Consider the following 144179-nt stretch of genomic DNA (forward strand, 5'->3'; position numbering starts at 1 on the left):
CTCCGAGCGGGACGACTGACACTGAGTGAAATGTCACCCGGGCCCTCCCACCACGCAGATGATGGGCTGGGGCGCGTGCGCGTGCAGCATAGCCACCCGTTACGGTCTGCTGATCCTCAAAGACTCTCCCCTCTGCTGTGTTTATTCCCCAAAGTCTCTCCTTCCTACACGCGCACACACTCACTCTGTCCGGTCTCTCTGACTCTGCTGGCTGCTCGACGGTCTCTCTGTGTCTCTCTCTCCATGACGAGTGAGTTTGTGTGAAGCATTTCCTTCAGGCTCGCAGCTCAGTTTCAAGACTGCTGCAAAACGATCCTTGGAGACGCGCTCGCACACTAATGGGGCTGGTGGACTTGAGAGCAGAGGATAGGGGGTGTGTGCGCGTGTGGCCACTCTCCCTCTAAGCAAACCCCTCATTATTAGACCACGTTATAGTAAACCCTCCGCTGGCAAGTGGAAGTGTCTTTATTATATCACATGTCACGTGGTGTCTATGTCTCAGCTCTATGCGGTCATATTTGTGTGTATGTGTGTGTGCGTGTGTGTTTGTTTGTTATTGCTTAACATTGCACTGGTAGGTTAGAATGAATTTAGGTGTTTCCACTGTATAAATGACTGATTAGTTATTATATACATTATGGACTTTCGGAAACTGTACAGACCCCTTATTTTTCTCCCAGATGTTTTGTTATAGAGTTATAGATTTAATTTACCATACATTTCTTTTAAAAAATCCATCAATATCTGAACAATACCCACTAATGACAAAGCAAAAACTTGTTTTTAGAAAACTAAATTATGGATAACAAGCATTCAGAGCCTTTGCCATGTCACCCCAAATTGAGCTCAGATGCATTTTGGGTCCATTGAATATCCTAAAAATGTCCTGAGAAATTACTTGGAGTCCACCTGAGGAAAATGTAATTGATTAGACATGATTTAAAAAGGCACGCAGCTGATTGTCCCTGACAATACATGTCAGAGCAACAACCAAGCCATAATGTACTAGGACCACTCTGTAGACCTCAGAGAAGCTTAGATCTGGGAAAGGTTCCATCATTGTGAAATGAAAGCATTATTTAACCACCAGGACTGTTGTTAGAGCCAGCCGTTCAGCCAAATTAAGTAACCAGTCAAGAAAGAACCTGCCAGAGGAAAAAAAACATCTTTGCAGCACTCCATCAATTAGGCCTTTATGGTAGAGTGGCTGGACGGAAGACTCTTCTGTATAAAAGGCATATGACATGCCACTTGGTGTTTGCCAGATGGCACTTAAAGGGCTCTGAGAGCACTAGGAATTCTTTTTTATTTCGTCCAAAATGTTTAGGCTTGAATGCGAAATGGCCATGTCTGGCAAATACAAGGGGCTGCTCATCACCTGGGTTATACTGTCCCTGTGGTGAAGCATGGTGGCGGGAGCGTCATGCTGTGGGGATGAACGATGTGCCGCCACCGAGACCTGACATTTCCAGTTACACTGATTGGCCAGATGGTGGTGCTAAAACAGGTGATTAAAAATGCTTATTTATTTTGCACGATCACAACACTCGACCTGTTTGTCGTTGAATCAAAAAAAAGGTACACTTTCAAAATCTGACAACCCTGGCTAGGGAACAAAATTGTGACGTGAAAGCTGCAATTTGGGTGTTCTTTTGAATAGTAAAGGCAGCGTGAAATTCAAATGAACAAATCCTGCCGTTTTTAGAAGGAAACGTCAATGACAGCTATTCCTTCAATGCAGGTGTTATTTAGTCTTCAAATACGCAACAAGCAATGTGCGTGTTCTCAGGAACATACAGTTGCGCAGGCTACTGTACATTGCACAATTGTCGGAACAGGGGCGCAGCACGCCGTGGAGGCTTTTAACTCAGTTGGTAGAGCGTGGTGGGGCCGGTATGAAATAAATACCAATGTGTGTGTGCACTCACCACCTTAAGGGTTACAGTAGGTAGATCTAGAGGAGGCGTTTCAGAGCTCAGTTCTTCCATTCAGCTTGGAAAGAATCTGTGGTGGTTGACTGGTTGAAGTGCGTCGCACGGACAGGACACTGTATGTTTTTCTTTGTGTTAAAGGACATGAGGACAGCTGTCATCCGTACGCACTGACTCACCCTCTCACTCATAGAAACCAACCTTTTGGTGTGCTGTTTTCTCTACCGCCCGCCAGCCTATGGGCCCGAAGACAGTAAACCACAGAGAAGAGAGAGGGCTGTGGTGCCCAGTAATTAGACTTCAGGAGCCAACTGGGGGATCTCGATTGACCCCTGGTAATGGATTTGAGTGAATAATTATTCACTCAGAGAGAGAGGGAGAAAGCGAGCAACTGTGCTGTCAGAACTCAATTAATGCAATCCAGCTGCTACAAAACCCACCTGGAAGCCTGGTCAGGAAAAAGGTTATGTCACTCTGCTTCGTTCCAGAACCACCGACCCATCTCTTTCCTCTGCCAGGGTGTTTTAATTGCAAAAAAAAATGTCTTCCATTTATGCTTACACACCCGGATGACACAAACATTTCACATACACATTCTCCAGGGGACACACACACATACATACACGTGTGTATATATACGCACACGCGCGCACACACACACACACAAACACCTCACCTATAACTGGGTTGCACAATGCCCACCCAGCCCAACACGTTAATGCCTAAACCCAAAACCCAATTCAAGACGTAACCAAATTCTGTATGACCAAACAATCCATTCTGAACTTGTTTCCGGGAGTCTGCCACCACTGGACAGTACCAGAACAGATGGTCCACTGATATTATTTAATTATGATAGTCCGTCCAGTCCCGGCTGTTCAGTTCCCCGCATATCAAGCATTGTTTGTTTTTTTGCAAGAATTTTAGATCGTAGTTTCAACTGGAAGAAATGGATTGAAGCACAGAAGTATTTTGTATATAATTGTATACTCCCCTTGCCATGCAAGTGGGACATCAAGAATTTGTTCCCTGGTATCCTGAATTCCACATGGTGTAGCAGTCAAACCTTTTGTCCTGAAATGGAAAAGGTACATATTTATGGTTTGCACTGGTCATTTTTAGCCATGCAAGGTTTTTAATATGTGGCTGACCGGGTAATTCAATCCTGTTTTGTTGTTGTCTTTCTTGTGGCACAGCTGCAATGATCTGATTATACTTCAGAATATAACATGATTCTCCATATGCCTCAATGAGGTGTTTGTAAGAAAACATTTTGCCCTGTCCACTAGTTTTGTCTTCAAAAACATGATACCTTTATTGTATATTTTTTTCTATGAAAATTGGTTTTCATTCTTAATTTATTTTGCGTTCTGTAATGTACTAAGAATCTGATGAACAGTTGTTGGGGAGAAGGTAAGAATTTGCCTAAATTAAAGCATAAAAAACAAGCGTCGCTTGAAACATGTTTTATTTTGTTGTTGTCCAAACACCTGAGAAGGTTGAAGACTCCTGCATTACACATTCCCACACTCCAACACACATACTCATGTTCTCATATAACGTGTACATTTTTCTATCCTTGTGGAGAACAGAAGACCACAAGTCCATGTATGTTCCCTATCCCCTAAAAAGATAAATATAACGTCCAAATTAAGCAGTTATATTTGGTATCAAGTCACGTATCTTTTGCATACTATAACATCCTGAAGTTCATGATCCATTGGCTCCACCAGACGTTGGTATCTTCCCTGGTGATCCTCTGCCAGGCCTGAAACAATTTTCAGTCAGCTGTTTGTTTTGAGGTCCTTACTTGCTTTTTGCATGCTCCGATTTAAACCTGAGGATTGACTGGACCTGTCGAGAATTGTTCCACAGATGATGTGGTGGTACGTTGGGAATATCTGCCAGTTTTTCCTCCCTTTCCTCAAGATAGCATGGTTCCTTATGGGATTCCACCTCATGGAGGCTACACCTGGAAGGTCTAATTAGCCCTGTACGCCCATGATAATTTTTGCTAAGGAGGACGTTCTTTGGGGTTTTTGCGCACACCTACGTCCTGGAGTTCCTAATTTGTTGTCAAGTAGTTTTAAAATGAATTATGGTGATCATTCTTTGCTGATCCACTGTAGTTCTTCCTTGGCCTGCCTGGCAGTTGGGAATAGCTGAACTCACCTGTGCTTTCCTTTATTTTAATATAACAAACCTTTCTTGTTGACAACATAAGGTTTGTGGCTGTGTTTCAGAGAACAAGAGTTTGGTTTACTTAACAGGATTAACCATCCTGTGAAATGCGGTGTTCATGCCTGTGAAATGCGGTGTTCATGCCTGTGAAATGCGGTGTTCATGCCTGTGAAATGCGGTGTTCATGCCTGTGAAATGCGGTGTTCATGCCTGTGAAATGCGGTGTTCATGCCTGTGAAATGCGGTGTTCATGCCTGTGAAAAGCTGAAAAACCGTATTACATTTCATATAGGGTAGAAAAGGAAATAGAATTTCCATCAATTCAAATGTAATGTCAAAATCTTGACTAATTCAAATTCAAGATTTTTATTGGAACTGATGAAGATTTTTTCTGTTATATTCTCAACCAGGGGTGAAAATGTGATATTTACTTTAGAGGGGACATTTACATAACATTTTCTCACGAGCAATTCTTGAGGGGGACACCAAAAGTAGTGCCATAATGCATTTTAGTTTGCGCCATCGATTTGCTCACAAATTAGTTGCTCTGCAAATTCAGTTATTGTGTGTAAACCCTGTGAAAACCATAAAACAAATGTACTGGATGAACCTCATGTTAGCTACGTGCATTGAGGGCCTTTCAGACAGCACATGAACACTATCACCTTGTCAGTTAAGGAACACATACATTGCATTGCAAGCTTTTCATATTGCCTCGAGTTCAAACAGCTGCAAACGTAATTGTTAATGTACGAGGGGGGGGGGGGGGCAGTGGATCAAACCATTGTTGTTTGAGGCAAAGAGCGAGTGATCGCAATTTCTTAAACAACAATTGTTTTATAATCAGCACAAGTGCTTTCATTGCGTCTTATTAATATGACTGAAATTACATATTTATGTTTACAGTGATAGACACGGGGGGGGGGGGGGAGGGGGCACAAATCATAGTCTTCCCCAACATGGGGGGTCTAGTACCCCCGTTTCCCCCCGGGATTTCCGTCTGTGTTCTCAACTGAGCGCTACCCTGTCTCCAAAGCAACGTTAAAATCTTAAAATCTGCCCACCTCTCCAGAGTCAAGCTAAACACATTACACTGGTTTGAGGTCTCCATTACTTTTAACAGCCTGCAGGGGTGCTTTGTTTAGGTGTGTGGGGGTGTTGGTGACAATGATTCTCAAGATGCCAGCCAGCGCCAATTCAGGAAACACAATGCAATCTCTCATAATTTCCAGTCTAACTGGCCTGGCTGTGTTCTGGGCCTAAATGCCCACACTTTCACTTCTGCTCTGAGAATGGCTGGAGTAACATGGGACGAACTGAGATGTCTTGTTTAAACAACAGCGGATCCAAGAGGCGAGAACCTGGGGACGCAGTCCATCTGTCGGGGTGTGTGCATGTGTGCGTGTGTGTGTGTGTGTGTGTGTGTGTGTGTGTGTGTGTGTGTACGTAGCGTTCTCAGGTAGTGACAAAGGCATCAAAAGCAGACAGAATTCCTGGTTTGGCAAGTCTCCCAACCTCTCTCTTCTGCTCGTTTGCACTCTGCCTCGTTTGCACTCTCTGCCTCATTCACGCGCTCTCTCTCTCTGCCTCTTTCGCACTCTCTCTCCCTCATTCTCTCTCTCCCTCATTCTCTCTCTCCCTCATTCTCTATCTCCCTCATTCTCTATCTCCCTCATTCTCTATCTCCCTCATTCTCTATCTCCCTCATTCTCTATCTCCCTCATTCTCTATCTCCCTCATTCTCTCTCTCTGCCTCGTTCGCTCTCTCTCACGTGCTCTCTCTCTGCCCCGTTCGCTCACTCCCGCGTGCGCTCTCCCACCCACATCTCCCTGCCTTGGGAGGCTATGGCCTAGATACATGCTATGCAGAGTGAGAATCAGCCTCCCCTCCCTCCTCTCCACTCCCCCTTCTCTTACACATTGTACCTCTTTCTCCTATCCCTAAATCTTTCCTCTCTCCCTCGATCTCGCTATCGCTCCATCCTAAACTCGCTCTCTTTCTCCTTCCCTCACTGACCCCCAGCCCGGCTGCCCCCTTGCCAGTCTTTCTGATCAGTGGTTGCCCAGTGGCCTCCCTGGGCCGGGCTCCAGGCAGATTGTTTTGACAGGCAGAGCTGGGCCACACAATCCCCCAGTCCTCCCCGACTGCATACGGAGGTCAGCTGTCATACCTGTCCACGACTCCTCCGCTACACACGGACGCACATTTTCGGACACCCCCATGTACACGCTCACCATTGTTCACACGGACACACTCCCTCACACAAGTGTACATTCACACACACAAACATTACACAGATACTCTCTCCATCTCTCTCTTTCTCTCTCTCTCTCTGCGGTGAAGGGATAACTGCCAAGACAGCCCCCTGCCTGCCAAACCCCCCAGACTCAGCAAAATGGAGACATGTATAGTGGCTGGAGAAAAACACTACCATCTTTTTTTATATATATATTCCATTGTGCTTGGGAGCCCAGTGTCTTTTTAAAGGTCTTTTATGATGGAGGGATTAAAGCCACAGCACTTAAAACCCCCGTCAGCCAGTAGAAAGTGTCCTAAAGTGCGTCCCAAATGACAGCCTATTCCCTACACAGCAGGAGTGCTGGCCAAAGAAAGTAGTGTGGGACGAGGAATTGAGCGGCATTTAGGACACCGTTTTTTTCTTTCTTTCTGAATTGGAGGACTGGGTTTATACTGGACAGTTGCTATAACTACTGAAACACTCCCGTCGATGCCTTGCCCTGGCTTCGGCCCCAGGGGTTAATGGGTACTGAGTGGTGTGGCCCCTGGCTCACCAAGCACCAGGCCCTCCATGCTACTAGACCACCACTCCAACACGGTTGAAATAACGACACCCGTGTGTTTACACAGGTTTCATTAAAAGCTGTGAGAAAATTGGTCTACATGGAATTATCTAAATATATATATTAAGTATATATTTATTTTTTTAATCAAAATGATGATATTCAGTCTCTTGTAATTCACCTTTTAGTATGCCATGTGAAGTGGTGAATTTGGTGTAGCGTTCGTGGCCGGTAGTGGATACAGCCGGTTTAACTAAGCATAGGCCTTTCTCTTGCATTTTTATCAGTGCACACTGTCCAGAAAAACACAGTTAAAACTAACATGACCTATGTTGTAGTCAAGAATCCAAAACGTGCCAACGAGTACTCTGAAAATGTCCTCCTCTGTTTAATTCCATTTGCCTTTGTTTGGTTAGTAGTGAATAGTGAGGTTGTTTGTGTCCGTTTTCCTTTCGTTTGATAGCATGAGCGACTCCGTCCTGCCCACTGAGGTTACAAGATTGCAGCTAATCTCTGCTACCAGGTAGTTGATCACCGGCCATTTACGTTCCTGGCTACTTTCCCTGTTCTGAGGGCAAGCCGTCCACGGCCCGCGGTGACACGCCGGTGAGTCGGGCAGGGAACTGTGGCCGCGCTGGCTTTGTCACGCCGCACTAACATGTCAAGAAGCAGTGCCAGGGCACTGGGTACTGCCGCCTCGCCGCGGCTAGTCGTTCGTGCCACTGCCCCTGCCTCACCGGACAAGTGGCACGGGAGCCGGCGGTGCGTCGAGGTAGTGCCCGGCGGCAGATGGACAGGGGTAACACCGGACCACTGGCCTGGCAACTAGACACAGATTGACTGCACAGCCTGACGCAGCGATTTCCTGGCAAAAGGATATGAGCCAGGTGTCTGCCTGCTGCAAGCTGTGTATGTAGTGTAGGCGTGTGTGTGTGTGTGTGTGTGTGTGTGTGTGTGTCAGAGAGATGGAGGGAATGTGGAATGTGCTAGTATGCATCATTTAACATTACCACCTTAATGAATCTACACTGGCAGTTTGTTTACGACAGAGAGAGAGAGTGTGCCCACATTTTTATACAGCATTCTGTAGCCAACTTTGTACAGGAAGGACGTTAATCTTGGCAAAATGAAATGTATCAAGTTTGGTTTAGAAAAGACCTGTCAGTCTAATTGTTGGGATAACCATTCCTGTGGTGCTCGCAGGGCGCCGTCCATTAAAAGCAGTGCCATGGAATGCACATCTCATCAGCGTTTAAACATGTTACGCCCCTGAGAGTTGACTGTGGGGGAGAGAGCTCTTGTGTGGTCGAGGGAGGTCTCTATACTGGATGATGGCCTTTGCAGATGACTGGATTTCTTCTCCCTCCCTCATATAGTGGTCTGTGGTGGGGGGGGGGAGAATCAGATTTTGGAAGTTCAGCCATTTCTTCTATTGATCTTAGCGGTGTAATTTCATTGAAAATGCCTAGTATACTTCGATCACCACTATAAAAGCAGGCTGTAGGCTTCCTACTGAAATGAAAGGAAAAATGACAGACATTCCTCTAAGAAATCCATATTTATCTGGGCCAGGGAGATGAGGTGACAAATAATTTTTTTTTTAAAGGCTACTTCTCCCTTTAGCTTGAGTCTGTCTCCACCAATGAGAGTTAAATGACAGCCTGGGCACCTTGGCAACCATCGCTGTGCTGCTCCTAATGTCACAACTACGTCTGAACTGGCTGTACTGAGAGGACTTAAGCTTTTGTTAAGTTATTGGTTTTATTGAGACTCTTCTGCCTGTATGTCTGTTTTAGTTAGAAACCAATGAATAGATGTTTACAATGCTTGTCCAATCATGTTCTCCTGTTGTAGTCATTGCGATGTGTGAGAAATATAATTTAATTAGGTCTAACTATTAGCCTAGATTATACACTAGCTTAATGGCGACCACAGGAAGTCATGCAGTCAACAGGTAGTGGTTGCTTCCTGTTTAGTGTATGCAGGGAAATGACAGTAATGTGTAACTTAAAGCATTTTCTTATGTAGACGCCGATGTGTCAGGTTAATTTAACTTTCTACCTAGATATTTATTTAATAGTGTTTTACATTGTGTTGTTGTAGAAGGGTAAAAGCAACTAGGATGTAGTTAGTATGGTGTCCATTAGTATTTCAGTCTGGGATGGTTGGTTAAACATGTGTTAAGATGGTGTTTGTCAAGTGGGTGTTTTCCTGTCGTGTGCTTTCCTGTGTGAGTGCACGGTTCCTTCACAATATCTGGACCAGCCTGAGGTCTACCAACCATCCCGAGATGTCAGGGCTGAGGTGAAGTGCTGGGGGGGTGGGAGGTAAGGGGCCGTTGGCAGACCATCTAACTGGGCCTCTTGCTTTGGAGTCCAATATAGAGGCCGATAGGCCGGGATCCGTGATGGTCGGAGCCTCTGCGTGCCGCGCTCCGCAGCCAGCAAGTTCAGTGATGTAGAGTGCGTGGTTGAGGGTAGCATACTGTGAGGAGTCGGGACCCCGAAAAGAGACCGTTGGCACTGGGGATGGAAACACAGTGGAGGTGCTTATCTCCAGAAGACGTGTTGTGGCAGATCCCACGGGACTGAGACGGGAGGTAGAGAATGGCAGATAGGGGAAGGAACCTTTCATAGATCTGTGCTTCATCTCATCGGTCAGAAGGAAATGGAGAACCTCTGGGCCAGTGATGTGAATGAGTTACGCCACAAAGAAGTTACATTGTTTCCAGGTTTTGGCGAACCCCAGGTAAGAGGCACTGGGAGGCCAAATCGGCGGTGGTGTTTGGTGTTACTGATGGGCACAGAGTTCGCAGGCGAGGGAGACTGTGCTGGCGAAGGAGTGATGGGATATCGGCAGCTGCTTCTGGACGGAAGCTGTGTTTTCACTACCCACGCAAACCACATGCAGGAGGACCAGACCAACCTGGTTAAAGGGTTCTCTGTAGCCAGAACACCCTGCAGAGTTCGGAGCTTCTGCGTAGGGGAAGTAGTGCTGTAGGAATGCGCTGTCCAAGCTGTCCCCTCAGGCGAGCTGGTGAACTCAGAAAGGAAGGGCAATGTTGAAAACAGCCTGGTGGCCGTCCATTGTGTTCTGAAATGGCCTGTGACAACACAGACTGCAGACAGGCATTTCCCTCTAACCCCCTTGATGTTGTGACATTGCCTAAACCCAACAACTCCACAGCAGATTTGGGAGTCGAGCATCGACTTCTTGAGGCCCCACTCTTGGGAGCCATCCGTTCTGCTGCTTCTTATCGCGCCGTACCAGTCTCTGATGAACCCCGGCCAACGGCTGAACAAAACTCCCGGCCGCAATGCCATAGCTTTTCTGAGAGTCGGTTACTCAGACTGCTGCTCCAATGGGAGGAGGTCCATGTTTTATTTAGGATATTATCTAGTGGGAATGCTCAAATAGGATTGGTTTTAATATTTGTTTTTTTTTTTACACCAAACCTTGTGAGAATCTACTCTAAGGATTTATTAGAGGGTGTCTGGATTGGATTTGGTCATACAATCTCATCTTTAATCGTTTCAAATTTGTTTTAAGATAAAAGTTAATGTTAGAGCCAGACTATGTGTGAGTTATATTTTGTTTTCCGTGCGGTCTTGTTAGCCACTGGTTCTTTAAGTAGCCACGATATTCTGGGGCCTTGATGGGTGTGGCTGGCATAGCTGACATGTTAAAATGAAAATGTGATAACCTGAAAGCAACGGAAACATGGGTTGTTTAGTTTTTATATTTCGTTTAACCAAAATGTATTTTAATGTGTGAGTAAAAGGATTACAATAAAGGACCCTTAAATATAACTTCAACTCTGAACAATAATGGATTTTAGGAACATGGGTCAAACAACAAACAGACCGCTACCGCCAATGTGTCTAATTGAAGTCGAAGAGGAAGCCATTACAGGTAGTGAGCGTAGCTTTTAAAAAATGTATGGACATAGGGTTTATTTTCTAGGTGTAAGGCACTTTGACATTCAGTTAAGTGTAAGGGAAGTAAAAAAAAACAAAAAAACAAGCTCAGTATTTTAACTTGACTGCAGTACAGGTGTATGGTAACTATTTGTATTGAGTGGAGAGTCAAATTCATCCATTGAACCTGTATGTTAAATGCATGCTCTATCAATCAATGTCCATTTGTCAATGATGTGCTGTCTTTGCTGATTCCTTTGGCATCGTCGCAGTAGAAACCCAATCTGTCCAATACATGGTACTATAAAGACTATTGGGATTCTGTGAGCTTGATATTGTGGAATTTGGACCAGGATTATGCAATACAATTCTTATTTAAATGCATTATTATGTTTGCTCCTAAGAATCCACGCCAAGCATTTCAGCTTTTTTTCTACCCAGCTCACCGAGTCAGAGTCGACCAGAAGGTCTATGGGTCAATGCGTATGAGTGTATGTAACCTCAGCTTTGCTGAGAGTTGCTTGAGCGCGATAACTTAATTGGCTAATGGCTTGCACCGTATTCAGCCATCTTGTTGCTTCAGACATTGTCCACAAGAGGGTGCTGAAGATACACAACTGTTAATGATCCGGGTTGTATTGTAAATATAAAAGAATCTCTCATCATTTATTCCAAGATGTCGGACTTACCGGGGAAATTAGTTCCATTGTTTAGGATTTTGATGGTGCCACATTTGGAGGGAAACTCCAGACATCAAGATGGATACAATCCATGTTAATTTGTTTGACCCACTCTACTCTCAAACGAGAATTGATGGTGGTATTCCTATGTTTTTATTGGAAGACAAATGAGCATGTGGTGGTCTCCTAATTGATTGAAGACAGGAATTCAGTTAGGGCTAATTAAAATACATTGTAGAAATCATTACACGCTCAAGTACATAGGCTCATTTAAAACATTACTAATTACAGACATTTCTAATGCATACAGGGAGGATTTCATTAATGACTGCAGATTCTGTTTCTATACATGTCTGTTTAATGTCACATGGAATATTGTGATGGTGTTCATCTCTGTGGGATTTCCTCAGTAAACAGCACTTAACTGATTTCAGCGTATTTCCAAGACTGAAGTACTAACGGTACTGTCTCCTGGTCAGTTTTTTTTTTTTTGCAGGCCTGCCAGAGCAGATCTTTGGAGGTTGAAACTGGGGTCACTGTTCCACTTCATTACTTCCCCGGGGAATGAGGAGCTTGATTAGCTTGGCCCTGACCTCGGATCTGCTCTTAAAGAAGCCAGGCGCGCTAAAACCTGCCAGGCTTAGATCTCTACGGACCTGAATCATTGAAATCAGTGCTAGGCTGGTTATAGACAGGACTGCTGAAGAATAATAAAATAGGATCTACGACAACAATACAGTTAAAGATCGAATCTGACAGTCGACTAGAGCAGATTAGAATAAAATGTATGTTACATGGAATTTCATGGCATTCGACTGATGGAAATGACCAGTTTTTAAAGACACAGTGCACCTACTATTATGTTGTGAACGTCTAACAGTAGTGCTGACACCGGTGTCAAGTTAAAAGACCTCTTCATGCTGTTGTGTAACGATGAGCGGAGCTTATATCCATAGAAACCAAGAACCCTATGGCTGGCTGGTGCGTGTCCTCTAGTGCCATGGTAACAGTCAGGGATTGACAGGGTGTTCTTCATCTCCATTTCAGAGGATTCATCCCAGCTAAGTGGTACGCCCCCCGCTCCCCTACAGTCAGCTCAGGATCCCCTATGTACAGTAAACGTGCATCTGTTATCCAATCAGAATCACCCAGCGCATGTGTGTGTGTGTATAATTCATCCACCCACCCCTACTGCTCTAGGGCTGCCCTAAGTCTGGACATGCCAGAGGCTGGTGGCTTCTGGCTAATCCCTCTTCCTTGTTGGTGGCTTCCTGAACCCCCACCCCCCACAGAGCGTTGTCTCACCCCGGCGATTTGGAGCTCACACCCCGGGGGGGGGCGGGGGGGGGCTCGGCTGGCCAGCGGGTTTGGCTGCCGGAGGACGAGCGTGTAAATGCACATCCTCTTTTCTCGGTCCAGGAACCCGGCGAATGAGTGATATGCCAGCAGGAGATGCCGAACGGCCCCTTTAACTCTCCGGAGTGGACCACTTCTGACCAGGGTCCGTACCAGCTCCGGTTAAAAGTAGGGTACAATATGGACTGTCAGTAGGGGGCCAGTTAGGACACGTCCTCTATCCCTGTTTTACCTGGCTACATCCCAGCTCCTGATTGGATATGTCCCCCCCACCACCCCTCACACCTGAGGTGGGAGCCGTCCCTTTGGGATAGAAACACTTCATTATCAGCTAACGGATGAGGTTGAAGTACAACCTCTGATGAGGTTGCAGCAGCGGATTTCGTTAAACTTCATCCGAAATTATATTGCGCTTTCATAAAATATGTTTACTTTGGTTTTGAGGCAAGTCATTTCAGCAACGTTGCATTAGTGCTGGTATACCCCATGCTAAATCAATTCCAGAGATTTCCCTCTTTATTTTTTTCCTCTCTCTCTGCACAACAATTCTTGCCCAAAATGGCCCCTACCCCCTTCACAGTGTGCTACTTTTCACCAGAGCCCTATGGTCCCAAGTCCATAATAGAGCACTATGTAGGGTGTAGGGTGGAAGTTAGGGTTCAGCCTGTGTTTGCCCCAGTCAGTTTGTTTTCTCTAGCTAGGGGAGATCTGTCTTCACTTAGCTGAGCCTCAGCCCCTTCACATGCTAAGACCACAAACCCACCACGGACCAGCAGGGCGAAGAAAGGGAGCCTGGGAAGTATCGATGCCACAGGACAGCCCTGAGAGTCAGGGATGGAGAGGGGAAGAAGCGGGCCGACGTGGAGAGGAGGGAGAGCTGAAAAGACAGGGGGGAGCCGGGTAGGAGTGCTCTCCCTCAGACACGCACTTCTGTCTAAGCAGCTTTCCTCTCAGGGCGGGTTGAGCCCAGGTCATGGAGAGATTACACTTTTGGCAAACAAGAGGGAGCTCCTCTGTCTTTCCCTCCGTTCCTCCCTCCCTCTCTCTGGCAGTGAAGCTGTGGGGCTGCGACTCCCCCGTGACTCGAACCAGCTGTAATAAAGCCAAGGAAGGCTGAACCTACAAACAGAAAGCTAACACGCTATCGATCAGCGGCGGCCAACTTCCGTGAGGTGGTGTCTGAAGGGCGCTGGGTGTCGAAAGGTCTCCGCTGTGCAGACAGCTTGAGCCCGGGGGCGGAGGGATACCGAGGGCGGAGGGATACCGTTGTGATGGGGGGGGGGGGGAACGAGGCCCCTTTTTTTGGCGGGAAGAAGAAATTCCCCATTTTGGACAACAACGTTGAATGCTAAAGTGTTACGGGAAAGATGTGTACATGAATGGAAAAAGTCCATCAATGGTTCCGCGCGCATGATTTTTTTTTTTTCCCCTGACCGAAGAACCCAAATTAAGTTTATGCAGACCCTTAAATCGACACATGTCCACCGTGGGGGGGGGGGGGGGGGGGTCTCCTTCTCCACTTCCTAATCAACACGTCAACTCATGGCGGGGTCAGCTAAGGGCTCCTGCTGCCCCTGGCGCCGCTTTGAGCTTAATTAAGCGGCTTTAAACACACCGAGGCGGCGGTTCATTCACGGCGTGGAGGCAGGCGGCCAGTCCTGATCCTGACACCGACAGGACCACGACGTGAAAGAGGAGCGCTTTTGAAAAAGTACCACCAAAAAAAAACCCGTCCTCTGGCGCTTACCCCCCCAAACTGGGCTTTTTTTTCGGACAACACTGGGACCCGGCCAATACCACTAGACGCTCGGTCACGTCCAGATGGTATTGAGTGTAATAGTCGCGGGCTTTCCAAGAGGGACACCGTGTGATTGGGACTGACAGGAGTGTACGCACAGAGCTCAGACATAAGGGGATGGCGCGCGTATGTGTCCGGGATACTGACTTGTATGCCCGTTAAAGGAGAAGCCCAGACCAAGGTGTTCCGTAGCTCTGGGGCCTAACGGTGATTAATGAGTCCCCTAATGTCTGCGAACGCTTTATCTCTGCTTCATCTGTTTTCATTAGGGCGGCCCTAACCCTCTGGCGGGGGACGACGACGTGCTGCCGCTGTCTGCCGCTCCCATTCCGGCGCTACGGGCGCATCCCAAACCACGGCCCCCTTGGGTACCTGCCAGCGCGGGCCCCTGGTCTTTAGTAGTACACTTCCCAGGGGTTAAAGGAGACGTACGATTCAGACCAAGCCCATGAATCTCAATGAGAGCTACGTCGCATCAGAGTCCCCACCTCCTCTCGTGAAAGACACAGCTCCTTCTGAGGGTGTACTCAGCGGGGCGCCCCCGTGGGGGACGCTATATTCCGTCCACAGCGGACAATGGAACATTGCCGGTGGGCTGGGATCACTGGATTGGGTCGTGGGTTTTCAACGTCTTGCAGTTTCAGCCGGATACATTACCAGGACGTGAGAGCCGATACAGGGGAGGGGACGTGTAGGACAGAGGAATAAAAATACAAGACATCTGGTGTAATATCTTTATAGCTTTACTTTCAAATCCTGTTACATTTAGAACTGGCAATTTGAACATAAAATAATGCCAAAAAAAGAAGAAAAAAAAAAATACAAAAACCAAAAAAGTACAAATGATCTATTTACCAGTTATTGTCACAAACAACCCTGTACAGCCTTACAATGAAGTAATAAAAAAGCTTTGTACAGCACATACCAATTTTTTACTGAGTGCCAAAGAGATTTAAAAAAGATAGTTGAGCCTTGTTGAGTCATAAAAAATAAAATAAAAACCTGTGAAACTTAAAGCTAACAGATTGCAGACCGTGCAAGTGGCGATCCTAACAACTAAAAGCAACCCAAGTAAGTTAGTTTGGAGAAAAAATGAAGCGCTAAGAACTAGAGGAGAGAGAGAAAAAAGAGAGAGCAATGTCATGCATACTCCCCAAGCGCTCAGAAAGGTAGTCACTCGATAGAACATTAAAGTCACTGTGCACTGCTTCTTTACAATTAGGCAAATACAAAATAAAAAGCAAAGATAAGTGCTTCGAAATACTGGGTTTTGAAACGACAGAGGGAGCGATCCCTGCCGCAGTTATCTTCTTAAACCCCAACCAGACCAGGAACGTTTTATTTTTTTTAAGAAGAGAACTGCAGCCTTTCTTGATTACATAATGATTATCCTGTAGGTACTGAAAAGGCAGACAGTCGTAAAAAGGTGCCATAATGAACGAGCACATCCTTTTTTGATTCTCGTTGTCTTTTTTTTATTTTTATGTTTGATTATTTGGACCCTGAGAATCAGTTTGACTCATTCTCAGAGGTCTCAGGCGGTTTGTTAGCTTCCACCAAGTGGCACTAGAGTCTAAACGATAGCTCCGATAGATAAGGAGCGGAACCTTCCTGGATAGGGGGAGGTGTGCGTGCGTGTGTGTGTGTGTGTGTGTGTGTGGGCTCCTCGTATTCCTCCTAAGATGTAGCACCAACCAGGATACAGCATGCTGGACATTGAACAACACAGCAAAGGGAACTAAAAGTAGTTGGGGAGGGGATTTAACTGTTACACCCCTCCACCGTAACCAGGATGTGACGGATTCAATCCTAGAAACACAACCTGATTTTTAAGTTTCATTTGGTCTTAATGTATTGTTCAATCTCTGTCCAATTAATTACAATTTGTAATAATGTAAAAAAAAAAAAAAGTATTCAAAACACCAACAACAAATAAGACAATTAGAAGTACAGTAAACAAGCAAAATAATAAAAGGTGAGGAAAAAAATAATCCCTTTACAAATGAGAAACCATTTTGGCTTATAAACCACTGGGGAACGCAAGCACTGTCAATTATATGGGTAAAGCTTTTTAATAATAAAAGAAATGCCTGTACTCTGCTGCCTGAACTCATGTACACTCCATTTTAAGCTAATTGTACGGATAAATACATTTTTATATTCAGAAAGTGCAACACTGTGCAAAATTGGCTTTCGCAATTTAGCCTGGGCCCTTTGAGTATCCCAGGGTGGTTTAGTTTCACCTCCACTCTCTAATTCATGCAATTTGTGTTCATCTGCTCTCCGAGTTCAGAAGTTAAAACCGTTTACACTAAACCAGAAAATGTTTACACAATGAAATCATGGTTTTGATTCGGTTCATTCTCAGCAAAAATCTCAGTCTTGTTTCATGTTTTGTCAGACCAACAAATCAATAGCTAGCACTTTTCAACGGAAACAAGACAACAGTATGAACTAAGTGCTTTTGGTTTTGAAATGAGACAAGATTACAGTGGGGAGAACAAGTATTTGACACACTGCCGATTTTCCAGGTTTTCCCACTTACAAAGCAAGTAGAAGTCTGTAATTTTTATCATAGGTACTCTTCAACTGTGAGTGATGGAATCTAAAACAAAAATCTAGAAAATCACATGTATGATTTTTAAGTAATTAATTAAAATTTTATTTTGGCCCACTCCTCCATACTGACCTTCTCCAGATCCATACTGACCTTCTACAGTCTTTCAGCTCCCTCCAAAGATTTTCTATTGGGTTCAGGTCTGGAGACTGGCTAGGCGAATCCAGGACCTTGAGATGCTTCTTACGGAGCCACTGCTTATTTGCCCCGGCTGTGTGTTTCGGGTCGTTGTCATGCTGGAAGACCCATCCACGACCCATCTTCAATGCTCTTACTGAGGGAAGGAAGTTGTTGGCTAAGATCTTGCGATACATGGCCCCATTCATCCTCCCCTCAATACGGTGCAGTCGTCCTGTCCCCTTTGCAGAAAAGCATCCCCAAAGAATGAAGTTTCCACCTCCAAGCTTCACGGTTGGGATGATGTTCTTGGGGTTGTACTCATCCTTCTTCTTCCTCCAAACACGGCGAGTGGAATTTAGACCAAAAAGCTCTATTTTTGTCTCATCAGACCACACAACCTTCTCCCATTCCTCCTCTGGATCATCCAGATGGTCATTGGCAAACTTCAGACGGGCCTGGAGATGCGCTGGCTTGAGCAGGGGGACCTTGCGTGCGCTGCAGGATATTAATCCATGACGGCGTAGTGTGTTACTAATGGTTTTCTTTGAGACTGTGGTCCCAGCTCTCTTCAGATCATTGACCAGGTCCTGCCGTGTAGTTCTGGGTTGATCCCTCACCTTCCTCATGATCATTGATGCACCACGAGGTGATCTTGCATGGAGCCCCAGACCGAGGGAGATTGACCATCATCTGGAACTTCTTCCATTTTCTAATAATTGCACCAACAGTTGTTGCCTTCTCACCAAGCTGCTTGCCTATTGTCCTGTAGCCCATCCCAGCCTTGTGCAGGTCTACAATTGTATCCCTGATGTCCTTACACAGCTCTCTGGTCTTGGCCATTGTAGAGAGTTTGGAGTCTGTTTGACTGAGTGTGTGGACAGGTGTCTTTTATACAGGTAACGAGTTCAAACAGGTGCAGTTAATACAGGTAATGAGTGGAGAACAGGAGGGCTTCTTAAAGAAAAAGTAACAGGTCTGTGAGAGACTGAATTCTTACTGGTTGGTAGGTGATCAAATACTCATGTCATGCAATAAAATGCAAATTAAATATTAAAAAATCATACAATGTGATTTTCTGGAATTTTGTTTTAGGCTCTCACAGTTGAAGTGTACCTATGATAAAAATGACAGACCTCTACATGCTTTGTAAGCAGGAAAACCTGCAAAATCGGCAGTGTATCAAATACTTGTTCTCCCCACTGTAAGTGCAATTACAAATCAAAGAAAGAGAAGGGGCAAGGAGCAGTACCATGTCTGCTCGCTGAAACAGAAGCTACATCACAATTTAAACAAATCCTGTACAAACCAATGGCTGCATCCTCATCAATAACATTGCACCTCTGGGAGCCGTCCTCAGAATGGGTTCTTAATAATAATAATAATAATAATAATAATGATAATGCATGTTAGTAGAAAATTCTCATCGTCCAATGTTGAAAAAGGCTCAGTAAAAATAAAGAGAAGAGACAAATGAGCAACGGGCAGGAGGGGGGGGGGATCGACACAGAAGGCCACCGACTGACAAAACCCAACTCCTTTCTTTCAGATGGGCAACAGAACCCAGCAGCCCAAAGATGGCTGCCTAACCCCTGTAATCACGTTCGCATCAATGTACATCAACAAAGACAAATACATTCATTCAAGTCATTTTGGAACAAGTTTCTTTCTATCGTTTTTTTTTTTTTTTTACCATTTTCTTTTTTAATACCTTTTACACAAAATTACAAAAGAGCTCCAAAAAGCACCATTGGGTCGGCCTGTGGTAACCAGGCCCCTAATGGTTTTCTCTTTTTTTTTTTTTTTTTTAACGACCCGTTTACCGGTCACCTACACAACACCGGACTGGTGCGTCTTATCCAACAGAGGTGCGCGGATCGACGCGTAGCTTTGAAAATCAATGCTGGACCAAACTTCACCGGAGTCGTGTTAGTCCTTTCCTCTACCGCGTGGTGCCTAATAAATAGGACCCTGGTCTCATGGGTTAATATCCGGCTGGTGGGGGTTACACTAGCCTGGTCTCACATCCGTTTGTGCTACCCGGCCAACTCCTACGGTTATTGGCACCGCAGCACAGACCTGTCTGCGACCAGGCTACGGCTAGACAAGGACTACGTCGTCGGGGGAAGCGGAGACCGCGGCGTAGCGCTGTTGGTCGCGCGGACTCAAAGGTCAGGTTGGAATTGGCGAAAGGGCCTCGAGCCCCGGGGATGACGCTCATGCCGCCGCGCAACGCCGGACGACGCACACCTTGTCGCCTGTGTGCGTGGGTTGCTAAGGCAACCGCATCCTGAGACAAAGGTGAGCCCGTCTGCGTTTTTTTTTATGGTTCCGCCGTTGTAGAAAACAAAACTGAAAAGAAGCCAAAGCATGGTCGTGGGGGGGGAGATCGAAGGCTACAAAACTATGTACAGTACGCGTCTGTTAAATAATTAAGTGCGTGGTTTGAGGCGTTGCTTTGGAAACGAGACTTCTGAGAAAAAAAAAAGCACTCCCGTTTCATTGGTTCTTGTCTGCGGCGTATCACAATGTAACGACCTGGGGATTGGCTCGTCATACCCTATTAAATGACAAACGTCGAAGCCACCGGAGACACAGAGGCGGTCATGCTATTCTGATGCGTAGTAGCGAGATAGACAAATGCACTAAAAATGGCATAGCACTTGCAAGTTCTGTTTCTTATTTTTCATATTTTCGAACAAAGAAACGAAATTACGGATACGTTTTTCAGGTAATACAGTTGGGTCCATGTCATTCAAAAAGTTAAAAAAACTAACAAAATGAAAAAAAGTAGAGTAATATTTCAATCAATATAACAGATAGGAAAAGCAGCTTTTGATATAAATGAATTTTTTTTAGCACATACAGCCTTTTCTCTGATAAATTGTTATTATTATTTTTTTCTCCGTCTACAATAACTACTTGTCTGTCTCTGCCCGCCTTTTTCAGCTGGCCTGATTGGACAGCAGTGGACTGGGGATATTTCACACCACTGTCCAGTGAAGGGAGGAGGAACAGTCACACTGTATTAGCCCCCTCAGTCTGTCCCAGTCCAAGGTAAGCCAAGAAGGAGTGTTTGAGGGAGGCGGGCGAGTGAGGAGAAGAGGAGGGGGAGGGCCTGCGGAGTCTGGAGAGGGGCGGGTGGAATGTGTCGCGGTGGCGGTGGGTGAACAGCGTGGTGAGGGGGATCAGGTGCGCCCGTTCGCCGTTCCTGTACTGCTCGTAGGCGTGTCGGGGGGAGGGAAAGAAGAGGGAGGAGGAGGGGCCGCCGTTGGCCATGGTCGCTGACGGGTAACTCTGGGCCGGGGGCGGGACTTCCGGCTGGAGGCGGTGCTTCCCCGCGATGAGCGACAGGGCGACGGACTGCAGGGCCTGGGAGGCGGAGAGGCTCATCAGGGGACTGCTGCCCCCACTGCTCCCACCCCCCGCCGGGAGGAAGGGCTCCCCGCCCCGCGGCGACCCCGTCGCAGAACCCCCGAGCTGGGCCCGGAACTCCTCCTCCTCCTCCTTCTCCCCCACGCCGCCGCCACCACCGCCGCCCCCCTGGTGCTTCTTGAGGTGGCGGCTGAAGACGAAGGGGTGCGAGGTGGTGAAGGGGCACCGGGCGCAGCGGAAGGTCTGGCGCGGCGCGTGCTTCAGCTTCTTGTGCAGGTTCAGGTTGTCCTTGCGCTTGCAGCTGTAGCCGCAGCGGTCGCAGTGGAAGGGACGCTCGCCCGTGTGCACGCGCACGTGCTCGATCAGCTTGTTGGCCGTCTTGGACAGGTAGCCACACTGCCCGCACCTGTAGTGGTTGCCCAGGCGGTGCTGCCGCGCGTGCCTCTCCAGCTCCGGCTGGTCGCACCACACTGACTGGCAGATGCGGCACTTGTACTCCATCTTGTAGTGGGTCTTCAGGTGGCACTCCATGGCCGCCGGCCGATTGGTGGAATAGACGCAGAAGGGGCACCTGGGAAAACGGGGAGGGGGGGGGGGGTGCGCGCACAATAGGAACGGGCGGGGGTTAATGAGGGCGAGTTAAATACACACACACACACACACACACACCTTTTACATTTTAACACACGGGAGGGTGAAGAGGAGAATGAGGAGGAGGTGGGGTGCAGGAGGAAAGGTGTGTGTGTGTGCGCGTGTGTGTGTGTGGGATGTGAATACTATACCCTCAGGGAATGATTGGTGTGTATATATATATATGTGTGTGTGTGTGTGTGTGTGTGTGTGTGTGTGTGTGTGTGTGGGTTACTACTACATCTGTGTTTACTGGGCAAAGACAGGTTGCAGAAAGAGCACGGGATTGGACGGAATTGGGAATGAAGGATAAATGGAGTAAATGGAAATGTGGCACTTACATTTAAATAGCACCATTCATCTGCTCTGGGCCCCAAAGCGCTTCACAAACCCTGCAGAACAGAATCACCTCAGAATACAACCGACCATGTGGTAAAAACCTCGCCCTGCACACTTAGTGCACACACTTTAGTACCCACTTCTCGTCTGCGTCACACTCCCGACCAAAAGCTGCAGCCTCCTGTCTGTCCCAGAAATGTTGTTGCCTTGAATGACTTCCTGTCTATGTTCAGCGACTTCACCCGGCCGGATTGGAATTTACTCCCATGACTCTGTGGCGACTGGTCATTCACCCCAATGTCCACTTGTAAGTACACACTACCTACTACACAGTACTTAGTACACGCTTCCTCTCTGGACACACAAGGCCACACAAGTGGACACATTGCTGAGGCGCTGAGACCGGTGATAACCCATTGAACTGGACACGGGTCAGCGATGTTTGGGACACCTGTGTTGTTATCTCTGCTTTTAGAGAAAACCCTCCCAAACCCTAATTACACAGCAAATGGCCACTTGTGTCGCTCGTGGAGGGATTTTGAACGGAAACAGAAAACCTCTCGAATAAACGAATGCCACTCTTAAACTGACGGCCAGCGTTTGCAATGTAAAGAACCTATTGGCATGTGCTTAAAATGAACTCGTATGAGTGTAGCGCTGTTGACCTGTTAGTGGTTCGTGGGGGTTTTCATGCATTTCATTCCAGCCAATAATTTGGTTTGTCGGTGGTGGCATGAGGCCTTCACCTTGTCTCTTTGTAGTCATCTTACTAGCCGGCCTTAAAACAGCACCACAGAAAACCTCAGTACACTAAACCGCTCACTCTCTCACATCGAAGACCAAACAGACTGCTGACGTAGTGCTACAGGCAAGCTAAACAGATGCTACATTTCTCCGCCCTCAGTAGGTCCTGTCCTGTGACGAATGATTTCCCGAACAGTGATGGTAGCTCAGGTACAGTGACAGTGTTGGCCAATCAGTTCATGATGAGATGAGCTCAATGGGGCCTGATTGATATCGATGACTCTACACGACTGCATCATGGCAAACAACTTTGACAGAGAGACACAATTAAAAGGCGCAGAAATGGACAATGACTGTTGTGTTTACTTTGAAGTGAAGTTTTACTGAGCTTGAATGTTTCCCTAGTTGTCGACAGAGTTCCTGTTTGGCGAGACACGCGGGCGCGTGTGCTACATTAATTTCCGGACTGTTTCAAACAGCCACTTAGAAAATGATGTATGGAATGAGCGCCGCTGGGTACATCTTCCCGACAGGAAGCACAGCGGTAATGCCACTAGCATGTTGGCGTTAGCTTCACATACTGACAACGCTTGTTTAGCATGAACAGATGGGCATGGCTGTGTGTGTGTGTGTGTGTGTGTTTGTTAACGGTGCCTCTGAGAGGAGTAGAGTGGCATGGAGTCAGAAGGGGAAGTCACTTAAGTAATTGGGAAAGCGTGGGATCTACTGTACGGACGTGCTCTGGGTTGTGTCGACACGTGTGGGTGGATGTCGTCTAGACGGGATACAGGGAACGCGCGCACTTTGACGGCGGCGCTCCTACGTTTCCAGTGGACCGGCACACTGCGGGCCGTCTGCCAGTCTGTATCTGGGGGTTGGGGTGGTGGTAGTGGGGGCAAGGGGGCGGGGGGAGGGTGGATTGGTGGGCGGGTGGAGTAGGAACCTCTGTCTGTACTTGCTTTCCTTACTTGAGCCCTCCGGTGGGGACGGCGTGACACTTCTTGTGCTCCAGCAGCTGCTCGGGCGTCTTGAGGAACTTGTGGCAGACGTCGCACTCGAACATGCGCGTGATCAGGTGGATCTGGAGGTGGCGCTCGTACATGGTCCGCGTCTTGCACACGAAGTTGCAGAAAACGCACTCGAAGCCTGTTGGCGACAGAGAGGCGCGGAGCGTTAGTATGAACCAGTCGTCTTTGGCGCCCCTGGTTTCATGTGTCATGTTCTACTTGCGTTTTTCTGATTTTCACTGTCAGATGTGATAGGGGTTCAAGGACAGATTTAGATGGAATCTAACTGTTGTTTTACATAGTGAGCCATTTAAATCCCAGAATGCCTTGCCTTTCTCAGACTTCTCCTCAGTTCCAGATCCAGAGTGACTGCCGGAGCTGGATTGGCTGCCTGCAGAGGAGGGCGGGGCCAGAAGGTTCTTGAGCTCCTCGTTGCTGTGGGTGAGGTCTCCACTCTCTGAGCTGTTCAGCGAATCGCTAAGCGCCGACAGGGAAGAAGAGGTGCTCTTGGTCTCACTGAGGGGGCTCCGCGAGTTGAGACCTGGAAGAAGGGGCGCAAAGGTCAAGGGGGTCAGTCATGATGATGATGATGATGATAATCATTAACATTTTGATAATCATCATCGATAGTTTGGCAAATTCAGATGAGGCACAACTGGAATTACATTTGAACTCCTTGTCTGTGTTGCATTGTGTGATGAAGTAAAACGCCCCGATTCTGTCAACACCAGCACTGCCACCGCGATCATCCGTGCTCTGAGCCACAGAACTAAACTACAGGAGTGAAAACCACACACAGTTTGTTGAGTACTGAATAAACACGCTCACGAAAACAGGCTCCGTGCTGCAGGCGTCCTGGCTTCACTGCAGTGCCCTGTCCTCTGACTACAGCCCTGCTGCCAGTCCAATCAACTGCCAGTGTGCTTTTATTGATCCCCCCCCCCCCCCTTCTCCATCTCCCTGTCTGCCTGCACTTCACTGGAACGGAGAGACCCAAAGGAAGAATGAGAGAGGGAGGGAGTGTGAGAGAGGAGGGAGGAGGGTCACGGCCAAAGGAGCTAAGATGGCGGGAGCATCTCAGGGCACAGCTCCACAAAGGGCATTCACTCAGGGAGAAGAGGAGGAGGAGGGAGGAGGAGGGAGGAGGAGGAGGGGGTGCAGCAGTACAGGGCTGCTGGCTGCCATGGATTGTGAAATGGCCGACGGCCGCTACCTCCCAAATTCCCTCACACTCGCACACATTCGTAAGGATCACTGTCCTCGCATGTTCCCATTTAAAATTCAGTTTTACCGAACCCCTAACATAACCCCCAAAAAACCTAACCTTAACCCCTTCCTCAATCCCACATTCTTACACTAAATCTAACTAACCTTTACCCTACACTTGACCTCTATTCTGAAAATAGCATTTTCCCTCATAGGGTATGGTAAAATGGGGTCAGATATTGCTTTTAGCAATATCCTTGCAGGAAGGCTTTATAAACAGACTAATCATTTAATGAGTCCACAAATCACTTTTCAGTTGAAAGGATTCAAAACCATTAAAAGGTCATAATTATCTAAACACTTACAGGTGCAGAAAGCACCTCCTTCATTCCACCAGGCTGCCCAGGTGGTCTGACACAGAAGCACCTCACTTTTCTGCCCTGGTTTTATACAGACCTGCAAGTCTGGTGGTCACTGTCAACCTGTGAGCTCGGCCAACACACCTAAATACCAGACCGGCTTGGTTGGTGGTCACTGTCAACCTGTGAGCTCGGCCAACACACCCAAATACCAGACCGGCTTGGTTGGTGGTCACTGTCAACCTGTGAGCACGCCCAACACACCCAAATACCAGACCGGCTTGGTTGGTGGTCACTGTCAACCTGTGAGCACGCCCAACACACCCAAATACCAGACCGGCTTGTTTGGTGGTCACTGTCAACCTGTGAGCACGCCCAACACACCCAAATACCAGACTGGCTTGGTTGGTGGTCACTGTCAACCTGTGAGCTTGGCCAACGCACCCAAATACCAGACCGGCTTGGTTGGTGGTCACTGTCAACCTGTGAGCACGCCCAACACACCCAAATACCAGACCGGCTTGGTTGGTGGTCACTGTCAACCTGTGAGCATGGCCAACATATCCAAATACCAGACCTGCAAGTCTGGTGGTCATTGTTAACCTGTCTTTCCTGGTGTACCAAATATTTGGGAGGCTTGGCCATCTTCACTGGCTGACAATGACCAACAGCCTTGTAGGTCTGATATTTGGGAGTCTCTGCCGTACTCACAACCAGACTGTGACCAACAGCCGTGTTCCTGTGGTATTTGGTCATTGTCAACCGGTTAGCACGGCCTGTACCCCAAAATACCAGAAGTACAAATGTGTTGGTCCCTGTCAGCCACCGGGAAAGACACCTGCCGGACAGCGGTAGGTTTTCCCTGCAGCCAGTCCAGCGTGGATATGGGGGGTGATTTCCTACGTGGTGAGAGGTGGTCTGTCACCACGAGCAAATCCACATTACTCTTTGAACACACACATTGCGTGTTGTTTTATAACCAGTGAAACAGTTTTGTTATTCACATTGCTGTGTAGAACCTTTTGTGGGATGAGAACACTGGCAAACGGACGGTAAAATAATCACGGCTAAGCTACTCAACCTGCCCCCACCCCCACTCACCAGCAAGATTGCATTTACGACTATGAAGGCCGTACACTCTGATTGGTTCATTCATTATGGTAAATGGCAGAGGCCTAGCCGTTTAACACTGCATTTGCCTCCCTTGTATCTGTCACAGCCAATCACAACACTTGGTGGTTCTGTGATCTTGTGAAACACCATGGTCCCTCTATTACCAGGCCCATATTATTCAAGTTTTTTCAAATTGAATGAAAATATTGAAAAGAAACCCCCAAGTGTACATTTAAGTTAATAAATAAGTATATTTTGGCACACAGATGCAGCACTACTTATAGTGAGCCCACACAAACACTAATGCTTGATACCTGCTAAAGGGGAGTCGATTTTGTTACTCGGGGGAGAGAATATTTACGGGTATGTACATTTTACCGGCCACGTTGGCTGTGGTCACAGAACATTGGGAACAGTTGCATTTTTCACTCCAAGGCCTCCATGTAGAAGTTTACAGAATTGGCAAGTGAGGTGTCTGAAGTGTGACTTTGTCTCCGGGTTTCTTGGACAGTCGCAGCGTTTCGTTCACACGCTAGGTTGTTTTTCGATGTTAGTATGAGTATGTTGCAACGGCTGCTAGCACTAGCAAAGAGAGCGCGTGAGTGAGACATCAGAGGTCCCAGTCAGGTTTTTTTCTCACTCAACCAAGTGCCCAGTTACCACAGCAACGGTCCATCCCTTAAAGGAGCAGCAGAACATTGTATTCCGCCTAATCACTCACATGGTTAAACAGGCCTTAATTAAGATTGTATATCAATATTAAAACATTTCCCATATCGTTTTATTTATTTTATAAAACATTGCATACCATGATTTGTGCGCTTCTATCTTTGACTTCAGAGCACATTGTGTATGCAGGCCCTAAACTATAATAACAAAACAATGAATCTACCTGCCACTGTGGCTGGTGGACCAAAACCTTAATTTTCAGCCGCGCACGCACGCACGCACTCAGTGTACATCCTTGAATGTGCGAGAATGCAGAACGCACAGAGAAAAGCAGAGATTGAGGTGCCGTTGTACAGAAAAAATCAAGAGGCTTGTATGTTCCTGTTAGCCTCCAACTATCTCAGTGTGCAGAAGAATAATGAATACTCAGAACACTCAGAGAATACTTGTCCATTGAATATGTCAAGACGTCATTTATCATCCACTCTTTACTCTAAATAGTCAGGGTAACATCATGAACTACACGTATAAAGGTAAACTGTTGAAACTAATGAAGGTGCAAGGTGGATGTGCCCTTATTTGGGGTTGAAAAGGGAACTTTATCATTAAACTAACAGAAATTGGCAAAATTGAAATGAATTCAGTCAGACATTTTATCAGATGACATTGAAATTAGCTTTTTCCAGTTTATCAATTACATTATGTTAAATTTAAAAAAGCTGTTTAAAAATGATCCTTCTTGAAATGTGGTAGCAGTTTCAGCCGTAACACAACACATCGCAGCAGAGGCGACCAGCTCCAGCTTTAACACCAGATATCTCAGCACGAGGGTCAGTTTCAGGTGCAACACCACATATCTTTGCGGAGGTGACCAGCTTCAGCCATAAAACTACATATCTTAGAAATAAGCAGCTTAAACCGTAACAACATATCTTAGCATGAAGGTCAGCTTCAGCCGCAACACCACATATCTTGGCAGAGGCAAGCAGCTTCAGTCGTAACACTACAAATCTAAGAAATTAGCAGCTTACGCCATAAAATATCTTAGCAAGACAGTCAGCTTCAGCCACAACACCACATATCTCCGCATCAGGGTCAGTTTCAGCAGTAACACCACATATCTTAGCAGGAAGGTCAGCTTTAGCTGCAACACGACATCTTAGCAGACGCAAGCAGCTTCAGCCGTAACACCTGCTGAGTTAAAGCCTTTTCGATGTCTGTCAGGAGCCTAGTCGGAGGAAACTTGCTGTCCAAACCATGACATTACCAGCTAACAAATAACAGCCAGCAGTCTTTTCTCAGCCCCGCTGTGGTGTGTTCTCAGCAGCCATGTTGTCTGGTGCGGAGGCTCGCCTAAATGCCACGCTTGGATGGCTCTTGACTCGGTCTGTGTGTGTGTAAACTCTGGTCCGCCTCTGAAGAACCATGGGGCCTATTGATTTTTACCCTGAGGCACGATAAGGTGCAGCCCCCACAGATAAACAAGGCCGCTAACCCGGACTCCGCAAGGAGCCCTCAACTGTCTGCAATGCTGCCGGACAATCCCACACAGGCTGCAGGAGGGCACGGCGGACAACAGCATTGGACGATCAAACGGACAAAGCCGCTGTGGTCTGGAAACACAATATCGACCGGCCAGGGGTTTTGGACCTGCGGCTTTTAATGTCCCGGGAAGGTCATTGGAGGGATCGAGAGGAACAGAGATTCCAGGCTTGTCTCATTTGTAAAAACGGGCAGTAATTTTTTGTTTAGAGAGTTACCGTCTCGTCTCTGTCTCCAGAGGGGTGACGGTTTTTTTTGTCACTTAAATTTAGGGTGTTGGACATTTTGCTTCACTCCTCAATACATGGCTGTAAACTGAACAAGCCATTGCCACTCTCAACAGTCAGCAGTAGCAATGCAATCTGAAATACAACTAAGAAAAGTACCTCCATTGTTCCATCTTTTTGTGCATTTTATGTATTTTCAGCAGGAACGTTTTTCGAAACCTTCGCTGGCTATACAAACTGATAAGCTCCCAAGGTCTGAGACTAGCTTAAGAATCTAAAAAGTTGGTTTCTTTATTAAAAAATCAAATGCAATCAGGTTCAGTTGAACAAACACAGCACTAACACCTGAGCGGTGGTCCAAAACCAACATACAGTCGAGGACAAAAGCATTGTCACCCTTGTGACAAATTATGCACCATACATTTTAGAAAAACTGATGGAATTAAAAAATATTTTGGATGGCGAATAGCAAGAAAACCAAAGAATTGTCTGAGCAGGTCAGACAAAATTGTAGCCAAGCATGGAAGATCTCAAGGGCACAACTCCATCTCCAGAGACCTTGATGTTCCCGTGGCCACAGCACATGTTATCAATCGGGTTAAAGGCCCATCCGGCTCTAGGCAACCTTCCTGGATGTCAAGAGACACCTTGATGAATGATTGCAGCAAATAATTGTTTGAATGATGGGGGAAAAAACATCCCAATCAACTGCCACAGATTCAAGCTGACCTTCAGACACACCATACAACAGTTTCAACTTGCACCGAATGTCAGCGCAGTGATACAGGGTTGTATGCTAGAAGACCCCCCAAAAAAACATGAGAAACCCCCCCAAAAAACATGGACTATTCCTGGGTGCTTTTAAAAATGAGTCCAAATCTAATTCCTATTAAAAACGTGAAGACATCTGAAAACAGTTGGGAGGCACCATTCAAATCTTCGAGCGGGAGCAGTTTTCACAAGAGCGGGCCAAACTGCCAGTACAGAGGCGCAGAAAGCTCATTCATGGCTATAGAAAGTGCTTGATCGCAGGTTATTTTAGTCAAATGTGATACAAAACAGAAAGTACATTTTGTCATGGCCATTTCTGTTTATTAGGTTTTATAAAATTAACAAGAAAATAAAGAATTTAGGAGACCATATCTCTACTTTAGAGACCATTCGTCTTACTGGAAGAAAGTGCCAGGGTTTCTTTCTCTTTTCAACGTTTTATGTTTTCCATCAAAAGAATCCCTGGGGAGTGCGCAGCCTCCTTTACGGGTTATTACAGACGGTTATTAGCAATCTACCTGCGTGTCCTTGACTGACGTGGGTCTTCATGTTGCTCTCCTCCACACACACGTATTCACAGACGGCACAGCACAGCGAGTACATCCACTGTTCCTTGTCAACGTGCAGGGACATGTGGCTGACGAACTGGGCATTCAGCTCCGTCTGGAATCCACACACATGGCAGCTGGAGAGAAACGGGAAGAGGGAGAGAGATTCAACAAAGGGTCACGAGGTAGGATGGGGGAGGGTCAAAGGTCACTGTCTAACGCCTGATATTTTTAGGTTACTTAAAAAAAATATATATATATATATATATATATATATAATCTAAGTCGAATACTTTGCGGAAGTCTTTTGACCAGAAATCGAGATTCTTCAGACCACTCAATGTTTTTCCGTTCAGTTTTGATGTGCCCGCAGTTGCCTCAACGTCCTGTTCTTAGCTCACTGGAAAGGACCACGGTTGTCTGCTGCTGTTGCCCATCCACTTGAAGAGATGCCCTTGTGCAACACTATTGTTGTGAAGCGTAGTTACGAGTATTTTTGTGGCCTGCCGGCTTGAACAACTCCGGCCATTCTCCTCTGACCTCTCATTACCAAGGGTTTTTTGTCCACTGAACTGCTACTCACTGAATGTTTTTTGTTCACGGCACCACTCTCTGTAAACCTTGAGATGGTACTGTCTCAAACTCCCAGGAGATCAGCTGTTTCTGAGATGCAGGGACCACCTGGTCTGGCACCAACTATTATACCACAGTGAAAGCTGCCTTGATCATGAGTCTTGCCCATTCTAATGTTTGGTTGAACAACAACTAAACCTATTTACCATATCTGCATGCTTTATATAGTTGCAGTTAGAAGTACTTGCCCCCTTTCTTATTTTTACCCTTATTGTTGCCAGAAACTGTGTGGGACAGTATTGATTACCGCTTCTCTCCTGCTCGGAAAAACAGACCCGACTTTCCAATAACGAGGTTTGTAAACAATGTTAAAATGCATTTAGCGATTACCAAAATATTCAGTTCTGTTGAGCAACCATAATATATATTACTGCTTGCTTTCCATCCAGTGGGATTTGAGAAGGAAACACAGAGTTGACATAACGTTTGCTAAGCTGTTAATGGGCTGTTGTATCTGTGCTTTCATAGCTGGAAGGAATAACAACTGATATCAATACTGTCTGCAACACCAATGCCCCCTCAGCCAACTTGCCCAACCTTTGGCTCTAATTACTGAAACAAAACACTAAAATCACAGTGGGGACATTTTTGGCCCACTCGTTCATACAGATCTGCGTTAACTTGGCAACGCCTGCAACATCTGTGGGTGAATGTGTGCCGCGTGACCTTGTTCCTCAAATACACAGCAGAAAGTGTAAACATGTTATCTGTCCTTTCTTTTAACGGCGCATCACCTGTAATAATAGGGGCAGCTCTTCCTCTCTGGCCCCTCGGCGGCCGTGACGGCTCTGACGATCTGCTCCGCGTCGGTGCTGACCAGCTTGACAGAGTGGATGGTCAGGTGCTGGTTGAGGTTGGCTCTACACTTGGCTGCATAGGGACACAGGTGACACTTATAGCCCCTCCCCTCTGGAAGGACAGACAGACGGAGCACATGACAACAGACTCTCAATGTCTGACAGGGAGGGATGTCTCCTGACACGCGCACACATGGATGAGCACACCGTACCAACTGTATACACAAATTGTGTACGCACGTGTTCACACTGACACACACACAGTACATTGACTAAGTGCGCACACACACAAAAAGCATACTGCTAGTCTCTTTACATCAGCTAGTAAATGGTACACACACAGGATTGTACACACACACACAAAGTTTTGCATCAGGCCTCAAAGCGAGGGAACCTCTGTGCAGCCCGGGCCAACCCAACAGAACTCAGCATATGTCCCTGCTGCCTTAATGGTTTGGACCCGTTCACCGGCAGCTCACCCACACACACAGGGTGCATGGCTTTTCACGCATAAAAATGTGTAGGTTTTTACATTAATGTGGGTGCATAACAGGGGAAAAAAAAAACGATTTGAATACAATTAACATGTAGAATACATTATCTTCTCAAGGCAATGACCCTTACACTTGTGATAATGCCAGGGGAGAGGAAATCTCTAATCTGAAGTCTTGACTCTCTGTTCAGGATGTCTCTTTCCAAGGATCACTACCATGTTTGAATGTGTGCATGCTTGTGAGTGCACAGAACACAGATGTAAAAACAGGTATGGAGTATTAGTAATTCGTTTTAGTAATTCGTTTTTACTCAGTCGGTCTAAACCTACTTTTAAGAGTTAGAATAACAGAATACACAATGAACAATTTCAAAATGTAGCTTTGCTTCAGCGGCTTAAGTGTTGAAATGTTTTTTGATAACTTCATTAGACTAGATTTGCTTTAGCAACAAGCTATCTAAACTTCTCATAATCATCATCCCCCACACACACTTGTTTTATTCTTTCTCATTGAGCATCTTAAAAATAATTTCCACTCCATGGCAAAATGGGCTGGACTGCATTAAATTCGCTCAAAACTGCCAAATCCCCTCTTCCCAAAGAGAAGTAGGTAGCTGGAACTGTTTGAAAGTAGTAACAGAATTACAGAAATCTTTTCTCCCTACCAAGTCAAAATGAGTAGAATTGGCATGGGATGTTTGTTTACATTACGTGTGTGTGTAGGTACTGTGGCCAGGGCATTCTTCTGGCTTGGTAATTACACAGGCAGTTTTCCACTGAGACTAATCAAAGTGGTAATCTCTTTAAAAGAAGGGTAATCTAGTCTAGTGAACCTTATTTATTACAAGGCATTAAACACACACACACACACAGACAGACAGCCGACCCCCCCCATCTGCACCCCCCCCCCCCCCCCCCCGAGGAATGATAAAAAGGCCCAATCTGCAGACTGGGAATGGCAGGCAGACGTGTTTAGGGACTGACCTGTATGTAGAGACAGGTGTCTGGACAGGGTCTGCTGCCGGCCAAACACTTTACCACAGACAGAGCAGGGATACAGCTGCTCACTGCCCCACTGGGCCAGCCCGTCCCCCCCCCGGCTCCAGCCCGTCCCCCCCCGGCTCCACACCGTCCCTCTCTGGGTCTGGAAAACGCACACAATCATCGTCGTCGTCATCACAGTTCACCATGTATCAATCACAATTTTCATCACAGTTCACCATGTATCAATCACAATTTTCATCACAGTTCACCATGTATCAATCACAATTTTCATCACAGTTCACCATGTATCAATCACAATTTTCACCATCAGTCATCACAGTTCACCATGTATCAATCACAATTTTCACCATCAGTCATCACAGTTCACCATGTATCAATCACAATTTTCATCATCAAAGTCTTCACAGTTCACCATGTATCAATCACAATTTTCATCATCAAAGTCTTCACAGTTCACCATGTATCAATCACAATTTTCTTCCCACATCATTTCTTCAATAAAAAAAATGAGAAGCCTGGCCAGCCACATATTGTAGCAAAGCAACTTGATTAAACTCTCTGTGTTCTCAAAGCAGCAAACACTGTAACCCAGCTTCGCTTCCTCATGCTAATCCCGGTATGTGACGCGCCGTGCCCCTTGCCCCTTGCCCCTTGCCCCTCCATAGAAAACAGCTGTGTGTGGTAAATGGCCAATATACCATGGCTAAGAGCTGTTCTTAGGTACAACGCATCACACAGTTCCTGGACACAGCGCTTAGCCCTGTCATATTGACAATACACCACAATCCTCCAAAATGACTAACTGCCAGCATTAACTAGTTACCAACGCAATTAGGAGTGCAAAAAGATGCAATGCCATACCGTGATATACCAGCCGTGATATACCAGCCGTGATACACCAGCCGTGATACACCAGCCGTGATACACCAGCCGTGATACACCAGCCGTGATATATGAGATATCAGCATTCAGGATTCAACACTTCCGGCAGTATACTAGTACACTGGGTCACACACTCACCAGGAGGAGGAGGGGGACGGAGATGGGAGGGGGAAACACAGCAGGGAGGGAGATGGGAAGAGAGAGAGAGAAGAGAGACTGGTTGAGAGACGGTTCAAGGTAGAGGAATGGAGGCAAACACAGAGAGGAGAGACAGAGCGAGTGCACCTTCTTGCACGACAAGGAGAGATGCAGAATTCAGGCATAGCGGCTCATTAAGATTCTGCCCCCCCCCTCCCCCTCCAGAGGATCCAGTTGATGTCACCGACCAGAAGGACTAAGGCAGTGTGCTACCAGGACGGCCTTTCAGACAGGGTTAAACGGGAGAACGTAGACATGGTACTGGACCTGTAGAGTTAAACAGTAACACACAGTGTCTTTATAACACTGGCCGCTGATTGTTTTAGCTGTTCTGGTGTGTCATTTGAGGTGAATCATTGCGATTGAACTTCGGCCTTTAGGCATTCTTCACATTGCTGTGAACGGGATCGCGCTGGATACCTTTTGGCCTGGTGAAACAGCTAGAGGTCGCTCCTTGTAGTCACCATCCGCTACTAAAAGGCAACAAAAACCAAATATACGGCGGAAGCTTTCGTAAGCATTGCAAGCTGGTGAATTGATGGGGGCATTTTGGGCAAAGGAGGGGAAGATGAAATAGAGGCGACGCAGCAGCTAGGAGGCCCATTTTTTAATGGGGGTAGCATTAAAGAACAGATGTACTGGCCTTGGAGAGACGGCAAGAGCAAAGGAAGAAGGAGAGAGGGAGATTGGGAAGTCTGAAGGACGTCAAGCTAGAGCCGCTGCCCGCTGGTAATTGGAGCCAGGTCTGAATCCCTCCCTCCAAACCCAAAAGAGGAGGAGCAGAAGGGGAGAGTCCAGAGAAGGAGACGCTAAAAGATTATTCGATCTTGACCTGTCCGGACAGGCAGTTGTTGGAAGAGCAGAACAATCGGTCCTGTGAACGTTCCCCCACTGTTTCTCAGGCTGCAGCACAATCACAGAATGTTCTCGGAACGTTGCAATCAGACATTCACCTGGTGATGTACGTTACCGGAATCAGTTTTATCTGTTCTTTAAAAAGGTTCCCAGATTGTTTCGGTAGGTTGTGGGAACTGATCTGGTGGGTAAAGGGGGCACAGATCACATATTGCGGGCCCCCTTCCCGGTCTTTTCCACCTGGAAAATATTGTATTTTACACAATCAAGGTTCCCAGAAAATCACCAAATACAAGTGCTCTCCAGAGTCTCCAGATTCACTGGACCTGTTGGTAATGATTAGCATAAAAAGGCTGTGCTATGGTTGTTTAACAGCTGAAATCTTACACTCACAATTTGACAAATCTAATCTTTAATTGAAGACAAATTCTTAAAAATGCTCTAAAAAAAACAACACAAATGGCACAAATAGTGGCACACCTGTTTTTTTAGTACTTTGTGTGCCTTGCCATGATAACAGCACAATCTTCTCCTGTAATATTTTTATGAGGTGAGAGAACATAGCGAAAGCTGCGGCAATACACCCATGCAGAACCTCTTGAGATTGAGTCATTGGTCCTTGCTTGTAGACTCGCTGTTTCAGTTCAAACCCATAGGTTTTCAGTGGGGCTTAGGTCTGAGGACCAGGGTGTCCATTGTAAACGTCTGAGAATGTGTTCAGTAAGATTATTCTTTCAATGTCATATTGTGTCAACTTTCACCTAATCTTTCAAAAAAAAAAATACATATTAAGGGGGAGTTGAGTGCCAAAAACATGTTTCTGAGATCCTTTTATTTTCTTTGATTAGGGCTTTTCAAAATTATGCCACTTTTTTCAAGACATATTGAGAAAGACTCAGAAAGCCAGGCTATTTTGTTGTGTAAACTTGCAGATATCGAAAGCTCGAGATGCCACTTTCCGAGGCAGCGTGCACCACGCTTTCGACAGAGCCCCCCCCAGGAGGTTTGTAAGTGTGAAGACAAATGTGTCAGAACTGTATCAGTTTTTTCTTTCTGTGCAGTGCACCCTCACATCACCCGATCGATGGCCACAATCCTGCGTAGCACGTTTCAAACGCGCTGGAGTAAATTCAAACGACACGGAAACGATTAGACAAATGATGAGTCCATCCAGAGTTTTATTCTCTCTTAACGTAAATAAGCCCAAACAATGTTGACATTCTCTGAACAATTTCACCCAAATTAAAAGGTTTGACTTCTCACAGTTCAATCTTTAATTTCGAAGGGCACAGTTCGTCCAGTCGCGACGGCATTCACACAGCATTTAAGCTAGGCCGCAACAAGACAGCGTCGACTGAGGTTTGTCTCTGCAGCTTCCTGGAGTGTGGGAATCTCTGAATGAAGGAGCACACACACCACAGTTAAACCCCTCACGTCAATGACCACTCCTGTCCGCACAAAGCCAGCCTCCACTGGACTAAATACTTTCCCTCACAGTCTTTGACTCAATTAGGGTTCAAACTGGTGTGTAACCCTACTGTGTCGGGGTCTCTCCTCATGACCCCTGGACCCGCTGTGCCCTCTGACCCTACTACCTCCAAGCCATTTGGAGTGTGGCGCCCAGCTGACGAGTGTGTGTGTGTGTGTGTGTGTGTGTATTGAGGCGCTGTCCTTTGATGCCCTAGGATAGCAAATGGCTGCAGAATGGCAATAGTCTACAATTGGCAGCACTCCTTGTCCCTCACAGTCTTCCTGAGAAGGCTCAACGCGACAATGTCCTTCCATAACTGACCGGCATCTCCCCTCCCATCTCAAACCGGCCAGTAGCTCAGGAGTGAGCGGCCAAAGAGCTTTTGAAGGCACTGCAGCGCGTCAAATGTGACCAATGGCGACGAGAGGCCGGGTCATGGACAGGGCCCAGGGGTCACCCTGGGGCCACGGTGGCCCAGCAACCCCAGCCAGAGCTCTTGTAATGGGGCAATTAGAGGACTGAGCAGAGGCCTTGAAGTGGTTAATGGTTTAATTAGTCTTATTAGAGTTGGAGGGCGAAGAAGTGAGGGAAACATACCCTCTGCCAGGCCGGATGGAACGTGACCCCCGGAACGGGAAGGACAGCCGCCACCGTCACAACACACACACGCAACTAAACAGCCATGATTATGCTCAGAGAGATTTTTAACATGTGGAAATCTAAAGGTGAAGTCTCTACATACTATACATGCCACGATTTAAAATCCGACCAAGAAACCTTCGCTGTTTAACTAACACAGAGGATCTCAGTGCAACAGGATAGGGTGTCGGGTATACACTGGGCGAACGGAACAAACGGACAGGATAGGGTGTCGGGTATACACTGGGCAAACGGAACAAACAGACAGGGCCATGGCCCACTGACTGGCTGTTCTGTTCTACTATAACAGCTGCAGCCGGGCAGAGAGAGAGACGGAGGAGAGATTGTAGAGAGGGAGTGAAAGACGAGAGAACGAGCAAGAGATGGGATGGAGAGAACGAGAGAGAGGGAGAGAGCGAGTGAGTGTATGAGATTGCAACCCAGGCACAGAGTGAGGGGAGAGGAAAAAGGAAAATTTGAAAGTCACTAAATGGAAATAGATAAATATACTGAAGAAAAAGAAAGAATTAGGAGGAGAGAGATATGGGGGGGGATCATTAAAGCACACAGGGGGTGAGAACCGGGCCTCGGGAAGAGGGGTTGGAGTTAGAAAGAAAGAGAACCAAGACGATATTGCTATAAAAAAATAAATAAGATTAAGAGCCAAGAAAAGGGCCTGCACATTGCAACCAGGGATGGGAGACGGTCGGCTGGGCGAATTAACTTTCAGGGCACCCTTGACACGCAAGAAGCCAATCAGATTTTCATTAACCGGTGGATGGTGGAGGGAGGGACGGGGCGAGGCTGGCGCAGGTTAATTACCCGTCGTATCTCCGCCTGTCCGCCACAGGCACCGCCGGGACAACCACAGAGCCATGGAGCATCTGCATGCCGGGTCTCCGGCAGGGGCGAGGCGAGACTGGGGCTGCCCAGAGCAGAGCCCCACGGCTGGGTAGACGCGTGCGAAGGGAGACAGAGGCAGTTGGAGGGGTGGGGGGGGGGGCCTCGCAGCTGGGAGGTGGAAATATGTCTGAGGAGGTGGGCATAGCCTCGGCAGAGAACCTGCTCCAGTGTTGCCGAGCAAAACACGAATGAGCCCCGAGGACACTGAAGACAGAACTGACGTTTCCCCCGTTACTTTGCACTATATATAATAGACCAACATTTCTATTGTTAACATACATTTTCTATTCCTTTTTTAAGTCCTATGACAATCATGCATTCAATTTGGTCAATTGGTTTCTTGCATGTAATGCAATACAATTCAAAAGTTGTCTATTTGGCCCAAGTTGTTATAACGTACAAAAGGTTATTAATGTCAAGCCCGCAATGTACAAAAATGTGTGAAATGGAATGTAGGCCTGCAGTGAAGACCACATACAGGCTACTGTAGGTTCTATATTAATACAATATATCAGAGGCTGTCTCTGTACAAAGGGTTTACTGCACTGGTTTTGTTGGTAGTGTGTAGTTAGGCCTACATTATACTCAAATATTGGCAAGTGAATAAAAATGTACCATAACGTGGACACAGCCTCAGTGTGAAGGCATTAAAGAACGTTCCACAGAATTCTCACATCGTTCCGCTGACTGGAGCAGATGTGTTCAGTGGCTGAATATTTTGGGGGGGGGGGCGTTAGCGGGAGGTTACTGTTGGATGCTGCCAGTGCCTGCCGGTTGCATGAGAAGTTTGTGTCTGTCTGTCTGTCTCACCGTGGAGGGCTCTGGAGGAGGAGGTGGCCTCTGCGGGGGAGGAGGACTTGGAGCGTGGACTGAAGGGTGATTGTCTGAAGCGCTCCTCCAGGAACGGACTAAAGGACAAGAGAGCATAGAAACACACCGTCAGAGACACACACAGGGGGAGACAGAGACGCACGCGGGGGGAGACAGAGACGCACGCGGGGGGAGACAGAGACGCACGCGGGGGGAGACAGAGACGCACGCGGGGGGAGACAGAGACGCACGCGGGGGGAGACAGAGAAGCACGCGGGCGGAGACAGAGACGCACCCGGGCGGAGACAGAGACGCACGCGGGCGGAGACAGAGACGCACGCGGGCGGAGACAGAGACGCACGCGGGCGGAGACAGAGACGCACGCGGGGGGAGACAGAGACGCACGCGGGGGGAGACAGAGACGCACGCGGGGGGAGACAGAGACGCACGCGGGGGGAGACAGAGACGCACGCGGGGGGAGACAGAGACGCACGCGGGGGGAGACAGAGACGCACGCGGGCAGACATGGTCAACAACGACACACAAAATAAATAGATATTCAAACAATAGAAATACAAACGAGGTGGCAATCCAATAAGCCAGCTGAAAGTCAGCCACTGTGATTACTGTAGATGTTCTCACCTGCTGACGCCCACCATGTTGCTGTCTCTCTGATCGTTGGCTTTGCTGACCTTTTCTGCCAAAAAAAATATTTAGAACAGCACACAGTCAGACGAGTGGTCATTAACCGCAATGATAATATATTACCAAGCTCTTTGTGGTTATGATCGAACCACCCAGCGCTTATTCAGGGCAGGCATATTGATTATTCCAGGTGACCTGACAGCCCATTTTGGCCTTGCACTGGTTTAAGTGGTCATAGTTACACACTGTGGTATAAACCCAGGGACACTGCTTGGCTGTTCCACTCACTAAGTGGACACAGGCCTTCTGTCAATTGCGTTTCCTTGCATGCTCTCTCCCCTTCTTTTCCACGGAACCCATTGGAAGAGAAAGCAAAAGGTCCCGCCCATCTGACATCATCCCATTGGTTGCAAGAGAAACCCAATTACAATGAAGCCATGTTAGAACATGGTGGTATAAATAACCCCATCTTTCTCCCCTTCTCTTCAGTCATAGTAAAAACCCAGGGAAGGTGTAATGGTTGTGCCACTGTCTTTAAATAGTCATAGTAAAAACCCAGGGAAGGTGTAATGGTTGTGCCACTGTCTTTAAATAGTCATAGTAAAAACCCAGGGAAGGTGTAATGGTTGTGCCACTGTCTTTAAATAGTCATAGTAAAAACCCAGGGAAGGTGTAATGGTTGTGCCACTGTCTTTAAATAGTCATAGTAAAAACCCAGGGAAGGTGTAATGGTTGTGCCACTGTCTTTAAATAGTCATAGTAAAAACCCAGGGAAGGTGTAATGGTTGTGCCACTGTCTTTAAATAGTCATAGTAAAAACCCAGGGAAGGTGTAATGGTTGTGCCACTGTCTTTAAATAGTCATAGTAAAAACCCAGGGAAGGTGTAATGGTTGTGCCACTGTCTTTAAATAGTCATAGTAAAAACCCAGGGAAGGTGTAATGGTTGTCCCTCTCTGCCTCATCCCCTATTTGACGACCTCATCAAAGCTGCCTTCAGCTCCTTGGGTGGCACTTCTCTAGTCCCTGGCTGCCCCCCTTCCTCCCTGACAGAGGACAGAGGTCTCTTCGCGTTGCCATGACAATGCCGCACGGGAGCTATGTAAGGAGGAAGGAGTGTGTGCGCGTGTGGGGGGTGGGGGGGTGTGCGCAGCCAAGTGTGCTTGAGCCGGCAAGTTTGAAAACGAGTCGAGGGAGAGAGAAGCAGGGCTAGAATGAAGGAGGAAAGGAGGGAGGGATAGCGAGAGATGGGCAGTGTGTGTGTGTGTGTGTGTGTGTGTGCACTTGCTTGCACACTGGCATGTCAGTGTGCCGCTGGTGAGATTTTTGTCACCATTTCCAAGGTGCTAGTGTACATGGCATTTAAGCGGCGCAATCAGAGACGGGAGCTGGAGCTGGGGGCAAGGCCTGGGTATCCAGCACCCACCCACAACCCCCCCCACCACCACCTCCCTCTGGGAAAGCAGGCACCACTTCAGAGCTCAGTCATCATATGGCAAAACAAACAGCTGTCTGCCGCCTCAATGTCATTGTCACGGCCAAGCGGAGAAGAGTGTGTGTATTAAACCTACCAAGCACATTTCAGGTAATATATAAGCGCCCGGCCTGAACAGAGGGGGTGGCGAGGGAAACACAGGTTTTATGGCTGAGGGTCACGCCATGTTTCAAGGGTGATGCTGAGCACGAACAAGCCACAAGGAGGGGTTTTGAGTGTAATCAGGTGTGTTTGTGTGGTCAGGGAAGTGTGTGCGCGCGCATGTTTTACCATCTGGATGGGGACCAAAAATCCCTGCCAGGATAGTAAAAACTAAAAGGATAAAAAGATAGTTCTAGCATTAGGAGGCAGAAGATTAGGGTTAAGGTTAGGTTTTGGGGTTATAGTTAAGGAATTTTTTAAAATATTATTATTATACTATTATATGAGTAGTGTTCAGGTCCCCACAAGGATACAAACACACGTGTGTCCATGTTTCACTAACGTACAAACACACGTGTGTCCATGTTTCACTAACGTACAAACACACGTGTGTCCATGTTTCACTAACGTACAAACACACGTGTGTCCATGTTTCACTAACGTACAAACACACGTGTGTCCATGTTTCACTAACGTACAAACACACGTGTGTCCATGTTTCACTAACGTGGTGGCAAGCCTGAGGGTTAAGCTGACAATAAGGGTTAAGCTCATTCCTGTCACCTTCACACCCTTGGTTAATTGGCCCTCCCTTTACACACGACGCCAGACTCATTGACAACCACTTTTTCCCAAGTGACTTTTAGGTAAATGCCCAACCTGGCTCACTTCTAAACATCTGCTACACTAAGAGTGACCTGCACTGGACACTCAGGATGATTCGTTTGGTCGACACCGATTTACGTCTGACCGGAACGAGCTGCAAAAGACCCTCAAGCTGGACGCGCCTTACCAGACTCTTTCAAAAATCAACAAGCTGATAGGTTAAGTGTCCATGCTGAATCCCCTGAGCGTATCCCATTGGATTCAGTGTAATTTAACGTTTGTCCATTCGAATTTGTATTTATATTTTTTCACCTCATCAGAATTGCTTCACGAGTGACTTTAATTTTTTTATATTGGGAATAACTTTTTGGTTTCCACAAGAATAGAGGTGTGTAAAATTTGTGTGTGTGACCACGTTAGAACATTGCATACCTGATAGTTGGAAGAGGAGTTCGGAAGCCATTTTGACCGATATGTCCTGGGAGAAGAGGTCTTGCTTCTGTGGGCGGGATAACACATCAGGGAGACTGCCCATTGGCTCGCTCTTCTCAGACGTCCCTAAAGTGCTGAAGGCCAGTAGGTGTGAGGGGGCCACGACCGGGTCGCTGGGTGTGTCCACCTCCATAGGCTCTGCCTTCACTGTCACCTTCTGGTAGTGGGCGGCATCCTTGTTGCTCTCTGGGGAAGGGGATTGGATGAGAGGACAGCGTTGAACAGCGTATATGTGTACACTCACCTAAAGGATTATTAGGAACACCATACTAATACTGTGTTTGACCCCCTTTCGCCTTCAGAACTGCCTTAATTCTACGTGGCATTGATTCAACAAGGTGCTGAAAGCATTCTTTAGAAATGTTGGCCCATATTGATAGGATAGCATCTTGCAGTTGATGGAGATTTGTGGGATGCACATCCAGGGCACGAAGCTCCCGTTCCACCACATCCCAAAGATTCTCTATTGGGTTGAGATCTGGTGACTGTGGGGGCCATTTCAGTACAGTGAACTCATTGTCATGTTCAAGAAACCAATTTGAAATGATTCAAGCTTTGTGACATGGTGCATTATCCTGCTGGAAGTAGCCATCAGAGGATGGGTACATGGTGGTCATAAAGGGATGGACATGATCAGAAACAATGCTCAGGTAGGCCGTGACATTTAAACGGGGCCAAAAGTGTGCCAAGAAAACATCCCCCACACCATTACACCACCACCACCAGCCTGCACAGGCATGATGATCCATGTTCTCAATCTGTTTACGCCAAATTCTGACTCTACCATCTGAATGTCTAAACAGAAATCGAGAATCATCAGACCAGGCAACATTCTTCCAGTCTTCAACTGTCCAATTTTGGTGAGCTCGTGCAAATTGTAGCCTCTTTTTCCTATTTGTAGTGGAGATGAGTGGTACCCGGTGGGGTCTTCTGCTGTTGTAGCCCATCCGCCTCAAGGTTGTATGTGTTGTGGCTTCACAAAGGCTTTGCTGCATACCTCGGTTGTAACAAGTGGTTATTTCAGTCAAAGTTGCTCTTCTATCAGCTTGAATCAGTCGGTCCATTCTCCTCTGTGCGTGAAAATCCCAGTAACTGAGCAGATTGTGAAATACTCAGACCGGCCTGTCTGGCACCAACAACCATGCTACGCTAAAAATTGCTTAAATCACCTTTCTTTCCCATTCTGACATTCAGTTTGGAGTTCAGGAGATTGTCTTGACCAGGACCACACCCCTAAATGCATCGAAGCAACTGCCATGTGATTGGTTGATTGGATAATTGCATTAATGAGAAATTGAACAGGTGTTCCTAATAAACCTTTAGGTGAGTGTATATGTATATGTTAGTGAGGGAAACAAATCCTTGTCAGCTTTCAGAAAACCCAGTTCAGTTTTATCCAGAAGGTTTATTATATTTATATTGGATGAAACTGGCTTTTCTCAAAGCTAGTAAATGGATTGAATTCCCAGTCATTTACTAATCTCTGCATTCATCTATGCATTCAATCAGTTACCCCAGCTGTATTTTACAGATAATGTCCATATACGCATCTCCTACTAAAATATCATCAGCTGGGTTTGTCATAAATCCCGAGGTGCTCCGTATGACTTCAGCGATGCTCAAAGGAAGACAAAGCTCCAAAAGCTTAATGTCTTGAACACACATGAGAACATGCTATACCAGCCTAATCTGACTCAGACGAGACCTCTCATTCTGTTCACATTTCAACCTCCATCTGTCACTCTGAACTCCGAAATGAGTCCGAATTCAAATTATTATTAAAACGTTTGGAATTCCAAAATGTTAATAAAACCTCTGCCATCACATCTATCCAACCCCCGCAGCAGTGCATTGTGGACCGGTTGGTATCCATCATAAGGTCAGTGGGCATCGCCAGGTAATATTTAGGGAGCTGGGCGGACGATAGAGGTTAACTAGGCTGTATGTGTGTGTCGTGTGTGTGTGTGTGTGTGCGTGGCTCTTTCATTGGAGCACATAGACCAGGTTAGATGTGTTAAATATGGATAGGAACTCATTACAGCCCTGTGGCAGATTTGAAAGGGAGGTGCTGCAAACTGGAAAACAGCTTGCTTCAGCTGTTGTCCAAAAACAAGATGGGGAAAACACTTCTGAATTAAACAGCGTTGTCTTAGCAATTTGTTTCTTCAATCACTATTACGCTTAGATAAAAAAAAAATGGTGCGGCTGAAATAAACAGCAACAACTTAAAAAATAAACTTCTCATAATCGCCCCTGCAGCTCCTCATCTGCCCTGGCTGTCTATCTGCATCTCTTTCTGTCTTACTGTCCGTCTGTGTGTGTGTGTGTCTGTCTGTGTGTGACTGTGTCTGTGTGTGTGTCTGTCTGTGTGTGACTGTGTCTGTGTCTGTGTGTGTGTCTGTGTCTGTGTGTGTGTCTGTGTCTGTGTGTGTGTGACTGTGTCTGTGTGTGACTGTGTCTGTGTGTGACTGTGTCTGTGTGTGTGTCTGTGTGTGTGTGACTGTGTCTGTGTGTGTGTGACTGTGTCTGTGTGTGTCTGTGTCTGTGTGTGTGTCTGAGGACAGTGTGAATCTCCATCCATTTGCAGTGATTATGGATATATGAAATTTGGCCCGAAGCAAATGGCAAGCGGAGCAGGGAAGACGCTGAGGTCACCAACAGGACAGCAGAGAAAGGGGGATGGAGGGAGAGAGAAATACGGAAAGAAAGATAGAAATGGCGTGAGAGAGAGTGAGAGACCAGCAGTATGGGACAGAGAGAGAGAGAGCGAGGTGGGGAGGGAGGGGGGAGTAGAGGTGAAGAGCGAGGCACTGGTGACCCCGCAGTGACCCTGGCCTCTCTGTGCCCTCGCCTGTCTCTTCTCCATGGCAGAGCCCGGGAGGGGGGGGGGGGGGGGGGGGGCTAGACTGAGTCACCGTTGTCTGAACCCAGGCAAGCGCGCGCACACGCACAAAGCGCGAGTGCTCTGTGTTTACAGAAGGTAAAGTATGTGTGAGCTCCTCTGTTTTTGCCACTGTATATACCATTGAGCGTGTGCCCGAGCCCTGCCGTGCGTGTCCCCTCCGTGCACCCAGGTGTCGGGGGGGGGGGGGGGCGGTAGCGGTCTAGCCAACCCCCCGACGCCGCGTCACACCCGGTGTGGAGACCACTGACAACAATCAGGCCTGTAATCCCTTAATCGGGTGCCCAGAGCAGGGACGGGGGGAGGGAGGGGGGCAGAGAGCCAGGCATGGGGGTAGGCGGATGGGGGCATTCGGGGTGGGTTGGTGGGTGGGGGGGGGTGGGTGGGCAGAGAACGCCACGAGGCCGGGTCAACCAAGGGACAGGCCGTCTCACGCGTGCTCCCGCCTGGGGTTCACCACCCCTGCCGTCAGGGGCTGAGAAGATTGCTGAGCCACGACATGCGTGCGTGCGTGCGCGCGCACACACGCACGCACAAACACCACGGCAGGTTTGGATAAACACGCTTGCGTCACAGCAGAGATTCATGGAGAGGTCAGACGTCGTGCGCGCGCGCACGCACATGCATGCGCACACATGCGCGCACACACACACACACGCACACACAGAATGTAGATAAACAGTCTGGCCTGAAAAACACAGCGCAGCGGGGGGATCAGAGTGGTCTTTCTGTGTGTCAAATGGCATGGCCGTCACTTTGCCTGCCTGGTGCTAGCATGGTCCGCATAAAACACACACGCTACGAATCACGTAGTCGGCCGGGGTTATGACATTATGTTCTGGTGCCATAAAAAGCAGCACTCAGTGCCACTGAATCATGCTGCTCGCCTGTGTGTGTGTGTGTGTGTGTGTGTTATCCCTCCAGTACATGTAGCACTCTGTGATGCACCAGCTGCTGTGTGTGTGTGTGTGTGTAGGACACAAGTTAACCTCTCGCAGTAGGAAGAGAGGTTGTGAGCTGATTTAACTCCCACTGATCTGCTCGGGTGGTCTCTCTGCCTCTCCCTATACTGCAATGCATCGTGGGTATAGATAAATCAAGTTCACCTGACGCCATCTACTTTGTCATGTGTCATATCCGCGGGACGTGACCTGAAGGCGGGCTTGTGTGTTGACGTCGCGCGCGTCGTGCTGGATATGCCGTCCGTCCGATCGTCTGTCAACACGCCGCGGCGTTTACGCACTCCGGGCATAAAGACGCGGGTGCAGAAGCCACGCGGGGTTCGACTCCACGAGGCTTCCTTCATTTCTGAGGCCGAGCAGAAGTGACTGGGCTCTGTGGGCTGCTTTGGACGTTTCGCCGTTCCCCTGTTAACCCCCCATCCGCTTCCAATCGGCGCACACAGAGTGTCGTGGTGTCTTTGCGTTGAGCAGTTAAAGCCCCTATAGCTAACACACAGACATCCATACTGGGCCATTACCCATTCAACACATGCAGAGCTACAGTATGTTATCACACAGGCCCTTTGATGCGTCGGCTCCCAGGGGGCACGCAGGGATCAGAGATGGAGAGGGGAGAAAACTAGAGCGAGAGCGGAGGAGAGGAAAACTGAGAGGGAGGAGAGACAAGAGACAGGATGGAGAGAAGGGGGCGACGAGAGAGAGCGAGAGAGGAGGCAGGGCCGAGACGAAGCGAGGAGTGTGGAGGGAGATTCAGAGGGAGCGAGCGAGAGATAAGGGAGAAGGATGATTGAGAGAAGGAGAGCGAGAGGAGTAGGCATGAAACGATAAGCCCTCCTGTCCTCTCCCCTTCCTCCGCTCCCCGCCTCATCTCCAGCTCTCCATGACCCGCTCAGACAGGGGTGAAGAGTTCAGCTGCTTCAAAGGGCCGCAGCGGTGGAAGACAAACAGCAAGCCCGGCTGCAGACGCACAGACCTGATCCCGGACCAGTCGGCTCTCTCAGCCCGGAGCAGAAGGGAGGGCATGCTGATGCTAACCCTGGTCCCAGATCTGCTGCTAGTTTCCCCCCCTCAATAATTCAGTGCAATTGTGATGCAACGCTTGCACTGAGCCACCCAGAGAGAGAGAGCTGGAGTGTGTGTGTGTGTGTGTGAGAGAGGGGGATCAAAGACACAATAGTCCCCTTAGGGCATAAGTGCCTAAAGATATCACCACCACTGTAAGACAAGATGTTGAGGAGGAACAGAGAGTGGGAGGGTGGGTGGGAGAACGGGGAGGGCATGGGGAGGGCACCGGGAGGGCACCGGGAGGGCACGGAGGCAGTATGGAACAGGCTTAGCAGCAAGATACGGCAGTGCAGTGGGGTGATGAACGGAAGTGTGACATCACACAAAATACGGAATTATTGGTGGACCCCCCTACTCTCAAACACCTACCATGAACTTGGAGTGTAAATTATTCATTTGAGGTTAGTGTAGATTCTACGCTTTAGTTTGAGAGCATTTGTTCATATATTTGGTTGATAGTTTAGAAATGTAAACACTTTTTATATAGTCCCCGATTCAGGGCAACACAAGTATTGGGACAGATATATATATATATTTAAATATTTCCAAATGACGCATTCTGCAAGGTCTGTGCCACATTCAGTTGTTGGAATGTCTTTGTGCATTAAACCCCATCTGCAGCAGATGAACGGCAGGTTCAATTACTGTTAAATCTGGGATTAACTTGGCCTGTCAAGTACTTTCCACTTTTCAGCCCTGAACCTCACCCAACAATCCTGACCCCCACCACACACACACACACACACACACACACACACACACACGTGACTTAGAGGAGCAGGTAGGGTTAACTGTCTGGCCAGTACACAGCAACATATTTCACTCATCAATGAAGACAAGTGAACCACTTCAGCCATATTTCACAGCGGTACACTGAGGACCTGTTTTCTCTCCACACCTCCTCTTGCCATCTCCCTGGCCATCAAACCTTTAATTATGATTCAGTGCAGTTGTCTTGGCAACGGAGAGGTGGCCAAAAGACAATTGTTTGATTAGAAGGAAAAACATTGGTTACATTTTTCACAGTGTTTTGTTTTTAATAATTTTGTTTTTCCGCTCTTTACCAAGGGGCCAAGAATTATGGAGGATACTGTATTTTACATCTACCATAGTAAATCTGAAGTGCTAGAAAATAGATAAAAATCTTTGGTCCTCATGCTGACAATCACCAATAACACAAAGCTAACACAAAGGCTAACACAAAGCCAAGAATCAGAACCAGGCATTGACAGCACAATTACACCTGCACAAATGATGTGACAAAACACACCTGAATAAACAGAAATTCCTGTCAACACAACTGTCACAACACATTCGGGGGCCTGAAACGGGTGACAATCGCATAAAAAGCGTAAATGTACACAAATGCCTGCAAATAACAGCTGAGATTCAAAATAGGAACTGATTTTAAATTCAACCTTTTGGAGCAAAGAATCAAAAATATATAAGCAAATGACCAAAATCGTCATTGTCCCAATACTTATGGAGGGCATTGTACATTCATATCAATAAAAAATCCAATCAATTATCACCTTCCTACATACACAAACACTTTGTTATGCTGTGTTCATAGCATAACAATGAACACAAGAAAATTGACTTATTTATTATTATTCCCCAAACAGTCTACTGCACCCCAGCTGTTCAATGAGCAGCCTTTAGGTGATATACCCCTTCCCTAAAACCCCCAACCCCCCAATTTAACAACACACCATGTCAGGTACACTCGCCTTAATTAGCAAGGTAACAACCTTGGACGCCGGGTGCGACGGGAGATGAAACAGGGGTGGGGGGGTTGGGTAAGGGTGTGTGTTGGGACGGAAATAGGTTCTCTGCTAGAAGGGTGTGATTTCACATCTACAGTGTGGGGGGCAGCAGGGACCAGGGCCATCCTCGCCCACATTCTGCCGGCCGGCCTGCCAGGGACACAGGGTGCCTCGTAGACCCCCCCCCCCCCCCCCCCGACGTCCCCCCGTGCCCCTCTAGCAGGACCCATCTGCCGGCAGGCGCTAGCAGGCGTTAGCCACCGGCGCAGGGGAATGTTTAGCCCCACTGTAATTAGCCCCCAGACGCTAACCGTGCTAACAGCATGTTTTAAAACAGATGTGGGGGAGTGGAGAATGGACTCGCCCCCGTCGCCACCAGTTGGATGAGGAGGAGGAGGAGAGACACAGGGAGAGAGAGAGAGCTAGGGAAGGAGGGAGTATGAGAGATAGAGAGGGAAATAAGTGACCTAGTTAAAGCGATGATACAACACATTACTGCACAGTGGCAAGTTCTGAAGCCTTGTCCTTGGTGGTTGCCTGGGTCAATGGAGACTCAGTTGTCCCGGTCATGTACTTACAACCGGCGTCTTTGTCAGAAGTTCATGAGGAGGAACCTCCCCGGTAACTATCGATTTCACCGATCTACAGTACCGTCCCCGTCTACTGTAAAATCTGATTTTTCCCTCCATCTGTGCGCAGTGTAAACCTTGCAAATTCTCCGGTGAACAGATGAGTGTCTGATGTCCTCAACAAGAGGTCAGAGGTGATGTCCTTAGAGCCTTGACGGACATGACCCACACAGAACTGTTCTTTTCTTAACCGCCTCCTCTTCTAACATCCTCTCTCTTCCTGTCACCGCCGTCACTCCATACAAACCCGTCTCTCCCTCTTCCTCTCTTGCTCTCTCTCTTCCTCTCGTCGCTGTTGCTATGGACGACAGCTCCGCTCTCCCTACTACACGACGGAGGGGGAGCGGAAGAATGAATACTACAGAGAAGGGTGGTTACGTGGCCTTTCTGTAACCCCTGTCAACTGTAAAACACACGTCTCTGAGAACCCTGTCTGGGAACACATGCTGCTGGCTAATGGGCTAAGTGGCTTGAAGGTGGATCTGTGCCGTTTGGACAAAAATCCATATTATAATAAATTATGTGATTGACGCAATGACGATCACCACGCTGGTGGGTTGAAAGCCACGTCCACATCTTTTGTTCCTTACCCTGCTAGAACCAGTTTGATGGATGTGGCCATCAATTGTCCCTTAGACATTCAACCAAATGAGCTTATGGGCAGAACGTAGTTTTATGTGTCAAGCTAATCTCCCTAGCGTAGGCGACTCATCGTTACGAACTACGCCAGTGAAATAGTCTGTGGGGTTATAGCCCCGATCGTTTAGATTTTTGTCCTCAGCTCTGCTAGCAGGCTAAGGTCATGACCCCCAAGAGGCTGAGCTTTGCCAGCTGTATATGCTATAGGACCTAACGAAGGATGAGGCGTTGTGGTGAGCACGTCAGCACCCTTTACGCAAACACAGGCGCTCCCTTGCACGCGCACCCGCTCCCTTGCACGCGCACGCGCTCCCTTGCACGCGCTCCCTTGCACGCGCACGCGCTCCCTTGCACACGCACGCACACGCGCTCCCTTGCACGCGCACACGCTCCCTTGCACGCGCACGCGCTCCCTTGCACGCGCACGCGCTCCCTTGCACGCGCACGTACACGCGCTCCCTTGCACACGCACGTACACGCGCTCCCTTGCACGCGCACGTACACGTGCTCCCTTGTACACGCGCTCCCTTGCACGCGCACGTACACGCGCTCCCTTGCACGCGCACGCGCTCCCTTGCACGCGCACGCACACGCGCTCCCTTGCACGCGCACGCACACGCGCTCCCTTGCACGCGCTCGCGCTCCCTTGCACGCGCACGCACACGCGCTCCCTTGCACGCGCTCGCGCTCCCTTGCACGCGCACGCGCTCCCTTGCACGCGCACGCGCTCCCTTGCACGCGCACGCGCTCCCTTGCACGCGCACGCGCTCCCTTGCACGCGCACGCACACGCGCTCCCTTACACACACGCACACGCGCTCCCTTACACACACACGCACACGCGCTCCCTTACACACACACACACACACACGCGCTCCCTTACACACACACACACACACGCGCTCCCTTACACACACACACACACACGCGCTCCCTTACACACACACACACACACACACACACACACACGCGCTCCCTTACACACACACACACACACACACACACGCGCGCGCGCGCGCGCGCTCCCTTACACACACACACACACACACACACACACACACGCGCTCCCTTACACACACACACACACACACACGCGCTCCCTTACACACACACACACACACACACGCGCTCCCTTACACACACACACACACACACACACACACACACACACACACGCGCGCTCCCTTACACACACACACACGCGCGCTCCCTTACACACACACACACGCGCGCTCCCTTACACACACACACACGCGCGCTCCCTTACACACACACACACACACACACACACACACACACACACACACACACACACACACACACACACACACGCGCTCCCTTACGAACACGAACACACCCATACATGCACTCCCTTAAACAAACATACACCGACACATACATTGTAATCAATAACACAATAAAATAAAAAATACAGATTGACAAAAAAACACAGAATCAAATTACATCCACGTGCACACACACACACACACACACAAAATGCAACCTAGTGACACAGAGAACCACACATGAACAGAGTAGACACTTTAGCAGAGAGCCACTCACAGCCTCCTACAATGGACATACACCAGCCCAACACACAGACCTGATCTCTGCCCCTCAACCTGCAGCAGTTTCAATTATAACACAATCACTGCCCTAAATCACCTACATCAAACCAGCTGAATGATTTGGAACAGGGCTTCCTTTGTCTTTTCGCTCATTTCATCATTACCATTGTAAGGGGGGGAGATTGAACACATCAAGCACAGAAGAATATCACAGTGAACGTTGCTTAAACAGGCATCACAGTTACGGACAGAGTGCTTTCTACTGTCTGAAACAAAATGCAAAGCGGTCTTTAAGCGTCTGAAACAAACAGCATAATGCTGTCACCCAGAATCACATGACATTTCCAAGCTAAAGCTCACAATATTTCCCATCCAGCACGATTCAATTCGTTTTATTTTAAATACCAAAGAGTTTGGTTTGCATTCTGCTATGACTGGCAGGTTCAGCCTTTCAATCCACTTTGTTTCATAGAGTGATTTGACACAAGCCGAAGTGACACAACACATGCTTAAAAGGAGGTGTCTTTCTCTCCTCCCTTCTCTGTCTCAGAGAGGGGCCGTTCAGGAGGGGGGCGGGGGGTGGGGGGGGGGGCGCATGTGGGGTTCAGTGTCCTGTGCGCCATGGAGGACGGACCCAGCAGCCATCGATTGGGTTGTTGCGGACAGGGGGGACTTCACAGGATGGGAACGGAATATTGACTGAGCAACATGAAAAATAATTGACCCTTCTGCTACATCTGCTACCGAAAAATACAGAAGTAGAAGGGAGACGAGCGAGAGGAAGAGGGAGACGGAGCGTAGAGAGAGAGAGAGAGAGAACACACTAGAGCGTGTTGGACAGACCACAGGATAGAAAAAGAGATGAGAGGTGAACGCAGAAGGGAGAAAAAGACAGCGAGATGGAGAAAGATGGAGAGGTCAAGACAGCAGCGTGACCTGGATACTGCCATGGGAAGCAACAAAAGCCTGGAGACCAAAATAGACAGTTGGGCCTTAGTGAAAGAGATATAAACATATCACAATACAGTGGTTCTCACCTTTAGCTCACCTCTGCCAACTCCATTTCTACTTTGCTATGGGTGGTGTCAGACTAAAGTCTACTACGCTTTTACCAATATCCTTTTATGGTACTGAGCTGGGTCACCTTTGACCTCTACCTCACCTGCTGATTTCTTATTGGCTGATTCGGGGGAACTGAAAATGTACCGTTTTGACCCAAAAGTACTATACATTGAGGACGATTTTTTCTCTGGATCATTATCTACACAGATGTGTAAAATCATGAGCTGAGATTGAAAGGCCCCGTCAGCAGATCAGTTAGGTGGAATGTCACCCATCTAAGTCCAGTGGTTATGTTGCTTTCACATCCCCATTCAAGTGGAAAGAAAACAATGTCAGAATCTAGATACAAATATCTTGCTTTGATTGTCCTGGTGTTCCCAATTGTCCGTTTAAGTCAATTCCTACAACCCCCACGATGCCCCTCTCCAACTGCCTTGAGCCGAGTTCCTACAATTGAATAATAACGTCACTAAATAGCTTGTAATACTGTTCAGCTCATCACATTGACTAACATCAAAGCTACCGTCACGTCCCTGGATAAACATCCATAAGCTAGCACAAACGACTGGTGTGTTTTGAGCCGGGTTGCCGACGAGACGGGGGGTGGCTAGCTAACCTGGACGACTATTTCTCAGAGACTAAATCCAGGCGGTAGGACAGCGGACTAACGTATATCGATGGAGGGGAACGTTCCACCAGCCCAAAGGGAACCAGTGTCAACATAACAAACCCACTGGACCTGGCGCACGTCTTTCCAACCAGCAGGTTCAGCTGCCAGGCTGTTTGACGGGGGGGGGGGGGGGGCAGTTGCCCTGTAATGTTGGCGGGGAGTCGTCTGACTTCCCTCCTCAAACGCGCCCGTCCCTCACCTGACAGCTTCATGAGCAGCTCCGACGCCACCTTGACGTTGATGTCCTGGCTGAGGAGAATGCCGGGGTTCCCCGGGGGGCTCCCCTCGCGCCCCTTCATCAGCCCCCTGTGGCACCCGCTTTCCGCTCCCCCTGCCGGGCCGGCGGCCCCCGGCGCCGGGCCCAGCTCCGGGCAGAAGGTGGCGTAGCCGGGCTGGCTCTGGGGGCTCCGCTGCAACTCCTCCTCCGGCTCTTCCTCATCGGCCTGGGGCTCCTGCTTTAGATGGAAGGGCAGCGGCGCCCTTAGGGCCTCCTTCTGGTTGGCCGCTGCACACAGGGGAGACAAGAGGAGCGTGAGGGTCGGGAGGTGGGGGGGGGGGGGGGGGGGTTAAGGGTCTACAGAACATTAGTGCGCAGACGCGCGTGCCAGCGTAGGTCAAGTTGGATACTTGGAGGGGGAGTGGAAAACCTTTTAGTAATCTGATAACCTGGTTCCACTCCCATTCAAAAGGGGTGACAGGGGAGGGCACTGGAGAGCTAACCTCTGATTAAAAAGGTGGCGAACTGGCAGCGTAGCTTACAAAACCCATGTAGTGTGGTCAACGGAGCCAGGGGCTCTCCGTGAAGGAACCAACACGGCAAAGCCGCTTTACGCTACGTGCCCGCAGAACTCTGGGAGGCCGGTCCAGAGCGGGAAAACCAACGAGAGGGTTGGAGGCAGGAAGAAGAGACAAGGGATCAATAGAACGGCGAAAGACGTGAAGGCCGGGGAGAATGTGGAGGCGTGGACAGTGTGCGTTTGCGAAACGGCCCCTTGTGAACAGTGTCAGCTGGACTCTGGCAGTAGATCACATGACCCCAGAGCACTGGTCACATGGCGCAACATGTGACGGTGTGTCTAAGTTACCACCAACTTTGGTTTAGGTTTGTTGTAGCTCAAACTCATGGGCAGGCACACAAAGAAAAACACAAACTAAAATGTGTTTTAGCTTTGTCATTGGGTATTGTGTGTAGACCGATGACTAAGGTACATTTATATTTGCTCAATTACAAATTACGTCTATAACACAACAAAATTAAAGGGAGAAAGCCAAGGGGTCTGGATACCTTCTGAATGGTTTCAGTACATCCATATACACACATTCACCCACATAAAAAAAGACATCCAGGTAAAATATGTGGCGGGATTCATAAATATTCTAATGGCCGAATTAAACCAATAAGTGTTTAACTCTACTGTTTTAAAAGGTAGTTCACTACAATAAAACAGAGGATTTACCAGAAGTAAATATGGCTTAAACCCAAAACTATCACTAACCCAACTCTTACTGGACCCCAAGCAAAAAAAGTCTCTCTCCTCGTTTCACTAGCCTAGCAGGGATGTTTTCGTCCCCGAAAGTATTGACCTTTGGCTGGCCGGCGCACGCACACGCACACATAAATATCCGGGGATATACAACATAGTACTGACGACATTGCGAAGGACTTTCTTATTGCTATTTGTTGTAAATAGAGGCCTTTTTCAGCACTGACGTCCGTGACTGATCATAACTAATGTTGTCATGGCTCTCTTCTCCCTGTGCGCCAAAGACATACGGTGAACGAGACACGAGGAGTTTCGCACAAGAGCCACAGTACCCAATTGCATTACCTACAGCACTGTGAAAAATCCTATACATATTGTATAGAGAACTTCGATAACATGATGTGATGAGATCGCCAGCTCTAATGCGTTTTCTCAGCTGTCTGTGATTTGTGAGGTCTGACGTCCCTGGGCTGCGCCGTGAGATCTGAAGTCCCTGGGCCGGGCCGTGAGGTCTGAAGTCCCTGGGCCGGGCCGTGAGTGAACAGGGACTCCTAAGATCCTGGGGCCCAGCGGGCCAACAGATGGTGGAATCTCATCAGTCTCTCTCTGGGTCTGTGGGGCATCTCTAACCAAATCCCCTCTCTGCCCTTTCCAACTCTCACTCCCCATCTTGTTCACTCTCCACCCACACACCTACTGAGATCACAGACCTCTGTGACACAAAGGTGGGCTTGCTAAAACACAGATGATAGTGACAAAGTATGCGTTTTGTATTTCCATGACAGGCATTCAGCAGACATCTCCTCAGTGACACACAGTTAGCATATTAATCGGAGTCGGGAGGGACGACCAGATATCACAGCCAAAGTATCACTTCTGTAGTATAAAGTCAGCAAAGTCACAGCTAGTCTTATCTACAGAGTGTACAGCCTAGGTTAGTGGATCAACCTCTTTCCCATTGTGTGTGTGTGTGTGTGTGCGCGCGTGTGTGTGGAGAGAAAACTGGGCCATATCTAATCCTGCCTTAGATGAATAATTAATAATTAGACATGGAGCAACTTCCGATCGCGGCCAAGAAAAGAACACAGGGGCCAACGGAGCCTCAAGGCTTTGTGGTGCTGTGGCTCTCACTCCACCCCGAGACACCCACACATACCCACACCCACACCCACACACACACACACCAAAGAGGGAATCTGGGTCTGTCTGCTGTCCGGTCTCCTCCGGTCCCGGCAGTGATCTGCTCTGGCCCCGTCCCCCCTCTCCTTACCCTCCCGTCACACCTTACGTCGCGTGTTGCCCCGGGCTCGCAGAGAGGCCGCCGCCCCCACTGCCCGTGTCATCAATCTGCGTCAGTGCCGAGCCATCTGATTAATGGCGGCGCGCGGCCGCAGGGGCAGAGGGCCGGAGTAGGAGAGGATAAGGGCCACACGCCAACAGACGCGCGTGGCAGGCGGACCCCGCGAGCCCGGGAGTGCCCCTGCAGCACCTCGCGCCGACGGAAGGGAGTGAGCACCCGACGCCCACCAAACGTGGGTTGTCATTGGCCCGGCGAAGAATGACACCAGCCACGTTGGCGGTGGTCACAGAGCATTTGGAGACGTCTTTTTTTTTTTTTTTTGCTTCCATCCACAGCCTCGATGTTGAAGTTGATGGAATTGGCACGGCGGCCTGTCGAAGTGTGACTATGTCTCTGTGTGTCTTGGACAGTTACATGTCTTTGTTCGCACACAGGCTTGTTTTTCCAATGCTGGTAGGAATTTGGTAGACACTACTGCCAGGCTGGGAGTACAGGGGCCGGAACGGTGCTCGGGGGGGGGGGGGGGGCAAAGAGGGGGGCCTGTGGCGCGGGGACACTGACCTTCACGTCAGGGGGTCGAGGGTCGCAGAGAAACCACCAGCTGGAAATGTCACACTGTCAGCGGGCAGAGGTGTGTGTGTGTGTGTGTGTGTGTGTGTGTGTGTCGGATGTCAGTGGGCAGGCTAAGTATAACCTGGTCAGCACCTGGAAGAACGTCCTCTAATTAGGAGTGTGCTTAGGCCGTGTTGGATCAGACAGGGACAGCAATCTACACCGTGGCCCTGGCAAGGCCTGTACACACACACACACACACACACACACACACACACACACACACACAGCCACTGTACTGCAGATGATATGCACTTTATCACACACACACGCACACCCCCTGACCGTATTCCAGCAGAACAAAAACAAATTTGTGGATGCGGTGCTTACACACACACAATCACTCCAAATTGGTGACCTTTCCACGGGGCTCTATAAATAGAAGCAAATTTCTCAATCGATGTTACAGAGTCCACTTAATTATTTAGGAACATCATGTTTTCTCTTTATTTCTCCATTCTGGAGCCCTACAAAAAGTAAAATTGTAGCGCTCGACTCGATCGTACTCGTACTCGATCCGTAGCGCTCGACTCGTACTCGATCCGTAGCGCTCGTGACATTGATGATGATGCTAGCTCCTACAAACTATAACCACCAACGAGCAGCCTCTTATACATGGTGGGTCTCTACTACAATGATTAGTAGTAGTAGCAGCAGCTGTAGTAGTACATGTAGTTGAAGTAGTAGTAATGGCAGCTGTATTATCTGCAGTAGTAGTAGTAGTAGTCGTAGTATCTGTAGCAGTAGTAGTAGTAGCAGCAGTAGTAGTAGTAGTAGTCGTAGTATCTGTAGCAGTAGTAGTAGTAGTAGTAGCAGCAGTAGTATCTGCAGTATCTGTAGTAGTAGTAGTGGCGGTATCTGTAATAGTAGTAGTAGCGGTAGTAGTCTGTAGTAGTAGTCTGTAGTAGTAGTAGAAGTAGTAGCAGAATCTGTAGTAGTAGTAGTAGTAGCAGTATCTGTAATAGTAGTAGCAGTAGTAGTAGTAGTAGTGGCGGTATCTGTAATAGTAGTAGTAGCGGTAGTAGTCTGTAGTAGTAGTCTGTAGTAGTAGTAGAAGTAGCAGCAGTATCTGTAATAGTAGTAATAGTAGTAGTAGTAGTACTAGTAGTATCTGTAGTAGTATCTGCAATAGTAGTAGCTGCAGTAGTATTAGTAGTAGCAGCAGTAGTAGCAGTAGTATAAGTAATAGCGGCAGTATTAGTAGTATCTGTAGTAGTAGTATTAGTAGTAGCAGCAGCAGTAGTATCTGTAGTAGTAGTAGTATTAGTAGTAGCAGCAGCAGTAGTATCTGTAGTAGTAGTAGTATTAGTAGTAGCAGCAGCAGTAGTATCTGTAGTAGTAGTAGTATTAGTAGTAGCAGCAGTAGTAGTATCTGTAGTAGTAGTAGTATTAGTAGTAGCAGCAGTAGTAGTACCTGTAGTAGCAGTTGTATAAGTAATAGCGGCAGTAGTAGTAGCAGCAGTAGTAGTAGTAGTAGTAGTAGTATCTGCAGTAGTAGTAGTAGTAGTAGTAGTATCTGCAGTAGTAGTAGTAGTAGTAGTAGTAGGGTTCAGTCTGGCGGTCTGTCTCGGTGTAATCATGCTCTGTTGACACCTGGTAACAGCCAGCCAGCCAGACTCTCTCCCTCTCTCTCCAGTCTCTCTAGCTTGCTCTTCCCTTTTCCTCCCCATCTCTCTTGCCCCCCTCCCCCAATCTCTACAGCCTCCCTCCAGCCGGGCTCCCCCCGCCGGCCTCATCCGTCTCCCTGCTAGAGGCTTGTCCAGTCCGCCTCACCTCTCGCTCCGTGGCCGGGGCCGGCCGTCAAATAACTTCATTAGCTTTCCACCTCTGTCACGCTGGCCTGCTCCGCCACTAACAATAGGCTTCTGTTTTTTCTCCTGGAAGAGAGGAGGCTGCGACTAGGCTAGTGGCTGGGCGCGCGCACACACACGCACGCACGCACGCACACACAAACACACTGCAGGTGGAGGGGTGGTAGTGTGTATCCTGACTGAGGAAGGAGCAGTGGGGACCCATATGCGATGTGTTTCCTGTCGGCTGACAGTAAATGCGCGGCTGACAGAGGACAGACCTCAGGGAGAAGGCCGTCTACTGCCCATCCCTGCAGGCCTGACCAGGGGCTCATCCTTTGGAGCGAGAGCTTTCGCCGTATCTGAGTTAGGACATTATGTAGACAGCGGTCGGGGATAAACTGCAGACACGCACGCCAGAGACTGTACCTCTGCATCAAACACTGCGTCCAACCCTCACCCTGTCAGATTAAGACGACACCTCCTCCAACAAGCCCCTGTTCCTGCAGCCTGACAATTACTCACATCCAGCCAGGGGTCACACTTGCGGTCCTCTAGTGGTCGCCGGACCGGGTCGCGGCAGGGAACGCCATTATTACCCATCCGCAGGGACCTGAGAGTACCCGGGCGCCGTCCACGCATTTCAAAGTGCGTCCCCGGACTTTCATCTCAGAACGTGGCGGATCACAACTGGCCAGCCGGTCGGGGGTGTCGGCGTTGCCGTGCGAGGGAGAAATCAAAGGGGATTGGCTGTAACACCCGGAGGAAAAGTGGGCCGGCCGAAAAAATGATGAGGCCCATTATGTCACAGGTCAGGTGGAGTTCACTGGCTTCTTCACGCCTGGGGAACTCATTCTGAGTTTGCAACTCACTCTCCTCTCTCTTCTAAGTCGCTCTTCGCTAGCTGTCTGACTGTCACATTACCTCGCTCTCGCTCCCTCTATTTTATCTCTCCCTCTCTGGCCTTTTATCTGCTCCCCTTTCCCCTGCCTCCCTCCTCGCCTTGTCCTCCCCCCTCTCTTATAGGCCTTGTGGGATTGAGAGAGGCACCGAGACAGCCGTGTAAAAACAGGACAGATGAGCTGCTGGGTGTATACACTTGATCGCGCTTGGCAGGGAGGTCAAAAGAAATCGAGTCCAGGGGATCCTGGGAGAATAAGCCTCACCTCTGTGTCCCTCTCCTGCCCCCCACTACCCACCCCAAACCCTCCATCCACCATATCCGCCAGTCTGCTGTAGTGCCCCGCTAAGAGCCCCAAAAGATCTGAAAAAGCTTTATAGCGAACACGGTCAACGCTGCGGAGATGACCACGGCGGCCTTCGGCTGATAAAAATAACTACAAATCTATTAAAACCTAATTCGCTCACACACTATCCTCCACACTAAGTCCATTACTATCCTTGCAAAATAAAAGTACTGCATTTCAAATCGCCTCCATTCTCCCTGCCGAATGTGCGATTGGACTAAGATGTCCGCCACTCGACTCGGGGCTGACATTGCGAGGGAGGAATCCATTTTGGCTCCGTCTCCCCCGGGACCTCCCTAGCGTGATTGCGAAGTCTGGGAGTGAAGTGCGACTGGCACCCAGAGGGCACCGGGAGGGAGCCGGCGTGGACGGGGTTAACTGAGCCTGCCTGGTCCCTCCGCGGCGCGGCGCATCCTAGCCAGGGTCACGGAGCAAGAGCTGGGGGCGCTAATCATTTTAAATTACGAACTCCTTTTTAATTATGAATTATGCATACATTTTTAATTAATCTAATGTTCCAAGTTTTTTTATTTAATTTTTACCCCCCCCCCATCAACCCCCCCACCTCCCTCGTTTCCCCTACCACGTCTGCATCCCTCGTTTACAGATCTCAATCTAATTAACTGGCATTAGGAGTTTGGAGTGTCAGCCTCAACCCCGACCTTTGCCCCCCGACCCTGGGCACACCTTTCCTCATCAATCTACACCAGCTGTCTCAAAGCAGCGAATCCTCTGACACCGTCGGGAAACAAACGCGGAATGCATCCAAACACACTTGATTCCCAGCCACAGTACAGCTGAAGCCTGTGTGGCCCATGGGGTTACTGGGAGTCAAATAGGCAGTGGGTCGGGGGTCATCAAACTGATGAGTTAACAACAAGCTGACGTTAATTGACATTCGCCGTGGAGCCCGGGGAAGCACGTCGGGACACTCCGAGGGCTCGCCGGATTGGACGGGAGAGGTGGTCGGCGCGGTTACCTGAGAGCTTCATGAGCAGGTCGGTGGCGGTCTTGGTGGTGATGTCCGGGCTGAAGAGGGACGCCGCTGTCGGGCCGCCGCCAGGACTGGACCGCACCCCCACCCCACCCATTGAGAGGTCCAGGGAGTTGGCGCTGCTTCCTGGCCGCTCCCGGTCCTTGCAGAAGGCGAAGGGCGACAGCACCGACAACTCGCGCTCCAGGGGCTCCTCTTTAATGTGGACGTGGTGGTTGGAGGCCCCCGGGGAGCCCTGGGCCGCTCCGTCCGACTGGAGAGGGGACACGCGTGGGTTGTAGTCGCCCATGAGGGACCCCTCCCCCTCAGTGTCCGTGGTGGCCTCCTCCTTGACCTTGACGCCGTCGGCGGTGGACTCGGAGCGGGGAAAGTGCTGGTGGCAGCGCATGTGGAGCTTGAGGCTGAAGTGGCGCGAGGAGGTGAAAGGGCAAAGTTCACACTGGAACGTCTCACCCCGGTCCTGATGCTGATGGACCTGGGATACAGGGACAGGGTGAGCGGGGGTGGGGTACCTTGGCGTTGTCAAAGCAGAAGCAACCACCATACATTGTGGGAGACCAGAAGGACGGGTTCAGGAAGTGGACCCTATACACTGCTCCCATACACTCAATGTGTGTCAACATTTTCTGCTGATGGTATAACATAACCGATCAACATAAAATGTGTATTAAATAACAGTAAATAGGAGCAGAAAGCAACACGGATGCATGTTAAACCTGGGATCGGATTACCCCAGTCAGATAGGATTTGGACGGAATTTGAGTTTTCAAAACAGAAAGATTGAATGCTGATCCTCTCAGTAGGAAGGAGCATCTGGAATTATTTGGTTATTGGGTATATTTTTTGGTTCAGATAGGAAGGATAAAATAAATTGCGTAGATTGAAGAAACAATACCGTGGTTTGTGAGATTTTATTATCTATACAAGACTTTTGATCTGATCAGTGAAACAGTTTCAGTTCTTAGCAATAGGCTAACATAAATGCTAAAGGTGTTTTTCAAGAAGAACTCTTCTGTTATTCACGATCAACTGTATCCTACTTCTTCCAGATGTCATCAGTATATTTGTTACATATCACTGACTGCAGGGCGGCTCTGTCAAGTGCACTGAATGGAATTCATTTGAGTAGGACATTTATACAACCTGCCAGGCCTAAATAACAGACACCTGCTATTCACGTTTCAGTCATTTAGCAGACGTTCTCACCCTGAAGCGACACACAAAAGCAATTCAGGTCAACGGTCTGGCTCAGGGAGTGAACAAAATATTTTTCACCTTGCCGACTGTGATTTGATCTAGGAGATTTTTCACTTAAGGCTTTCACCATCAGGCTACTTATTTAAACCAGTGGGACAGGATCATTCCTATTTAGTCAAGGTCAAATCAACAGCGGTAAGTTGTTAGTTTCATTCGCATACATTTTCGGACCGAATTTTGTTTTACTCTTGAGTAGTTTCGTTGGAGGGCTACATTTACACTGCAAATTTACAATGTTTGTAACAGTACTTGTACTTGGGGTACGGTATCATGGTGACACACGCTAGCTTAAAGCAGACTTTGCAAGGAGTTGCAGTGTGAACTAACATCAGAAGATATATTTGATCAAACATTAGCTCCCGTGCCTCAACAACCAGGGCCTCAGGGGACAAACAGTAGAATGTTCTAGGTCCAAGTGACATCACAGGCTCCCATTATCTCACCTTCATGTGTGATTTGAGATTGTCTTTTCGAGCGCAGCGGAAGGGGCACAGGGGGCACTGGTGGCTCTTCAGGCCTGTATGGATCACCATGTGCCTCTTCCAGTAACTCTTCCTCTTGATGACCAGGCCACAGACTGGACACTGGAAGGGCTTGCCTCCGTCCTCCCCCGGGGAACCTGAGTGGTAAAATGCACATGCAGCTTTTGGACCGTTTATTCAAAATATCCATCCTTGCTTTTCACCCATCCAGCCCATGGCAGGTCTTTGATTCCTGTATGTATTCCAACAGGGCTAATCTGCGCCTTGCAGAAGACTGATCTCTGAGGTGACCATGACTTTTTAAGGTTAGTCTACAGGTTAGCATTTCTGTCATAACATTGTCCTGGAGGAAGCACTGCCCCCAGAGGCAATTTTTTTTTGGAAAGACTGGTTACCTTAATAGAGTGCATGGTCAAAGAGGACATTTGTCCTAGTGCTTGTCTCTACCCTAAACCCTAAACTTAACCACAACCCAAACCTTAACCCTTGCTTTTCAAATGTCAAACTTCAAAACGGTTGACTTCAGAGGGAAGAGTGACAAGCTCAAATCAACCAATCACGTCATGTCTGCAATTTCGTGTTAGAGCTGCCTCCAGAAAAAACCTGGCCATTGGCTTTGTGTTGGGGACAAAAGAAGTAAAACGCAAGGATGTTTTAGTATCTCAATTATTGTTGTTGGCTTCATATCCGGCCTCTATTACAGCGCTTAATTTGACTTATTAGGACACCGCATGATTACATTACAAATTCACCATGGGCCTGTCACCGATGGCTTCATAAGTATTCTGCTCCTGTTCCTTGAAAAACATCTGGTAATCAGTGTTTGGTGAAATTACCGCGCTCAGCCATTCATTGACCCCGGGTGTAAAACCTCAAGACTGCCTATTTGCAACAATAAACCGCCATCTGCGGCCCAACCAACTGGAGAGAGGAGAGAAGGATCAGGTTGGGAGAGGAACGGGGGGGGGGGGTGAATAACAGGACTCCCAGCTCATTGGTCGAGAAAGAATGAAAGAAAATGGGAGATGTGTTTAAGTGGTGAGGTATTTAGTCGGAGTTGTTTTCAGTGCAATCAGGATCAATTATCATTAAGAAATGCGTCTAAAATATGTATAATTATGCATATTTATAGAACACTAAACGTAGGCTAAACGTGTAACAACTTCACACCTGATGAGCCAATCCCAAACTAGACATAACAAGTCCGGCCACCAGTCACCTACCTTCTTTCCAGTGTTCCACATGACCTTGGCGACTACGGGTTACCGCCGACAACCTTTTTAACATGCAGATCACAGAATATTACATTGACTGCCTCGCGCACTCTCTCTCTCTCTCTCTCTCTCTCTCTCTCTCTCTCTCTCTCATCTGCCTCAAGTCAATTTGATCCAGCCATTTTAGATTCAACTAAAGGGTTACGACACAATCCTTCAGAAGGGGCCGTCCATCTCCCCTACAACACACTCCACTGTTCTCCCTGAAGGCTTCTCATTTAGGGGGGAGGAGGGCGAGGGAGGCGGGGGTGGGGGCTGGTTACTGAATCCTGAATCTGATCCAAGGACAGAGGCCCAGACTGCTGAATCTGACCCGAGGACAGACGCCCAGACTGCTGAATCTGACCCGAGGACAGAGACCCAGACTGCTGAATCTGACCCGAGGACAGAGACCCAGACTGCTGAATCTGACCCGAGGACAGAGACCCAGACTGCTGAATCTGACCCGAGGACAGAGACCCAGACTGCTGAATCTGACCCGAGGACAGAGACCCAGACTGCTGAATCTGACCCGAGGACAGAGACCCAGACTGCTGAATCTGACCCGAGGACAGAGACCCAGACTGCTGAATCTGACCCGAGGACAGAGACCCAGACTGCTGAATCTGACCCGAGGACAGAGACCCAGACTGCTGAATCTGACCCGAGGACAGAGACCCAGACTGCTGAATCTGACCCGAGGACAGAGACCCAGACTGCTGAATCTGACCCGAGGACAGAGACCCAGACTGCTGAATCTGACCCGAGGACAGAAAACCTGACTGCTGAATCTGATCCGAGGACAGACACCCTGACTGCTGAATCTGATCCGAGGACAGACACCCTGATGCAGACTTACTCCTTTGGCTTCATTCAACCTCCAGCCTGGCTATAAGAGCGAGCTGGTTGGAGCCTGAACAGTCTGGAGTACACAGATGGATATGGACAGTAGGCTCCCGCTGTGCTGAGAGCACACACGGCCGGCCCTGTTTGGCAGGCTGCACATCCGACCACAAACGCCCTGGGTCAGAACCCCTGCCGGGCATACAGGCCTTTTCCCAGACCCACAAGTCCAGAAAGAGGGGGCACTCTTTCAATGTGTACCTAACATCCAGTCTTCCGCCCAAATATTTATGTAGCAGCTGCTTACTGGATTCCAATATCCCTAACCAATGGAGGGCCACGTCGGTGAAAGCAAGGGAAAAGGTCGTATCTGTCCATAGTCACGGCTGCTACTACCTTTAAAATTGGTTTTACCAGGTTCTGGACTGTAGTGGGTTTACCTCGGTTTCAGGGATTAACTTGGTATTATCGATTTTGTGTGGCAGTGGACAAAGGAAGGGATCAAGACATTTCCATTGATTTTGATAAATACTGAAAATAATGTTTAGACTCCATTGTGAATGGGAGAAAATGCATTTCAAGAAGAAAACACTGTAAACTGAAAATCCCGTGAAGGCCATCCGTGGGGAGGGTCAGAGGTCGGCATACCTGCTTGGCTGCTGGGTTTGACTCTTCCCTTGGGGGTGGATGGCAGCAACATCTCCATGGTACCGTGGGACCCCGTGGGTGTGCCCGCCTTCTGGTTCCTGTCCAGCAGGGGCTTGATGTCCTCCTGGTGGGCCACTCCTGCTCCTCCCCCTAGCGAGGCCTCCTTTTTATCAGCCAGGAGGTTCCCTGCCGCGCGGGCAGCCACCTCTTTGAGGAGCGCTGCCGAGGAGGTCATGGAGACGAGAGAGAGAAAGGAGGAGCCGGGGGAGGGTTGGTGTTGGTGGTCCGACGAGGACGAGGTCTGGGAACGCTCGCTCACCTTCTTTGAGAGGGCGGCCAGGGTGGAGCTAGCAGACTGCGGGCTGAAGGGGGAGGTGAAGGCATCGAAGCGCACCGAGTCCTCTGTTCCTCCACGGCTCCCTCCTCCTCCTCCCCCCAAGGGGGGTACTATGGACGAGGCGCTGGAGGAGGATGAGGACGAGTTGGAAGAGGCCACCACAGCAGCGTTCTTGTCCTGTAAAACCGCATTGGCGGCCGCTTTCAGCTTCTGGATGGCCGAGTCCGGCGAAAGGCTGGAGCCGCCCCCTCCGGGGGCGGAGCAACCTGCCGGGGGCCACGTACCGTCACCGGCCACTCCCACCCACACAAACCCAGCGCCGTTGCTCGGGGCAGCTGTCGGGGCATATGGGTCACAGGGCTCCTGCTTGATGGAGGACGCAGCTAAGGAGGCCGGCGACGCCGAGGCCGAGCCACCACCGCTGTTGCCGTTATTGGCCGCCAGTTTCCGGGCGAGGGCACTTAGCTGCTGAGCGTGATGGGAGGAGGGCGAGAGGGTCAGCGCCCGGGCCAGGCCGATGGTGGGGGACTCCCGCCCTCCTCCAGCACCGCCTCCCCTCACTCTCCCCAGAAGCTCTCCATCCAGTTTGAGGCTCCCTGCCTCCAAGAGTCGGCGTAGGTTACTACTCAGAGGTTTCCCCAGGGCCTGGGAGGCTGCCTCGCCATACAGGGACGACACCACGGAGGAGAGGGTGTCCTGGGCCGAGAACACCCCTTCGTCCACCCCCAGGCCCAGGAGCTCCAGGGAGGCCCGGTGGCGGTGACCGTGAACGGGGGTGGGGCAGCCCCCCAGGGAGCTCTCGGCAGAGGTGTCTGGGTGTTCGGCCGGTCGAGCAGGGGAGGGGGTGTGAGAGGAGCCCCCACGGAGGTACAGCTCGTGGTCGTGAGGGAAGGCGCCGCCGTACAACGACGACGACTCGGAGCGCGTGTCGGAGGCGTACCAGCCGCTACCGCCAACACCGTCGTCCTGCACAGCACCACAGCCCCTGTCGGGCCCGCCATCCTCGACGCCGTCCACATCTACAGGACACAGGAACAGGAGACATGTTTAGGAAAGGGCTGGGCCAAGGATTCAACAGTGCTACAATTTCTGTAGCAAATGCTCCTATGTACAGCGCTTTGCTATATGGAATTTGTATTTGGCAGCACTTTGGTAGCATTCCCCGCTTTCCTCCTCCACCTGAAAGAAAATTACTCAAATAAATAATTGCTGTAGTGTCCGTGATGAATTTCAGAGGAAGTTAGGATCCATTTGGAGCCTCAATAGGAAAAGGAAATACATCCTGGTGCTCCATAACTGCATAATTGGTAGTTGCTGCTAGTTCCTACTGGTTACACCTTTCATGGTTTCTCAGTGTTCCTACATGTATTTGTGCTCTTATGTTTATTAATCTCAGAGCAGATGTGAAAATGTACATGTTTTATAATAAATAATAATTTGGCATCCCAGGTCTCAGGGCCTAATTTATGTTGCGTGTAGTCACACACACACACGCGCACGCATGCGCACCCCGCAGGCTTATGGGAAATAAGTGTAATATAGTATACTTCCTATTATAAATCATACATGAGGTGCAGGTGAACATGTATTTAAAATCCCTCGAAAAAAAACCTCAACAAACCTTTTATGGTGATAATGTAGCCTATAAGCTGAAGTATAATTTGTAAATATTGGGATTAGGCCAAGGCAGTTTCTAAACAAAGACAAATGGTCACAATGTAGAACTGTGGGCAAGACGTTCTCTCATTTATCATGGGAAATTCCGAAACAATTATATCATTAGATTAACAAACATCTATGTGCTGCCTTGGTATGGGCTCTAACATTAAATAGGATATAATGTCACGCTTAGAATAAAAAGCTGTAGCCTGGGTGTCTGTACAGTATTGTCAGATGTTATATTAGGTACCATCTCTTTACTGTGTTTGAAGAATGTTTTCATATTTTTCCAGTAATTTATGCTGCATCTGGCAAAAGACTTGTCAGGTCATGAAAGAAAAATGAAGGCAAATTGTTGTGGACCTGTCAGCCAAATGTTTGAATTCAACAGTATTTTGCATCACATTTTCAGGAATTTATTCTGGAATGGTTATGAAAAGAATATAAATAAGGAAAAGGATTTGGGTAAAAAAAAATTAATTCATACACATTTCAACATCAAATTGATTTTGAGAAAACATACTAAATTAGTAGAACATTTAAAACAAAGGTATTTATAGAGCATGTCTGCACAACCCAGTGTTAATACTTTGACAGTTTGGCGCAGCTAGCCTTTGACAGCCGCGAATCATTGGAATAAGATTCTAACAACTCAGCAAAACTCTGAACATGAGCACCGAGAAAATTCAACAACTCTGACAAGCCATTCTGGCATTACAATTTGTGCAATTCACAGAGAATCCCAGGGTAAATTCTAGGGATGTAACGATATCAAAATCTCACGGTACGATACAATTTCGATATTGACCTCACGGTACGATATTTATTGCGATATTGTGGAAAAGCTCACGGTATTGTTAAATAGCTCACGATAATGTTTGTGATGATAATAGCAAAAAAAATACTGACATTTATTCTGCTTTTGCCAGTCAACAGGCAATTTATTTTTGTATTTATGGATCATGACAACATAAAACGCTGATCACATAGTGCTTTTAAAGTGCAAGTTGTAGTCAGGAACATCAATATTCTGTATAATAATATTTGGTTGCATAACTGATTCTTCTGTGCAATGTTCAAGTTAAGAAGCAACTAGAACAATTGTAAACAATAGGGAATTCCCTTTAAGTGCAAACAAAGATCAAGTTAAGTCAGGTTTAAAATGTGCAAGGCAAATACAGCCTTTTAAAACTGGTATTTAGGAACACAACTTAAACTTAAATAAAATAGTCAGTCAAAAAGCCTTTTAAAAAAAACTGACCTATCATTTAGCTTATGTTCACATTTTTCATCAGAAAGAACAAAATATCTACATTGCAAGGGAGAAGAAAAAAAAACAGTAAAAAAAAAAAAATTCCTTAAACAGTCTTTCCCGTGTTGTATGGCAGTTTACTGTGGCAGTGCTTGCACATAGTCCATTGTCTGTCCACCACCTTCTCTCCTTTTGCGTTTTTTGACACGGCGAAACCAAAATGTTTCCAGACATCTGATTTAAAAGCTGCAGGGGCTGGCACAATCTCAACTTCGGGGTTGTTGTTTTCATCCTTACAAGTATCGCTATCGGCCATGCTGGCTTGCTGTGAGCTTGTGTGGACAGCGTGCAGTGTGCAATCCTATTGGCTTAACAATGGTTGTTGTGACGACGCAGCGCAAAGGATCATGGTCTATGTAGTTAACAATGATTTGTTCCGCGGGACTGTGTTTATTCCTCTTGCTTTTTGACGGACACCTGTCCTTTTAATATTGTAACCCAACCACGACGATATCGAGACACGTTTACCACCGCGATAGCGCGATATCGTCAATATCGTTACATCTCTAGTAAATTCCTCAAATATATGTTTCACCTGGGGCGTGGCTCCTCTCAGATCTGGTCATTTATATTCGCCAGACCGAGTAAGCAGGCTGTCTAAGAAGAGTGACTGACTGACTGACGGACTCTTGTAAAGTAGCGTAGTGGTTAGAGAAGCGGACTTGTGAACTATAGGTTCCGAGTATCTCCTCGCAGGCGAAGCGCTGTACGCATTATGAAGTATAGACGAACACTTTGCTGGCTAAAACCGTTAGTATCTACAATATAGTAAGCCTTAATTGAAACTGTATACGGTTATATTGCGACTGTTTCTGGCATGGAACAGTTCATTTTCAGTCTCGCTAGCAATTGCTCAATTCTTATGACTATTCCAGTGAGTTAGTAGATACTAGCAAAGCTTATTACTGGCTAAGACGATGTTAAAACAGCCAGTGGCAAACAGCCTACATAGACGCAATTTGAGGTGGAGGTGAACTTAGTAATAAACGTTAGTCAGTTTAACTGTATCAATGTCATTCACAAATGGCCAATTAACTACTAAAACGGCCAGTGGCAAAACAGGATTTGTTCAGGACATACAGATGCCGAGTGTCAGTATAGAAATGAGGCTAGACTGACAGACGGCAAAAGTACAGCTCCATGGGTGTGGTGGTTAACGACACAGCCTTTCAAGTGGGCGACCCCGTGTTCGAATCCCGAGAGGGCAACGCTTTCTATTGCGGGCCGGCTGAACTTGGCTTGCCTGGTTTCTTGTTTCAAATTTGACACGCTTAATATTCTAACTTTTTGCCGGACACCGTAAGTGGAGCAGGCTAAGAAGAGCAAATGTCACTCACTGACAGACTGACAGACTGACTGACAGACTGACCAACTACCCTGGTTAAATAGTGTAGTGGTTACAGAAGTGGACTTGTGAACTATAGGTCCCGAGTTGGTATCTCCTCGCAGGTGAAGCGATGTATGCATTACGAAGTATTCCGTAGAGACGAAAACTTTTCTGGCTAAAAAAAACTGTTAGCATATACATTATAGTAAGCCTGAAATTAAACAGTTTATGGTTATATTGCGACTGTTTCTGGCATGGAAAAGTTCATCTTCAGTCTCGCTAGCAATTACTCAAATCTTATGATTATTCCTAGGAAGTCAGTAGATACTAGTAAGCCTATTACTGGCTAATAAGCTGTTAAAACATCTAGTGGCAAAAGCAATACAGTTCATAGATGCTATGGTGGAGGTACATTTAATAAGAAACGTTAGTCAGTTTAACACAGTCCTCAACGGAGTCTAGCGACTGCAGGAACATGTAATGCAGGGGCGTTGTGGTTAAAGACGGTGCCTCTCATGTGGAAGGACTAAGTTCGAATCAATTGAGAGCAACAACATTTATTAATTATTGCTGGTAGATTCCACGATTTTCTGGTCTTTTCAGTTGATGAAAAAGTTATTGTCACCTTTATTGATAGTTACTGTATAAATGTCATTCACAAATGAAAGAGAAGTACGTTGTTTTGCCATGAAAGAATAAAATATGTTATTATGCCATGAAATGAAACAGCTTTGGCAGACTCGCTAACAATTGCTCAATTCTATTCCAGTAAGTTAGTAGATACCGGTAAAGCTTGTTACTGGCCAATTAACTACTAAAACGGCCAGTGGCAAAAGAGGATTTGTTCAGGATATACAGATGCTGGGTGTCAGTATAGACAAGAGGCTATACTGACAGATGGCAAATGAACAGCTTTGTGGTGTGGTGGTTAACGACACAGCCTTTCACGTGGGCGACCCAGGTTCGAATCACGAGATGGCAACACTTTCTGTTGCGGAATGGCTGAACTTGGCTTGCCTGGTTTCTTGTTCATACCAGACAGTAATTTGGGTAAATTCTATACAGTTGATCGTTTTGCATTTGTAAGTATTGCAGCAAATGCTGGGTTAGTTTAGCCAATGGAAACGATTTAGAAATAGGCAACACCTGTTGTTTTGGTGTGCCCTAACGCTATTGTCAGTTAGCCTAAATGTACGCATGAGGCATTAACTGAACTGTCTTGATTGGAGGAATGCCATCGGTAAATCAGCAATCTGTCAGCAATCAGCAGTCACATGACCCTGGCTTAGAACTGTGAGCCGGTCTATACTAGATCAGTCCCTCATCGTCCCTGATGAGCACTCTCTACAGTATGTAGCCAGCCAGCCAAGTACAAAGGAAACAGCCGGTTAAAGACACCAAATAGACTTAAGCGCTCTCAGCAAGAGGTAACCAACTGCCCTGGCAATGCAGAAACATTATCCCACTGCAAGCCCAGCTTTTCTTGCACAAATTTGCCCAAGTTTTTCATCATCGCTGAAAATAAAATCGCCACCGACAGTAGGCAGAATTGGATAACCTGGATGATTTCTCAATCCTTGATTTTCACCATATATTTTTTTTTTCCAGGGGTCTTTTTTTTTTATTTTTATTTTTTTGGTCAAGGAGTCTAGTAACAGGGTTACCATGGCGACGGGCCCTTCAGGGAGGCTAGACAGCAAAGATTAGGGTAATGGAGGTTACAGAGCCCGATTAATATTCATGAGCCTGCAGATACCACCAGGGAACCAATAAGGATAGGGTTAAGGTCACCCAGGGTCATTAATATAAACTTGGCGTATCAATATTCATAAGCAAAACATTACAGCTTGCCAGACAAGGGCGAACAAAAGAAAGTGAATCCCTGATACATATTAACAAAACCCCATCCGTGAGAATATGTCAGAAAGCAACAAGCCTGGGCGTAAACAATGTCAACTTGACTGTTTTTTTTTTCCTTTGCTCTTCATCTCTTTTTACAGTATAGTAGAGGTGGCAACACAGAAAATAAACTCACGGAGCATCAACCAAACAGCCGAACGATAAGAACATGAAAAGGCACAGAAGCCATGACACTTGATACACAACCCTCTCATCACACACACAAAATAGAATAACATGAGCGCTTTTCTTTCTCTCTCTCTCACACACACACACACACCAAGGCTAGTGTTGACCCTGGCGACCCCTACAAGAACACTGGTGGGCTGCTACTCAGTTAACGAGCAGAGGCGAAAGCTGTTGCCGCGGCAACCCCGCCCCGACGACCCACCGGGATGGTCACAGTCGGCTCGCGTCTGGTCCGGCCGCGGACGACAGCGGTCCAGAGAGGTGACCGCAACCTGACCGGCTGTGCACACAGCATGACCGATGTAACGCCACGCAGGGACCCGGGCCACACACTCCCATCGTCTCACGCAAACAGGGATGTGTGTGTGTGTGTGTGTGTGTGTGTGTGTGTGTGTGTGTGCGTGCGTGTGTGTCAGAGACCTCTTTCACCTCCCAACATCTCCCGACCCAAGACGCCGCCGAGCGGAGGAAGAGAGAGACCGCGTCGACCGGTCTAAAGACGTTCACTCCTCCTCAAAAGCTTTGTCACCTGAGCCGGTCCAGGGGGGGAGGAGTGTGAGGCGTGACCCGAGCCCATGTCACATGGGGCGGAGAAGAACGCAGGCCGGCCCTAATGGCTCTAATGTTGTTAGTGGGAAACGGCTAGATCACTGACCCGAGGTCTCAGAGTGCAGGAGGAGGGGGGAGGAATATTAGCGAGGGTTGGGTGGGTGGGTGGGGGGGGTTGAACTCTCCCCTCTTTCCTCTCTCACACTGTAACGCTGTCAGTCAATACCTCACTCTCTCCTTTTCTCGCGCCCAGGGCTCAGCGATGTGCTCTCGAGGGTCCGCCACACAGCACTACGTCGCGCTAGGCCGGCCGCAACGCCACAGTGATCCCTCGTCGGGTGCAAACCGCCGCCACGGCTCCGTGTGACACAGGCAGGGACGTAAGGGTGTGTGTGTGTGTGTGTGTGTGTGTGTGTGTGTGTGTGTGTGTGTGTGTGTGGCATAGGCCAAGCTACCCCGTGGGCAGCCTGACATTTTGCAAGGTCACGGCTCAGGTCCAGGCTGCATGGGAGGTGGGGGGGCTTTGTCTTAGACAGACGACTGTACATTAGCCTGACACACACACACACACACCCCATGTCTACTACAACTGAGTGCACAGCTCACTCCTTACACAGCCTCTACAGTTCAATGACGGCTTGAAGCCAGAGAGCAAAAGCCCCAAAATCTGACTGAGGCAGCCAGGAAGGGAAAACACGGAAAGACAGACGCGCACACACACACACACAAAGTATGACTGTCGGAATGCTTAAAAAATCCTCTGACTGAAGGCAGCGAGGTGAAGTAGAGAGAGGCAGAGGGAGGGAGGCAGGCAGAGAGAGGGAGGGAGGCAGGCAGAGAGAGGGAGGCAGGCAGAGAGAGGCAGGCAGAGAGAGGCAGGCAGAGTGAGGGAGGCAGACAGAGAGAGGCAGGCAGAGAGAGGGAGGCAGGCAGAGAGAGGGAGGCAGGCAGAGAGAGGCAGGCAGAGAGAGGGAGGCAGGCAGAGAGAGGCAGGCAGAGAAAGGGAGGCAGAGAGAGGGAGGCAGAGAGCGTCTGTCCGCCTCAGTGTGAAGGGGAACCATTTAGCGGTGTAATGGCGGGGATGACTTGCACGTTGAGACAAACAGCTGCAGGGTACTCAGCAGTCCAAGTCTGTTAGCACTCACTACACTCACACACACTACACACACCAGGGTGATTCAGTGCTTCTGTATGGATGTAAGCAGTGTGTGAATGTACTGTGTGTGTGTGTGTGTGTGTGTGTGTGTGTGTGTGTGTGTGTGTGTGTATGCCTGTACATTCTCCCGAGGACAGAGACGGTGACATACAGTATCATAGAGGGAGACTGTCTGCCTGCAGCTCCTGGCTGTGTAACTGGTCTCAGTGACATAGCTTCATGGTTCAACTAAAAAGCTGATGATGCTGTTTATATATTGCAACAATTTTTTATTATACTTTTTTCTGACAAATAATTTATTTTAAGCATTGTTAGACACATACAGCTCCAGGAACAATTTTAAAGGAAGGTTTTGAGTGAGGAACAGAAGGATTAAAATGAAGAGACCACTGCAAATTGAACACGTCTGTTCCTCACTCAAAACATACCCTTTCAACTTTTTTTGGAAAGGAAAGAAAAAGGTGCAGTGGTCTCTTCATTTTTTCCAGAGCTGTATACATATTTCTAAATTAAACAAGTTGGAATCGAAATAGCATTAGAATGACAAAGGCTAACGTGCTGATGTTGGTCACACATAGCTTCAGAGTAAACAGAAAAACCTGCAGACCAAAAATTCTTTACATCAAATAAGTTAATGGTTGTGTTCACCACTCCTCAAAAGTCAATCATGTAATATGAAATGAAAAATCTGTTACACCACCTGACAATGGCATCATAACACCAAATGACATACCCATACCGTGAGACTGCACAGTGAATGACCATACAATACAGTTTCAACACTAAGCTTCGAAGACATTTTTCTCAGGAAAGTTAAAGAAAACTCACAACTGTAACATATGATCTATGAAAATTCAAAGAAGTAAAAGTACACCAATTAGTTAAGTATTTTATTAATTACAGTACTCTTCAAATTAAGCGATTCAAACAAAGGGTGACCTAAATGTGCACAAAGAATGACTGCAAAAATGTTGGCCATAACCAATTGGAGATCCTAGCAGTCACAAACCACAGTAGAATACAGCCTAGTAGGGCTGTATTGTGGACGAATAGGTTAAGCACAACAGACCACGGAAACAGACAGCAGTAGAACACAGAATGGCAGAATTGTTACTCTGAATGACTTCAGAAACATTGGAACTTATTCAACTATTACTTAGCCACTAAAAGGAACTCCATGACCCCAAACTGCAGACTTTAATGTCATCTATCACATCAAAAATGCAATTTCAGAATAAAACATAAATCTGAAACGTTTCAGGAGGGCCATAACAACCTGGCTCGTTCTATAAAACTAAAATGTGAATATTCTTTCCAATAAAAACCCTTTCATTTACATTTGAGTAATTTACCTTTCCTTTCATACAATGCACAAAATCCAGAAATAGCCCTTACATTTTATACAGAATAATATATAAAAAATATCAGAAAATGCATTTTCATAATAATGCATTTTGGACATTAAAACGAACACCAAAACTAACAGGAAAACGGCTTCATACGCCTGTGTAGAATGAAGTGCAGTGAAGCTGTCGAGACATATTCTGAGAGGTTTTAGGCCAGAATAACAGTCAGAGGGGCATGAAAGAACCTCGCAACTCAGAAGAGCACCAGAGCCTTCTCCTAATTTTACTCTATTACAAAGAAAGATGCAGCGCAGCCGTGTGAAGGGCTCGAGTTGTGAACTTGCTGTCGCCAGGGTTATTCTGGCCGTGGCAACTGCCCGGGTGCCTCGCCTTGACCCGAGGGAGCGGTGTTGCCAGGACAGTACTTTGACGGGGCCCATGTAGCCAGCCAGCGGAGACAACCAGATTTCAGCCGTCCTCACCGGACACAATGGTCCCTGCGCAGACGGGGAGAGAGGGGTTGTTTCCGGGAGGTCAGTCGATCACATGACCCGCGTGAGGTGTCGCCTAGCTACCGCCACACACACTGCAGCTACTCAGCCAGGCATAACAAATAGACCCCACTGACCTCCAGGCTTAGGCTAGGGTGGAGGCTGGGAGGAGGCTGGGAGGAGGCTGGGAGGAGGCGGGGTACGCAGAGGGGAGGGGGGGAACGTAGAGGAGGCCATTAGCAGATTAAGGCTAGAGTAGAAGCATCCAGACAGCGTCTACGATGCCAAGACGAGAGTCATGACCATAACCTTTACAGCAGAGGGGAGGTAGGAGGGAGAGAGGGGGAGGCAGGGAGATAGAAGAGAGGGAGGGTGGGAGAAACTGAGAGGAAAAAGGAGGTGTATACCACGGGCGAGGGAGCAGGGCTGCAGGAGAGAAGAGTCGAGCTACAGCGAGCGTTGAGTGTGTAGGGAGGTGATAGGGAGGATGGGGGCTAGTGTCCGGCTGGGCCCAGTTCGGGGCTTGTCGTGGCCCCGGGCTATGCTAATGAGTGTATCCGACAGACTGGGGTCCGGCCTTATTAGCGCGCCGCGCCTGACAATATGGTGGGAGAGGCGCTAGCTCTCCAAACCGGCAGGATCATGTCCTAGTAAATCAGTAACAGTCAGCTCTCTCTCCTGAAGAGGGAGGCGATTCCTTTAATTGGGACAGCATCCTCTCGTCTTCTTTTGCTGTTGGAAAACAACATTGTGTGTGTGTGTGTGTGTGTGTGTGTGTGTGTGTGTGTGTGTATACGTGTTTTGTTATCCTGGGGAAAATCCCTGCAAGGACAGTTAACATTTTTTTTTTATTATTTACCTTGTGGGGACTCGGGACAGTTTCCGTGAGGAAAAAAGACTATTTAGGTCTTTGACTGTTAGTTACAATTGGGTTAGGGGTCCAAATTAGGGTTAGGGGTCCAAATTAGGGTTAGGGGTCCAAATTAGGGTTAGGGGTTCGGAATAGGGTTAGGATTTACTCTGAGTTGTAAGCAAGTGCAGTCATGCACCTGCTCAATGACTGTCTTGCAGAAAAATATTCTACTCGTACAGATGCACTAGAATAAACTTTGCTGACTTCACCTTATTAGTTTGAAGTACCCAAAGTAAAGGTTTCTCTCTAATATCATCGAATACACATTATATCAGCCGCTTTTTGAGGTAAAACAATCAAGTGTAACTCCTAAAGATATGAATCTAGGCAGCGCCAGAGCGAACAGAGTCGAATTGTTTCGACTAGCCCAAAAAGGCTCAGCCCTCAGAGCCAACAGCAGAAAGGTGCATGCAGCAATACTGTTGATATTCATTGCTAGTTAACAAGTCATTAGCCCAGTTAAAGGTCAATAATTTGCTGCAATAGTTTTGTTGGTAGGGCACTGATTGGGCTATATAATGCACAAATATCCATAGTAGCCTATTAGCAACAGTCTGAAACTCTACCTTAGTTGACACAGCTTCAAAGGACATGAAAGAACGTCTCAAATAATTCTCACATCGTAAGATTAACTTACCGCTAACAACAGTAGCAAAAATAAATACAGGGAACATTGGTAGGGATTAGTTTAATGGTTCAGCTTTAGGTTAAGGGGTCAATATTAGGGATTAAAGTTACGTTTAAGAAAAAAAAAAAAATGTATTACTGTTGAGGTCCCCACTAGGATAATGGAACAAAAAGTGTGTGGGTGTGTCTGCGTGCGCTCGCGTGAGGTTCTCTCTTGGCAAAAAGGGTGAATAAACCTTGGTCCATTTTAGATGCTGTCAAAAACAACCCGAAAGGTAGGGCCCTTTTGACAAACCCTGGGTTTCTCTGAGGGGGCATGTACTAGTGTAACGAACAGTGTGTCACATTTGGGATTTGTCCTGACAGCACGCACATGATCCACGGTTATAACATTGGGAGTGAGAGACCGGTCTGGGATCAGTTGTGGAAAAGGATAAAGGCTGTGAGATATCCAGCTGTCAGCGTGCCTGACTGATCCAGGTTCAGAGAGATGGTGATGCGTGGGCCAACTCCAAAGGGTTCGTGACCTTTGGAGTTCTGGGAGCACCAGCCGGCATTTGCCAGTTTAAAAATACAACACTTGAACTGCGCTTTTAACACCCCGAGTTGGAAAGTATCCTGGTAGCCCACACTTTAAATTATCTAATAAGCAATAGTAGGCCTATGTACACATAGAATGCTGTGCATCACCCAAGCTAAACCACACGTTGGAGCCAAAATGGCTACCCAACATCTCAGTCTCAGATACAGACAATATGGGGAAAGCGGAAAGCCCATAGTTTCGTGCTGGGTCTGGAGCCCAGCCCTAACCACACACCCTGTATGGGCCGTGGTCCGCGTGGGGGTGGGGGTACCAGCAATCATGGCTGTGGTTCGGTTCTGTCCGTCACGTTGAAACGTAGAGCAGCAGATTACCATCTGTGTATTTTCGGTCCTGGCCCCGGCACTTTGTGGGTACTTTGGGCCTTGTGCCAGAGGTGAAGCAGGAAGGAGAAGTGTTCTTGGAAGAGAATGAGTCGACTTGAGGCCCCCAGACCTCATCGCAGATGGAGCGCCCTTTGCACTCGCGTTTATTTTTCCCCTTCCATTTTTAGCATTTAGATTTTTTTTTCCTCCCTATGTTACAAAAACAACACATGCCCATAATCTCAGATGTGTCATCAAAGCTCTTCACAGAGTAGGCTACTCAGAAACCTCAACAGCCGCGCGCATGCGCACCCACGCGCACAGGCGCAAACACACACTTTCACAATAGAAATACTTGGTATTCACAGAGCGCCTGTGGATGTAATTAACTGTCTACGATTCTGCCTAAACATTACCACGGTCAACGATAACAAATAATACAATCGAGGAAGCTATAGGACAGGGATACATTCTGGCATTTAATACCACATTTGCATTCCTGGAATAGTGAAAAGGTCACAGGGACAGTTGATAGGATACAGTTGTTACAGGAAACTACAACAACCAACGGACAGCACTGAGAAGAGGTCAGGCAGCCTGCACTGACTGGCTATACTTCCAGTGCCACTTGCACATTTGGTAGACAGCCCAGTTTTATTTAGGACAGTCCCAGGCTAATCCTTTCAGGTAAAAACAACAGTTTCAATGTACTACAGTCTAAAGTTGCTTCAGATCTGGCAGCCGCCACAGAGCTCGTTTTTTTTTTTTTTCCCCCACAGAGGTTGGTGGACAGTTTCTAAATGTAAATCGATGGGATATTTTTTCGAGTCATGTCACAGTGCTAAGAATAACATCAGAAATTCACAGAGATTCCCTCAGCATCCTCACTCTCCCAATCTTAGAAAGCAACGGCAAATATAGGCTACGTAGACTTTTTGAAGTAGAATACATTCATTGTGCTCAAAATACACTACGTCTAAATTTAGGGTACAGGGCTATATTGTGCACGCACACAGTCCTCTCCTTGTGCCTCCTCAGAGGTTTTACCTTTTTGTTTTAACAGAACACTGGGACACCCGATGAAATGAGTCAAATAAATTGCCAAGCCTTTAACTAAGTCAATCAGGAGTGCTAGTTCTGAGTGCTAGTTCTGTAGAAGGTCCGTGGAGGCCCGTGGAGACGACAGGAAACCCTGGAAGCCAAGTCACTTCCTGTGTAGACTGTGAATAAGGTAAAAAACTCAAATGATGAAATAACTCATTTTATCACTGCCAGGAAACAATGAATTTGGTCACAATAACTGTTCCAGAACAGAACCAATTAAATTAGTTGTTGCATGAACACTGAAAGGACAGAAGGAAGAACCTGAACTTCCAGGCGTAGAAGTGGGCTCGCTGTAAGTGGGCGGCGCTATGACAACAGCGGAGCTCTGGTAGTACGAAGCACAAGCCACGCTGCCTACTCCGACACAGGGAACAAAATGACGGCAGAGTGAGGAAGCGTGTGAGAGCGTTTGTGCGTGCGTATATGTTTGTGTATGGGCCAGCCTCCCCCGTGTGAGGCGAGGGAGGCAGGGGGAGACGGGGGCGTTACAGCCCACTGTAAATCACAGGGCCCACTGACAACAATGCACTGGACGAGATACACAGAGAGACCAGCCCCGCTACAACAACCTGTCACACAGAGATATAAACAGAGAGACCAGCCCCGCTACAACAGCCTGTCACACAGAGATATAAACAGAGAGACCAGCCCTGCTACAACAGCCTGTCACACAGAGATATAAACAGAGAGACCAGCCCTGCTACAACAGCCTGTCACACAGAGATATAAACAGAGACCAGCCCTGCTACAACAGCCTGTCACACAGAGATATAAACAGAGAGACCAGTCCTGCTACAACAGCCTGTCACCCTGACACAGAGACCAGCACTGCTACAGCAACCAGAGACAGATATCCCTTTCATACAGGATTTTGTGTGTTCATCTCATTGTTGGTGGCATGCACATTTTATATAGCCATTGCAGTAGACATGAATTTTGACCGTGTCACAAACAGCTAGTCACAGCTACTTCATGCGAAAACTAAAGGGTGACTGAGGTAACATTAGCCAAGCTTAGAAGCGTCATTAGGCTATGGTTAAAGCAAAAAAGCCAGTTCAATCGCAATGCCAGTCGTACATCTGCTATTAATGAGCAGTGCCGCATTTACACAAGTTTTGTGCTGGCTATTTACTTTTTTAGCTTGCTAGTTGTGCTTTTTGGAAGGAAGTGTGATTATTATATATGATACTTGTCGTAGCAGTGGCTTAGATGTACAAGCTGGCTAGTTGTTAATCTTAAAAGACCTTCTAATAGGTGTGGTAGTTCAGCGCTTGAAGTACGCATGCTTGACTACAGTGTTGTTAATTATTAACTTAGTTAGCCAGTTGGATAGCTAAGCGAGCAGGAAGCAGATTGTGTCAGTGCAGTAACTTTTAACTTTACGTTAAAGCCGTGATGGCTTGTATGTTAGCTAATCTTTCTAGCTAGCTAGTTGGCTCGCTACCAGCCATACTAGCTTCAGGCTTTAATTAAGCTCAAATTATTAAAAAGAGCTAGCAAGTAATGCTTTGTGAAATCAAGCATGAGAAATGATCAGAGTTCTGTCCATACGGCAAACAATGTTACAGTTGATTTTCAAGTTCAGCCGTCCAGGAACATGTAGCTGGATGAACGTTGCCTCTGAGACGTAGAGATCGGTTCAGCCGTGGAAACTATAGTTATCTATGGGTTCAGTCGAGTGAGGACCCTTAACTCGCGGTGCTTTATAGCGTAATCAGCGCCGACTCAGCATTACAGCAATGTTCACACCAAGCCGGAGGCAGGAACTTCACCAACCTCATCGCTAGGTCAACTGCCGAAAACGTGCCCATCTTGGCGACTTGCCTTTCGGACTCCTTTCGGATAAAAAATAAGTTGGCAAAACTGCTGGGTATCAGGGTTGAGTGGGCTAAACAAGACCAGACAAACTGCACCCGGAGAGACCGAGAGGGTGGGATAAGGACCCAGCAAGCGATAGACGGGGGGGGGGGGGGGGGGCAGAAATATGCTGTGTGGGATTGTGTGTACAAGAGAGTGAGAGACAGTGAGAGACAGAGAGAGAGAGGGGGGAGGGCATGTTAGGGCATGAGTGAGCAGTAGGCTCGGGAGGGCAATAGTTTCAAAAGAGACATGGCTTTTTCAACAGTGTTACTGGGATGACAGCAGGTTGGCAGAGGAATCTGCGGTGGTGCCTGATTGGATTGGAGCCTGTCACTCAGGATAGGGACGCTAATCAGAATTGGTGCCGGTCCCTCTTCCTCATCCGTTCATCCTCAGAAATAGAGGAGGGGGGGGGGGGGGGGCTCCAGAGGCAGTTTGCGGCCATTAGAAGAAAAGAGAGGAGAGATGCAGGAGAGAGGCTAACCTTCATTTGCATTCAGGTCTGGCGGAGAAGAGGTGGGGGGACTGGGGGGTGGGGGGCCTGATTCCATTTCCAATCTTCATGTTAAACGCCTGGCCAGGGCAGCCAGTGGGAATGCAGAGGCTTTGTTCGCCCTGCGCTGCCGTCCCTGCCCGCCGGCACACACCGAGTGCGTCCCAAATACAGCCCTCTTCTCTACATTCAGAAGTGCACTACTTCAAACCGGAGCCCATAGGCGACGTCAGGGATGCGGCGACATTGGGGACAACCGTCCCGCTTTTCCCTCTTTCTAGCTCTCGGTTTCTTTCGCTCTCTCTCTCTCTCTCTCACACACCCCCCTTTCCCTCTCCCTCTATAAACGACATGGCCCGCATGGCGCACAGCGCCGATCTCAAATCCTGACCTGAAATCTATACGGAGCAGACACTGATGCATGTCTGTTGTCTGTGCATCCGTATCCATCTCCGTCCAGCCTCCCTACCGGGGTCGCCGTCGGTCACCGCCACAACCGGGTTATGACCCGAACGCTGCCGCATTCAAAAGCTGCGTCGACGCTGTCTCTTTCACCCGCGAGGGAGGCTGTTCTCAGTGGCGTAACGATCGCTATGACAACCAGCACTTAAGCCCTCTGCGTACAGTGGGTTAGAGATGTCTTGTCTGTGATGACCTCATCACTGACTGCCGGGGTCGCCGAGGTCAATCCACTGGCTCACACAAGAGACGGTCTGTGGAGCGTTTCTGTATTACGGATGTGACACTTATATGGAGATCACAGCGTTGATGTCTCTCAGAAAGGACAAACAAAATACACATTTAACATCCGACGTGTCTGCAGTACGCTTCGGCGTACGCCAGAAAAAGTCGATGGAATTGTGTTATATGGAACTGACAAGCTTTTTGGGCAGACTGAACACATTAGCAAAAGTCTGGTATTTTGCGCGTTAAAAAAAATACAAAAAAAACATGGTTTATCATAAAGAAAGACAGCTGAACACAAAAAATATGATTCTGAAATTATTGTACTTTTGAATTATTAGAGAGGATAACTGATAATCTTTTCATTATTTTAGTTTAAAATAGACTAAGCATTAGTTGAGCTCTCTCAATAATGTAATTTGCTCTGGATAACAACACCTGGAAAATTGCTTAAATGTAAAATCATTTTAATGTAAGCAACTCAAACAATGTGTATTCCCCTGTGGGAATCAAACCCGCACCCCTGGCTTTGCAAGCACCACGTTCTACCAAGAGTTTGACGGGACGATATACAAATGTATCTACACTTATCTATGGGGAATTTATTTCAGCATACTTTTTCATACTTTTATACATACCAACATAACGTCAATCATTTTACAGATGTCAGCCATTGCTTGAAGTCTAAAGAATACATCGCAAAACATGCTCATAAAATGTGGTTTATGTTTAAGCTTCCAGAGATATCATACATTATCACATTAGCCATCACATTCATTGAAGATGTTAAGAGTAACTCAAATAACAGAAACCAATAATTAAATATGTAAAACCTTGATGAACGTTGGCTTTACTGATGACCTCATTTAACTTAAGTGTTGTACAAAAAGAGTTTCCTAAGAAAACAAAAAGGACACTACATTTAACAGCCCCCCCCCCCCAAAATAACAAAATGCACTTCCTTCCTAAAAAAAAAAAAAAATGCAAGCCATGTGTCCAGGCCAAATGGACTTAGAGCGCAAAGTACCATGAGGAGAGGAGGGCGGGTTGGGACGCTCGCCTCTGGCCCAGAGTCCACCAACACCAAGTCTGGCCATGCGTGCCAAATGAGGTTTTTAAACAGTTTTTTTTTTTTGGGGGGGGGGGGGGGATTTGCCCGCTAATCTAGAAAACCTTCTGGTAGCAAGTGCAAATACATCTGCTGTTGACCACTCCCCGTAGAGTGCAGGGATTAATGACCTCAAGCGTGCCCCCACCCCACACACAAAAAAAAAACTCCCCCCACGGCAGAGTGCTGCTCCTGTTCAAAGCCAAGAGGCTTCCCACAGGGCTTTCTGGCCAGAGCGAGGCCACTGTTAGGGAATAGGGTGCCATTTAGGACACGGCACTAACAATCTGAACCAACAGCTGACAGGGTGACGGCCCATTCAGAACACACTGGCAACCCGGGAACAAACAGGGCCAATCACTGACGGGCCCCTCCAACGCCGAACTGTTCCTCATAAACCCACCTCTGGCTGTTGCAAGCGATTTAGCTGGCGTTCGTCCCCATTACGGCACAGATGAGTAAAATGGCTGAAGATAGTGACAGCCCGCTCTGGTCTGGTACTTGGTGTCCAGCAATCACCAGGACAATAATTATTGGAGAAAAGGGGGGGGGCTAAAATGGGGGGGTGGGCTTACGTTAACAGTGGGATGACCAGATAGTTGTCAATCGCTTTATGCCAAACGGAAAGGCTCGGCCTCCGTGCACGTCAGGTCACCACTGTAAATAAGTCCCGCTACTCCCCAGCCGCCACTGACAATGGCTTTAACAGGGGCAACTTCACGGCAATGGATTTAACGTCTCCCTGGGTCCGACCCCCCCCCCCAACCGTCCACTGCTGCCATCCCTGCCAGGAATTAAACTGTGGCCATCGCGAACCGAACCTACAATCCCCCCCCTCAACCCCCAGGTTTCCAGACACAGCAGCGAGCTCAGCTAGTTAAATGCATTACTGTGGCCCGCTCACTGTATTCAGCTGACCGGGACGCAGCGTAACAGTGCAGCGGTTTTCTGGAGGGAAGCCCTTGCAGATCAGGGAGGACTGAGTTTGCCTGGCTGCTGCCGCTAAAGGCTAACTACTAGCCAGACATGTGAGGGAGGTCTCTCGGCCCCTCTAACACCCACACAGGAAGTGAGGTCATCACACTAGCACTCTGCCGTGCTAGGGTGCACTCCGCCGGGGGGCGCCGGGGCAACCAGATCAGCTTGTTGGCCAACAGCCATTTACCCCCCCCCCCCAAGAGCCACGTTTAATAACCGCATATTCACCATGAATTTTGAATCTGGCAACATACAAACTGAATTGGAATTACAGTATGGCTATACAGGGGAGGCTTAATCAGCATCCCCCACCCAAACTAAAAAGTCCTCCTCACCAAGCGGAGAAAATAAATATCTAAGCCAACCTAGGCAAATTATATATACAGGGGATATAAAAAGTCTACACACCCCCAAGTTCTTGTGGTTTTAAAAGAATGAGACAAAGAGAAATCATGTCAGAACTTTTTCCACCTGTAATGTGACTTAGAATGTGAACAATTCAATTGAAAAACAAACTGAAAACTTTGAGGGGGAAAAATAAAAAACTCACAATAACCTGGTTGCATAAGTGTTCACACCCTTACACTAATACTTTGTTGAAGCACCTTTTGATTATATTACAGCACTGTCTTTTTGGATAGGAGTCTATTAGCATGGCATATCTTGACATGGCAATATTTGCCCCCTCTTCTTTGCAAAAAAGCTCCAAATCTGTCGAGGACATCTCCTGTGCAAAGCCCTCTTCAGATCACCCCACAGATGATCAATTGAATTCAGGTCCGGGCTCTGGCTGGGCCATTCCAAAATGTTAATCTTTTTCTGTTGAAGCCATGTTTTTGTGGATTTGGATGTGTGCTTTGGGTCGTTGTCGTGCTGAAAGGTAAACTTCCTCTTCAGCTTTCTAACGGACGCTTGAAGGTTTTGTGCCAAAATTGCCTGGTTTTTTGAACGCTTCATAATTCCCTCCACCCTGACTAAGGCCCCAGTTCCAGCTGAAGAAAAATAGCCCCAAAGAATGATGCTGCCACCACCATGCTTCACTGTGGGTATGGTGTTCTTTGGGTGATGTGCAGTGTTGTTTTTGCACCAAACATTCCTTTCGGAATTATGGCCAAAAAGTTCAACCTTGGTTTCATCAGATCATAACACATTTTCTCATGTGCTTTTGGGGGACTTGATGTTTGTTTTTGCAAACTTCAGCCAGGCTTGGATGTTTTTCTTTGAAAGAAAAGGCTTTCGGTCTTGCCACCCTACCCCATAGCCCATTCACATGAAGAATACTAGAGATTGTTGTCACATATAGCACACAGCCAGTACTTGCCAGAAATTCCTGCACTTCCTTTAATGTTGCTGTAGGCCTCTTGGAAGCCTCCCTGACCAGTTTTCTTCTTGTCTTTTCATAAGTTTTGGAGGGACTTCCAGTTCTTGGTAATGTCTCTGTGCCATATTTTCTCCACTTGATGATGACTGTCTTCACTGTGTTCCATGGTATATCTAATGCTTTGGACATTTTTTGTACCCTTCTCCTGACTGATATCTTTCAACAATGAGATACCTCTGATGCTTTGGAAGCTCTCTGCGGACCATGGCTTTTGCAACTAAGAAAATGTCAGGAAAATCCTACTAGAAAAGCTGAACTTTGTGATTAATCAGAGTCACTTGAAATGATGGCAGGTGTGTAATGACTTCTATTTAACATGAGTTTGAATGGGATTGGAAAATTCGGAACACAGCCACATCCCCAGTTATAAGAGGGTGTACACACTTATTCAACCAGGTTATTGTAAGGGTTTTATTTTTCATTTTTCCCCCTCAAAGATTTTTTTTTTTTTTTTCTCAATTGAATTGTTCACATTATAGGTTACATTAAAAGTGGAAAAAGTTCTGACATGATTTATCTTTGCCTCATTCTTTTACATCACATAAACCTAGCATTTTCATAGGGGTGTGTAGACTTTATATCCACTGTATGTATATATATATATCCTCTGATTTCACGCACCAGTTAGACGTGTACCGCATCTGAAACCTCTTCAGGCCTACAGCTATGGCTTTCTTCTCTGAGACAATTGAGGAGAGCGTTCTAATTCTCAGCGATACAATTTCCATCTCCCCCGTAAGAAAGCCAAAACGAGCCTCAGCAGTGAATCACATCCCTCGTTCAGAGCGCTGGGTGGAGGCAGAGGCAGCAGTCTGGCACGACTGGCCGACCGGAGCTCCCTGCTCCCCAGACCTCCCTCCTCTTCCTCCCTTCCACCTTCCCTCCCTCCCTCTCTCCCTCCGTCCGTCCATGCATCTCTCCAGCCTGGTACACGCCTGTCTTGCAGGGGCATGGATGTAGTTGTGGGGTACACAACAGAGCAAACCGCCCAGAGCTCTCAACAGCATCCTCTCCAGCAACCACACGCCCCCCCCCCTCCCCCCCTCCCCCCTCGGTCTCACCGTCTCCCCCCAGCTGCACCAGTGAGCCGTTTGCTGTTCCTTATGAAGTGCTGCCAGCGGAGAGCCTGTGCTCGTCCTGAGAGATTGCTATTAGTCAGTGCCGGGGCTACGCCGTAGCCAAAGGGCTGCTCCGAGAAGCTGTAGATCTTCGTGTTGTGACTTGTCAACACTGAGAAAATCGTTACCACGGCTGGGGCACTTCCATTCCACACGGAGGGGTAGGGGGTGCGGGGAGGTTGGGGCTGATTCAGACCGGGCAGGAACTGTGTGGAACAGACCGCTGGTAGAGTTTGTGGTGTATTATGTGGGCCTCCTAGTGGACGGTTTATTCGTACGCCCCTTAATTAGGTCAATGTAAAATTGACATTGAAGTCGTTCTGGAAAGCGGATCAGGTGTCATGGCCGACAATCAGGAGAATTCATCCCTGGGTCTTTGTCAAGCCACTACTCGAATTAACTGAATAGGTATTATGGAGGAAGGCGACGGGCATCCATAAATAATTACTTCAGGAGATTTGCATATGATGCTTCCCTGGGTCCCTTTTGTCGGGCATGAAGAAATCCTAGCTCAAATTACCTGATTAGTATTTTCAGTAAATCTGACACTTGACGAAGTGCGCGCAAAACAGAGTTAATTACCTACAAGCACAGCCCCAAAGTTGGTGAATAGAGTTGCCTATCAGATGTTTTTGTAATTTCTCAGGACATTGGAAATTAAATTAAACACTGGCTAATTGACCACCTTGATTTAAAAGCATTCTGAGTGAGTTTGAGGGAATCTCAGCGGATGCCTGTTGGAATCCTGACAGCAAAACCAGCAGGCCCTCGGTTTCGCCGAGCCTACCTGTTTGACGCACCAACACATTTCAAATGTGTATTGATCCAGCCTCACAAGCACCTCTGGATCCTGGCCCATTACCGACTTAAGTTACCCCCCCCCCCCCACAACGTTCATTTAAAATCAGTCATTGTAGAGGCCTCCCAATTACAATCCATTCAATTCCTCATAAAATCACAGGGAGACGGAGAGGCCGATTGTGGGCCTGGTCACTGCATCAGCATGGCATTGGAATGCGGCCGGTCCCAGACGACTCACTAGGTAAGCATATGCTGAAGGAGGCGTCCCACCTCCTTTCTCCTGCCCTTTAATTTGTTTCTAAGTGAACGCCTGTGTATCATTACTCGCTTCAGCTCCATTTGGGCCGACACCGTGGTCCGTGAGAGAGCCCGAGACCCGTCAAGTTGAGGGGCGTGGGGGGGGGGGGGGGCAAGGAGGTGGAAAGCGGCGGTGGTGGATTCTTGGCAGAATTTCCCCACAAATTTCATGCCAAGAGTGAAATGGAAACCTCCCCTCATTTTCCTTTCCCCTTAATCCAATGTTTTCAGGCCCTGGCCTCGCCAAGGTCATTATAATCATAGCAAGTGGAAAGGAGCCAGTGACCCGCCATTAAGGTACGGTAGAGCCACCCAGACGCAGCCATTTGGCTGGTGGTGAGGGGTGGAGGAGCCCCTGACGGTTGGTGGCGAGGAGTGGAGGAGCCCCTGACGGTTTGTGGCGCGGAGTGGAGGAGCCCCCGGAGGGCTGGTTGTGAGGGGTGGAGGAGCCCCGGAGGGCTGGTTGTGAGGGGTGGAGGAGCCCCGGAGGGCTGGTGGTGAGGAGTGGAGTGGGCAGCAGTACAAGCAGGGGCTTAAACCCCCTTCATTTCAAATTCAGATAATCTGAGGAACCAGCCAGAGGACGCGGAGGCAAGGAAAGGGAAAACTTGTCTCCCCTCCAGGCGTGCCATCCAGTCTCTCCCGCTCTCTTCATGTCGGTCTGTCTCTCTCGTTCGTTGTTTTGCTTACAATTTGCACGCACATCTTGATTTAAGCCAACTTCAAAATAGATGACCAAGAGTTTAGAATCGTATCGGTGACCGTAAAATGGCCACGTAAAGCAAGTGAAACTAATGACCTCGCAATCTCAAACCATGCTGTTGACGTTGATGATATTTCAGAACTGACCTCTAGCTTAATCGGCACTTATAAATAAGGGTCCTTTCAAACACGGCCCTTTAAAATCTACATGCCTTATCCGAGCGATAATTTCGCAGTCAATATTTACAGTAACTAATCGGCCAATAGAAAAACACACTCATACATAATCATGCATGGAATACCAAGGTCATAAAGAATGGCATTTTTCATTGTGGCGACAAAGGTCATGTTTACTTGTCAGAGTGAGGGAGGAATAGTGTACTGTGACTTCCAAGGCCAGCTCATATGTATGTGTGTGTCCTCTATAACTTAAACACCATGAAGCCCAGCCACAGTGGAGAACCAAATATCAAGACCTGGTGTGTGTCTGGGGCTAAGATTAAGCACCTTTGGTGGTTGAACGGCGGCATGTTAGCTTGCCCTCTACACCATGGGGCCTTAGCACATACGAAGACATCTGAACTTCAATATTGTACTTGTCCCTGGCAGATGACCAGTCGGTGTAGGTGTTGTTGGCCGAACAATGGAAACAAACAGCAGACGGACAGAAAGCCAATGAGGTGAAGGGACAAACTATTCCAGACAGTGTGGGAAGACATTTGTAAAAATATAAAATAAAGAATAGTTGTGACAGTTTTGTTTTTGAATGGGGAAAGATGAGACAACTGGACACAACTTCAAAAAAAAAAAAGAGCATTTTTTTTTTTTACTGTACTTTGACTGAGAACACCTTTCATTTATTGCAAAAACCTGAAAGCAATTAGGGTTGCCTGCCTGGCTCAGGCATGGAAAGAGTTTTCACCTTATTGGCTCTAGGAATCGATCTCACAACTTCTCTGTGACTGGTCATTTGCTCCAAACACCAAGCTGCCTATGTAGACGCTCCATACCGACGCGGAGTTAAAAGTAGTAATTTCACCCTTTCCAACAATGTCCTCTGTGGTTATTGTTCCATGAGAAAGCCATTGATTCAGTCAGGGTGCCAACTGAGCTACTCAGCATCACCTGCTCTGTTCAAACCAGCAGCATTCTTCCATTCGTTCACGCTGTACTCTGTCAGTAACATGCGAGTGAGGACTTACTGTCCAAATATCACTCTCACTCTCTCTCTCTCGCCCCCCCCCCCTCCCCATCCCCCCAAACCTAGCCCCAGCCTCCATCTCCACGCAACGCAGCCAAGCGACGCAATTTCCCAAAGTTCAACGTTGGGTCAAACACCTGAGCAAGTGTGTCTGTGGATTAGGGAAGAACCGTCTTACTTTGGAGATGGTTTGCTGCGTTTGGGAGTGAATGCATGGATGTCCGCCCAAAAACGTGCATGGGTCAAGGGGGTGGACATGCATATAGTTTGCACGCTCCTCACTTCCCCTTTACTATGCCATGTACAAATTCTGAAATACCAAGTTAATAAACTATGATACAATGTGGTATAACAAATTCTCTTTTGATCACAGCTGGTAATAGCACCAGAACAGCTGAATTGTTTGACATTTAAAAAAACAAAGATAACACTGTGTGTGTGTGTGTGTGTCATTATGCTAAGTTCATTAAGTCATCATTGATTTATGAGATTAATCACGCAATTATTCATGGCATTTGCATACCAATATGACTCATTAGGCCGTTTTCTTGTGCATGTCTTCAGCACATTTCACTACAACAGGGGATATTGCCACACTTAGCCAATTCCTCTGTGATCATTTTCTCCACGCAGTCTACCTGGAAGCCATCCTCTAGCGGCCAACGGGTGTCGTTGCAGCTTTTCATTATTGCACTGATAAAAGCACCATCTACATCCAAGCTACGCAGGGTCACATGAAAAAAAGATTTTCAAATGCATAAACAAGATACATAAATCGCACATTCTGCTGTACATTCGCGGCAAAACAACATCCTGGGCGGGCAACATTATTTATTGTATCTCTAGTCCGCGTTAACAATCGTAGTCCGTCTGCAATGAATGGCTGCAAGGGAAGGAAAAAACCCTGAACTTCAGGTGACTGGCCATGGCTTTGACATAGCCTCTGCATGCAGACATGAACCTCACTAAACTGGGCGGAGGGTGGAAGAAAATACCACGACTTGCTTAAAAAAAAATTATCTCCAGACTTTGAAAGAGCTCGACGTAAAAACAGCGCGAGCGCCTACTGAGCAAACCAGTCCACCGTTTTTGAGCCGTGAGAGAGAAAGTTAGACGTTTATATTAACGGAGAATTGAAGTTAGCTACAAAGCGTTGCTAGATAGCGCTATTGCTAGGAACACTGGGGCATGGTTAGCCCTGAGTCTGGCTTGTCTGATCCGACTGACCCTTCATTTTATTGTGGCCAGATTCTCAGATCCTCCCCTTTCTACCCCGAAAGAGACTCGCTTGCACGGGCAGATAAACGAAAACGCTCAGCCATTATTCCATATAGCTACAACCCACACACAAGCTAACTGACCGCAACCTTTAGGGGAACGGGACCTTTATCGATTATACTCTATTAAAGACACGTACCGCGTATGCACTCGTTGGCTAGTAGCTAACGTTACTGATCGCCAACAACATGGCTGCCTAGCTCAGACCTTAAAAAGGAGAAATAACCTACGCCGTGTCTTTGTCTGTTTCACCTCTTTAACCCTAAACTACTGCGCAAAACACACGGAGAGACATTAAAATTGCACAAAACCAGCGAACGACTTACGTGAAGGCAGGCGCTTGGGTTGCTCCTGCTTCCTCCTTGGCATTTTCCCCCTTTTTATCACATTCTTCTCCTTGTTTTAGGCGTAAGAAGAAAAAAGGTTTTTTCCCATTGAGATTGTAGGCGAGTGTGGTGGCAGGGACTGTGCACCTGGCTTCTCCTCGGCGGTTTAAAGTGTATTGTTGGGTACAGGAACACAGGAGGAGGGTTCTGTGCTGTTGTTGTTGCCGTGTCTTGACTATGGCTGCTCTCTGTGTAAGTGTGTGTCTCCGAGCCCCTAACTAACACTAATGCAGGGATCAAAGGGCAGCAACAGCAGAGGAGCACAGACACACACACACACTAGCTCGAACACATACACGCACACTCTAGAGGAGCTCGCCCGCGAGAGCAGTGTAGAAACGGACAAGGTGCCCCCAAGCTTCCAGTGTGCATTTCTGACTGCCAAACTCCTAAATATTTTTAAACACGTATTTTTGTCTAAATAAAATAAATAAAAAATACGGCAAAGTTGGCTTATTACTTTTTTTATGCCCGCTGAAAGTACACTATCAGTACAGCGTTTTTATATTAATTGCATTTTATTTTATATTAAGTCATTACACTATTAAAAATAAATACCATATGTGACATTTACATTTGATTAAATTGAAGATAAAATTATAATTCAGAAGCCCAATAGGAATACCAATTTCACAAAAATAAAAGGTTCAATATATGTATAAATGACTATGATACATTTGAAAGATTACATTTATACATATACATCAGTTATGTACATATGACAATGATACATTTTTTAAAAGTAACCCTTTCATTTCCTGAGTTGGAAAACCTTTGTTTGCATTATGCAACACATTAAATATATTGCTAATTTTCAGTTTCATACATTAAATTAATTGTGAGAAATAACTGGTGCTATAACTTCCTTTCATCCCAAAACACTAACTTTTTCCCTTTTGAACAAGTGGAAAACAACACCTCATTGCAATCCCACATTGGGTTTAGGTCAAACTGAACATGTAATAACAATGTCGCTTTGATGGTTTTAACTTCCTCTAAAACATAGTCTCCAGACAATAAGAAGGGGTGTGTGGTATATGGCTAATGTACCATGGCTGAAAGCCGTTCTAATCCACAACACAACCCAGGTAGCCTGGATATTGCCTCTAGCCATGATATACTGATGATATAACACAAACCCATGATGTGACTTCATGCTTTTACAGACTGATCGGCAACGTAAATAGAACAGTAAAAAGTACAAATGTTTTGCTATACCCCTGGTAAACCTGTGATCTGATATACCGTGGCGTTCACCCTATCAGCATTCAGAGCTTGATCTGAATGCTGATAGGTTTATGATTGTCTACCATTGTCTATAGGCACATATTCTACAATTTAGCCCTAGTAAGAGTTGACTGCCAATTTAGCTCTTTGACGTGGGTCATCTAAACCAGTGATTTTCTGAAAGCTGTGGTATTTGCCAGGTCCAGTTCATACTCTCTAATTGCATTGGTGGTAATCAGCTTCTAATACAAAGAGTGCACCTTCAGAGGTTTGTGTTTTAAGCCCAATATATCTAATCTATAAGGAATAAGCTGTGTCGAGGCACTCTGCAGTGTGTCGTGCATAAGAACAGCCCTTAGCCGTGGTATATTGGCCATAACCCCCTCTTCCCTTGTGACTTATTGGCAAAACAAGTCATACTCTCATATTTGCTGCATTACCAGATTGGGCTGTTATATACATCTATCACATCGTTGACCGTAACAGACATTTAAAGTTGCATTCTTCTCGATTTCTTTGCCTCCCGATGATCATTTTGTTGGGTTGAGTTTTTCACAGCTCAGCCTGTCCCCCCCCCCCCCCCCCCCCCCCCCCCCCCCCCCCCGCTGCTGGACTCCTGCTGCAGGCTGTGTTCATTTGGCCCGGCACATTCTTTCACACCTCCCCGTGTGCGAGGAGAGCTGTGTCTTCATCCCTCCATCCTGCCACCTCTCCATCCCTTGACACCTCCTCCCTCCAACTTGAACGGTCCCAACCGGCCCCCCGTTCCCTACAGAGTGCACTTCTCCCCGCCGGGGGCCGCCAGCTTGTAGTGGCGCGCAGTATTAGAAACAGGGTCGCAGTTCGGGACGCAATGTATGAGAGGCGCAGGAGGCTCGTTACCGTGGCAATTAGCAGAGGCCCAAATTAGCTCTCCTTAGGTGGGCTTGCTGTATCATGTCCACAGGTGACACGGCCGCTTTGCATTCCTCTAATTAGGGAGGAGCACAACATGATTAGAATGTCTATTACCTGTCGTAAAGTTCCAGGGAGGAGCAGGAAAACCCCTGGCTTGGTGATAGGCAAAACATATGTAGAAGAACACGTGACAGATCACTGATCACAACGCCCCGGGTTAGAACGAAGAGCCAGTGGGGCCCTGGGAAATGAGGATATTTCCTTTGTGCAGTTTGTTTGTATGTTCCTCTCGTCGTCGATGGAGGGGAACGTGCTATTCTACGCTAGGCTTTAGTGAGAGCGGGCACGGCTGAAGCGGGAGCGTACGTAGTCCACGCGCACTCTGGGTCCAGACCCTTTTGTCGAGAGGATCCCAACCGTACAGTACGCGACACCAGTGAAGGCCTAGGTGATGTTGTGTGTGTGTGTGTGAGTCTGGGCAGCTGTGGTTTTGTGCCTCACCTGCATTTGCAGCTGAGCCCGCCTAGCGGGACCAGGTGCTATGTTGCCTCCCGGGTTGGGGTTTCCTCTGCTCACCCACAAGCAGCCTGGGCATGGCATGGTTGGAGACGACGAGGCGTTACACGTTCACCATTGTTTCCATACTGTCGGCCAGATTATTTTATGTCCTGTGGTTGAGAGTACACAGCATTGCATTCGCACACGCTAACCTCAGGATGTACTTTAGGTTATTTCTGTACCATAAAACATGACTAAATGCTTTTGTAGCCTTTAGCCTATATCTTATCTAGCAATCTGACATCTGTGAGCGTTGGGATTAAACCGTTTACAGACAATAGACCTGATGAACGTGGAAACGGAGACTTATTTGCCAATGACAAATTCCTCCATGCATTCCTTCTCATGCAATAAACGTTGTATGTAAATGTATTGATCGAAAGCGTGAGAGAAAAAGAGAGAAGGAGAGAGACATAAAGAGATAGAGAGTAATAGTCTGGAACTGCACTCGTGTTTTTGTTCTCTGAGTAGAGTTTGGTCACCATGGCGAGGTCACAGTGTGTTCTCTGACCCCAACAATGCCAGGCCGCTGAAGTAATGCTGGCAACAAGACAATCCTCTGATAGTAGCCATGGCAACGCCAGCATGACCTCACTCAGAGTTGCACCTAAAGGTCAATGCTCTGACATCATCGTGCTCACTCCATGGTGCCAAATGTGTTAGAAAAACAACTGAGTAGGGGAAAAGTGAATCAATCAAACACGGCGGCTTTTAAACTTCATTAGTATAAATGTTATTCCAAAGAACTATACTACTTGGGAATCTATTAGCCTAGCGAGATCAAAATACATTTGCCACATTTAGGCTGCGATATTGTACTGTACATGAATTTTCATACATTCAAATCCCACTAATTATATTGCCTTTTGTTCGTTTTCCAGATTTCCAGATTGTTCCGCGGCTTTTGAACAGCTTGTTTTGTCAGTTGTCATTCCCCACAGTGGTGTCGCAGTTAGTGAACAACTAAATTCATTTCAGGTGCTTCAGCTGAGGAGACCTGGAGGGAGGTGCAGGAAGAGGAGTGCATGAGTCTGGCTCCTCCACCACTCTGCTCTTTTGCCCCCCCCCCTCCTCTTTGAACTACTGTACCATGGGGCCTGAGCTAGGTTACCGGTGGCGCTATGCTAGGCTAAAGCTAGCTGGACGTAGCCCAGCCTTGGGGGGGGGGCGCAACATCTGTCCCCTGTTCAGCCGCCACTGTTGCAGGCTGATAAATCTTCACAGGGTGGCTTGTGCCAGTGTTGTCCAGCATGAAAACCACAACCCCCCCGACACACACACACACACACACTCTTCGTCTGCTGTACTGACAGTGTGACAGAAGCAGGTGGTCCAGCTCTCTCACGTGCCGTCCCAGCGAGCAGCCCCGGTGGGGACATCCAGGGATCGAGCGGGGCCGCTGTTGCCTCGCCTTACTCTCCCCTGACCACCGGAGAGGAGAGAGGACATTAAAAGACAACATTTATTATGTTATATTTACACACGATCAGCTACTTCTCATCAGGGTCTCTGGTCAAAGGTAGTGCACTATGCAGGGGATAGGGTGTCATTTGGAACGCCCTTACGGGCCATTACACACCCGGTTTTACTCGGTACATTCAGTCCTAACCCTCCCACTCATGCACAGGCGACACACAGGACAGTTTCTCTCTATATATGACTGGCAGGTGGCCTACTTCCTGCCCTTTGACCTTCAACACTTCCTCTGTAGACGGGAGACTGTCTCAATTCTGCAACCACACACAAACCCGCACACACAAACACAAGGAGGAGCCTATGTTGCCCCTGGTGAACTGGGGGAGAGGTCTTGCTAAGGCCCCTGGGGTGGGGGGGGGGGGGGGCCTTAGCAAGACGACTGAGGGTCCTTCAGCTCAGAGAGTTATTTTAGCATACCAGGCTGTACAGACTAGTTGATAGGTCCTCCCTCCCTTAAAGGTTAATATAGGTCAAACATGCATACTGTACTATAATGTTCTATGCTATAAAGTACTATATTATACCATCCTATTATACTATAAAGTACTCTATTATACTATACTGTACAGTACTATATTATACTATACAGTATTATATTATACTATACTACAATATATGGTACTACCCAGTATGCTACACTTCACCATACTGTTCTATTTTATACTATGATGTGCTATATTGTATGTACTGTAATATACTGTACTGTACTTCGGTACTACTTTCTGTTACCGAAGTACAAAATAAAAAGTTTCACTTGAAAAAAGTGTTCAAACTTTGACTAGTACTGTATGTCCCATTAAAACATGTTTTTCCCTCTTCAGATTCTCTCTATTCACGCTTGTCTTCATCCTAAAAAAGGGGAAATGAGTGAACAAACAAACCAATATATTTTTTATTAGGACTGTACTACACTCTAGTACCAGTTCCATGATGTCCGACTCCGGATAATGGCCTCGTCTCTCCCATCAACTCCTGAGGGGGCGGAGCGGTCAGCGAACAACACATGCTTCCTCCAACCACGTCTCACCAAGCCCTTCCGATTCTTATCACACCGTTCGCTCGAGCCGGAAGCATTTTTCGCTGGCACACACAAGGTTGAGACCACCGCATTCCCCGGCTTTACAACCACGACTAAGCACACAGGCGCCTGACCCCTGCAAGGAGTTGCTGGAGAGCGATGTGACAAGGAAGCCATTTCCAACCAGCCACCCCGAGACAAACTTTTCACCATCCTGTGGTGGCAGTTGTTAGTGTATGTGCATTTCTTTACCCTTGTTTTACCTGTTAAGTTGAGCGAGAACACGTTCAACAACTTGGAAGCAATCAGGGTAAACTGTGCTGCTTACGGACGGACAGATGTTTCACCTTTGCCGACTCAGAGATTCCATGGAGCCGACTTTCCATTCGATGCTCTAGCCACTAAACTAGCCCACTGCCCTGTACTGTCTCGTACTCAAACTGCACTGGAGTGTTTTATGCTGTACTGTACTACACTGCAAACTGTACTATCCTGTACTGATTTATACTGTACTATACTATACAGTGCTGGGCAAAACTGTACTGTTTTATACTATATTACACTGTACTGTTTTATGTTGTATTGTACTATACTGTACTGTTTTATATTATACTTTAGGAAACTGTACTATTTATACTATAATACACTGTACTGTTTTATGTTGTATTGTACAATACTGTACTGTTTTTATTATACTGTACAAAACTGCACTGTATTATACTATAATACAATGTACTGTTTTATGTTGCATTGTACTATATTGTAGTGTTTTATATTATACTGTACGAAACTGTACTGTTTTATACTATAATACACTGTACTGTTTTATACTATAATACACTGTACTGTTTTATATTATACTGTACAAAACTGTACTGTTTTATACTGTACTGCATTACACTTTACTGTTTTGTACTGTACCGTTCTACACTGATACACTGATTGTGTGTTTGTGTCTGTCATCTTACAATGTTTATGTAGATGTTGTGCGTTGGTTGTGCATTGGTTGTGCATTGGTTGTGTTTGCACGCATATCTGTGCCTATTTGCCTGTCATCTTACAATACATGGCTACGGTGTGTGTGTGTGTGTGTTGGCTGTGCATGCACGCGTGCCCGTATGATTTGTGTATTGTTTGTGTGTGTGCGTGTGTGTGTGTGTGTGCCAGGGGAGACGGGCCCATGATTAATGTCAGTTCATTGTGTAAATGGAGCATGCTGAACATGTTCTGATAACTCTAATGTGTTCCCAGTCCCAGCTTGATTTTATTGCCATGCTCCTAATAGGATATTGCCACTATCGCAATTTGGATTAACTTCCGTATCGCTGCTGTTGAACTGACTGACTGAGGTCATGGGTGTGTGTGCGTGTGTGTGTGTGTATACGTGTGTGTGTGTTTGATTGTGAGACAAAATTTGTGGTTTTGCTAGATTATGTCCTTATTCAGTATCTCTTTCTGACTATGACCCCCTGCTATACATTTTCACAAATATTGTTGCTGTTATTTTCCCACATTGTCAGTTCTGCTGTATTTTGTGGTTTATGTTTCGGGAGGACCGAGTGACCTCTGAGTCGGGAGACCTCTGAATTTGGAATAAGAGTTAAAAGCATTTCAGTGAAACCATCAGCTGTAAAAAGAGACTAAATATACTGGAACACTGCTTGGAAGAAAATTAACGCCAATTGACTGGCTGGCGGCACAAAAGCGCTCTAAACAGAAATTCACATTCTGACATCAGTCTTTACAGAATGACCTTCCACCAGCAGAACACACACGCAAACACGCACACATGCACACACACACAGACACGCACACACACACACACACACACACACACACACACACACAGGTAACTCAACACTGGAAATGCAGTGGAGGTAGGGCAGCCCACTGGCATGTTTTCTCTGTGAGAAGTGTGATCACTCTAACTCGCTAGTTGTGGATTCTGCCCTTCTGTGTAGGCTTCCTTTGTCTCTGCCAACCTCCACTCCTCCCCCCTCCCTGGCCCGTCGTCCAATGGCCTCGTCTTCAGGTGTTGACCTTATCGGGTGGAGGTCAAAGCCAGGTCAGGGATCTGTTGCCAAGCAACCATCAGATAACTTGCAGGGGGGGGGGCAGGCACTCCGGCTGCCTCTCTCTGCCTGGGTTTCTGCTCTCGCTGTCATTCACTGCTTGTCATGTAATCTCATTTATTTGCAGACAATTGCCTGGACGTCAGAAAGGTTATCTACTCCCATGCTGTTGTAATGAAAATACATTCAAATATTAAAAGCAGCCAAGCCGGAGCCCACTTTCCAGCCAGCGCCACTTGGCAGCGTGGAACACGTCTGTTATTGAACCATCATGCTAACTGCCATGTTGTAACGTGAACCCTTTAAACAGGTAGCGTCGGAGGCCACTCGTGGCAAAATGACAGTAAGGTACCTGGCTGTCATAATTAAGTCAATTAGATTGGAAAAGAAGAAGGATGTGTCCAAATTGGCCCTCTATTCTTTGTGTAAAGCACAACGTTTGACCGGAATCATATTGGACCGGGTCAAAAGTAGGGCACTTGCGTGTGAATAGGGTGCCATTCCAGAACCCTACAACATGAAGGATTATGGGAGAGCAAGGTTGTGTGCTTGTGTCCCACCGAGAAATGAACAGCGAGGAATCTGCCCCCGATTTTATTTAAACCCACACGGCAACGTAAATAAGATATTTATCAGATTATATTGCATTAATAATAAAGACCCGAGGCGCAGTGTTTGCAAGTTATGTGTGTGTGTGTGTGAATAGACTGCTTGTGTGTGTGTGTGTGTGTGTGTATTATCTCTTCAAGAAAGCACTGTATGTGTGCGCGCGTGTGTGTGTGTGCTTGGAAATTGACCAATCCTTTGATGACTCATACTGAGAAACAAGTGGTTGTGCTCACCTCCCTGGCTTTAAATAGAGAGAACAAAAACCAAGGGCGGCAAAGCATTCTATTTAGAGAGAGAGAGAGAGAAAGAGCGCTGTTGCATCTTCACACAAACGCCATTTTCTCTTCCCACTCGGCTTCTCTGGCCACCTGGCCGTTCGTCAATGTGAAGACTAGAATGATTGTTAATTCTCATTCTGGTGGCCGACACCGCTAGGCCGTCCCCCCCCCCTCCCAAACCTCTTCTCACGAAGGTCCTTAGCAGAGGGTAAGAAGCAGGTGACAAGCTGACACGGTGTCCACGCTTCTCCGTCTCTTCTCCCCAGAGCGTCTATGGCGCGACACGTGCACTCTGTCACCGTCCTGTCAGCCGAGCCGGGGCAGAGGTTAAAACCTGCCGGGTCGGTTCGGAGGTGGCCATCGGCGGGGCTTTGTGTGAAACGCCACCTCAGCGATGGTCGACAAAAAGAGACATAGATAAGGTTGCTTCCGTTTGTCCCTGCCGGCCCATCCACCCCCGCCGCCCCTCCAGCCTTCATCCCTCCCCGGCCGGGCGCTAGAACGCTTCGCCGCGCTGCTAGAGGGGCGGAGGACGGGGCCCCGGCGTCCTACCTCGTCTGTGAGATTGGCACGTTCTGTAAAGAACGTCTTGGTGTCTTGGGCGCGTGCCAGCTGACATTCCACGGAGACAAATTGAGCGAGAGGCTCTGGGGCAGATTTATCAGGGACTGCTGGCCCACTATGGGAAGCCTCTTGTAATACAGCACTCCTGAGAAAGGGATGGAGAAATTAGTGCAAAACATTTCCCCCCATGCCGTTTAGGATATCAGCCACCACATTTACAGGCAGTCATGTGTCCATGGTCTCTTCTTTTATTTCTCATTTTGAGGCCGATAGCGGGTTAGAGACTCAGCGTGGACCATGATAATACCATGGAGTTGGTGTGCCCTGTTTCAATTCCAGGCACATTCATGAGGGTTAGTGGAGAATGTTGCTGTACACTGTTGAGTCACAGGTCCTCTGTGGCAGGAAGCACTCTTGGTCAAATGGCAACTAAGAGAGAGAGGAGGAGGAGAGAGAGGTGAAGAGAGAGAGAGTGGGAGAGAGAGGTGGAGAGAGAGAGAGAGAGAGTGGGAGAGAGATAAGGTGGAGAATGAGGAGGGGAGAGAGATGAAGACGAAAGAGAAATAAGGGAGTGTGGAGAGAGAAAAGAGAGGGAAAGGGAGAAAGGAGAGATGGATAGAATGAAAAAAAGAGATGTGTGGGATTTGAAAGGAACAGCTCCTGGCTGTCTTGGATATTTATTCCTTTCTAAAGCAATGAGGTGTTTGGTGAAAAAGGCCAGCCAGTGTTCTAAATGCTATACTGTGAGCTGTCAAATCAGTTTCTCTATCTAAAAACCGCTGTATGACACTACAATGTGTTGATCCCATGACCTACGCAGTCAACCAACAGAAAATATATACTCTGATATGTCAAGAGTCTCTTTTGAATTCTGAAAATACATTTTAGCAGTACATGAAATATCATGCAAATTCGGCATCAGCAATGGGTAGGTTCGCTTCGCACGCCGCCAAACGCGTCAGCGTAGCCAACTAAAACGCACCTGATCAAAAGCTGCATATCGTCATCCTCATCGGTTTATGTTCTACATCAATGTCAATATCGAAATTGCCCCCTATTGAGCATTCATCCACAGAGTGGTACAGTTCTCTCCCCTCTCCATATCACCTGCCAACATCTAGAGGTTGTCCTGCCAGGATGATGAACAGAGAGATAGGCTATGAAACACAAGGTGTGACAGTATGGCAATATGTTATGGGACGCGGCCAGGCAGAGGGTCTCATCATGAAAGCAGGATGAGAAGGCTTTGTTCCAAATGTCACGATGCATATTTATGGCCTGCCGATGGAGTGGCTCCTTGTATAAGTACCATCCATCCGTTTACCATCCAGTAGAGGTCTGACAAAAACACTAGCCACTCTCGGCTCACTCTCTGCATGGCTAGCAACTAGTGTGGGTAGCTCTCATTGTAGAGAAACATAAACCGCTCGGATAGCGGCGAAGTAGCCAGCATTTCACAGGACACTGTCATCTCCAAGTGTGAAATCATGTCAAACGTTGAGCGGAATTATAGTGTCATGTGATCACTGCTTTTGACATAAATATTTTAAATATGTAAAGAGGCTCCATACGTTTTTCTGGGAAACACTGAATTATACAAATGTGATAATCATATTTATAACCTTTACTAATCTAAATTATTAACCTCTTGGTGTGGTTTTAACACTCTCTTTAGTTACAAAAAATAAATAAAAGGAGCACCATCTTCCATTTACTACTTCCCACATCAGAAGACGACACAAATAGAGATATCAACGTCAGACCCCCGGCAGATTAGGGAACACAGAGAGGGCGTCAGACTGAAGCAGACACTCAGAGCAAAGCTCCAGTGAGCGCTCTCCCACTAAGAGGGGGGTCTCTAGGGAGACCAGCCCCGTGGGCAGGCCCGCTCCTGGGCTGCGATGTGGTGCAGGGTGGGGGCGGACTGACTGACTGCCTGGCTGTCTGTGGTGCTGCAGCTCCTGCGGGAGTGAACATGCCTCCGGGGCTAGGCTGATTTGAGCCGGTCCCAGCACCAACCCCTGTGGGACACCGACCAGGCCGACTCAGTTCCCCGAGCCCCTTTAAAGGCAGCTGGAGTTTGATGGGCGCGGAGACAGAGAAGGGGTTTTCATCCCTTTCTCTCTCTCTCTCTCACCATCTCTCTTTCTCCGTCTCTTTCAGACTTTCCCGACGCGGCTCTGTGGATTTCCTCCCAAATTACAGGGAGTGATTACACTATACCCCCCCACCCCCCCCCCTGCCTCACACCATGCCCGGCTCACCGGAGGGCCTTGGGGGCCAGCTAACCGCTGTCAACCGTCAACGCTCACAGCTGACTCATTAAGAGGAAGTCGGTCGGATGTGTCATTGGACTGGAAATAATAAGGAGGAATAAACTACAAAAGCACTGTAGCGTGTTATGCACGGCATTATTATATGTTTCTGCAGGTAACCAGGCTACAGTACTTCTGGTTCGGCTCTTGTGCACGTATTCCCGGAATGCTTTCAGGTTTTATCCAATGGTTCACACAAGATCGCACTGTACATTAATAACAGCGTGTCTGAACTACCTGCCTGCAAACAAATATAAGTTTGTCGAGACGTCCGCGGAACATTGTTTTTTTTTGCCGTTGTAACAATTCCCACTGGCTCGTCTGTTGGCCGCGGTGTCCATCACAGTAGCACCGATGGATGACATGTAGTTAAACCTGCTAGTGTGGCAAGACAGGCCAGCCTTGGAGGAAATCATCAAAACACCACAAGCGAATAGAACTGGCCTTCATAACTCCAGGCACGTCCCACACTGACTGAAGACATCCCGGTATCTAGGCAGGAAATCCCGGCGGCAGCTGTGGTTTCCATGGCCCTCCTCCTGATCAAGAGGGACTGTTGCCCATCACTTCCAAGCTATTACCTCCATACAGTAAGGGATTAGGAGGTAGATAGAACAAGGCAGCGCCAGCAGGCAATCTGTTTTTCATTTGAACAGTCCCTCGAGGTTTTCCATTATTCCCCTCCATATCGAGCCTGACCCGAAGAGAAAACCTGGCCTCGGAGGGTCAGCTTAGTCTAGACTCTCTGCACCAAGCCCACCACCCCCACGCCTCCTTTCATCCCCCCCCCCCCCTATCCACACAGCCTGCGGACACCAGAGGGATGCTCTGTACCTTCACTCACCCAGGACCTCGCCCCCCTCACTCCACTCTCTCTCTCTCCGCCACCCACATCCAAGCAACAATAGCATCTTCCACCACCATAATCTTTCTATTTCGCAGACCGTCCTCCAGAGGTCAGGGGTCGGTAGGTGGAGAGGGAAGGATTTGAGGGGGGGAAATCAACTGTTGCTCCCACCGGCTGTCCATTTGAGCCGACCACTGTTGTTATAGCTACTGGGCTGGTCAGACAGAGGAGAGAGGAGAGAAGCCACATCTGGCCACAACACACAGTTATTACGGTGACCGGGTGCCACTCTCAATTTCAATATCCTCCCCAAACTGGTCAGTGTGTAACGTTGAGGTTCTGATAAGATGTGAAGGGAGCACGGGTCACGACAAGTCGCTCTTAATGAATGTGAATCTGTCCTTGCTTCTTCCTGTCGGCAGATAACGTTCCCTTCTGTATGAGCTGGAGTGAATAAATGAAAGCAAGGACGTCTTTTATGACAATACTAGTCCAAAAATAGTGTGTCACTCGGTCCAAGTGGTAGGAACAGCGGCACAAAGACAAGACATATCACATGATCAAATTTGGATCTGAAGATTGCCCACCTATTCAGCCCCAGGGGACAATGGTGGTGTATTCCATGTCTACTAAACCAACGTGGTATTACAACTCAACACCAGTTAACATGTGATATTCATGGCTCCAGGTCATTATAATTCTGAATTGGTGCCAATACAATGAGAGGGAGACAGCAGAGTGCATAACTGTAATTAAATTCACATTTAAATTAAAGGAGCTCTCTACTGTACATCTCTACAACGACCAAAAGTATTGACCAATGACAGAGGATTTTTCTTTGTATTTGGTATGCACTAAAAATAGTTTAGTAAATAGTAAAATCTCTTTCAAACACAAGCGATTGATTCCCAAAGACTATAATGGGGGAGAAAAATAAATCGCCTAATTGAATATTCATTAACCTGTTCCTAGGTGTACACAAGGCCCTTAACCATTCTTGTTTATGACTTAAGGACTTGTAACATTGACCTTAGTTTAACACAGCAGCAGATACCAAATTAACCTCTAGCCTCCACAGGGCTAGCCATGCCCTGCTAACAAGCAACCTGTCTATACCACGCTACCAAGTACTTCATGATTCTACCTCTCACTGGTTCATTCTTCTCTCTCCCTTCCTCCGAACACACAAACACACACGTGCACACACATACTCTGCAGATGTTCTCTACTCTTTGTCATCATTCATTTTTCTCTTCAAAACACTGCTCAATGGTCACTCCTCCTCGCCCTTTTGCCATACATTCTGTCCCTCCTCCCAGACTCATTGTTCGTATACTTCATAACCTGTGTGGTTTTTGGGTCACGTGTCACACACCCTGGTATATCCAGATTATCAAAAGACATACTCTATTTTCATGAAATATAATGAGTCTTACACTGTGTGTAACAACAGCTTTATAGGGATCTAAATAATATTATCATCAAAATGTGAATCATCTATTTCCATCAGAGCCAATCAGAGTGGATTGCATTATCTTATCATGAGAATTACTATATTGATGATGCTGTGATAAAATGGACTTCATTAATCAAATTGTGGTTTGTGGTTGTATTTATAAAGACTATTTACTTATTGATGATTTAAGGAACTGAAATACAGGGCAGTATTTCAAATTTGCTAATTAGTAGAAGTTTCACATTGTTCCAGCCAAACTAATTAGAAAAGACCTGCCGATACACTCACTTGTTATATAATTTCCAAAACGCGGTTTTCACGGGTGGTGTTTGTCTTTTACTGGACACCATATACCAGAGACTGGTAAATGCGGCTGATTGGCCACTGCTACAGCCTAAACAACACAAGAGAAATCGTGCTACAAACGTATAGGTAGGTTAGCTAACAAGCTACTGCTAATTGTGCGGCTAGATTCCAAAGTGTATGTAACTATGCAATACTATATATGTATATTTAGATAATTGTCAGTACAGTAGTGTAACGATTTGTGCAATTTAAATATATATTTGCGTCGTCCTCAAATAAAACACATTCATTCGACAATTTCCCAATGCTAACTAGCTAATAGCTAGGCCCGTTATCCATTATTAGCATGTTAGCCTAGATACCGCCACTTGTTTTTGTGAGGATCTGTTAGTTAGCAATCTAACTCTAGATTAAGTATGCAAGTTAAACTATCACCAACGACTTATTGAAAGAAAATAAAGCAGGCTTGTTCTACCTGTGTTATTGTAACTCGAGAATACAATTGACCATGGCAGAACTACAGCGTAAAGATAATATAGCATACTGAATACAATTTAAGCGTGGTTTGTTTTATACTATTTAGAGATCGCAACTACCATATCGTAATCCAATTTTATTGGAAGAAGCGAACATTTTGAATAGGCTACTGTAATCTAGGTTGTGCATATTGGTAATCTACTTGTATTGTTGAACGTAAACTGTGTTTTGCTCTTCCAGGCGGAATCATGAGTCTCAGGAAGCAGACCCCGAGTGACTTCTTGAAGCAGATCATTGGCAGACCAGTTGTAGTCAAACTCAACTCGGGAGTGGATTACCGAGGTAAACACTTCATCGTTCAGAACGTTTTAAACAGTAACTGGTAATAATTACTGCACCACTCAAGATATCTTCATTCCTGAATGCCTTTTAACTTCCACCCCGGTCCGTATAGGTGTCCTAGCCTGTCTCGATGGCTACATGAACATTGCAGTGGAGCAGACTGAGGAGTACGTCAACGGCCAGCTGAAAAATAAATATGGAGATGCCTTTCTGAGAGGAAACAATGGTAAGAGGTGACCTACCACGAACAATTGTTTTTATTGAATAGCTATGAACGGTAATGTATTCCTCCGCCCAATACTTTTCAGTAATTGCCTATTTTTTATGACATAGCTCCCCCTTATCTTGCTTGTTTTCCTTGAATCTCATTTATATTTTACCGATAAGATCGAAAATAACCTGTCATCCTTACAACCTATCGTCATTATAATATCTAATTTTGTTATGTTTCCTTTCTTAGTGCTGTACATAAGCACCCAGAAGAGGAAGATGTGATGGAGAGGATTTTTGCTATTTTTTTTGTATTTGACATTCTGCTAAATGTATAATTAGAATATTTTTTGTATTGTCTCTGAACTAGTTTTTTTGGTTAACAAACAAACAAATGTTTTCAGATGTTTATGTTAATAAATTCGGTTTTCCCTACCACAGTCTAGTGGAATAGGTGAATGTTGTCTAATAATAAACCTGTGTGTGAAAGAGTCACATATGTTGCGTGTGAGTATAACTGTATCAGTACAGACTACATTTGTGTACACCCCTACTTGAGTACTGAAGTATATGAATTAAAATATTGAAGTATTCATTATCCGATGCTTGATTCCGTGCTAAACCAGAGGTTGGCTGAACATGAGCAATGATTCCTCTTGATAATATTCCCCCTATATGATGACTAAGCCTAAAGCCATGCTGATGGAAAGGCTACTCCAGCTCCAATCCAGTAATGCACTTTGTCCACTTAAGCGCTGCCAGCTTCCAATAACATCGGAGACCGTAAAGCACTGGGCGTAAGATACAACAAGGTGTCACAATGTTACTTATGGCTTGTTCTCCTTCAAAGTTATGGGACAGGTTATAAAGGATTCGCTTACCTGAAGGTCTACGTTCATCATCTCTATCACTTTCCAGAGTATATGAGAACTTGTCCTTAGACATTGAGGGGATTTGATTAATCTGCCTGTGAGGGCATGTTTTGTACCGGGGGGAAAAGTTGATTGCATTAGTTTTGGAACCGGGTTAACTCCCAGACGTGAGCCTGCTACCCCGTTCACTGGCCACAGTAGCGAAGCAAAAGACACAATTGAGCATGTGAAGTAATTATGTTGCTTTTGATAACTTCCTTATCTGCCTTCCTGTGAGGTCCAGGTGAATAATTCTGTGTGTTTTATGGGTGAGATGAAAACGTTACAGAGGGTTGCCGGTTATTGCTCAGTTTGAGAAGTGGGTTAACTTCCTCGTCTGTTCATGTTCTGGCCCGTTGACCTGGCGTTGCCTAACTGAATCAGCTTATTGTATCATAGCATGTGTTCCTCCGTTCAGACGTCGCTGATGCATTATGGGCCTTACAGGGTATTTCGAGTGTCAGTTAATTACATACGTCCTAAAAACCTGTCAGCCCTTGTAATGGTATGTCACCACTGTTGACGAGCGCGGCGTCTGAGTAGGGCAACGAGACGTACGCGCGGGAACGTACCAGAGGATCACGCATTGAGCTGCTGATCAATGTTGGTGGCCACCATTGCACAATTGGGATAAAATAGTGTTTTGCACCTGCATGTTGACTGGGCAAACTTTACGAAACAAATGTGGTCAAAGATAATTTTACAAGACATCTGGTGAATCCTAAGCCAGCTTCTTGCCACTAATAACTAGCTCTGAGGGTCCTCCAATATCACCTGAGTCTGAACAAATTGACAGGGTGACACCCAGAGAAAAGGATCAATAAACCCTTCCACTTCGGGACACACCTTCGACTTTAATGTGATCATTCAAGTTACACTTACAGATGAGCATGAAATTGAAATGAATACATCCCCACTGCCTTTCTACTAAAAATAAACCTCGACAACAGTCCAACATTTCATTGTGAAGGTATTTCATCTTCTACATGTGCCAAGTCTAGAAATCAGGCATAATTGTACATGGCATATAATTAGGCACGCTTATCCATTACGTTGTGTGAAATCACTCAAACTCAAATAATGCAGTGCCTTATGGGATCTCACTTCGCTCGTAAAACCTGTCTGCTTTATCTTGGCCCCATTGAAGTGGGTACCGCAGGGGTCTAATCAGCGCCCACACCCATGATCAGTCCCTCTGCTTTTTGCACATGTGGAAATGGCTGAGGCATGCGTGAACAGGAGAATGGAATGCAGGTGATTTTGTATTTAGCCATTGCCTGTTTACTGGGAGGGGCTGTTTGTCAACCAGCAGTTAGGATGTTTTTGGTTGACCCACAGGAATGTGACCGAAGATGTGATTCAACCAAGAAACCAACTTTACAGTGATTCGGTTACGTGGGAACAAATAAAAAAAGTATTTGCACAGAGTTCTACAAAATGTCACCATCAGCAGCAATATTGAGGACTTTCACCATTTTGAAGTAGTTACTTTTTGGGTTGTTTGGCTCATCAGAGATGAGTCCTCTAAGTCTATGGTCTGTCCTCTGGCTCATCAGAGATGAGTCCTCTATCTAAGTCTAAGGTCTGTCCTCTGGCTCATCAGAGATGAGTCCTCTATCTAAGTCTATGATCTGTCCTCTGGCTCATCAGAGATGAGTCCTCTATCTAAGTCTATGATCTGTCCTCTGGCTCATCAGAGATGAGTCCTCTATCTAAGTCTATGGTCTGTCCTCTGGCTCATCCGAGATGAGTCCTCTATCTAAGTCCATGGTCTGTCCTCCTTGCCTTTCTTTTCATGGTACCACCTGCAGGCTATGGTAGGTTCTACGAACATATAAACAAATCTGCCATAAATGCTACCTGCTTACTTCTTATAGTGGATGCTTAGTAACAAGAGTTGCAACTTCAGAATGTGATGTAGCCTGGAAGTGTTAAGATTTTTAATGTGGCAGGTGATAGGATTTCTCACCACCCACGTACAAAGTAGCTCTTTTTCCAACACACTTTCCTGTGTTTAGACACACACACACACACAGTATACCTGAAATTGCTATCAAAGCGAGGACCGGAAATGTTGTGTGCTTCAAAAAGTGAAGTTCTAGTCCCTATCTTACTCTAGCCTTTACAGTAATTGTAAACTAACCCTAACCTCAGTAACCTGAATGCCTAAACCTAGGGTTAGGGTACAGCCCTAATTCTAGCCTTAAAACATATTCTATCCCTAAACCTGAAAAAGGACAAAAGGTCCTCACTTTCTCAAAAGGCCCTCACTTAAATCATGTAAAACTCAAACTGGTCCTCACTCTAATATCAGTTTGAGCACACACACGTTTCTTTCATTCCCAAACACATTGTCCCCGTCGTAAGCGGATGATGGACAGAGGCTTTTTGTCGCCAATAAGTCAATCTCTACCCTCATCGCCCCCCTAACCGATACCTGCTGACAAACCCCTCCTAAAAAACACCACGCATAACATGTGCAAAAGACCTGCGACGTTACCCCATTTCCCCCCGTCCAAGTGGATGATCAGCGGATGAGTTCAAACCGAACGCGGCAATAGTTCATTTACGCTAGTATAAGAACACAGTAATTGTTTGATTCATCAGGCCTTTAATTATCTCCTTGGAGGAGGGCTGTGTTATTGGGGAGGGGGTTTCCGACGGGAGATTTCGCAGGGCCTTGTTTTCCACCCGGTACATGCGCACTCTGGCCCCAGCTAGGAGACAAAAGACTGCCAAGGTCAGGCCCGACTTGAGGATGAAGGACACGTTATTGATCAAACTCCCTCCGCCGAAGCCGAGCCACAGAGCGGATGAGGGGAGTGAGAGGGGGGCAACGAGGGCTCGCTGCAGAGTGCACACAAACACACATGGATACAGACACACTGACAAAGACACACAAAGACACACTCACCCACACGGATATAGACACACTGACAAAGACACAAAAACACACACACCCACAAGGATATAGACACACTGACAAATACACACAAACACACACACACACACACACACGGATATAGACACACTGACAAATACACACAAACACACACACACACACGGATATAGACACACTGACAAATACACACACACACGGATATAAACACACTGACAAATACACACACACACGGATAAAGACACACTGACAAAGACACACAAACACGCAAAGACACACACGGATATAGACACACTGACAAATACACACAAAGACACACACACACACACACACACACACACACATGGACAAAGACACGCCAACACACACAGTGATATCTGTATCTCTGCATGTGTCTTTTGAGTGTCTCTATCTGTCTTCCGCACACGCACACACACACACACACACAGAGAGAATCATAACGGCAGCTAGTGAGGTTAGCCCGGGCAAATATTTACCTAGTGGAACCATAATGCAGCCGCTGGCTCTACGGCCTCACAGGGAGCCCAATTAATACTGTTCACACTGGCGACCCAACGAGTGGGCCTCGTACCGTTATGCTACAGACGCGGACTGGCGAGACACACGCCCTGACTATACAATAATGCAGTGTATGAGATTGTTGAGCATGATGTGTGTGTGTGTGTGGGGGTGGGTGTTTGTATGTCTGGAGAAGTGTGTGTCTGGGAGTGTGTATGTATTGACTCTAAACGGTGCAGTCACGTTTTCCCAACCAACCCTTTTCCCTTTTGTAACCCCGTTAAATAGGGAGTTGGATGAAAACGTGTCGACTCCGTGTGTGTTGGGTTTTTCTGTAGAATCCACAGAGCGGACGCACTCTGTCCACCTTGCCCATGAAAAGGTGCTCGCCACTCAGGGTTGCCCAAGGACGCTGCGGTGAACACACAATCTCCCTCTCTCTCTCTCCCCTGCTCAAGTCTCTGTCACACAAGGTGACGGCCCTTGTCACTGAAGAGCAGTCAGGTGAGTCAAAGTCTAACAGCACCACCAGCTGCCGATGCCAGTTACTACAGCAGAGGGGGAAAGACTCAGAGAGAGAATCAGAGAGAGAATCAGAGAGAGACAGACTGAGAATCAGAGAGAGAATCTGAGAGTGACAGACTGAGAATCAGAGAGAGAATCAGAGAGAGACAGACTGAGAATCAGAGAGAGAATCTGAGAGTGACAGACTGAGAATCAGAGAGAGAATCAGAGAGAGACAGACTGAGAATCAGAGAGAGAATCAGAGAGAGACAGACTGAGAATCAGAGAGAGAATCAGAGAGAGAATCAGAGAGAGACAGACTGAGAGAGAATCAGAGAGAGAATCAGAGAGGGAATCAGAGAGAGAATCAGAGAGCGACAGACAGAGAGAGAATCAGAGAGAGAGAATCAGAGAGAATCAGAGAGAGAGAATCAGAGAGAGAGAATCAGAGAGAAAGAATCAGAGAGAGGGAATCAGAGAGAATCAGAGAGAAAGAATCAGAGAGAGGGAATCAGAGAGAATCAGAGAGAGAGAGAATCAGAGAGAGAGAATCAGACAGAGAGTCAATGACCTTGACTTATCACACTGTTGGTCATCTGGATCAAAGGGACAAACATGTCTGTCCTCTTCTGTTGACTCGATTGTGGGTTCAAGTTGTACTGCCTGGATAACTGTCCTCTTTTTGGACGTAAGAGTGTATTCAGGTTCCCCCTCCCCTTTGTATATCCCTGATGTGTGATTGTTGTCTTGTTTAGGAAATACAGATGGAAAGAAAAAATGATCTGGGATTTGTCCTGAATAAACTTGGCCTGCCTAGACCTTAAATTGTTTGACTGCCTGGTTAGGTTACTGGCTGATTAATTGGTTACTGCTGGATTGGATGTCTAGTGGGCTGTTTGACTGGTTAGCTGGTTACTGGTTGACTGTCATGAGTTTAAGATATAAACGATGCTACTCCCTCCCTTCCTCTACAGTGCCTCACTCTCTTCTCGTGTTCCACTCAGGGGTCAGGGGTTAGAGGTTACAGGTTACCCAGGAATAAACACTCACCTCAGACAGGATTTCCACATTCAGGGAAAATGGGAATTTAAATGCGTGACACATTGACTGTACAGTATGTTTGCCTGAATAGACACAGCAGAACACCCTAAAACACCAGGTGAACACACCGCCCGAAGAGACGCCGCGGCTCTCCACAACACCAAGATCAAGTTCCCTGAGCGTTTTGCTTCTGAGTTGGAGGCTGGGACCCTGGTCTGGCCCCCTCACGCCACCTGCCCACCCCAGCACCCCAGGCCTCTTATTTTAGCCCAGCTAGCGTAGCCGCGTACACGGTCAACCTTGGCCAGGAATGTGAACTCCGACCTTCTTATCTGAAAGGAGCTATTCCGAGAAAGGGCGCCGTGATTTATCTTGGCCCCAGACGGCCGGCAGTGTGAAGCCTGGCCAGGCCAGGGGACAGAGCGGTGCAAAGGACCTTTGCCACCCTTCTAGAAGAGGCCATGGGGCATATACCCACAATGCACTGGACATACATACTCCCACTTCTGTTAACCCCAGAAGGACCACACTGAAGGCTACAAGTCCATATATGGTGCTAATCCAACCATGTTGTGCTACGAGCCAACTCATTCAGCTCAAGGAAGGACCAACGAGTACATCTGAATATCAGATGCATGTGGGCCTTGCTAGTGGCCTGGTGGACTGAGGAACCGTGTTGTTGCTTTCCAGGTTCAGTACTGCTGGGCCACAAATCACTGCGCACATTGGCCCAGCGGTGTTCAGTGGGTTGGAGGGAGGAAAGGTCACTGAGGATTACCTGGTCACGTCGCGCTCTAGCGCCTCCTTGTGGACGGTCGGGGGCTGTGGGGGATATGAGGGATGTACTACTAACTTTTCTCAGTTTCCTCCAGTTTTAAATTTTAGAAGGAGATGAGGTCCTGGTCCACACCTGCGGATTACCTGGTTATGGGGGCCCGTTGCTGTCCTTGTCCACCTGGTCATACTTCTGACCTAGTCTAAAATCAAATAGACTCTGGATTTAGCCCAGAGAAATGTATTTATTATTCCAATTGGACTCTTAATATCTCACCCGGCACAGCCAGAAGAGGACTGGTCACCCCTCTGAGCCTGGGTCCTCTCTAGGTTTCTTCCTAAAATTCGACCTTAGGGAGTTTTTCCTAGCCACTGAAATTCAACACTACTGTTGTTTGCTCCTTGGGGTTTAAGGCCGGGTGTCTCTGTAAAGCACTTTGTGACAACTGCTGTTGTAAAAAGGGCTTTAAAAATACATTTGATTGATTTGATTGATTGACTGTAGGCTGACGTTAGACAGAGGAGCGCTCTCCTCCAATCAAATGGATCCCAGCTCACTCTCAGCTGACAGGGCCGTGCTGCACAAAGCAGCCTGGTGGGACCCTGTTCAGGTGAAGCATATTCCAAACTTTGACAGGCCCATTGGAAGGTACTACAACTACTGTCATCCTACTGTCATCCTACTGTCATACAACTGTCATCCTACTGTCATCCGACTGTCATCCGACTGTCATATGACTTGTCATACGACTGTCATACTACTGTCATCTTACTGTCATACGACTGTCATCCAACTGTCATACGACTGTCATCCTACTGTCATACAACTGTCATCCTACTGTCATCCTACTGTCATCCTACTGTCATATGACTGTCATCCTACTGTCATACTACTGTCATACTACTGTCATACGACTGTCATATTACTGTCATCCTACTGTCATCCTACTGTCATCCTACTGTCATATGACTGTCATCCTACTGTCATACGACTGTCATACTACTGTCATATTACTGTCATACGACTGTCATCCGACTGTCATACGACTTGTCATACGACTGTCATAGTACTGTCATCTTACTGTCATACGACTGTCATCCAACTGTCATCCAACTGTCATACGACTGTCATCCTACTGTCATACAACTGTCATCCTACTGTCATCCTACTGTCATATGACTGTCATCCTACTGTCATACTACTGTCATACTACTGTCATACTACTGTCATACGACTGTCATATTACTGTCATACGACTGTCATCCTACTGTCATGCTACTGTCATCCTACTGTCATCCTACTGTCATATGACTGTCATCCTACTGTCATACGACTGTCATACTACTGTCATATTACTGTCATATTACTGTCATACGACTGTCATCCTACTGTCATACGACTGTCATCCTACTGTCATACGACTGTCATCCTACTGTCATCCTACTGTCCTACTACTATGTGGTTCTGTCCTATTCCCCAGAAGTCTTCCTAGCATGTGCATTTGGAGATGAGGTATTTAAGTTAACAGCGGTGTCATAGTCATGTCACAGAGCATGTAGGTACTGTAGCCATGTATTTTCCATCCATTCTCTTCCTGGGTTTTGGGATACAACAGTTTTCTGTTTGGCACCAGTCTTTCCAGGTTGCATTTGGAGATTTCAGATTTGCATGAAACACAAACTAACCCCGCACTCAGGCAATTAGCCTCCATTACGACACGCTTCTGAGTGCCAATTTGTCCGTCGCTGAAGGTAATGCAGAGTGTTGCTGGCAAGAGCCCAACATGGTAATGGAATTGCTCGGCGGAAGCGAATGTCTTTTGTTGTTGGTTCTCTACTGGAAGTTAACGGCTCTAGTGTGTGTGTGTGTGTGTGTGTCGGCTGGACAGTGTCACTGGGTGAAGCCGCCAAAAAATAAAGGGGTGGAGAGGGCTAAGGAATCATTGGATGACCCTTGACCTCTACTGATGACATTGTGTGATTTTGTCTGGAAGTATGTAGAGGGAAGATGGGCAGCTGAATTGCCCTTGGAATAAAGCCTTTTCTATTACAATCTTTAAGTTCTTCCATCAACGTGTTCTGTTCCGTGTCTCAGTTTGTAATTTTAGATACATTTAACATGGCAGAGCTGAACACAAAAGGTTTAATGAACTATTGACAGAATCCACTTTCTGAGCAACTGTAAAATAATTGAAATGTAAAACACATTTCCTGTATAATGTAGCTCAGTATTGTTAATTTTTGTATTTTTGCCCGCTTTTATCAAGGGTGCCACAAACATTGGTCCAGACTGCATCTACAGTGTATGATAATCAAATACCACAATCGGAGAAAGCCCACTCAACTGCAGGCCCCAGTTATTACTTATTCCTGGTGGGGCCGCTCTGACTGTTTATTACCCCCACTCCACAGAGGGGATGCCCCAGAGCAAGACATCTCACTGGCTCATTTAATTTTTGGTGGTGGGTGGGCGGTGGAGTGGACTCTGGTCTGCTTTACAAAAATAAATCAAATAAAACTGCTAGTGAAATGTCTCACTCCCAGGCACACCTACAGTAGGGCGGGGTCACTGAGCACATCCGGACAGTCAACATCAATCCTATGGTGAAGGGCTCAAATTGGCCATCTTATAAAGGTCAACAATTTTTTATGAACAACCATGGAGTCCATAGAAGGTTGGCCGTAATTTCTGTTTAGGTTTTAGTGGGTTTAGAGAGCAAGAAAAGGCGGCAGGCAGGAAGTAGGCGATGGAGATCTACGGGCGTGTTTTTGCGCCGATTAGCTTCAGCTCACTTGATTACTTGAGTGCTGCCAGCTGGGAATGTTCTGGGACGTCCTCAGAGACATATTTCTTCGTCTGTGACATCTCTTTCTTATCATTCCCCAAAACTCTGTTTTGACTGACACTGACCTTTAAACCTAAATTATCTTATTTACACTTTGTAATCAATTTGAAAACTAGGATAAATGTTTTGGGTCTTACTGACGCGACAAAGGCTCTTAAAATATGTTTTGGACATTGGACAGGTTTCAGAACACTGACTGATCCACAAATAACCTTGCATGGCAAATAACAACTCAACTATTATGCAGTCAGTGAATCGCAATCCACACATGATTCAGGTGTGTGTGTGTGTGTTTGTGTGTGTGAGAAAGAGTGTGAGCTTGTGAGTGAGACAGGTGTGTGTGTGTGTGTGTGTGAGAGAGAGAGAGAGTGAGTGGCTGAGTGAGACAAGGGTGTGTGTGTGTGTGTGTGTGCCAGTTAGAGAAGCTCATCGGCTTGACTTGGTGCACTTTGCGTGGCTCAGAGAGACGCTGTGATATTGCTCAAGGGTAAACCCAGACAGAAGAGTTATGACTTCAGCCCATCTCCGGCCATCAGGGAGGTCATAAGCATGCCACACACACACACACACACACACACACGCGCGTTCTGCTCTCTGGACTCGGGCCAGTCTCAAAGGCAGGGCACTGTCATAAACACAATTAAGGACTCTTAGACCTGGGCCCTCATCCCTCCACTCTCTGTGTCACTGCGTATTACACATGAGGCTGTGTGTGTGTGTGTGTGTGTGTATGTGTGTGTGTGGGCCAAGCAGGCTGGGAGGCAGAGGCACCTTTCAGATAAAGATATGATTCCAATAAACCAGCGGGTAAAAACAAGCGGTTGTTAAATTCAATGTGACACTGGCCAGGTTTGGGCACTTATGCTTTTTACGGGGCGTGTCACTTTGGGAGATTTAACAAGCATCAGAGTAGCGGAGGGGCGACTGCTTTGCCCTCCGCCCCCCCCGACCGTGTCCACATCGTGCCCTAGACCCTAAATAGTGCCCTTCTTTTGACCAAGGGCCTCATGGGTAAAGACACTACCATAGTGTAAATAGGGGGTCGATTAGGAGGCATATTTAGTCAGACTGGGGGACAAAGACCTGCCAGGAAGGCTATCGTGAGGACTGAGAGGAGACTGAGGTAAAGCTCGCCGACCCACGACCCACGACTTCTATGAACTGTCCACTCCATCCTTTCGAGTTTCATTTGAAAAGAACCACTGCATCCGCGCCGTGTGATCTGTTCTTGCATCACCTTCACGTTTCACCTGCTTCCTGAATTAGCTGGTTGCATTAATGCGGCCGTCGCTCTTTGCTGGCTTGTAAGTTCGACAAAAAAAAGGGAAAAATGTCAAGTGAGGTCACCGATATACAAATCGGCGTGTTCCATTACTTGGTCGGTGTAAAGCCTTTCACCTTCTCATTAGTGCTCTTATAAAAACCCTTCTGTGGCCTCTCTTGTTCAAAACAAAGCCCCCTTCTGCCCTCTTGTGGTGAGCATCGGAACTGCTACCAGTAAATATTGGCTTCAGTGGGTGCGCATGCTGTGCTACAGTAGCCCTCTTGTTCCCTTCGTTTTAATTGACCTGGATCTGTTCCTTTCCGCTGCTGTAATGAAAAAGGAAGATGTGCCTGGAGAATCCTGTCAGTTTGGCCCCGCAGCGATTCCCACCGCCTGAAATTGGGTCCCTACTTACAACAGACACTGTTTGAAGCAGAGCACGAATAAAACATTTACAAGACCTGGGTGCTACAATGCCTCATAATGAATAATTGAAAAAAATATATATGCATTTCAGATGGATAGTAGAGTCAGGAATTGTAATATATTTCAATTTATTGTTACTGTAAATTCATTAAAGAAACACTTTTGCATATATTTGAGTGAGCTTTTACACCATTTATGTGTTAAGGCAATTCTTTTTGGTAAAGAATGGGTAAAATATTAATTTGAATATTTCACACTGCATATTTCACAGTAGTTAAACATAGAGAATGAGCAATGTCTTTTTTTGAGAAACAGAAGCTAGAACAAATGGGATGCATGCTAATTTGAGAACGGCACCGAAAAGAAACGCAACTACTATCTGATATATATTAATGTTATCTGTGTAGGCCTCTGCATGTGACAGACTTAAATTCACATTATTATTAATAAAACTCAATCAATATTATACATAATGAAACAGAGACCATTCAATCATAACATCTTGGCTAATAGATGAACAGATGTAGCCCTTTCGAAAACACAGACAAAATCAAAACATAGTAACTAATAGATCATAGAAGGGAGAGAAATCTAACAAAGAAGCAATGTGTTTGTGTTATCTGAGTGACTATGAAACATTAATAATACAATATGGACAGAAACATTATTGTCAGTGTGTAATTATGTACATACCTACAACATTAGAATATTTCATTTGGCTTGGTAAACACCATATCTGTGAGTAATTAGGCTTTTAATCTACTCTATTACATCAATGCAAAACTATGGAATATGTTCTCTATGTGCAATGATGGGAAAAAACATATTCAAAACTCAACCCCCCTGATGGCTAAAGTCAAAGTGAATCTCTTTTTGTGTTTTAGTTGTTGCATATAAAGAGGGGGAGTTTGTGCTTGTGTGTGTGTCTGTGTGTGTGTATGTCCGTCCTAATTAAGCGTGGCTGGTTTCTTGGACCAGGGGGAAGTGGAACCGAAACCTCACAGCCGTTAAATCAGGACAATGCTTTTTGTGTCACTGGAGTTGGCATAACCTCTCTCTTTCCTCCCCCATCCTCCCCCGACAGCTCCCCTCTTCCTCCCAGATCCACACAGCTGCCATGTAGTTCTGGGCTCCAAAAATAAATGATTCCTCCCCGGGTGCCATGGCCGGGCAAGTTGGCAGGGTCTGACCGGTCTCGTTATGGGTTGCCGCTGCCCTCTAGTGGCGCCGGGTGACACTGCACAGGCCGCGCCGACCTACGGAGCTACACCGCGCGTGTCTGAGGAACACCCAGAGTGTCCGCTCTAACATGAACCTACATCCTTAACAAACCAACATTTAGCGGTTAGCGTCACAACCGTAGATTGTCTGGTTTTCTGAGCGCAACTGCGGTTGGAAAGCAGTCGAACGTCGTTAGATGAGGCCGAGTCCGGTCGACTTTAATGCACTCACTGTGACCTTCCAGTTGGTTACAACCAGAGACACACACACTTACCCACCTTCTGCAGCTATTGGACTGGTCCAAGACCCAGTAGACAGACCGCGAGCACTCACTCCCTGGGAGGCTGGCTAAGCATGGCTGGCCAAACTGAGACAGCTCTCACGGCTCTGAAGGATGAAGGGGTGAGGAATGCCCCCCACCCAAACCCAACTCCTACTTCTAACTCCTCAATCCCCCGGCCCAGAATGGGGTTCTTGTGCTGATTGAGGCACCAGCAGGAGATTCGCGCTGGGGTTGGAAAGCCCTACTAGAGTGACCTGGAGCAGAGGACACAACAGGACAACCCCAGGGTCTCCAAGGCGAAACAGCCCTTAACAGCACTTAACAAACCCTAAACTTTAACCTGACCCTAAACCTAACCTACAGGACCGACTCCAGGCATAAGCAGGGGGCCTCTGACTGCTTGGGGAGAGGGGACCCCAACAAAAAATGTTGCACTGCTAACAATAGCATCCATGCCTAAATTGAAGGTAGTTTTAACCCTAACCCCATTTCTGGCCAAAACCAAACACTTAAGCCAAAACAAATAGCCATTTTAAAAACAGAGACAGGAAAAAACGTCCCCATTAGTTAAATTTTTCTGATTTAAACACTGCTTTCTCCCCGTTATATAGTTCAGTAAGAAACACACACACACACACACACAAAAGAACGGGCTCTCTCCGCAGTTTTTCCATTGTTTCAGCTTAATACAGTGGCTGACTATGGTAAATGAATTGGCCTGGAGGCCTGGTCCTTCAGTATTAATATGACATTCTCTACGGGAGCCCTAATACATCTTTCATCCATTTAATTAGTTTCTCTGTCTCATCAGTTGGTCAGATCTATTTTACACTTGACAATTAGGCTGGTCCGGCTACCATCCACAGAATCCATCAAATGCATGCATCGCATCTCTCAGGAATATTCAGACTTAATACATATTCAATAGTTAAGTTATTGTTTTCAAAGATAAATGAGTTTGGAGGATTGAGAGTGATTTAAATTGTATTTCTTTGGTGGATATTTCATTGACCGAAGTAGAAGCAATCATAAATAATTGGAGACGGTATTTAGATATATATATATAAAAATGCAGTTGATTGTCTGGCTTAGAAGGCTTTGGGCTCTTTTATCAAATCACTTACTTTTAATCTCTAAAGGATTTTAGGCGTATGCCTACAACTAAAATAATAATATATGTATATACCATATATAAATATATATATTAAATTGACATTGATGCTATACAGATTTATACTGTTGCTCTGAGTTATTCTGAAATTCCCCAACATAATTGAGAGAAGTTATTATTTGAGACATATGTGACCTGCTGTTCTCTAAATAGCCACTAGGGGTCAGGCTTAAACAATGCATTGGCCATCTAACACTCTCTAACATCATCTAACACCAACTACTAGTTCAACGAGAGAGTTCTACTAGGAACAACAAGCCTTCATCATTTAGATCTGATAGTAAAAGGAGTCCGTCAGAATAATCTACCAGGGAAAGTACACAAACAGGCTGTACTTAAAAAAATCTTCAAAATTCTTTAAACTATAAACTAGTAAAATATGTCATGCTATGGAAAATTTTAAACAATGCAATGTTGGGAAAATGTTATAGTTGACAAATTGCCAAAGACAATAATCTGAATTAAAAACTATTTTTAAACAAAACACACAGCCTCTGGCTTCATATGGCATAACCTGTATTACACCATTCATAACCTCTTGGGGACAGCACAGCAGCTATATATTATAACATCCATACATACCCTCTGGCTTTCTCAACATCCCTGCGGCTAAAGATATACAAACTATGCATCCGGAACAATCTTTCTGAAATGGAGCAGTGTGAATTACACACCTTTCAGATAATTCTTCAACTATTAAACGTGCTGCAGAATACACAAGGCAAAGGAAAACATGGACCTACAGGCAGATAGACAGACGGACAGACAGGCAGACAGACGGACAGACAGGCAAAAAAAACAACCCAATAATTTAAAGGAGATAAAGCGAGGGAAGAATCCAGACCCAGACAGTAAGAAACCAGGCAATATCAGTCATTTTAGACTCCAGCCTGAATGTGGAACGTTGCTGATGGGTAGGTGTTCTAACTAACGTGTAGGTTCTCTCCCTGCCAAGGAAGAGTGGGAAACATTACTACATCTCAGCGTTTCCGGCACCACGCTCCACAGGTGGACACGCTCCAAGAATTGACGGTCAAACATTGGTTTCACAAAAGGGAGGGGAAAGGAATGGGCCTTTGGTTAAACATATACACACCCGCACAAACACACACACGCACACACACACACACACACACAGGTATAGATTTCCATCCCTACAAACCAAGTAGCATTCTGGTTTTTATTCAAACGTGCTGAGGGAATAAAGGGAATTCTGACTGTGTGTTTTGTTGTGTGTTTTGTTGTGTGTGGTTGTGTGTGTTTGGGTTTAAGCAGAAGTCTGCTGTCTAACCAAGGGCTAATACACTTCACCCCCAGAGCCACCACAACACACCACTGTCTTAACAGCCTGTCAGAGACAGAGTGATTGTTCTCTCAGAACCTTTAACAACACTCCAGGTAGTAAGCACGCGCACACATGCACACACACACAGACACACACACACACACACACACACACACACACACAGCGACTAATAGGCACTGATGTTCTTGTTTAATGGAACCTGAGCTGTAGAGAATTGGCCTGCTGGGGTAAGAGAGGCCCTCTGGGCAAGAACACATGAACCTTCTGGACGGTGTTACTGTAGCTGTGTTTCTCAGATCTGTCTGGGAGTAAAACGTGGGTAAACCTGCTTCTGTTAACTATTTCAGTAATGAGCGTTTGCTTTATGTTTTGTCAGACACGCACAGAGAAAGACATCACAGTGGAACAGCTACAGCCTAGACTCAAAGCTACTGTATTTAACATGGAAGAGTCGTTTGTCTTGTACCATCCCCCAATCCAGCCCAATTAGCCAATTAAGGCTAATTACCTCCAGCTTTGGCACATGGCGTGAGCGTTTTATAATTCCCCATTCATAATCATATCTGTCTTCACATGGTGCCCATGATAAGCCCATGATAAGCCCTAACGGCATCCGGCATCCAGACCACCCACAGTGCTCCCCAGGTAGACCCCTCTACAACCTCTGACTCTCCAGACCGAGGCATTACCTGGGTAAAGCATTACCCAGCCACTACATTATCTTGACATTATCGTATCTGGCCACTACTTTATATAAAAAAAATGTGTTCCTGAAAATGTTACGGTAACTTACAATCTGCATTGACAAGTGGCTATATTAGGAGCAGAGCCTGCTAACAGCCAGACCATCCGATGAAGCAGAATAATCTTTGCAACCATGTTGCTGAAACGACAAAATACTGGTCACATTAAGGTCCTGCATTTGTACCTCGTCTGTCTCAGTCCACCATACAACTGTCGCCAATGTGACTAATCTCTGTTGGTGACAATCAGGTCACGAAGCTTACTGAACCGTGATATTCTCTCTTGCGCAGATATCTCTCTCCTCTCTCCTCTCTCCTCTCTCCTCTCCCTCCCCCCCTCTCTCCTTCCCTCTTCCCTCTCTCTTTCTCCTTCCTTGTCTCTCTGTCGCCCTCCTCGTCTCCCCCTCTCTCTCCACACCTACAGTACTGATGGCATTCTCCCGACTTTTTTACACTTTCAACAGTATAAGTGAATTACTTGAGTTCTACATTATTAAAACAGCAGAAATTATTTATCTAATATTTATTTATTATTTATATTCGTACACAGAGGTTGTCCATTGGGACCGGGTCTCATTTTCAGTCTCCTATTTTGTAAACAGACAGTGGAAGGAACGACAGTTCTTCTGATTTAAAGAGACAGCCCCTGCTTATGGAGAGTGATGCCTGCCTTGAATTCAAATGGAACAGGGATCAATCTTTTATATTTTCCGTGCTGCATATGCGTCTCATCCTTTTTTCTTCTCTTCCAAATGGACAATAGGAGAAACTGGTGGGTTTATAGCGGAAAAAAGACAAAAGCGAAGAAAAGAAACACCTAGCTTTATGAACTGACAACCCTTGGCAAACTGGGTTAAAACATGCCCAAGACTGGATAATTATTTATTCATCATAGGCTATGTGGGGGCATCTGAACCTAGTTCCTCACTATGTCATAGATGAGAAATGAACCCTAACTCGTTTATTATTATCAGGAACTAAATGCTGAGTATGAACAGCACCAGGTCAATTTCTGAAACAGTTTTAATTTATTTTTTCATTTACTGACAGTCTCTTAATTAGCACAGCTGCAATGTATATACAGAATCTCACAAGAGTGAGTTCAACCCTCACATTTTTGTAAATATTTGATTATATCTTTTCATGTGACAACACTGAAGAAATGACACTTTGCTACAATGTATAGTAGTGAGTGTACAGCTTGTATAACAGTGTAAATTTGCTGTTCCCTCAAAATAACACAACACACATCCATTAATGTCTAAACCGCTGGCAACAAAAGTGAGTACACCCCTAAGTGAAATGTCCAAATTAGGCCCAAAGTGTCAATATTTTGTGTGGGCACCATTATTTTCCAGCACTGCCTTAACCCTCTTGGGCATGGAGTTCACCAGAGCTTCACAGGTTGCCACTGGAGTCCTCTTCCAATCCTCCATGACAACATCACAGAGCTGGTGGATGTTAGAGACCTTGTGCTCCTCCACCTTCCGTTTGAGATGCTCAATAGGTTTAGGTCTGGAGACATGCTTGGCCAGTCCATCACCTTTACCCTCAGCTTCTTTAGCAAGGCAGTTGTCATCTTGGAGGTGTGTTTGGGATCGTTATCATGTTGGAATACTGCCCTGCGGCCCAGTCTCCGAAGGGAGGGGATCATGCTCTGCTTCAGTATGTCACAGTACATGTTGGGATTCATGGTTCCCTCAATGAATGTAGCTACCCAATGCCGGCAGCACTCATGCAGCCCCTGACCATGACACTCCCACCACCATGCTTGACTGTAGGCAAGACACACTTGTCTTTGTACTCCTCATCTGTTTGCCGCCACACACGCTTAACACCATCTCAACCAAATAAGTTTATCTTGGTCTGATAGGGCCGCTGGACATGGTTCCAGTAATCCATGTCCTGTCCTGTTAAACCGCTGTATGGTCTTGGCCACCGTGCTGCAGCTCAGTTTCAGGGTCTTGGCAATCTTCTTATAGCCCAGGCCATCTTTATGTAGAGCAACAATACTTTTTTTCAGATCCTCAGAGGAGTTCTTTACCATGAGGTGCCATGTTGAACTTCCAGTGACCAGTATGAGGGAGTGTGACATTTGGACATTTTCACTTAGGGGTGTACTCACTTTTGTTGCCAGCAGTTTAGACATGCATGATTGTGTGTTGAGCTATTTTGAGGGGACAGCACATTTACATTGTTAAACAAGCTGTACACTCTTGTTTAACAGTGTAAATTTTGTAGCAAAGTGTCATTTCTTCAGTGTTGTCACATGAAAAGATATAATCCAATATTTAAAAAAATGTGAGGGGTATACTTTTGTGAGATACTGTATATGTTGCTGCCTTTGCTGGTACTATATATAGTACCAATCAAAAATTATGACTCAGCTACTCATACAAGGGTATTTCTTTATTTTTACTATTTTCCACATTGTAGTATTATATGGAAAACATGAAATAACACATATGGAATCATCATAAATCTTCATAAATCAGTGTCACCAAAAAAGCAACCCCACACCATTACACCTCCTCCTCCATGCTTCACGGTGGGAACCACACACGAGAAGATCATCCATTCACCCACTCTGCATCTCACAAAGATACTGCGGTTGAAAACACCTAGGATCTCAAATTTGGATTCAGCTGACCAAAGGACTGATTTTCACATGTCTAATGTCCATTTCTTGTGTTTCTTGACACAAGGAAGTCTCTTCTTATTATTGGGGTCCTTCAGTAGTCGATTCTTTGCAGAATCAACTAGAGTTGCTACTTTGAAGAATCAACTGTATTAAATATATTCTGATCTGATCAACACTTTCTTGGTTGCTAAATAATGTGTTATTTCATAGTTTTGATGTTTTCACTATTATTCTACAGTGTGTACATTTTATTAAACGATGAAGCCCTACTGCATTTCCTGAGGTGCAGAGCCCTTTACAGTGACATAAAAGTCAAATCATGTAAAATGGTTCAGGATGTGATTTTCGGAGGTTTTCCATGACACTGTGGTTTTACCTTCACATAAAATAAACTTTCAAGAACATATTTTCATTTGTTTACTGCAAATTCCTTTTTACAACTTGTCCTGGACAAAATGCACGTGGGCCAGAACCAGCTGAAAAAAAGCTCAAACAGTAGCGCCCTGGTGATATGGAAACATGTTGAAGGAACTTCAACACAAAGAAACATCATTCCTCTACTTTCCCGTGTTCCACTGGGGACTTCGGAATTTCTCCACGTTCCTCCGTGGTGCGACACAGACAGATCGTAGCGCTGACTAGGCAGAGACAGCGGAGATGAGTATGTGTGTTTGTTAACCCGAGAGTGTGTGTGTGTGTGTGTGTGTTAGCCTGTTCTGTCTGAGTGCCCTTAAAGTAGGAACAAAATCGCTTTTCAAAGGGAATAATGTACAACAACATCATGCCAACTTTAGATATTTATACATTTCCTTTGCATTCATTTTAGAGCAACATTTTTTAAAGTTAAGGAAAGGCGGCTGCATTTGAACTGAATAGGGGTGTAAAAAAGTTAAAAGACGAGCGAGAGGTTATGCAAATGACGGAAAGAAATGTCAAAATGGCAGTGAAGTATTGATGATGACAGAGAGTATGGTTGTCTTGGCTGTCTTGGTTCAGAGGGAAGCTAAGAATGGCTGAAAGGACATGTGAAGTGACGAGAGAGAGTTAGCTCCTTTCAAAGAGAGGTTTCATGCCAGCTATCATGGCAGCTGCTGTGACACGCGGATCAATTTTAATGCCCCACTCCGACAATCCCGTGTCACCCCCCCCCTTTTCTTTTACGAAGGACACCACTCTTCTCTCTCTCTCTCTCCCACTCTCCATCCCACTCTCTCTCAGAGCGATGACATCCGAACAGACACAAGGCGCGGGCCGTGCGTCTCGCCCAGGCAGGACTCGGGAGCCCGCGGAAGGAGAAGTGGATGTTTATGAAAGATTCATCATAAAACGTCTCCTACACACTCCGGCTGCATTGTCAGGGAGATGTTATAAAGCACACATTGTAAATGGATTCTTCCCGCAGACTAAAGTCCTTTCTGAGAAGGGACGGAGAGTGAAGGGCTGGGGGACGGAGGGAGGGAGGGGGGGGGGGGCGTGGGGGAGGGAGGGAGAGGGATGTGGGACGGATGGAGGAAGGGTCTCTTTGTAGAAGTCGACATGTGCATAGTTGTGAGAAGATGAGGGGGGGGGGGGGGCGACTCCCGCCTCCTCTTTGGGACTACATTAACACCCTCCCCAGTGTTAGCAGGCAGCGTGGGGAGTGGGCGACTGAAGCTGCCCTAATGTACAGGCCTCATTCCCCTTGTCAAGCACGCCACCGCAACGCGTTCCTCAGACATCACCGAAGCCGACAGGGCCCCCCCTCCCTCCGAGTGGAGAGTGGAGAGCTTTCAAGCAACGGGGGCGGCTGACCGCCGATGAAAAACATGCCGCCTATCAGGGAGTCACTGGCTTTATTTATTCCCCACCGCTGGCTAGGGGAGGTAAAACCATATGAGTGGCACTGGTGGATCCTTATAATATTAGCTTTGGCTCTGGGCTCTGGGCCATTAATACAGCATAACAGCAGCGCAGTGCTACAGCAGAGGACCCTGACTCAAAGGCTGAAAATGTCAGGAATTTGAGAAAGGGAGGAAGTGAGGAGAGGAGGTGAGGAGGTGAGGAGGAGAGGAGGTGAGGGTCCATTTCCGTCCTCTGACTCCATTTGATCATTGAATCACTCCACTCAACACTTTGCCCAACCTGGTGGCGCTCAGGTCGTTCTTCCTCCTTCGTCCCAACGTCACGACAGGCAGAAACAAACAAACGCTTATTTATTTCCTGTTCACCTGGGGTTACTGCGACAGCCAGCTGAGGTGAGGTGGAGCCGTCCTCCACACATAACACTGACGAATCGACACCCCACATTTTGCTCTCCTTTGATCCCCAGGCCAGATCTTGCTGTGTTGTGGTAGAAATGAAAAACGCTGATTGATTTTTCCCTCGCTATCTTAATTCCCCGCATCTTCACAGGAGCCCAACAGAGAGGTAGTGCGAGTGAACAAAGCAAGCAAGCATTTCACTTCACTGATTCAGTAACATGAAAACGACAAATCCAGACTTCCGGGGGCTTCCGGGGGCTTCCTGCAGGAGAAGACCTGCAGCCAACACAGGCACATTTGACTTAGTCACATGACATCTTCTAAGTCGTCTTCTGAGCTGGGACATGCCCCGTCGCCCTAGCGGGGAACACCTGGTCCCGTCACGGTTCTGCCGACGTCTCCGGGCCAAACAGGAGGGGAAGTGTCCCCTGCCCAGAGAATCTAGAGAAAGAGGACCACAGCGTCCTGTAGCCTCAACGTTTAACGTATCGCTGACCACCCTCAAATCCCCTCATTCGACCCCATGCCGACTGGTATATCCGTGCGTCTGGGCTCAGCCACTGTAACCCATGGGAAACGCCCCGGCCCGGAGTTCTCCAAATGAAACAAGTCGGCTTGTGGCAGTGAAACAGCCCAAACGTCCCTGCGGCTTCCTCTTACCAGGTCCCATACCTCAGATTGTAGTGAGAATGGAATGAAATTATTTTAAAGGAAAGTCTGATTTAACAATCTCCGAGACAGATGTAAGCACAAATACATATCATGAAGACATGGTATCCACTACAGCACGTGGAAGAAATGGATCAACAGCAGATTAGAGCAAAATGATAGCCTACGTGACATTCATATTTTACGTCGGGAAGGAATTCTTTATTTTGGTTAAAATGATATATTGACCAGATATTATTGCCCTAAAAGCCTGGGCATCGTTACATGGGACTGGCCAAAGCCATGGGGCCTACAAACTGTTTCGCACTAGGAAATGAGAGCAGGTGAAGCCACAGGGATTGTTGGCGCTTATACGAGGTCAGTAGTAGGCTACTTTCTGCCTGGGCAAGGTCAATCCTAGTAAGTTAACCTTTAGTGGCAGTATATATCCACTACTGCAACTCAGAGATGTCCGCCTCAATTTAGGCTTACCAAAAAAATTAAAAATACATACATCATCGGCCCTGTAAAAAGAGAAAGAGAACTGCAATCAAGCGACATGACTCCGGTATCCCTGGAGACCACGATAATTAAGGCAGAATAATCAGCTGGTCACTTAACACTCAGAGGCAGCAGGAGTGACGGGAGTGACTCTAAATTAATAAAAGATGCGGTGCTCTTATCTAGATGCCATCTTACATGCGCCAAAGTACTACAACCCCTCCAGACAGACGGGACTTGTGGTTAGTTTCTCGCCCGGGGATCTCGCAGTTCTGAGATGGAGCATTCGCGATGCGTTAGTAATTTATCTCGGTTGGTCCGTTGGGGCAGCGTGGCCACTGTGGAGAGCCCATGGGGGGTTATGAACTATAACCAGAGGTTTACTGAGCAGGTACACCGATAAGGCCTTTTGGGTGAAGTACATCTCTTGCACTCAGTTCATTTGGGTCATGCACAGTAGCGGTGCTGTCATCCCCTCACGTCGTCTCGTCCTGAGTGGCCTACGTTAGAGGGCAGACACGGGGTTCATGACCCAGGTCAGGTCACACGGCAAATGGTTGACCAGCGGTGCAGCTAGTTTTCCATCCCGCCTCACCTTGGCTCCATGTCTAAATCTGCACCTTATTAGGAGGCCCGTTCTCTGCATCCCTGAGGCTTGGGGATGGGAGCTACTAACTTAGGACCACTGCCACTTTACGTTAGTTACACAATGCACTCCTCCGTGTTCTCTCTTGCCCCACCATCCATTTCCTGACCTCCTCTCCCTCTGCTCTCTCCATCCCTCTTTCGTCTCCTCCTCTCCTCCATCGGTGCGTCTGGAGTCCTTAACTGGATCTACAATTAAAGAGAGATGAGCCACTGCTGTTGGTTTTGAAAAGGAAAAAAAAAAAAGGAGCGAAGAAACATAATGTCGTTTGTGTGTCACCATCAATTTACTGCTGAAACTTTAACAGACCCAATGAATAATTTTAGAGGACTGGAAAGAGGGATGGATGGGACGAGGGGGTGGGAGCTAAAAGAAAAAGAGCTAGCGAGAGAAGAAGAGGGAAAGGAAAATGACATTGTTATTCATCCGTGTCTTTGTCGCGAGTCGGGAGAGCGAAAGAAGCAAAACTTCAAGCGAACCGTCTCCCCCCCCCCGGGGGTGTGAGACGCCGCAGTTCAAACAAAGTAAACAACTGTTTTTCTCTGATGCACATTTTAGTGTTGCTGCAGGCTACACTTCAGGAAGTTGCCTTTCTCCTGCAGCTGCCGCTGTATCTGCTAGCGTGGCACACATAGCTGACAAGGGAATGAGAGGGGGGGGGGGGGGGCATTTTGCAAAAGATCGGTATCAGTATTCCCACTTCCCACCCCAATGGGCACGGGAGACTGGCGCCTCGTAATTATTTTTTCCCCCGAAAAAACTGGCGGCAGGTAATAATGTCAGCGTCGGATGATTAAAAAGGGATCAGGTAGTGTGCACTGTTGTCGAAACACGGCACGGCGTGTCGCACGCTGTCCCCATACAAATGTCTTCCTGTCTTGGATTCGGGATTTTACGCGTGGGGGAATGTTAAGGGAACGAAGCAGTCGTGTTCCACTTAAGGTTATTGATCGTCGAGAGTTTCCAAAAGGGGGAGTCTCGCGACAGGACACTTACACAGACCGTCTTCGGCATTTCTGTCGACTTGCGTTAGGAGCCGATGGCGGCGGCAACACGTGGTGTGCCAACAACCCGTGCGGCGTAGCCCCAGTCTTTAATGCACTGTAACACATCACTTCCTTGTTTGAGAAACCCCCCCCAAAAAAACGAGTTAAACACAACATTAGTTTCCCAGGTGGGGGAGGAAAAACATAAAAAACAAGAGCCAACAAACAAACGCAAAACGGCCCCCAGGTGAATCCGAACTGTTTACATAGAAGTTTGGGCTTTTATGTTTTAACCTGGTCCCCAGCAGAGCATCATATCAAAGACTCCATTAGAACGAACAGAGTGCACTCAACATACCTGAAGGAAAGAGAGTGCATGAAACATACCTGACCAAAAGAGAATGCACGTGAGTACCCCTGGTTCAAGCTGTCTATCAGAATGACATCATTAAGAAGAGGAGGTATTTACGCTGGATGCGCCTATAGTTTGCTCCAACAGCTGGATCCAAGTTGATTCAAACAAACGCACGCCTCCTCCAGACGTTTTTTTCTGTTGTAATTTCGCTTTCGGATAAATAGACAAGAAGATGGCACGACTGTGTGTTTGATAGGAACGTTAAACAACAACAAAGTAAACAGGGATTAAAACGTTTTTTTTGGGTTGTCTACCTGCAGCCCGGAGAGGGGGAGATTACCAACATACACATTGGATGGGAGAGACGCAGAGGGAAGGAGAAAAACACTTTACTTTTAAAGAATAGCTATGAACCTCCTTTGAGGATTCTCCGGGCTGAAACAGCACTGAACCCGTTCCTCATTACCTTAACTGGCAAGGCACACTCACTGTAACTTGCTGTGAACATGCACTGTTCCAAACACACACACACACACAAAATCCATATGCGCCCTCTAGTGTTGGCTCTGTCACATACAGCCAGCCGGGAGGAACTCCGTAAATGTGTAACTTTACAAATCAGCAGCAAGCAACTTATTCTCTGACAGTAGAGTGCAGTATCGGAGGAAATGGTTAATTGCCAATGTGAGCAAAATCAATATCCCAAATGTATTTCAATTACTTAAGAATAACGCTTGTGACGATGTGTCTGGACACGCGTGCAACAAGCTAGCTGTGTGACCTGGTAGCAAAGATTGAAATAATTAGCCATTCTTTTGTCTGCGATCTCAGTTAGGTACCTAGCTTTATTAGCTAAAACGCTAACTTGCTGTCAGATAAACTTGGTACCGAGATGTCCGCTAGCCAGATCTAGGCCTTCTATGGGGTGGGGAAGTCTTTTAAAACGTTGCACCGAACTGAATATGTCAATAGAAATCACAGAATCACTCATTCACTTTACGCACACAGCATCAAATCTCTGAAACAAGAGAATCAAGGTTTCTGATGACGTCATGAAGGGGTTTTAAACAGACCTCCATCAGTGTATGAGCGCAACTCAACTAGGGTGGAGGAGGGTTTGTCTCTATCCGGTTAGAGCACAAAACGGTTTAAGCAGTTTCTTTCATCGCCTTTCTACATTTCGCTACAGCTACTGGCATGCAGCTGGAATGTTGAATGATAATCCACGTCTGAAAGATATGGCAGCCTGGATAATTACAAAAGTAGTGGCCTTTGAAAACCACTACTGAGGTTCAGCACCAACTGGAAAGTGACATACGGTTAAAAGGGTATGTGAATCTGCTTTAAACCGCTTATGCCTCGCAAATCATCGAACAAATCTATAACCTTTCTTGGACAGAAATACCATAGTGGTTGTTCTGTAAAACTCAATGACCAATATGCACCCCCTAGACAAGTACGGGGGAAATGAGTGGCTACAACTCTAGGCACCCCCTGACGAGGATGTGAAAATGAGTGGCTACAACTCTAGGCACCCCCTCACGAGGATGTGAAAATGAGTGGCTACAACTCTAGGCACCCCCTGACGAGGATGTGAAAATGAGTGGCTACAACTCTAGGCACCCCCTGACGAGGATGTGAAAATGAGTGGCTACAACTCTAGGCACCCCCTGACGAGGATGTGAAAATGACAATCAGCGGCCCAACAGATGAACGTAACATGCATCGCAACAGCTGATGGGGGCGGGCCATCCGTCCGTTTTTTCTCCCAGCACCCCCCGATCAAATGATCTTCCCCAAGGCTACTGCTCCAGCGGAAGACACCGTGGATGGGTCCTTTAGCACCAAGGACAACACAATACTAATAGGACAGTGTGACAGAGATACCCGACACATTATGGCGGTGGGCTAAATCATGTGCCCATGCATAGCAGTGTTTTTTATGTTACACCTTGATATGACAAGCTGGGAATGTAAAACACGTCATGGAGACATGGTTGTATCCCGGTGAAAACCCAAGAAGACCGACCAACCAGTCAAAACATGCTTCTACCGTGTTCACACATGTACACAAACATAAAAAATAACATTTGCCAACTAATACAAACCCACAGACTCATCAGGCGATAACAAACCAGACGTGAGGCAACAATATATAACATTCAATTAGTGACAGACAAACGTTACCACAAACACCCAAACACACACGCAACAACCAGCAGCCAGCCTGCTTTCTGTTAAAATATAGGTACTAAATAAGAAATGGGGGGCGGAAAACATACCCCCCCAATGTTACTTTTAAATGCAAATGGAGCTTCATTAAAAAAGCTTTGGCTAAACTTCATTAGCGCACAGAGCTAGCAGTCTTTATTGATTTACTGTGTGTGTGTGTGTGTGTCTGTGTGTGTGTGGCCCTGCACAAACCTGATGGGCCCTATAGGCAAGCAGAGGTACAAAGGTTTATCTAAATGCTTATTGGAAATCTTGTGTGTGTGGCTCGGGGGCTAGCTCAAGACTATCTCCGAGCACTAGGTAGCATCTGAAGAGGGAGAGGGAGGGGTAACATTTACATAAGCTCGTCTTTGTGTTCAACGGTTGGTTCATTAGGACTGCAGTGCTTTGAACTCAGGGCTGAGGTAACTAACTGGAGTTCTTCCAAAGCTATTTCTATATCGGTATCAAGGGGAGACGGAGGTTCCCGTTTTAACAGTGGGGTGTTAAAAACGTGTGACATTTCTGGAATCAGGAAAACAAATGTCCTCACCGGCTGGGGACGTAAAGAAACACAAACTCCCACTGGTGGTCTAAAGCTGGCCCGGCTTTCTGTCCGCACGAGATGTTTCAGAACGTAGGCAAGATGGACAGGTAGTGGGGATTCTGGGTAATCATTATACACAGGCCGACTCCTTCCATTAACGTGCCTGACAATCCATTGTCGATAGGGCTCCTCTCTGGAGCCTGAAACCTGGGAGTAGCCTGAAGCCCTGAAGCCCCCCTGAGAAGTACTTCTCGTGGAGAGAAATGGATGAATGATGGGGGCAGATGGACGGCTGCCTTTTAATGTAACATACCATGGAACTCAGATCAATCGCTGGGATCGGAGAGCTTTTCACATCCCTCTGTGGTCCTTTGAGGGTAAACGAGGTTGACACACAGGGCTGGTATAAAGGAGAAGATAGGATAGCATATGACTGATCAACTTGGTCGTTTTAGCTTTAGACTCGGAGAGCGCTTTGATTCGGATCTCATTTGACCACGTGGCTGTCGCGGTAGCTCAACGGTGAGACTTGGCATGGCTGAAGTGTAAAAAACATGGTGAACATAGAGATGCTGTATCTTGGTCCAGGCAGCAAGGGGAATTATTATACAGAAACACCAGGAAATGGGAAATGTTCTGGTTATTATGGATTATGTTTTAATTGGGGCAAATCAAGTCTTAGATTGAAAGAGGACTTTACAAATTCTCAAAGTCTCCTGAACCCAATGTAAGTTTGCAATGAAATGTTAGAAAAGATTATCTGCAGCAACAGAGTGATCAATTAAGATCTGTCTTGTGAGGAGCAGCTCAGTAGTATCCATCCCCAAGGAGTAGAGAACGGTCGGCCTCTCCTACTGGAGGGTTTAAGACCTGGATCTCCCAATCATTTCTAGATATTTGTGATTCCCTTTCGCACGGCCTGTGATCTCTCTGGACCCAACCTGAAGCAAAAGGAGCTCAGCTGTCCAGCAGGTGCTGAATGACTAGTTTTTCCTTCCTTCCTCATTCCAGGGACCCTTCACCCCACCTCTTCACACATAGACTCTTTGTTAATTTAAGGACAGTCTCATGATTTTTTCCAAACATGGCCACCTTCGATCCCCAGCCCAGTCGCCCACCTCTAGTCAATGAAGGGCTCAGCCTAACCTCCTGATCTCCAGCAAATGGCAACCAAGCAGAGGGGTGGTCCAATCGGACAAATGGCAACAAAGGCCCTGGCCCAAATTGCAGGGGATTAGCCGTAATCCGTTTCTCGTTTCGTGGGTAACAAAGGAAAGAAAAACGCCTGGTTTAAAGGTTGAACAAAAAAACATCAAGATAAAGAGAAGGAAAGAGGGAGTATAAAAAGGCCCTTAGCAGTTAGTTAGGTAGGATAAATGGGCCCCTTCAGGACAAAATCTTCTGTTTATTACAGGGGCCAGGGACAAGAGACATGTCTGTGTGTGTATGCCTATATAAATACATCTTTGTGTGTGTGTGTGTGTGTGTGTGTGTGCGTGCGTGACCAGTGGGCAGGGGGCCAGCTAACATGGCTGCATTTTTAATCAGGGACACGAGGGGCGCTTCGTGTGATCACGTCGCAGCGTAAATTATTCAGGCGATCCCTGGCGCTGTAAGACAACACAACACGAGACACGGCTACATCGGCTGGTCCAAACAACAAACACGAACACCTCGGCACCTGCGAGGCCCCAGCTCTGATGCGGAAACAAGTGGCATTCTGGGAGGGGAAACAACACAAGCAGTCATTTATTTATCTGCCTTAATCCAACCGGCAGTTGACGCTCAGTGTGGTATGTGCACGCACGCACACACGCGCACACACACACACACACACACACATCCATGCTTGTTTTACTACTTGTGAGGACGTTTTGGGAACAAACTGTATTCCCATTGAAAGCATTGGGCTCACAAGATCAAGATTACCCAACAGTTACTGTACTTGCGAGGGCATTTGTACATTAACACAAACTCTCACATGCTACCTGATCCACCCTCTCAAGAATACAGCAGCATATTGCTTAGATGACTAGATGAAGAGGTGTGTGTGTGTATGAATTTGTATACGGCCCGGGCGTGTGACCCGGGGAATGGGTCCTTTTGAATTCGCGTCTACATGTTAGCCTATCTAGGGCCTAGAGCTCAGGACTATGAAGACAACAGCTGGGTCCAACCTGCGTAGGATCCCCCGTCTCCCCAAATGTCCCATCACCCCTCCAATAGCTCAGTGTCGCCCGCACTTCACCACTGCCACCCGTGTGTGTGTGTGTGTGTGTGTGCGCTCGCTCCCCCGTGATTAAGGGTCAAGTGTGCCACCTTAGTCGTCTTCAGGACATCATTAAAATAAAAGGAGGGCGCCAATGAAGGAGAGAGAGTGAGAACCGCCCTGACGGCAGAAATGAAAGCCATGAATCACAGTGTGGGTGGAGATATAAGGACTTATTATGGCCGTCATTAAGTCCGTACAAAGACCAAGGCCCGGGCTGAACAGACAGGTCATCGAACGTCCTCCTAACCCGCCTCTTAACCCCCCGTCTCACAGCCATTGGGCCCCAAGGCTGGGAGGAGGCTGACTGAGGGAGCGGCAGGACCACCCAACCAGGCCTCGCCGTGGTGTGTGTCCAGGCTGGGCGCACAATGTTCCCAGGCGCGCCCTGGTGATGTGGGAGGAAACGTCCATCACGGAGATGCCGCTGAAACAGATGCCCTGGAAGTGGCATGGTTTCCCTGCACTGTATGTTTCCCGGCCTGATGGAAACACTGTACGTTACATTTTCAGGTTAGACTGTCAAGACTGAACAGAATAACAGACTAGTATTGAACAGAAGCTCCGGGGCCCTCCACCAGGGATCTCTGCGTGCTCTATGACCTCTTTTCACACAGCCCCGGGACCCAGCTGGTTTTCAGACCTACCCTGGAGCTGACCCCCCCCCCCACACACACACACCCCCTTTAGAGCCCCTCCATACCGCCCAGGAGAGACCAGCCTAGGGAGACCCGCTCAGCCCTCATTATAGCTCGGTGATGAAATGAGCTGAAAGGTATCTGAGATCGAGTGAGCTCTGGGTCTGGGGCCGTCTGACGGCGCCGCGCCTTAAATCATGGATAACCCCGGACGTCTCTCACCATGTCTCCCTTAAACACGCGCCACGTCTACCTGCCCGTTCAGGCCTGAGGCCCTGAGCCCCCTTCTGCTCACGGACCAGGCCACCGGCAGCTCACAGGAGGCATCAAAGATTAACACCCACTCCGCCGGCTCTCACATCTCTCGCTGTGTCTCCTTGCTCTTCCTCCCCAACCGCCCTGCGCGCTCACTCTCTCCGAATGGCCTTGTTACTTGGCCCCTCTCACTCTCTCCTCTACACCTCCCCTCTGGGTCTTTTGCTAGCCCCCCCCCGGCTTCCCAGCCTCCCCCACGGTGACGAGTGTGACAGACTGTCCTTCGGCGGGTTCGAGGCGACAGCCTGGGTGACAGAAAGCGAGGTATAGATGCGCTCATCTACCCAGAGTTATAGTTCCTGTGACAGCGGGCTGATTGCGGTGCCGTTGCCATTAATACCCGGCCACCGCCGCCGCCATGCTCAGGACGTGCTGGCTAACGCCGAGAGGCCAGAGCTCACTCTGTGGTCCAGGCAGACGGTCTCCCCCTCGGCCTTATCGGGCCCAGCCCTGAGCCTACGGGGACTGGGTGCGAAGCGCAACACTTCACTGGCGCCACCACGATCACCGGGCAAAATAAAAAGACACGGCTCAGCCCTTGAGGAATCCCCAAAAGCCAGCATTGTCCAAGAGCTCAGGGGACCATGAAGGCTTCGCCGTATCTGATATCTGAAGAGCCATGAGTGTGTAGCGTCCGAGATTGATGGTGACCATGGCTCAGGGATGGCTTCCAGTTCCGAGCAGATCTGGGGGTCTGGCTTCCAGTACCGAGCAGATCTGGGGGTCTAGCTTCCAGGACCGAGCAGATCTGGGGGTCTGGCTTCCAGTTTCAAGCAGATCTGGGGGTCTGGCTTCCAGTTCAGAGCAGATCTGGGGTCTGGCTCCCAGTACCGAGCAGATCTGGGGGTCTGGCTTCCAGTTCCGAGCAGATCTGGAGGTCTGGCTTCAGAAGCGATGGAGGGATTGGTGCAAAGGAGAATGAGCTCCATAAATCCTTGCCCTGAATGTCTGAATAATGTAGAGTCACTTAGCACCGGCCATCAGACTGTTGTGGATCAAACACACCTAACAAGAACGTGATCTGTAGCGCCAAAGGGGGACAGACATTTATTTGTCCTTTATTCAAACCAGGAAAGCCTCATTGAGTCGAGACAGAGTGATCTCTGCTTCTATATGGGTGTGATATATTCCTACACCGCTAGTGTAGGAGTTTCACAGGATTATGCGAAGTCCTCTTCTACGTCACAGTAATGCGCTGTTTCTTTAACGGTAATTAAAGGCATACTTTCTCGCAACTATTTATTTCTCGGGGCATAATATTTTCTTACTCTTTTTTTCACACCTTGAATTAAAGTATAATTCAATGATTAAAGCCAGTTTAAGGGAAACCTAATGTTATATTAAAACGCATCTACTTAGGCGAGCGCCTTACCATATATTAGCATGCACCCTCTGCTAGAATGCTTGAATGTGCAAAAATATAAGACATTCATATTCTATCTTTTGCTGCGTTGGCCGTGAGTAGACATTACACCAAGTACATTACCACAGGTTATCACAACTTTTGGTTTCTTAATTTTTCATGGTGGTTTGTGCATATGTAAATATTTAATGCCAGCTTTATGCTCCAGATATTTTAACAAAAAGGTTAATAAGCTTTAAGCTTTAGGAGGGAGGGAGTATAATCACAGGCAAGCGGAATGAAAGGAACAGAAACATGGCCGCCAAGACCAAAGGGACGATCTTTAGGACGGTAAATCTGATTTATGAAAGAGTATGAAGCGTCGTACAGTACATATACATTCATACACCTGCTTTCACCACATTAACAATACATCTTTGAAGGTGTAAATGTGTATAAATTTGGGAAATACATGGTATCTACAGAAATGCACTTAGCCTTACATCACATTTTAAGTAAAGTGCATTTCTAATTTAAGCCTCCATAAGCTTTCCTAACATTGCCTAGAAAGCCCAGGCTCGTCTACATACACATTCCTTAATGAACATCACGGGGCGGTGTTTTGCAATCAAAGATGAATATTTCAATGGCCACTTCAAAACCTCACTAATAGAGCGACCAAAACTAGCCTTAAAACGACCAGCGCATGAAAAATGCACAAGCCACTTAAAACCAATGACCAGTCAAAAGAAGAAGGCCCTTCTCCCTTCAGAGATGTGAAGCTGTGACTATTTCCCCGATGATGGGTGAAAAAAAAAAGGAAAAAAAACAGTCATATTTTCTAAAGACGGCGAAACTAATGCCCTCGCCGGCATACAGATACGTTATGAAGATTGGATGAAATGGTTTGATAGTGAAACATTAGCTTCGTTTTAATCTCATGCTTCGCCAGCATTCGTCAAATGTAACGTGGGGTTAATAATTTACCTTCAGCTCGCCATTATATTTACCACGTGGGCAATCTGATGGTCCTATTAAAAAAAAAAAAAAAAAGGGGACTTGTTTCTTAGAGCGGGTTCTTAGAGCAAGCTTTGAACTGAGCCTTGGGCCACTTATGTTTTCATTACAAATGGAAAAATTGAACTGACAAGGCATAAATGTGTCCTTAGAGCCCGTTTTCACTGAGCCCATATCAACTTAACATAACGGCTAAATGTATTTATGGGCCCTAACTCTGAACCCAAACAATGCCTCAGGGAGTCAGAGGTTGACAGAAAAGCACGCTAGAGGTCTTCAAACCCAGTTTTGGAGCTTTCATTACCAGCGGCAAAAGGCTCTGTTGACTTCGATTGCAAACAGTGACAGCTGATGTCAAACTATCTACCAATAAATCAATCAGTCAATCAATCAATCAAACGTATTTCATAAAGCCCTTTTTAAATCAGCGGTTGTCGCAAAGTGCTTTAACAAAACCCCCAGCCTGATACCCCAATTAACAAGCAACAGGAGTTAATGCACACCACAGCAGTTAATCTCTGCCGTTCAGAGGGATCACTATTGGTTTAAGTAGAATATACAGTGGTGTGAATAAGTGTTTGCCCCCTTCCTGATTTCTTATTTGTTTGCATGTTTGCCACACTTAAATGTTTCAGATCATCAAACAAATGTAAATATTAGTCAAAGATAACACAAGTAAACACAAAATGCAGTTTTGAAATGAAAGTTGTTATTATTAAGGGAAAACACAATCCAAACCTACATGGCCCTGTGTGAAAAAGTGTTCGCCCCCTACAACATAATAACTGGTTGGGCCACCCTTAGCAGCAACAACTGCAATCAAGCATTTGCAATGAGTCTTTTACAGTGCTGTGGAGGAATTTTGACCCACTCATCTTTGTAGAATTGTTGTAATTCAGCCACATTTGAGGGTTTTCGAGCATGAACTGCCTTTTTAAGGTCATGCCACGGCATCTTAATAGGATTCAGGTCAGGACTTTCACTAGGCCACTCCAAAGTCTTCATTTTGTTTTTCATCAGCCATTCAGAGGAGGACTTACTGGTGTGTTTTGGATCATTGTCCTGCTGCAGAACCCAAGTTCGCTTCAGCTTGAGGTCACGAACAGATGGCCAGACATTGTCCCACAGGATTTTTTGGTAGACAGCATCATTCTTGATTCCATTAATCACAACAAGTCTTCCAGGTCCTGAAGCAGCAAAACAGGCCCAGACCATCACACTACCACTACCATATTTTACTGTTGGTATGACGTTCTTTTTCTGAAATGCAGTTTCAATTACTTTTACGTTCAACATTTGTCTCGTCAGTCCACAGAGTAAGCCTTAATGTTCTTTTTGTAGTGGTAGTGGTTTTCGTCTTGGAACTCTGCCATGCAGGCCATTTTTGCCCAGTCTCTATCTTATGGTGGAGTCATGAACACTGAACTTAACTGAGGAGAGTGAGGCCTGCAGCTCTTTGGATGTTGTTGTGGGGTCTTTTGTGACCTCTTGGATGAGTCGTCGCAGTGCTTTTGGGGTAATTCTGGTCGGCTGGCCACTCCTGGGAAGGTTCACCACTGTTCCATGTTTTTGCCAAAGCGTTAGGAAAGGTTTTATAACCTTTTATTTATTTTTTTCAGACTGATGGATCTCAATTACTTTCTTTCTCATTTGTTCCTGAATTTCTTTGGATCTTGGCATGTTGTCTAGCTTTTGAGGATCTTTTGGCCTACTTCACTTTGTCAGGCAGGTCCTATTTCAGTGACTTCTTGATTGAGAACAGGTGTGGCAGTAATCACACCTGGGGGGGGGGGGCATGTAGGTTTGGATTTAGTTTTCCCTTAATAATAACAACCTTCATTTCAAAACTGCATTTTGTGTTTATGATCTGAAACAATTAAGTGTGACAAACATGCAAAAAAATAAGGAATCAGGAAGGGGGCAAACACTTTTCCACACTACTGTACAAAGGTCCTATGACGTCTCACTGTCCCTCCCTTGTTATTTCCGTCATTCTGCGGGCTTGTTTAGATTGCGCTAGATTCCGACGAGATTGGGGAACACGGTCCAGCATGGTACATCTTGAACATGTCAGGGGGAAATTCAAATGCAATGGAAACGATCATGCAAACTAAGACAAGCCAGTGTAGCGTTTAATTTGTCTCTCGTAATGTAAACAGGTCCTAAATCTCCTCATTCCTCTCTATGATGCAGCTTCACCCCCTAGTCCTCTTCTCATTTCAGCCAAATAGCTAGAGGAGCATTTAGGGGGCCAGGCCACTATTAAGACGCGCAGCGATTCCTTTCCCGACTAACCGAGCAGTCTACTGAAATATTAAAGGTAATAAATAAATAGAGTCAAATGTTGGGGAGGACAGGAGGGAGGAAGCTGGGGGGTAAGGGGTGTATAGAGAGAGAGGAGGGAGAAAGCGAGGGAGAGTAATCTGACTGGTATTGGGTAGTTCCTCTCAGAACACCCCGATGTGCCGGGGTTACAGTGTTCATTTACAGTGTTACAGTGTTCATTTACAGTGTTACAGTGTTCATTTACAGTGTTACAGTGTTCATTGATGGCTATCAGGTACTACGACCGATGACGGACAAAGAGTAAACATCTGAAATCCTTGGATTTGAAGGACACCCCCCCCCCCAAACAAAACATACCTCAGGATGCCCTTGCTCGTTAATTATGAATGAAGTGTATTACAATTTGGAATTAATTATCTGCGAGTAACCAGACAGATGTTGTTACCGACAATCAGATGCCGTCTTTATTGAGGGGCGGGCTCTTCGTCTGATTCCTCTGATGAGAACCAACCGTGTAAGGAAGGGGAGATAAAAGGGGTATGGAGTGACGGGACCAAACCGAGGAGGGCCGGGACCCCCCAGGAAGAGGGCCTGAGAGGCCGTCTAGACGAACACAACCGCGCACACACACACACACACACTGACTGATGCTCCAGCACATCACAGGTTTGGTTGAAAACATGCTACAAGCTCAGAGCAGGTAACCCTGTGACCAAGAGCTGCTACCCTGGCCCTACTGCGATCCTAATAAACTTTTAAACACACACACACGCATGTGAAATGTAATGCAGGTGGGCTGAGAAACCTGGGCTATTTCTGAATCAAACCCAAGTGATGGATAAATCGTCCTCTGTTCATCTGCTGGAGCTCCGTCGTTCGCTTCCTTACGTACAAATGACGCTATGTCTCTATCTTTTCACGTCTCCCTTTCTCTCTCCCCCGCTCCGCTGTTCCGGACTGGACTTTGTGAACGACAATTTGCGCTAATAAAGCTAACAGCTAGCTAACAGCTAGCTAACAGCTAGCTAACAGCTAGCTAACAGCTAGCTAACAGCTAGCTAACAGCTAGCTAAAAGATAGCTAACAGCTAGCTAAAAGATAGCTAACAGCTAGCTAACAGCTAGCCAACAGCTAGCTAACAGCTAGCCAACAGCTAGCCAACAGCTAGCCAACAGATAGCCAACAGATAGCTAACAGATAGCTAACAGATAGCTAACAGATAGCCAACAGATAGCTCTAATACATAATGGAACAAATAACCATCAGGGGAAGATTAAAGTCGATGCTGGTGTTATAATTAGCAGTGTAGCCCGTAGCCAGGGATCACTGTTACATCTTTGCCATGGCTGATGGAGTGTGGATGTCACACGGGGTGGAGAAGGAGGGAGCAACCGGTCATCCAGGAGAGGAGATCACTCACACACATACGTTAATGTGTCACACACACACACATACACACAAAAACACACACACAGACGAACACAAAAACTCATTTTTTTTTGTTTTATCTAGGAAAGGGGCCTATCATTTTAGTACCATGACTCCAATTTAGATGTCAGGAGACATGATGAAGCTTTTCTCTATCAAGCCAGAAACACACACACACACACTCACACACATATACACACACATTTCAACAGGTTGAACTAGGGGATGAGGGATGAAAGACAGACGCACTGACAGTGGCAGACAGACAGGAGCATCACATCATCATCATTTCCCCTCATCATCCCATGTCTTTCCTCATAATCCCTCATCCTTCATAATTCTTGGTCTTTAATCATCCTCCCACATCTTTCCTCATCCTTCGTAATCCCTTGTTTTTAATAATCCTCCCTCGTCTTTCCTCCTAATCCCTCATCCTTCATAATTCTTTGTCTTTAATCATACTCCCTAGTCTTTCCAGATAATCCCTCATCCTTCATTATCCCCTGTCTTTAATCATACTCCCTAGTCTTTCCAGATAATCCCTCATCCTTCATTATCCCCTGTCTTTAATCATCCTCCCTAGTCTTTCCAGATAATCCCTCATCTTTCCTCATCCTCCCTCATCTTTCCAGATAATCCCTCATCTGTCCTTATCATCCCTCATCTTTCCTCATCATCCCTCGTCTTTCCTCATAATCCCTCCCTCTTCATCATTCCTAGTCCGCAAGACGCTGATGGAAGAACCTGTTCTCCAGGGGAACGTGGGCATGTGGTGATGGGAGCACCCTCCTCTCCTCTAATGCCAGCTGCTTTCCCCCTGGCTGTCAGTCACAGCATACACACTCATACACATGTACCCACATTGGACACACACACACACACACACACACACAGCTTGAACACACACACCCACTTCGTCCCCATTAAGCGTCCCAGAGGCGACAGTTGACTGGGCTCCTGCGTTCTAATGGAGAGGGGCGTAATTACCCAGCCACCCTTCTCCCTCCACCACGACCACAAACAATCTCGGAAAGTCGAGAAAACACGAACGAATAGGAATGAAGACGCAGGGGGTGGGGGGGGGGGGGGGGGGGGCACTACAACACCGACATGTCAGGGAGGCTTTCACCGGGTGGCTAATCGAAAGTGATCAGCGGAAGATTTTAATATTTAAATAGCCAGAGAAACGCAACGCACCAGAAGTTTCTAATTAAATTATAACTCATGCTTGAAAAGCAAAAGTGCATGTGTTGTGGGAGTTGTGAATAATTCAGCGCCCTGCCTACCGTCCTGGCCTATATCTAGTCTATCTGTTAACCCAGAGACAAATGGCACTTGCGAGCTTTTAGAGGGAGGCAGGCGGTGCTGTCGGAAAGATGAGCACCGGCGGGCGCCAAAACACGGTACTCAGACGTCATTGGTCCAGATCCAAACTGACACGACCCGCTGAGGTACATACTCCCAAACCCTGGGAATTGAATCACGTTAATTCTGCTGTTAATTAATCCATTATTTACGATGGTAAAGGCCACACATAGACATCACGCTGCAAGGTAAGACAAAGATAAGATCCTCTTGCAACTTGGTTAGGGGTTTAAGGGGCCCCAACAGGAGACCATCTGAAGTAGCCAAACGGCTATTTTCAATTCACCAAGGCAACTTGGCTTACGTGTCTCCGGTACTGAAAAGTCCCCAAATGTCCAAAAAGGTGTCGCGTTGTTGCAAAAACACAACATTGTCTTGCCAATGTTTGTGTGCGTGTGTGTCTCTCTGTGTTAGGTGCCGGTGCCCACGTGCGACCTTGTCGCACAATCACTGAAACGTCTCACCTGCAGTTTTATCTTTTACCATAGATTTGTTCGAGACGCCCACCCCCCCACCCCTCAAAATTCAATTAGGTTTAATTATCAAAAAGAGTAAATGAATGAACGTTCTCCTGAAGGATGTATGATGGTGTGCTCACAATATCCAGAGGCATGGTGTGTGAATTAATATTTAGGATGGCCAACATCCATATTAATAGTAACATTACATATACTACATCTCCTCAGAAATTAAATTAGAATTCGACCCAACATTGATGGCGAGACTAAGAGTCACGTCAGGCATATAAATGTACCCATAGCTCCAGGTCAGAAGATCTCTTTTTCATTCATTATTTTACTTCAGTCCAGGTAGCTTCGCTTTTGGCCACTCGGCTCGGCGTTGGCTCCCTCGCGGCGTAATTCCAGGAAAAGAATTGCATTTTTGATAAGGACTAATTATGCTAGCCTTCAAGTGAGC

The 144179-nt window shown here is 47.0% G+C and overlaps 2 protein-coding genes across 3 annotated transcripts; one reads left to right on the top strand and one right to left on the bottom strand.

Moving 5' to 3' along the window:
* Positions 1-19074: 19074 nt before the first annotated feature.
* Positions 19075-91618, bottom strand: znf827 (zinc finger protein 827). The gene is made up of 15 exons (XM_034290917.1): positions 91207-91618; positions 65165-66520; positions 62382-62557; positions 60667-61156; positions 53454-53759; positions 41933-42178; positions 39258-39312; positions 38616-38713; positions 36134-36186; positions 32837-32996; positions 31297-31471; positions 29900-30066; positions 23826-24035; positions 23456-23633; positions 19075-21345 (listed from the first exon to the last, which is right to left on the bottom strand). The coding sequence occupies exons 1-15, from the start codon at positions 91247-91249 to the stop codon at positions 20418-20420; spliced, it is 4641 nt and encodes a 1546-aa protein (XP_034146808.1). The 5' UTR covers positions 91250-91618; the 3' UTR covers positions 19075-20417.
* Positions 91619-104923: 13305 nt separating this feature from the next.
* On the top strand, positions 104924-106413 carry lsm6 (LSM6 homolog, U6 small nuclear RNA and mRNA degradation associated). Of its 2 annotated transcripts, none has more exons than XM_010888301.3 (4): positions 104924-105015; positions 105607-105708; positions 105821-105934; positions 106169-106413. In XM_010888301.3, exons 2-4 carry the CDS (start codon positions 105615-105617, stop codon positions 106201-106203), a joined length of 243 nt encoding a protein of 80 aa, XP_010886603.1. In that variant the 5' UTR covers positions 104924-105015; positions 105607-105614; the 3' UTR covers positions 106204-106413. The 2 variants fall into 2 exon arrangements, with proteins under 2 accessions (XP_010886603.1, XP_010886604.1); XM_010888302.3 differs by having other exon boundaries at positions 104987-105064.
* The last annotated feature ends 37766 nt before the right edge of the window (positions 106414-144179 follow it).

This window comes from Esox lucius, chromosome 25 (assembly GCF_011004845.1).
Source record: "Esox lucius isolate fEsoLuc1 chromosome 25, fEsoLuc1.pri, whole genome shotgun sequence".
Classification (NCBI taxonomy): Eukaryota; Metazoa; Chordata; class Actinopteri; order Esociformes; family Esocidae; genus Esox; species Esox lucius.

Coding starts and splice junctions, on each gene's coding strand:
- lsm6 (XM_010888301.3), top strand. CDS start 105,615: ATGAGTCTCAGGAAGCAGACCCCGAGTGACTTCTTGAAGCAGATCATT. Junction 105,709..105,820: donor CTCGGGAGTGGATTACCGAG/GTAAACACTTCA, acceptor CGGTCCGTATAG/GTGTCCTAGCCTGTCTCGAT. Junction 105,935..106,168: donor CTTTCTGAGAGGAAACAATG/GTAAGAGGTGAC, acceptor TTCCTTTCTTAG/TGCTGTACATAAGCACCCAG.
- znf827 (XM_034290917.1), bottom strand. CDS start 91,249: ATGCCAAGGAGGAAGCAGGAGCAACCCAAGCGCCTGCCTTCAC. Junction 61,157..62,381: donor ATCTCAAATCACACATGAAG/GTGAGATAATGG, acceptor CCTGTATCCCAG/GTCCATCAGCATCAGGACCG. Junction 38,714..39,257: donor AACATGGTGGGCGTCAGCAG/GTGAGAACATCT, acceptor CTTGTCCTTTAG/TCCGTTCCTGGAGGAGCGCT.